Here is a 144179-nt window from a genome sequence, read left to right as displayed (position 1 = left end):
TTAGGTCAACCCTAAAGAAAGATAAGCAAAGTCCTATAGTCAAAGATTAAATGCAGGTGCATCCCAGCAAGCGAGGACATTCCCGGATTTTTTTCGAAAAACCGCGAATATGATACAGGAGATTCCTCCAAGAAAAGAGGAGTTACATGGATCAGTAAATTAGAGATGAAGAGCTTTAATTTACAAAAGATTTGAACAGATTTGGTTGAAAGGAAACGACCAAGCTCAAAGTTTGGAGCAAAACCAAGCAGCATCGGCAGCAAGAGCAGAGTAGGGAAGACCCGACTCCAGCACCAGACGACAAGGCTGTCGTATGGCAACAACATCTGGCGTTTAGCAACAGATTTCAGCGCCTGACTCTAGATCCCAGCGTCTGGAGACAGAGCCAATTCTTGACGCCATAGATATCTCAGCATCAACAGAGCTCGAAGCCTCTCAGAACGGTTATTTCGACCTCATACAGAAATTTCGGGTTCCTTGGTACGCCAGTTAGCCCCTATTAGCAAATTGACATGATTAGTAGTCGGCTCGATTACAATCGTAGTAAGTGATTGACCTGACAAAAAATCGTCTCACTTAGCTTAAGCGCCTAAAACACTGGCTCACTACAAGCACCAACGTATCGGTTTAAAAACAAGCACTCAAACGACAATATTTCCAAATACGGATTGTCGCGCATTCTTCTTAAACGACAATATTTCCAAATATGGATTGTCGCGCATTCTTCTTAAACGACAATTTTTCCAAAAATTGGATTGTCATCTCTGGCAAAGTTTCCAAGCGTGGATTGTCGTGCTCCTTCGTTGTTTGGCAATTTTTTCCAAGTTCGGATTGTCATCGCTGGCAAGTTTTCCGAGATTGGATTGTCATACACCCAGTTCCCTATGACAAAATTTCCCAAAGGATTGTTGTAGGTCTCTACTCATCATAAATTTCGGCAAAAGTTCCTCAACGTGGATTGTCATTCATTTCAGCAAGTGGCAAATTTTCCCGAAGTGGATTGTCGATCGACTCTTTTTTTGCAAATGTTCCAAGACGCGGATTGTCAATTGTAGCAATATTTTCCTAAAAGGATTGTCTCATAGCATTGGCAAATTTCCAAGGTGGATTGCTTTCAAGAGTTAAATTCCAAGATGTGGATTGTCGATCGTAGCAAAATTCTTATGACAGATTGTTATGAAGCATTGGAAACTTTTCCCAAAATTGGATTTTGGCAAATTTTCCGAGATACGGATTGTCGCTTCATCGTAGCAACATTTCCAAGTATGGATTGTTACGAAGCATTGATAACTTTCCCCGAATCGGATTGTCATGCATCATACAAGAGAGTTGTGTTGGCAACTATTCCCAAAGAAAAGAGGATTGTCATCACAACAAAAGCACCGGCATACTGGTTCACAAGCAGCAAAGCGCCGACGTACTGACATAGCAGCATTAAGGATCAACAAGCAGTGATCTTTTCGAAGACTATCACAGCGGAAATTGGAGGCAGTTGCAGGCGTAGCAGTCTTCAGGCGGTATTCTCTAGCTTGCGGAAGATCGTCACAACAAATCGGTTACTTACAGAGACGTGTGCTCGACGGTGAAAGATACGCGTTTCTTAACTCTCTTATCTGTTTTAACTAACGCTAGTTTGCAGGTATCGGCGTTACAAGAATGATTTAGAATCGCAGAACGCTCTGAATCATTCTCCGTCCCTATCAATACTTTGACTTTCGTTTTCGAAACTTGCGTTTCTCCAAACTCAGTCAAAGTGGGGGCTTCTTTTATTTCTGATTATTTTTGTAGTCTAGGTTATTTCTTTTTGTCTCAGAGAACGTTAGTTCTTTGAGGCAAATCTCATATTTGCTTTTAGTTTTTTTTGTTTATGCCCAGGTGTTCCAGATCGGGGTACATCCCATTCGATCTTGAGATCGAACGATCCTTCTATAGACAGAAAAATCTCTACAAGCAAATTCTGGCGGACTGTGGTGATAATAATAATCACCGCGACCCTCCAACTGGTTCTAGCGATTCAGAGGTATCATTAGACACAAAATCAAAGATGGCGGCTCCAAAGAACCTTAGTGATTACTCACAACCAAAGCTTACAGATTTTCCACATCTCACCCCTACTCCGGCTCTTGATGGGGTACAATTTGAAATTAAACCCCAATTTATAACGATGATAGAGAGGAAGCAATTCACTGGAGCCAAGGGTGAAGACCCAAATCTTCACATTGTCGACTATTGTCAATATTGCAATACCATCAGGCAAGCCGGGGTCACTCAAGACCAAATCAGGGAGATTCTCTTTCCCTTCTCTTTAACTAGAAAAGCTAAATTGTGGTTTAATGGCTTAAATAGGACTGCACTTGGTATAACTGACTGGGAAACTCTTGTTTTGAATTTTTATAACAAGTATTATCCTGCAGAGAGAACAGTCGTACTACGGAGTGCGATTCAGAATTTTGCCCAAGAAGCCGATGAATCTTTATATGAGGCTTGGGAGAGGTTCAAGGACCTACAAAGAGAATGCCCCCACCATAATTTAGCACAATGGCAGTTAATCCAAGCCTTCTACAATGGCATTGGAAATTCTTCTAGAATAATTTTAGATTCTGCAGCTAGTGGGAGATTTATGAATCTTAATGTTGATGATGCAGGTCAGGTTATTGAAGATATGGCGATACACAATTCCCAATATGGGAATCCTAGAGGATTTGCTAACAAGGGGAAGCATAGTATTGGCTCTGTATCCTTTTTGCAAGCTCAACTGACCTCTATCTGCCAAAAATTAGATAATCTTAGCACTGCTAATGTAGCTAATGTTTCTGCAATCAATAATAATGCTAATGAGGCTTTCTGTGAAAATTGTGGAATTTTAGGTCATTGGGAACACGATTGCAGGAGTTCCGTGGAGCAAGTTAATGCCTTTCAAGCTTATAGGCAGAATAACCCATACTCCAACTCCTACAATCCTGGGTATCGGAATCATCCGTACCTTTCCTACCGGAGTAACAATGTTCAAAATCCACCGCCACAAGAACCACAGGCGCCACAGCAACAGCAGCAGAAATATTACCATCCCAATGCTGGCCAGAAAAATCAACCACAACAATCCTCCTCATCTTCCGACCCTTCTTTGGTGGAAATTAGAGCGATGTTGGTTAATATGCAGAAGCATATCGAGAGTAGAGATACGCAAATTGATTCAATCTTAGCGCATAATAAAATTATAGATAATCAAATTGCGCAACTTTCCGCTACTCTACAAGCCCGCTAGCAGGGAGCTCTGCCGGCACAGCCGACCAGGCCTACGGATCAAGCCCATGCAATTACTCTAAGGAGTGGTTCAAACTATGAAGGGCCCCCTATCCCAGAGTTGATGAACCTGTTTTAATAAATAATGCTAATCTTGATTCTGTTAAACCTGACAATGTAGCTAATAGCCCTGCAGGAATAAAGCATAGTACTAATATATCCAATTCTACATTGCAGGGTACGACTCCAGAGAAGGTGGCTACACCAGACAAGAGCAACAATGCTCCAAAGCCAATTATCAAACTTCCATTCCCCAGTCGTCACTTGAAGACAAACTTGGATAAGCAGTTTGGTAAGTTCCTGGAGATGGTGAAAGATTTGAAGGTAACAGTTCCCTTCATTGAATTAATCACACAAATACCTTCATATGCAAAATTTATGAAAGAAATAATGATAAGAAAAAGGTCTATTAGTGAGGTAGAGACAGTGGCTTTCACTGCAGAGTGTAGTGTCTTCAGAATAAATCTCCACCTAAATTAAAAGATCCGGGTAGCTTTTCTATCCCTTGTCATATAGGCAATCTAATGATTGATAATGCATTGTGTGATTTGGGTGCTAGCGTCAGTGTTATGCCATTATTTGTGTGTTTCAAACTGAATATGGGTAAATTAAAAGCTACTAATATTACTCTACAAATGGCCGACCGTTCTTTCAAATACCCTTTAGGTGTTTTAGAGGATGTTCCCGTTAGAGTAGGTAAATTTTATATACCTGTTGATTTTGTTGTTCTTGACATGGCTGAGGATATGCAAACCCCGATTATTTTGGGTAGACCATTCCTTAACACTGCAGGAGCAATCATAAATGTGAGAAGTGGTAAATTAACACTATCAGTAGGGGATGATAAAATTGTTTTTAATCTTAATAATACCCCTAAAAGCCCCATGACAGAGGAGAAATGCTTTTGTGTTAATGTGGTTCATAATTATTCTAACAAGCCCCAAGCTCTTGAAAAAGATCCCTTGGAGGCGGTATCTTGTGCTGCATCCCTTTCAGATGAGATAGAAAAATGGCAGAAGGAAGTCGATGCAATAGAAAGAGCCCTCTACACTGTTGGTCTTTGTTTTGAGGAAGAAAAGGTGGAATCAATCAAGCAAGTTGTGCTATTTGAGCCTACGGTAAGTGTTCCGCCAGATCGAGTTGCAAGTGTTGAATGCAATGAAAATTTGAAGCAACCCTCGATCAAAGAAGGATCTTTGGTGCGTAGCATTAAAGAACCCCTTACCCAAGTCAAGGAGGATCCACCAGATAAGGTGAATTGGCGTCCCACAGGGCATGTCAGGAAGCCGCGTCGTAGCCAAAACACCACTAGACCGGGTGAGAAACCGCCCGATCAAGCATTAGGCCAAGGGTCCTCGTTATTATGCTTGATAAGAAGGTCGTGCGGGACCTAGATAAACCAGTGCTTTGCGGGAGGCAACCCGTATTTTTAATGCTTTTTAGACTAGTTTTCCTTTCTTTTTTCTTTTGAGAGGAGAGATGAGGGAATTTAATGAGTTTTATGAGTGCTTATACAGGTTTAAAGGAAAGGAGTTAGCCAAACTTTGAAGAAAAGAAGCAAAAAGTGAAATCGTCAATTAGCCTCGGGCCCGATCGGGCGAAGGCCCGACCGGGCGCGAGAGCTAGGCTTTTAATTTGAGTATTTTCGTCCGACCAGGCGATGGGCGCCCGACCGGGTGCGAAAATCGTCGTATACGGACATATTTTTCCGCCCGATCGGGCGACTCTCGCCCGACTGGGCGCGAGAAGAGGCGAAAATTCGAGCGTTAGATCGCCCGACCGGGCGCGAGAATTGACGCAAATCGGGCATTTAGATCGCCCGATTGGGCGAATGACGCCCGACCGGGCGCGAGAGTTGCACAGATTTTATAAATTAGATCGCCCGACCGGGCGAGCCCCCGCCCGACCAGGCGCGACGCACCTGACCTCTTTTTTTCTTCTTTCTTCGTCTTTTTTCTCATTTTTCTTCTTTCCTCCATAACTTTCTCTCTCTAAAACTCAAATTCTCTCTACCTTGTCTCTAAGATTTCTTCTCCAATTCTCACCCAATTCCAAAACTTTTTACATATTTGTAATCCCCTCTTCATCATCTACATTTCTATATAAAAATTTTTGAATTTCTTTCAAATTAATTTCATACGCATTTCTACCATGGCTTCAAAGAGGGCTCGGTCTATTTTCGGTAGGAGCTCTAGTTCGAGGGAGGAATACGACCCGAATTTGCAACTCCCGTACTGGCCGACGATCCGCATCACTAGTCAGGAGCTAAAGGAGCGGCTAGAACATCTAGTCGGGCGCGAGGTAATTCCTTCACGGTGGTTACACTGCCCTACTTTAGAAGCGCTTGGTTTGTATGATTTTGTAAAACGGTTTTTAAATGACATTGGCATGAGAAAATTCATTGATATGCATTATCCTACTTACCGAGAATTAACTTGTGAATTCTTGTCTTCTTTAAAAGTAGTAAATAGTAGAAATGGGCCGAATTTAATTTTTAGGTTGAACAATAGGAATATTAGTTTAACTTATGTAGAATTTTGTAAATTATTTGAATTAAATTCTGAGTTACCTCACCAATGGCATGCGGACTATAAAATGGGTGACATTTATTTTGCTCTGACTGGTTTGCCTACTCCCGACCCCCAACATGCTAGTACCAAACCTATTCATCACCCTGTCCCAAAAATCTGGCAAAGATTTGCGGGTTTGTGTTTTTTAGGTAGGAACGAGCCCCATAACGCCCAAACTAACGAACTAGCTGTCATAGGACACTATGTGTATGGGTTCGGGAAATTGAACATAGGTAGGTATATTATTCACCATCTGAGCAGACATGCCACGGCCAGTACCACATCTTGCACCCCCATCCGTGTAGGAGGCCTTATCACTCGAATAGCAGTGAAAAAGGTCGGTTTTGTAGAGGATGGACCCCACCAAATGACCAACTGTAGACCAGATACCTATATGACTGCTAGGTATTTTGAGGAGTTGGGGTGGGTACGACCTGATAGCGAGCAGACACCCTTTTGGTGTATTAGGACTGGGAGTGAGCAACCTTTGCCCATCTTTCCCCTACCTAGTCCTGACTTGACCGCCTTTCCCCCAGGGCAACCATCCTACACGTATGACCTTTTAGTTGCCAACGCTAGGGGGCAAGCACCACCACCACCAGTTCCACCACCTCAGCGCCAGCCTCAGCCCGAGGTGGCGTTTTCTCCACCTCGTATGTCTCACTCCATCCCTCATGTTGACTCTGACCTAGTTTGGGACCTTCAGAGTATAGGTCAGGCCTTATGACGTATCGAGCATTCTCATACTGACCTTAGGAGGATGGTAGGCTCTATAGACCAGAGGTTAGGGTACCTGGAGAGGAACCAGGGTAGAGCTCTCTACCCTATGTACGATGATTATGCTCTTCGGGGCAACATTCCCGACGATGCTATTTACCCTGACTGGTTTCAGCCTCCACCCCAGGGATACGATAGGGATCCCACTGCCCATGGTATTTACACTGACTATTCTGCCTTCCATGGGTACGACCAGGACATTCCTTTCGGGGGACCGGCGGGGGGGACTTTTCAGGCTGATTATTTTGGTGGTAGCTCTTCTGGTGCAGGTGGCAGTGGAGGTGTAGGGTTCGGCTCGATGGATGAGGATGATCAGGACTAGCTATGTTATGCTAGTTCCCAAACCAATGAGGACATTGTCTGATTCTGGCTTGGGGGAGATTTTGGATTTGGTATCTTTCTTTTTCTCTTTTTTATTTTATTTTTGGTGTGTTTTCTTAGGTTAGATTTATTGCTTTCTAGGTTAGTTTTATTGCTTTCTTATATATGAAAAATACAAAAAAAATTGAAAAATAAAAAAATCCAAAAATACGTTCCAATGAATTGTAAATCATGCTTCCCTGTGCCCCATACTTGAGAAATTTTTTTTGATTCTTGGTATATGATGATAAGCATTGTGGATTAGTTGATCATGATTTGATGTTTGATTGCCTTGAGACCTTTACATGCGTCAATTTTGTCCAACTACTTGTGAATATTGCTTGACTAGTTGATTTAGTTAGGAATGTGTGTTAGTTCCTGGTATGTCAATGAATTTGAGTATTGGTTTGCAACTATAAGTAATGTTTATATGATTCATTATTATGCACATTGAGGAGGACGAAGGCGTTCATTCTTTTAGGTAGCCTCCAGATGATTGTAAATACATTTGTTCCCTTCTTGCTACCCATGTTGTTGCCTTGACTTTTTGTTGTTTATTAGCCACATTACAAGCCTATTTTTCCCCATTGGTTACTAGTCCCAAGCTTGGCTTGGGGGAGCTATTAGTGAGTGAGGTGAGGGAGTTTGTAGTGTGCTTATTATTTGCAAAATTTGGGTGGGATTTGAGAAGTTGTTTGTTCTTGATCATGTTCATTTTTGATGATTTTGAAAGTTATATTTTCTAGAAAAAATAAAGCATGATGTTATGAAAAAAAAAAGAGAAGTTCAAGAAAAAAAAAAGTGAAAAAATAAGTGAACTTCAAAAGAAAAAAAAAAGGCAAAAAGAAAGAAAAAGTGTTCAATGTTCAAATGTTCTAGTTGGAGGTTGATCAAAAGGAAAAAAAAATAGAGTTTCAATGAAAAATTCAAGTTTGGAAATAAAGTTTGTTATAATTCACTCTATTCCATATTATCATATTTTGTGAGTGAATATGTAAGTGTTGGGATTGTATTGTATATATGATTATTTGGTGAACTTTTGTGGAGTTGAGTTGTGATTGGAGATGATTTGGTCATCACTTGTTGTGACCTTGGGTTTTGTTAGGATATGGCTCCCTTAAGCATGGCTTTACTCTCACATTTTTCTAAATTTATCCTACCCTTTACCCTAGCCTTACATTACAAGCTTTAAAGACCTTCTGACCTTTGTGCATAGAGTTGTGTGAATGTGAAAGTGTTGTTTATCAATGCAAGTTATGATTTGACATATTTCGAGGTTGACTAGTAGGTTGAGCGTTCATTGTTTTATACACACGAGAGTGTGAGTTGGGAGGTGTTGGCGTCGCTCGAAGTGCGCCTACGTTAAGCATGTGTGAATATGCTTGGCACTTTTAGGAAGTAGGAATTGACATAATACGATTAGGGACAAAGCAAAGTAGGGAGCCGCCAACAAGTTTTTAAGGAACTTGTAAACCGTTCACGGATCATAAAAGGCAACCACGAATAAGGGACAACGATTGACCCGTGAAGGTTACACCCCATTCATAATCCATGAGATTACTAACTCCATATGGTTCGGAACCACGAAAGGAGGATCGGGGATGATGGTACGAAGTGAGTCATGGAGTCACATTCGCCCGTATTGGCCTCTACTCGATTCTTATAGTGAAAAGTGATTCCTGCGATCTCAAAGGCATACAAACAAAATATTCAATTTGTTCCAAACTATTATTAAGCTAAATTGGTTTAATATTAATGCAACACATTATTCTAAAATATTTGTGATCACTTGATTAAATAACAAGATTAAAAGGATCCTAAACCGGTTGTCCAAATTATCTTATTAGGCGTGATTTTCAATTACATATTCCCTTTAACATGCAATATGGTGATCATAATAATAATATAATAAACATTAATATTGGAAGCAATTTAACCATAATAGCGTTAGTCAAATCAAATATAAAATAACCTAATCATGATACTAGCAATATAAAATAAAATAAGAGTAATTAATTTAATTAATTACTCACATTCCGCGCGTTCCTTTAATTGCTACATCATGAATAAATTGTTAGTAACTTCAATAAAAATATAAAGCAAATTGAAAATTAAATTAAATAAAGATAGATTTGATTTGGTCCAAACCCTCAGTTAATTATACCTTTCACGCCTTGGTTTAAGTATAGAACTTTGGGTATTGTAGGGACTCCTTGGAGTGCTTAAGGGAAGAATAAAAGAATAGGGAGGCTAGTGTTTAGGCTAAAGAGGGAGAAGAGAATTATTTGATGATCAAGCTTGTTGATCATTGTAAAAGGGGTGATATGACCTCTATTTATAGAGAAAAAAGAAGGTTGAAGAATCAAGATAAGATAAGAATTCGAATCGGATAAAACTCTTGCGATAGACAGCAGTTTTTACGGTTTTTGTTTTTATCATATCTTTTGATCCAGAAATCGGAATAAGATAAATAATATATGGTTGGAAAGATCTTGAAATCTACTTTCTAACCCAATTAAAATCAGATTTAAATATTATGTAGAAAAAAATATATGACCGAAATAGTGGGACGGTGTCAGTTTTGGATAGAGTTTGACATTTTATTCATATCTTTTCCGTTATGGCTCGGAATTGATATTATAATATATAATTGGAAAGTTAATTTCAAGGGCTATCCAACAATATAAAATTTGGATAAAAACTATGAGGCACGAAAATAATATCTGTCTATCTTTGAACGTCTTTCAATTTGAATAGAATTAGGACTTTAAAAAAAAGGAGTTTTATTCAATTTCAAACTCTTTAATCTTACCTTTTCAAAAAGGATAATTAAGATCTTTTAGAAACTTGTAGAAGCTTCCAATTAATCCTAATTGGTTTAGGAATTGGATTAAATCATTTGGACCCTCCACATGATCATTGGGTCGTAGGTAAGGTGGGCTTAGGTTCGATTTGGGCTCAGTTTAATATTTTGGCCATAACTTATTCGTTATAACTCGGATTTGGGCTTATAATGTATCGTTGGAAATCTCTTTTAAGGACCCATCCAAATATTCAATCATTGGACCCACATTATAGACCAAAATAAACTGAACTAAATGTTTTTATAAAAAGGACACGAAATGAATGATTTTAAAGGACACGAAATGAATTATTTTGGGTTTAAAGGCACGAAAAGAGGAAAATAAGTTATGGTTAGGGGAAATGGGCTAGAAGTTGGGTTGGTTTATGAAATGGAAATATGGATTTAAGCACTCCAAGATTAAATACTCAACCCGACCAATAATGGCGGTGAAAGGTTGTTCATCATCGGGTTTGGTTTTGGGGAGACATTTTTAGGTGTCTACAGAAGCCCCCACTTTGACTGAGTTTGTAGAAACGTCAGTTTCGAAAACGATAGTCAAAGTAGCCAATAGGGACTGAGAATGATTTAAGACGTTCTGCGATCCTAAATCACTCTGTATATGCCGATACCTGCAGAAAAAAGTTAATTCCACAGATAAAAGAGTAAAAGGATAGAATACGTATCTGGCACCAGTGTATCGGTGACAAACGAATTTGGCAGCTTCCTATGCTTGAAGGAATCCACCGAGTGACATTTGTTGAAATGCCTTCCATGCCTGAGGAAAGCCGACTGAAGAGTTTGGTAGCTTTCTAAGCCTGAAGAAACCTACCGAATAATACTTTCCATGCCTGAGGAAAGTCGACGAATGAATTTGGTGTCATTCTATGCTTGAAGAAATCCACCGATAATGCCTTCCATGCTTGAGGAAAGCCGACTACTTGGCGGTTTTCTATACTTGAAGAAAAATCCACCGATAACGCTTTCCAAGCTTGAGGAAAGCCGACTTGGCGGTTTTCTATACTTGAAGAAAAATCCACCGATAACGCTTTCCATTCTTGAGGAAAGCCGACTTGGCGGTTTTCTATGCTTGAAGAAATCCACAGGATACCTTGCGTCATGAAATAATGGTGGTTCGATTGTCCCCGAACGTGGGTTGTAGATGGTCCGCTTGTCCCCGAACGTGGGCTGTAGATGGTCCGCTTGTCCCCGGACGTGGGCTGTAGATGGTCCGCTTGTCCTCGGACGTGGGCTGTAGATGGTTCGCTTGTCCCTTGTCCCCGGACGTGGGCTGTAGATGGTCCGCTTATCCCCGGACGTGGGCTGTAGATGGTTCGCTTGTCCCCGGACGTGTGTTTTAGTTGGTTCGCTTGTCCCCGAACGTGGGTTGTAGATGAGACCTGCAAAAATAAATTTGCCAATGGACTCGTATATATTGTGATTGACTTAACCACTGACTTGACCAAGTTTAACTTGATGTGACATTACATGTGTATGACTTGTGAGTGTGAGTGTGTGCAGACACAAGCAAACAAAGATGCAAAAGCAAAAAATTTCTGTCAATTTTTGTCATGAGTGGAGGATACCGACTTTCTCCCGAAAAAGAAAGATGTGAAAACTGAACTTTTATTTTCGAACTTCCCTCGATGTGAAAATTTTGAAAAAGTTTTTTTAAACTTCCCTAAAAGAAAAGACGCGAAAAAAAGGAAAGAAGTTTTAAACTTCCTCGTTGAGCAAGACAAAATGAATCGCATGGATTAGATTGCTTTTCTTGAAAGTAATGTATGCATGATGCATTTCCTTAGGCCAGGAGGCTAAGGAAAATTACATCATGTGACACGATAGATGAATTAACTTAGGTCTTGGAGCTAAGCATCATTTATGGTGTAAAGAAACGATCTTGAACGTCACTTAGGTCTGGAAGCTAAGCACGTATACAGATGAAGTGATTATTGCATAATGAACGTTGCTTAGGTCAAGGAGCTAAGAACTATATGCTTTGTATTATTACAAATCATTGATATAGAAATATTGCTCAGCACATTATACGATGCATGAAACAATGAATATTGCTCAGGTCAGGAAGCTAAGCAAGTATACAACGTTTCTTCTGATGAATGTTGTCTTGAAAGATGATGAAGCATGCGCGATAGGGATACAAGATTTCATGATAAAGGGTTCCTAAGGGAAATATGATATGGATTTGTATGTGTGAAAGAAGTGTGTGAAAGTGATACTAAGGTGAGGCTGCAAAGGTTATGGTGATGGAAATATATGTGTGAAGAGTCAAAGATGATGACTCTTTAGGCTGGGTAAGCTAATGTGATGTGGGTTCAAGCCCCCAAGTCTAGCTCTAAATGGGTAGGGATATAGAGATAAGCATTGGATATTCTTTGACTCGATCATGCATAGGTATGAATATGAATGTGGGCGCACCTCAATGTGAGGTTGCCTACGTATCCGTTAGGAATCAGGCCGAACGTAGCTCTAACCGAACTTTGCACAAGTGTGTGTACACCTCAAAGAGGTCTTTCAAGGGTTGTAAGGTGGTTAAGCTAAAGGATTAAGGAAGAAAGGGGTAAAAGGCTCAAGACCCGAGAGAATCCCCAAGATGTGTAATTTTGAATTTGAAAATTTTTAATTTTGCAAGTTTATTTTCATTCTCTTTTTTTTTTTTGAATTTTTTTTTCTTTTGAATCAATGTAGGCAATCTCAGATCATGCGGTCCATCACTCACTTAGCATTCATGTTTCTCAGGCACGGTACCAGGCACTCGATGAGAGACGCAATTTGAGACATGTTCATATCAAAGACATTGGAACACTTGCCTTTAGACATTGTTTTATTGTTGCTTTGCTGTTTTTTTTTTACTTGCTTTTTGAATGTTATACAATTACACATCTTCCAATCCCAGGGTTAAGTGAATGTGGGTTGAAGAAATGAAGGCCAAACGTTAGACGAGGCTCAAAGTGGTTGATGAAGAAATGGAATGTGATTGAACGGTTAACAGGGAATGACAGGGTTGCAAAGGTGCCTCAAGCCATTGGTGTACCTTGTGTTTAGTTCGGTAATTGATTTTTTTTTCTCTTTTTTTTTTTTTTTTTTTTTTTTTTGCGAATGACATGATCGAATGCAAAGGAAAAGAAATACTCATTGATGGAACTTGGCATATAGACATAAGGATAAGGAGAACCTATGCTAGACTTATTAGGGGAAAAGGGTTGAAACGAAAGAAGAAAAAAAAAAGCATGAAATCTTATATGGGAACTTGTCTTTTGCTTCGTCTTCATGGTTTCTTATGAATTACGTCTTGCCGCTTACTGAGGAAAAAAGTTTCTCGTTGTTGATGCTTTGATTGGAAGGAAAGAAGAAAGGAGTGACGTTCCCCTTATTCTTCCAACTATTGCCTATTGATTTTAAACTCAAGTACTTTGTAAGGACGAACTCATATAATACATTAACTCAGTACTCGGATTGGAAAGGAAGAGAAAAAATAGACATTTGAAAACAAGTGAGAAAAATCTCCACTCATTTTTACTACGACAGAAAACGATGCATGCATGGTCCTAGTATACGATCATAAACAATATAGTGCATGACTCGGAGACAAAGTGTGTGCAATGAATCAACATGTGATTAGGTGAGTATATTAAGACTCGTGGTATGATCGCATGGCTAGACATGAGGACGTTGTGAAAAACAAAGGACCTAATGACCAAATAGCACGGAAGACTAAAAGACAAACTAACTTGATTAATTTTGTCCATTTTTAATGTTTATGCTATTTACTAGGTGAAAACGGTCCATTGGCAATCGTTAGTCATAAATAAGATCAACCACAATCAAATACAAAGAACACATGTTAAGGTTAGCACAAAAATCGATCACAAGAAACTAGGAAGAGGACTAGAATTCTAGAAGAGTTAAGACTCATGGGTATAAAAAAAATCTATAATCCTATGTTATACAAGTTGACACGGATTAAAGGACTTGGCTAAGACTAGCTTGACACGATATTTTTATTTATTTTTTTTAAAAAAAAATAAATAAAAAAAGGTAACGTTAAAAAGACACCTAAACTGGATAGGCTGTAGTATATCGGTTATAACTTTTGATCTGTGACTCTGATTAGGACGAAACCAGCTCCAAGTGAAAGATAAAACTCGGGGCTACAGATCCATAGGTTACACGACACGTAACTCTTTCTAGAACTCCGGCTATGACCAAAACAAGTTGACTCTTATGCAGTATACGGGAATAAAAATCCGGGTGACTGAAAAATAAAAAAAATAAAAAAAAAATAAAATCAATGGCTCGACTCTAATAATAAAAAAAAAAGGTTTGATTAAAAAAAGGTCAATAAAAAAAAATGCACACATAAGCATATCTTCACGCATGATGCAATGAAGTTCGCAACCTAAAGTCAAGTTCTATGTTCGACTATGGTCAAGCTTTTGGGTGTCAAAAGGTACCATGGTTAAGAGTTTGGACGCGTTAGCAAGGCAGCCTCCCTTGAGGGTGTATGCCAACGGGCGGCTCCGCGAGTTCGTGATGAAATCGAACTCGACTCCATGGTTTGGGTGGATTTATAAACTCGGATGAACCCTTATTGCCATGAGCGTTTTTTGGTTGATAGAGCATAAATCCCCCGGGCTAGCCACATACGTAGAACACGTACTATTGTGGCAAAATGGGTAAGCTAAAATGCATATGCATATGTGACAATGCCAATTAAATCACAGGAATATTCTTCAAGAATCTTTCAAGTCTCATCCACTCATCTCAATTAAATACTGATCACTCAAATCGATAAATAACCAAGAATCCTCCCCATTGGAGTCGCCAAATTGTAAGCGTCGCTCGAAGTGCGCCTACGTTAAAAGCATGTGTGAATATGCTTGGCACTCTTAGGAAGTAGGAATTGACATAATACGATTAGGGACAAAGCAAAGTAGGGAGTCGCCAACAAGTTTTTAAGGAACTTGTAAACCGTTCACGGATCATAAAAGGCAACCACGAATAAGGGACAACGATTGACCCGTGAAGGTTACACCCCATTCATAATCCATGAGATTACTAACTCCATATGGTTCGGAACCACGAAAGGAGGATCGGGGATGATGGTACGAAGTGAGTCATGGAGTCACATTCGCCCGTATTGGCCTCTACTCGATTCTTATAGTGAAAAGTGATTCCTGCGATCTCAAAGGCATACAAACAAAATATTCAATTTGTTCCAAACTATTATTAAGCTAAATTGGTTTAATATTAATGCAACACATTATTCTAAAATATTTGTGATCACTTGATTAAATAACAAGATTAAAAGGATCCTAAACCGGTTGTCCAAATTATCTTATTAGGCGTGATTTTCAATTACATATTCCCTTTAACATGCAATATGGTGATCATAATAATAATATAATAAACATTAATATTGGAAGCAATTTAACCATAATAGCGTTAGTCAAATCAAATATAAAATAACCTAATCATGATACTAGCAATATAAAATAAAATAAGAGTAATTAATTTAATTAATTACTCACATTCCGCGCGTTCCTTTAATTGCTACATCATGAATAAATTGTTAGTAACTTCAATAAAAATATAAAGCAAATTGAAAATTAAATTAAATAAAGATAGATTTGATTTGGTCCAAACCCTCAGTTAATTATACCTTTCACGCCTTGGTTTAAGTATAGAACTTTGGGTATTGTAGGGACTCCTTGGAGTGCTTAAGGGAAGAATAAAAGAATAGGGAGGCTAGTGTTTAGGCTAAAGAGGGAGAAGAGAATTATTTGATGATCAAGCTTGTTGATCATTGGAAAAGGGGTGATATGACCTCTATTTATAGAGAAAAAAGAAGGTTGAAGAATCAAGAAAAGATAAGAATTCGAATCGGATAAAACTCTTGCGATAGAAAGCAGTTTTTACGGTTTTTGTTTTTATCATATCTTTTGATCCAGAAATCGGAATAAGATAAATAATATATGGTTGGAAAGATCTTGAAATCTACTTTCTAACCCAATTAAAATCAGATTTAAATATTTTGTAGAAAAAAATATATTTCCGAAATAGTGGGACGGTGTCAGTTTTGGATAGAGTTTGACATTTTATTCATATCTTTTCCGTTATGGCTCGGAATTGATATTATAATATATCATTGGAAATATAATTTCAAGGCTATCCAACCATATAAAATTTGGATAAAAAATATGAGGCACGAAAATAATATCTGTCTATCTTTGAACGTCTTTCAATTTGAATAGAATTAGGACTTTAAAAAAAAAGGAGTTTTATTCAATTTCAAACTCTTTAATCTTACCTTTTCAAAAAGGATAATTAAGATCTTTTAGAAACTTGTAGAAGCTTCCAATTAATCCTAATTGGTTTAGTAATTGGATTAAATCATTTGGACCCTCTACATGATCATTGGGTCGTAGGTAAGGTGGGCTTAGGTTCGGTTTGGGCTCAGTTTAATATTTTGGCCATAACTTATTCGTTATAACTAGGATTTGGGCTTATAATGTATCGTTGGAAATCTCTTTTAAGGATCCATCCAACTATTTAATCATTGGACCCACATTATAGACCAAAATAAACTGAAATAAATGTTTTTATAAAAAGGACACGAAATGAATGATTTTAAAGGACACGAAATGAATTATTTTGGGTTTAAAGGCACGAAAAGAGGAAAATAAGTTATGGTTAGGGGAAATGGGCTAGAAGTTGGGTTGGTTTATGAAATGGAAATATGGATTTAAGCACTCCAAGATTAAATACTCAACCCGACCAATGATGGCGATGAAAGGTTGTTCATCATCGGGTTTGGTTTTGGGGAGACATTTTTAGGTGTCTACATGAGGGCATTGTTCACATAAAGGGGTTGGTTGGAGAGCGAACGAGTACATCTTTTACTCTCCACATAAATGAAAGTTGAGTATGTGAGCACTAGTCTTGAATTCTATATGCTCTTGTAGTTTGCTCTATTTGAAAATTGTTAGGGAGGAAAGGTAATTGGATGGATTTGATTGGTTGATTTTGAAGCATGTTTATTTGATTTACCCTGAATCGTTTGTGCTTGATTTTTACTTTTTGGGGTGAAGCATATTTATTGATTCATTGATGAGATCTTTTCTTAGGGACAAGCAAAGGTTTGGCTTATCACACATTCATAACCAAATCAACTAGTCAAGCACTATATTCACAAATAGTTGGCAAAATTGACGCATGTTTAGGAATCCAAACAATTAAACTTCAAATCATGATCAACAAATTCACAAAGCTCATTATCATATAACAAGAATCAAAACAATATTTTCTAAGTATGGGACACAGGGAAGCATGATTTACAATTCATTGGAACGTATTTTTGAAATTTTTTTTTGTTTTTTCAAATTTTTTTGTATTTTTTTCATAAAGGAAAGCAATAAAAACTACACTAGGAAAGAAATAAATAAAGAAAAGAGAAAGAGAGTTACCATATATACAAGAAATCTCCCCCCAAGCCAAATCAAACAATGCCCTCATTGACTTGGGAAGGTAGCTAGGAGAAGCTACTCCTCATCATCATCCATCCTCTCGTACCCTCCTCCATAGCTCGAGCCGGCACCACCCTGGCTCGTTCCAGCACCACCATAACCTGAACCACCTGCAAAGTTGTTAGGGTTCACATTTCCCCCCATACCCCCAAGAGGAGCATCACCCCTATATCCATGGACTAAAGAGTATTCCACATAAGTACCAAAAGCTCCGGGGGTGGAATACCCACCTTGGGGGTATTGGAACCAATCGGAAACTAAGGCCTCGGGGGGAATAGCCCCTCGACGTGCATATTCATCGTACATCAGGTATAAACTCCTCCCGAGGTTCCTCTCTATATGACCCACCCGACTATCCAAAGTGCCTAACCTAGAATCTAGGTTTTGCACCATGCCCTTTACTCTCCCTTGCCCCATCTCTATACGGTCTAGTTTGCTCCGATAAGCCGAAAAGTCATAAGGGTCATTGGGGTCGATGTTATAATCAACGAAGGAGGAAGGCATGCTATAGGTAAAGGGTTGGGGTGATGGTTGGGGGTAGTGTGGTGAATGGTCTTGGGGTGATTGGTGCGTGGGGTTGTGGTGAAAGGTGAGGTTCTTGAACCTCGCCTTGACCGTTTATCTCGAAAGTGTCACTAGGTGAAAAAACGAAATTGGCACCGCCCTAAGGCCACCGGTTCTTAAGAACCGGTGGGGAAAAAAAGTGGGAAAAAACGAGGGAAGGGAAATGCCACCGGTTCAAAGAGAACCGGTGGGTAAAATACTAAATCCACCGGTTCAAACCGGTGGCTTTACTATTTTTTTTTAAAAAAAAAACCGCCCCATAAATACCCAAATAAACCCTACTCTCCTCAGCCGCTCTACTTCTCTTCTCTCCTCCTTCTCTTTATCTCTCCTTCTCTCTCTTCTCTGTTCGTCTCCTTTTTTCTCTTTCGATCTCATCTCCTTCTTTCTCCTGTTCTTCTCCTTCGTTCTCATCTCCTTCTCTCTCTTTTTCTCTTTCGTTCTTCCCCGATTCTCGTCCAATTAGTTGAATACCACCTTCGATCTCATCCCCTTCTTGTTCGATCTACATCAACATCAACAGCAATTTCTGGGTATTTTTCGAGTTTAGGGTTTAATTCAATTTTGTACTTTTTAGGGTTTAATATAATTTATTTTCGAAATTGCTTTGAGCAATTGATTATTCTGGGTTAGATAGGTTTTAATCGATTTTCTTGGATTTTAGGTGATTTCTGGGTTGTTTTATTTTTAAATTGCTTTCGATCTCATCTCCTATTGAAGATGATGAAGATTTTGAAGGTATATTTATTAACTTTGCCTTTTTTGAATTTTATTTGAAATGTTCTGAATAATATTCTGAATTAAGCTGTTGTTTCTGTACATTTGTTTGTATGAAATTTGGTTAGTATGTATATTTAAAGATATAATCTTTATGCTGCTTGCATTTATTTGAAGGTGGAAATCTTATATTTTTTGATTTATTGTGAATAATATTCTGAATTAAGCTTGTTTTTGGTCTTATATATGTTGTTTGATTTATTGTGAAATTGGATTCATTGTCATTGGATTGAGCATGCATATCGAAGTGGAGTATTGGCAGAAACTATCTTAGATCATTAATTTGATAGAGTGAACAATTGAAGCTTTAATGATTAATTGAATAGTTTCAGTTTCTGTCATATCTGATTTGGATATTGAAATTTGATTGTGGTGGATATTGGAGCCAATTCTCTACCGAAGCTGTAGGAAGTTGAAGTAATATTAGAATATTGGCAGATTGAGAATGTAATTGGCGGATTGAGGTTGAGCATGTCAGTAGAATGCTATATTGATTCTTTTTAGTTTCATGCATCCATATGCTTCTTGACTCAAATTATTGCTTGCTTGAATGTGTTGCACTTATCTCCTTGTGCAGTTTGGAGACTACTTTGAGAAATTATTCATGCTTGACCTCTAGAGACAGCATGGCATATAACAACAAGAAGTATTACGTTGACATTATTGAAACAAAGCCCTCTCATGCAATCAGTATAATCGAGACAGACTGTGAGGTGGACTTTGCCCCTCCTCTTAATTATAAAGAGCCTGAAAGACCTGCAATATCTGCTCCTGGCAAGGCACAGCTCAAGGTTTGCACAATAACTTTACTCTCTTTTCCTTAGTTAGGTATCAAATAGTTCTTCATGTTTTGTCCACTAATTAGAAATGCATAAATAAATTGAACTATTAGCCAATGGTAGGAGCTACTTGATGAGAATCATGAAACTGCAGTAATGCCATTGAAGCAATTATTTTGTATTATTTGGTTAACATATTGTGAATGAGCTTGGTCCCTTTAAAATTTTCCTAATAACAATGATTTTGTTGTTAATCTATACAAGTAGCTTAAAACAATATCAAATCTCTTTGTTGTTGTCTTCTTGATTTTCTTTGAGACACTTATAGCTTAAGCGAATTTGGTTAACATATGGTGAATATTGGTTTGTTTCTTTTCTTTATGTTAGGATTATTAATTCTATTTTTAAATAAAGAGGAATTAAAGTTACAAATACCCCTGGTTTTTTTATTGATGATGTTGCAGATTTGTCGATTGGGCTTAGCTTGCTGTATTGCTTTGCTTTGGTGTTAATTCTATGATTGTTGGGTTATTAATTCTATGATTGTGTTGAAGTGGGATTGATTTTCTTTGGAGTAATTTGAGTAGAAAGGAACTAATTTCAAAGTGGATTTTAAAATAGGTTTTGATTATATTGTTTGGGGGTGGTAATTTGAGTAGAAAGGGAGCTAGTATCACATTGAATTGTTATGCTTGGTGTAATTTGGCTCTCTTGAAATTGAATTGGTTATGCTTTGGTATAATTTGAGTTGAGTAAATGCCAATATCACATTCAATTTGGGTTATCATCTTATTGTTATTTACATGTGTTAATGATGCATTTTGAAATTCTGTTAGCTCTGTCGATTTTTCTATTAAGTTTTGTAGAAATTACTGTAATTTGAGATAAGATACTAAATCTTGCTACTTCAGTTTTTGGTAAAAAAAATAAATAAATAAAAATTATTTTGCTGAATTCGCTATACGTAAATCATTGGGTGAATTTGCTAACTTAGCTATTGTCGCCCTACCGAGGCTACCGTTGCAGCTGGCCTGGAAAGGTTGCAGCTACTGCTACCCTACCGAGCCTGCTGCTGCAGCTGGCCTGGCAAGGTTGCAGCTACTGCAGCCCTGCTGAGGTTGTTGCTGCTGCTACTGGCCTCAAAAGGTTGCAGCTACTGCTGCCCTGCCAAGGCTGCTGTTGCAGCATCCCTAGCAAGGCTGCAACTGCTACTACTCTGCCAAGGCTACTTGTTATGCTTGATTATTAATCTATAACCTTTGAGGAAAGCAAAGTAATGGATGGAGGAGGGGGGTGGGTTATAAGAGAGGTTGAATAAAAAATTAGGTTGGTCCTCTCTCCGTGTTAAGAATCTTTTATAATATGAAAATGTATTTTGACAAGGCTTTTCTTCTCGGTCTTCCTCACTGCATGTATATATGGTTGAATTTAAGGTAGTATTGCTCTACTTGTTGTCTTTGATTAATACACACTTCGAGATCTCTTATCTTTGTTTGTTGATGCAGGTGGCTGTTGAAAGATGTTATCTATATGCAAGGCTGCTGCTGCTGCCTCGCCGAGGCTCGATGCTGCAGTTGCTGCCTCGCCAGGTGTTACATTGGTGATTTGGTGTGACTTGTATTTAACAGTGACTTGTATTTTTTTTTTGGACCAAAATTGTAATATTACAACCATTATTGGCACCGGTTTGAACAGGAACCGGTGCCAAAAACCCCTTTAAAAAAAGCGGGAATGGGTTTTTGCCACCGGTTTTGAACCGGTGGCTTTGCATCTGACTATTGCCACCCCCCAAATGCCCACCGGTTCAAAACCGGTGGCATAGTGGGGTTTTGAACCGGTGGCCAATTGCTATTTTTGCCTAGTGTGTAAGAAGGCTTCCCCTTCTCAAATTTGGTCAAGGCGGGGTTGGGTAGGGTAAAGGTTTGGTCTCTCCTACCCGATTCCCGGTGGACTATCCACCAAGTCTCACCGCCCATGGGTTGCACCCAGTTTAGGCTCCCTAAGTAAGCTAGGTCCATGAGGGTTAAGCCCACTACTTTCCTATGCCCATTTGGGTTCCATCCTAGGTGTTTAATAGCAATATAGGTCACCAACCCCCAAAATAGATAGGCGTCCTAGACCAACCCGTTTCGGCCGCATTGGCCGCCCTTTGAAAGTGGTTGGCAATCCTATGAGGTATGTTTAATTTCTCAGCATTAGGGATCATATAGGATGCCAATAGTTCTAGTTCATCCCTTCTCACGTTTGCCGATTCATGCCTCCTAAAAATTGTGAGGCCGGCAAACCTTTGCCAAAACTTTGGGACAGGATGTTGAATCCACGTCCCTTTGGCGTGTTGGAGGTTAACCAAACCCTCCCTGGTGAGTTTCTTGTAGTCCATGACAATGTGGTCTTGGGAGGGTTCGATAGGTTTGTCCGATTTTAGCTCAAACAACTTCCCAGATTCTTTTAGAGTTAATCGCACATCGTTGTTTAGTAATCGGAATTGTACATGAGTGATCAAAGCATTCATTTTAATAACAATAAAACTAGAAATAAATTCTAATGTCAAGTAATCATAAGTATCATGATGCATTTGGAAGAAACCACTCATGCCTATACCCTTAAATAATTTCTCTACATATTTATCAAGACCTAATCTAGATAATGTAGGATTATGAACAAAACGGGTAGAGATTACCTACCTCTCGATGAGATTGAGCATCCTTGCCCGTTGTTCCGTCGAGGTGATAACAACCTCCTCCCATCCCGGTATTTGAAGCTCCAGGTCGACCATTGGTTGTTGTTGCCTCGAACTTTTTCCCCTTTGTTGTCTAGAACGTTTGGAAGCCATTTGTAGATAGAAATTTGGGTATTGAAGCTTTCTCTCTCTAAGGGTTTTAAGAAAATATGAGAGAAAGTGGGAGAAAGTGGGTGGAAAATGTAGAGGAAGGTGTGAGGATTAAGAATATGTAAAAATTTTAAGGTTTTGATGGATGAATTTGAGAAGATCTTGGAAAGAATGTGAGGTTGAAGGTTTGAAAATGGAGGTTTTAGAGAGAGAAAGTGTGAATAAAGAAGAAGAAGTAAGAAAGAAAAGGAAAAGAAAAGGGGGAAAGGAGGAATTAATCCTCCGGATTTTAGGCGCGCCCGATCGGGCAAGCCTCGCCCGATCGGGCGAATATAGGTGCTTCTGGAATGTGAAGTGCGCGCTCGATCGGGCGCGAACACGAACCTCAAAATCGATAGATTGCTCGCCCGATATTTCTTTTCGTGGCACTCAATTTCTCCAAATTTTCGCCCGGTCGGGCGAAGTTTCCCTTTATTTTCTTCCTCACTTGCGCGCCTGATCGGGCGATTATATGCTCCGATAAAATCCATATTTTGCGCCCGATCGGGCGAAATTATGCTCAATTTTGACCCTTAGGTGCGCGCCCGATTAGGCGAGCCTCGCCCGATCGGGCCCGTACCCAATCCTGGAGCTTCACTTTTCTTCGCCTTTTTCTCTTGAAATCTCCGTACTTTGTGATCTAAAACCTGTACAAAACACTCATGAAAGGTAAAATTTCACTCTCCTCACCTCTCGAAAAAAAATTAGTCTAGAAAGCAAGAAATACGGGTTGTCTCCCGCAAAGCGCTGGTTTATCTAGGTCCCGCACGACCCTCTTACCAAATTGAAGTTCAAAGTGAATCGGAACCGCTTAGGAGAAGTAATTCAATTGCACCAATCGTAGCCCCCTCATGATATAGCTTGAGTCTTTGGCCATTAACCTTGAACTCGTTACCATGTTCATCGAAAACCTCCACAAAACCGAATTTATAGGCCCTTTTTACAATAAAAGGACCCAACCACCTTGACCTCAACTTTCCTGGGAATAGTTTAAGTCAAGAGTTGAACAACAACACTTTATCACCCTCTTTGAATTCTCTCGGAAGGATCATCTTGTCGTGCCACCTCTTTGTCTTCTACTTGTAAACACGAGCACTATCATAGGCCGTCAACCTAAACTCATCGAATTGGTTAAGTTGAAGTAAACTCTTTTCTCCCGCTAGTTTGGCATCCAAATTGAGCTCCTTAATAGCCCAATATGCCTTATATTCTAATTCGACCGGGAGATGGCATGCTTTACCGTACACGAGTCTATATGGAGTAGTACCTATAGGGGTCTTGAATGCAGTTCTGTACGCCCAAAGGGTGTCATCCAATTTATCGCTCCAATCTTTCCTTGACTTTTCTACCATCTTCTCTAGAATGGCCTTGATCTCACGGTTAGAAACTTCAACTTGGCCACTAGTTTGGGGGTGGTAGGCTAAACCTGTCCTATGGTAGACACCATACTTTTTAAGGAGGGTGTCTAACTTCCGCTCATGAAAGTGAGATCCTCCGTCACTGATTATCGCTATAGGCACGCCAAATCTTGGAAAGACGGTCTTCTTGAAAAGTCTATGGACCACCTTGGCATCATTAGTAGGAGTAGCGATGGCCTCAACCCACTTGGATACATAGTCGACGACGACAAGTATATAGCGGTTCCCTTTTGAAGAAGAGAACGGTCCCATGTAATTAACACCCCAAACATCAAAAATTTCAACTTCTAGAATTCCGGTTTGAGGCATCTCATGCCGCTGCGAGATGTTGCCAGTCCTCTGGCAAGAGTCACAAGCCTGCACAAAAGTGTTAGCATCCTTTAACATTGTAGTCCAATAAAAACCCGACTCATTAATCTTGGCCACCGTTTTAGTGGGGCCATGATGTCATCCATATGGTGAGGTGTGGCAACTAGTAAGAACACCGTGGACTTCCCATTCAGGAACACACCTGCGAAATAATCCATCTGCACACTCACGAAACAAAAAAGGATCATCCCAAAAATAATGCTTAACATCAGAAAGGAATTTCTTTTTTATTGGTAGGACAAGTCAAGAGGTAGAGTACCACCCACTAAATAATTAGAAAAATCGGCATACCATGGGTGTTGCTCTACAACTGCATATAGGTTGTCATCAGGGAAAGAATCATCTATAGGAAGAGAATCCTTACCCTCATCATACCTGATACGTGACAAGTGGTCTGCCACTACGTTCTCTGCTCCCTTTTTATCTTTTATTTCGATGTTGAAATCTTGGAGCAAAAGAACCCATCGGAGTAGCATTGGCTTTGATTCCGCCTTAGCTATCAAGTACTTCAACGCTGCATGGTCAGTAAAAACAATGACTTTAGAACCAACAAGATATGATCTAAATTTCTCTAAAGCATATATAACAGCAAGAAACTCCTTCTCCGTAGTGGCATAGTTGACTTGGGCTTCATCCAAAGTTTTGCTTGCATAATAAATAGCATGCAAAACCTTGTTCTTTCTTTGTCCGAGCACGGCTCCTAGTGCAAAGTCACTTACATCACATATGATCTCAAAAGGAAGATTCCAATCGGGAACACATATGATGGGTGCCGATATCAAAACATGCTTAATCTTGTTGAAAGCCTCAAGACACTCGTCAGTAAAAATAAAAGGAGCATCCTTGAGCAAAAGCTGAGTCAATGGTTTAGCAATTTTAGAAAAATCTTTGATAAAGCGACGATAAAACCTCGCATGACCCAAGAAACTTCTAACTCCCTTAACATTAACTGGGGGAGGTAATTGCTCAATCACTGAAATCTTAGCTTTGTCTACTTGTATGCCTTTATCAAATACAATGTGACCTAGAACTACTCCCTCTGTCACCATAAAGTGACATTTCTCCCAGTTTAGAACTAAGTTGCATTCTTCACATCGTTTTAAATTTTTAGCGAGATTAATTAGACATGAATCAAATGAAGAACCATACACGCTAAAATCATCCATAAATACTTCCATAATAGACTCTATGAAATCTGAAAAGATGCTCATCATACAACGTTGAAAGGTAGTGGGAGCATTACATAAACCGAAAGGCATTCTACGATATGCAAAAGTGCCATAAGGGCATGTAAAGGTTGTCTTTTCCTAATCTTCAGAATGAATCGGAATTTGGAAAAATCCCGAATACCCATCCAAATAGCAAAAGAACTTATGGTTAGCTAACCTCTCAAGCATTTGATCTATAAAGGGAAGACGGAAGTGGTCCTTTTTAGTGGCGATATTCAGTCTACGATAATCAATACACATACGCCACCCTGTTACAGTTCTAGTGGGAATTAATTCATTTTTTCATTAGTTATCACATTGATCCCACCTTTTTTAGGCACTACCTGCACAGGACTTACCCACTTGGAGTCAGAAATAGGATAGATAATACCTGCATCAAGTAATTTCATAACCTCTTTCTTGACTACTTCCTGCATGTTAGGATTCAATCTTCTTTGGGGTTGAATGCAGGGCTTATAGTTTTCCTCTAGATGTATCTTGTGCATACAAAAATCAGGGCTAATAACCTTGAGATCATCAATACTGTACCTAATAGCTTTCTTATGGGTTTAAAGGACCCTTAGAAGTTGGGAAGTTTGTAGGTCATTAAGTGCAGTACTGATGATCATGGGGTATAGTTCCTGTTCATCCAGAAAAATATATTTTAAATGAAAAGGGAGAGGTTTTAGTTCAGGTTTCTTGACCTCTGCAGGTTTTGATTCCTGAACTAAATTTACTACCTTCATTGTTTCCTTGGGGCCTAACTCTTTTAAGGAAAGAGCTCTTTCAATATCCTGTACCTCATTACCCCAAACACTTGCATTGTCTGTAGATAAATTCCCACAAAGAATTTCCTCTAGGGGGATCCCTTGAAAGAACATGTGGCAAGCTATCATCACAAATATCATCCATTATATCAATATAACAACAATTTTCCTCTAGCATAGGCCCTTTCAAAACTTTCCCTAGATTAAAAGTAACATTATCATCACCAACAGAAAGGGTTAGTTTGCCATTTTTCACATCAATAATGGCTCCTGCATTATGGAGAAAAGGTCTACCTAATATAATGGGTATTTGCGTATCCTCTTCCATGTCTAAAACAACAAAATCAACATGAATAAAAAATTTACCAACTCTGACAGGGACATCCTCTAAAATACCTAAGGGGTATTTTACAGAACGATCTGCCATTTGCAAAGTTATATTAGTAACTTTTAATTCTCCCATATTAAGTTTAGAACAGACAGATGATGGCATAACACTGACACTGGCACCCAAATCACACAAAGCTTTATCAATAAAAACATTCCCTATATGACAAGGGATAGAAAAACTACCGGGATCCTTTAATTTAGGAGGGGATTTATTTTGCAATAGAGCGCTACACTCCTCTGTGAAAGCTACAGTTTCTACTTCATTAAAGGCCCTTTTCCTAGTCAGAATGTCTTTCATAAATTTAGCATATGCAGGAACCTGAGTGATTAAATTAGTGAAATGAACTGTTACCTGCAAGTTTTTCACAACCTCTAAGAACTTACCAAATTGTTTATCAAACTTACTCTTCAATTGTCTATTAGGGAACGGTAGTTTGATAACCGGGCTCTGCACATCTCCCCCCTTATCCTGAGATTTACCCTGCACAGAAACATTAGAAGGGTTAGTATCTGTTTGTAGCCCTGCAGGGTTAGCAGGATTAGCGTTTGGTATAGAGGAATCTAGATCAGTAACTGGTCCATCTTCCTTTGGCATAGGAGGTCCATCATAATGTGAACCACTCCTTAGAGTGATTGCATTGGCATGATCTTTAGGATGGATAGGTTGTGATGGTAGAGCTCCCTGCTGACGGGATTGTAGGGTAGATGAAAGTTGTGCAATTTGATTATCCATGATTTTATTGTGGGCTAAAATAGAATCAATTTGCGCATCCCTACTCTCCATATGCTTTTGCATATTAGTAAGCATTGCTCTAATTTCTATCATGGCAGGGTCGGAAGATGATAAGGGTGATGCTTGGCTTTTCTGGCCAGAATTTGAGTGGTAATATTTTTGTTGTGGTGGGGGTTGTTGTTGTGGTTGTTGTGGAGGTGGAGGGTTTTGTACATTGGTACTCCGGTACGAAAGATATGGATGGTTCCGGTAACCGGCATTATAAGAGTTGGAATATGGGTTATTCTGCCTATAGATTTGAAAGGCATTAACTTGTTCCATGGAACACCTACAACCTTGCTCCCAATGCCCTATAATTCCACAATTTTCACAAAAAGCTTCATTGTTAGCAACAGCAGAAACATTAGCTACAGAGTTAAGAGTTAGGAGTAGCAGTAAGATTATCTAATTTTTGACAAATAGAAGTTAATTGAGCTTGCAAAAATGATACGGAATCGACATCGACATTATGTTTTCCTTTATTTACAAACCCTCTCGGATTCCCGTATTGAGAATTGTGTATTTCCATGTCTTCGATAACCTGTCCTGCATCGTCCACATTTAAATTCATGAGTCTCCCACTGGCTGCAGAATCTAGAACTGATCTAGAAGAATTTCCAAGTCCATTGTAGAAAGCTTGGATCAATTGCCATTGTGCTAGATTGTGGTGGGGGCATTCTCTCAGTAGATCCTTGAACCGCTCCCAAGCCTCATATAGCGTTTCGTCGGCCTCTTTAGCGAAGTTCTGAATAGCACTCCTTAGTACCGCTGTTCTCTCTGCAGGATAATATTTATTATAGAAATTCAAAGCAAGAGTTTCCCAGTAAGTAATATCAAGTGCAGTTCTATTCAAACCATTAAACCATAATTTAGCTTTGCCACATAATGAAAAGGGAAAAAGAATATCCCTGATTTAGTCCTGCGTGACCCCGGCTTGTCTAATGGTGTTACAATACTGGCAGAAATCTGCGATGTGAAGATTAGGATCTTCACCCTTAGCTCCACTGAATTGCTTCCTCTCTATCATAGTGATAAATTGGGGCTTTATCTCAAATTGAACTCCATCTAGAGCCGGAGTGGGAGTGAGGTGCGGGAAATCTGTGAGCTTCGGCTGCGAGTAGTCACTGAGTTTCTTTTGGGCCGTCATCTCTGATTCTGACTCTGAAGGAATTTCTGTGTCACTAGAATCAGAGGGAGGGTCTCTTTGACTATTGTCCTCCTCAGAACCCGCCAGAATTTGTCTATAAATTTTCCTTTGCCTATGAAATGAGCGCTCGATCTCAGGATCGAATGGAATGTAACCTGATCTGGAACACCTGGACATAAACAAGGAACTAAAAGACAAATATGAGAATTGCCTCAAAGAACTAACGTTCTCTGAGACAAAAGGGGATAATCTAGACTACAAAAAAATCAGAAAATAAAAATAAAACCGTTTCCCCGGCAACGACGCCAAATTTTGACAGGGTAAAGTCGTATCCCCTAATCAAAAGTATTACCTAAGTCCTCTAACTAATGCAGATAGGGAAGTAGGGTCGAATCCACAGGGAAACAAATCTTTCTACTCCTAATTAATTATTATAATCTAAATTATCAAGGTAACCAATGTTGTTGTAATTAAAGACTATACTACGAAGGATATGAAAAGAGAAAATAAAGTGGGGAGAAATTAAATATTAAAAGGCCTAGGGCATAGGTTCACTAATAAACAATATTCCAGGGCAAATCATAATAAACAATCATCAAGCATTGATTAATCAGATTATAAAGGGCTTTCGCTACGTATTATAATCACAGAGATAATTTACCAGTATTAAATCTCATCTGTCGAATCTTGACTTAACCATTTATAAATTAGTCCGCCTATTGAAAGTAAGCCTAAACATCAATTCTCATCTGTCGAATCTCGAATTAATATTGCTAAACTCATACAATTAAATCTGGCCAAACCTAATTGCATAGCATTAAATCAATCAATAGGAAATTAACCAAGCATTGATAATCAACAATCACAAATTTACCCCTTCATATTATTAATTAGATCCCCCTAAACCCTAGAAATAAAACTACTCAAGCATAATTAAATCTAAACTAATCAAATAAATAAAGCAAGACATAATGAAAGAATTAAATAAAATAACTGGAATTAAAAGAGAAGAAATTGTTACCAAAAGAAATCTGGATTAATGAATGTAATTAAGAACAATGTTGAGAGAGAGTTTAAGAGAGAGAAAATATCCTAAGTAGAGAGAGAAAATCTAAAAGAGAAGGTAATAAAAAATTACGTACAAAATTTGTACTTAAACATCCCTCAAACAAATCCTTAAACAAAACTAATCAGGTTCTTAGAAAAACACGCGCCCAATTGGGCGAAGGGCCGCCCGATCGGGCCCGCCTTTTTTACTACGCCCTTGTTGGTGTGCTGCGCCCGATCGAGCCTACGCTCACCCAATCGAGCGCGGCTTCTTCCTTGAGGCTGATTTGCTCGCGCCCGCCCGATCGGGCGTATGCTTGCCCGATCGGGCCCGGCTTCTTCTTCGAGGCTTGGATTTCGATTGGGCTCGATTCGGGTCTTGATTACTTGATCCAATTGCCCCAGTATCACCTACCGAGCCCTTAATCACCGGCTCTTACCGATCCTGGGCTTCAAGGATGGTCGTGTCCTCCTAACGCTCGTAGTTGCTTCGTGAAAAACCCGAAAAACGCTCCAAGTATGCAATTTCCTACAAAACTCAAGAAAAACTACAAAAATACTAGAAAACACAAATTAGTAATAAAAGTGGCCCTAAAGAGCCAAAAACACTACTAATTATGACCATGGGACGGGGGTAAAACACTATATAAATTGGACATATCAGTTCTACATACGTCCTAGCCCCGGGGGATTTAAGCTCTATTAACCCGAAAAACGCTCATGGAAATAAGGGTTCATCCAAGTTATTAAATGGCAAGTTACTGATAAATATATAATTTTTTTCATATAAATATTTGATTCGAACACAATTATGTTAGTATATCTGTAAGGAGGGTGATCCCATCGTAAGGAGTACTCTCCTTAAATGCCCTTGGCCACTTAAAAGCCTAGGAATTTACACTTGTTAGGGTGTAGTAGGATTTGAATTCCTTACTGTTTGGGGACCATGAATTAGAATTGATTCTATCATTACGCTTTTTTGTAAGAAACAAGTAGGAGTCGCCAATGAGTTTTAAGAAAAACTCATAAACCTCGTTCATGCCTTTCTTCCATGTGGATTTCATGGAATAATTAGCACACATCATAAGTTTACCCATGCCCAAATTGGTCAATAAACTAGAAATGAGTTCGGGAGCGAGAGTACTAAAATAACGTTACTTTTAGAGGGGAATCGTTATCCTAACCCTAGTGCGGCCTCTACTAGCTCTTCCCCTTTTTACAATTTCATCACCAAACAATATATGCAACGCGAAACCTAAAACTATGTTAATTGATTTTATTTACAAGCATTAATTCACGTAGGAATTACATCGTAATGTCGTTATTCTTATTTAATTAAATTCGTGAAAAGGACAAGAAAATAAACAAGATTCGCCTTGGCTTAAGTGATCAACCAACAATTATTTAATTCAATTCTAATCTTTATTTAACGTAAGATACTATGTGGAATTGATTAACTAATTATTTTAAAGGTGATCAAACAACACTAATTGATTAATCAAAGTCCTTTTAAACAAGAAAATAAAGGTGATTTAACTAAGTGATCGAGAATTTACCACTTCTCTTTGCTAGATCTCCGTTTAGAACACTTATGGACGCCTTCTTGTTGGGGAACCTCCACCGTAGTAGAAAGATATCGAAAGGGTGAGTGTTTAGGACAAGAGGGCTAGGTTGCACAAGTTCACAAGTATTTCGCCAGAGTTTTAGGTAAAATTCTGTCTGTATAAGCCTCGGTTTAAGCTCGTATTTATTATAGGGAATTATTAGGTTTAGGGTTTCGAGCATTCTGCCGCAGCAGGTGTCGCGCGCAACAGATTGAGTTGCGCGTGGCATCCCAGCGCAAGTGATAGAGTTGCGCTGCTATGTGCAGCGTAACTAATTGTCTTGCGCGCGGCTTTGTGGTAAGATTCGATTTTATATTTTCCGTATAATTCCGAATAATTATGAATCTTCCGCAGCGCATTTCTGAAAGTTGCGCTAGGTGTCGCGCGCAACTGAGTTAGTTGCACGCGGCAGCCCAGCGCGACTCTTTGAGATGAGCGCGGCTTTTCCAGCGGCAGCGCTAAGATTTAACCTAGGCGCTCCTAAATCCGTCATTATTAGGGTTTAATCACGGGCTTAAGCCTAATTATGATCGGGTTTAGTTAATTGGACCTTTGTTTTTGGATTTTTCTTTAATTTGGGCTAGTCTTTTGTGTTTTGTGGCTTAACCAGTTATCCATAAGTATTCTTCACTTTGATCCAACACGAAGATGGTTTTATTTATCGTCATTGCACTTCCTGTCGGGACAGGAGGCCAAAAGTAGATGCCTACAATATCCTACCAAACGAATCATCGTCAAATGGTTTACAATGGTAATTGGTCGTTCATCATTACTATCTTTAAAATTTGATTGTGCAACAATAAACTGGAATTATTTTAAAGGATAACCTAATCATGATACTGGAAAGCAATAAAATCATCCTAACATGATACTAGGAATTAAAATAATATAAACATACTTTCTAAAGAAATAGAACAATAAAACAACTTACTTTGTTGCCTCGTATCTCTTTCTAATAACAAAATACACACGTTAGTAACTTCAAGGAAAATAATAAATCTATTCAAAGAATTGAAATAAGATTTGGGACCAAACCCTCAGAAATTATCAACCTTTCACGTTTAAGTTGAAGGCAACTTCGAGCTTGGCTAGGTGTGTCTAGAACTCGTGAACGCGAGTTTTTTTATTAAAAGGCAAGGCTTAGAAAGAGGGAGAAAGAAAAGCTATTAGCTTAAGAGAAAAGAGAATAGAATATTATTGATGATTGTGAATGAATAGACCGGAAACGATCAGAAAAGACCGAATCCTTATTAGGAATAAAATTGTCACTGTCGCAGAACAACAGGGTCCAACGCTACGCGTAATGCGCCAGCTTTGTCGTTTCGCGCTGATTCACGCGTTTTCTAAAAACCCGTACAGAATCCTTAATCTAATTAAATTCGATTAACAACGCCCGTACTTATCAGATTTAATCTCTTTAAAACACTTGTTTTAATCCAAATATAATTCTTTATTTTCATAAAAAAAATATAATTATTAATCCTAATCTCATTAGAACTCAAAACAACCTTCTAGATTATTTTAGAAGATTAAAATCAATCCTAATAACTTTAGGAATATTAATTAATGGGCCCTCCACTAGATCATTGGGCCATAAAACCATTTCAAGCCCAATTTAGTATTTTAGTCATAAATTCCTCATTATTCATTGGAATTGGGCTTATAATATATCGTTGGAAATCTCTTTTCGAGCCCAATTCAACTGCACTATTATTGGACCCTTATTATGGACCAAACTAAATTAGACCGGATATTTTCAATAAATAGAGTACATTTCAAAAACAAAAAGAAAGATACTTATTAAAACAACCACATCACAAGAGACTTTTCACGCTTTCACTTCGTTCGATAATCAAATGACGTGAAAGGTACTCATCACTAGGTTTGGTTTTGGGGAGACAAAATCAGGTGTCTACAAGTTCCTATCAAATTCACAGTAGTACATTACAAATTAATCAAACAAATAAACACAAATTACACAAAATTGCAGCATAAATACATATAATTATACACACAAAATCGCAGCAAAAACATGTACAAAAACTTGTCGACATTAGCCCACGAAATTGCAGCATACACACATGATAGAAATTCATCAAATCAAATGCAAACTTGTACAAAAGCATCATAAACTAATCTGAACTACTACCTTAATTTATTTGCTTGTAAAAGGTAAACAACAAATAAACTAAAAAGAGAAGGGAGTACGACTTATAGATCTGAACGAAGGTGTTTGATGTCGTTTTGTTCGCCGCCGATCTGACATGGAGTATCGGGGTGAAGATTTGAGAGTAGGCTGAGTAGTGGAGAATGGAAAATAGAGATAGAAAGTTAGGGTTTGTAAATTATTTTGATTTTTGTTTCTGATATGGGCCAAAAGTTGTGAGTCTTGTATTAGAAATTTAGTTTTTAAAAAAATAAATTTATAAAACGGATCCAGGTCTGGGAGTTAGACCCGAACCCAGATCCATTTTTTCCAACAAGACCCGGATCCGTCGGGTCCAAAATATGAGGACCTATATCCGTGAAAAAACGGATCTGGATCCACGAATCCGGGTCGGGTCTAGATCCACTGTCATCCCTATTCATCACTTTATAAAATCGTATTAATATTAAGATATTATGATCAGCCAGTCACTAAAGTACAAATGATAGTGAAAACACTCTTTACATTCCATGCTAACAACATTGTATTGCAACAGCAACACCATGAAAGAGGCTTTGCAAAATATTCAGAGCTTATTTCTACATTATTGGTTGTTGAAAAGAATAATGATCTTCTATTGAAGAATCACAAACTAAGACCAACTGGGTCTCAAGCATTTAATGAAACAAATGTTGTAGAAAGCTGAAATCCACTTGAGACGAATGTTGTTCATAGAGGTAGACTCGGAAAATATAATAACCGCAGCAGAGGTCATGGAAATTTCCGCGGACGTGGACGTGGTCATGGTTGTGGTAGAGGTTATTTCTTCCCTAGAAACAACACTCAAAAGGGGATCAACAAAGAAACAAAAATCAAACCACTACAAAAGGAAAAGCCACATGTTATAGGTGTGGCATGACTAGACATTGGGCTCATACTTGTCGTACGGCCAAACATATGGTAGAAAGTTACCAGGCATCCATTAAAGGGAAAGAAAAACATGTTGAAGAAAATTATGTTGATGAAGAAAATTTCTCTTAAAATAGCCTTGATGTGTCTAATTTCCTCATAGACAATGCTGAAGCTGGCGATGAATTTATCCTTAGAGAAAATAATCATGTTTAGATAATTCATCAAATACTATGATATGTATTATGTTTTCTCTATGTACTTCTCTTTTATGTTTTTCATGTTCGAGTTATGTACTTTTAATTCTCATTATTAATATAAGTTCATTTTAATTATTCTAAACTAATCTCATATTTATTATTTTATGAAGATATGGATCTGCTTGAAATTGGTTCCAAATTTCAATGCCTTTTGGACAGTGGAACAACACACACTATTTTGAAGGATGGAGAATATTTTTCAAAATTAAAAATGATTCAAGCAAATGTTAATACCATTTTTGGGCCAACCAAGCTAATAAAAGGTTATCATGGAAAGGCTTGCATAATACTCCCAAATGGAACAAAATTCATCATTAATGATGCTTTATATTCAAGTAAATCTCGAAGAAATCTTATAAGCTTTAAAGATGTGTGTCAGAATGGTTTTCATTTAGAAACAATGACAGTGGATCAGAATGAATATTTATGCTTCACGATAGAAAACCATGGCAAGAAACATATATATGAGAAATTGCCAACATATTCTTCAGGGTTATATCATATAGATATACGAACAGAGTTGAAATAAATTTGATATCTAACCAGAAGTTAGATAATAAGAATTTGCTTACTTTATAGCATGATCGTTTGGGTCATCCTGGTACAAGAATGATGCATAATATAATAGAAAATTCAATAGGACATTCAATTAGAAATGTCAAAATCCCTCGATCAAATGAATTAACATGCTCTGCATCTTCACTTGACAAATTAATAATAAATTCATCTATTAACAAAATTGCTAATGAATCTCCAACATTTTTAGAAAGAATTCAAGGAGACATTTGTGGACCAATTAATCCTGCATGTGGACCATTTCGATATTTTATGGTATCAATTAATGCTTCAACACGATGGTCACATGTAAGTCACTTGTCAAGTAGAAATGTTGCTTTTGCAAAACTACTTTCTCTAATTATTAAATTGAGGGCACAATTTTCATATCATACAATAAAAAGAAAAAGGCTTGACAATGTTGGGGAATTTGCATCCCAAACATTCAATGATTAAGGTATGTCGGTTGGAAATGTTGTAGAACATCCAGTAGCTCATGTTCATACACAAAACAGCCTCCCTAAGTCATTAGGAGACTACAAGTGATTGCAAGGTCATTATTGATGAGATCAAAATTGCCTTCATCTGCTCGGGGTTATGTCATAATACATGCGGCAGCTGACAGGCTCAAATCGTAATCACCCAATCAAAAATAATACCTAAATCCACTAACTATGTAGATAGGGAAGAAGGGTCGAACCACAGGGAAACGAGTTAATTTATTCATAATTAATCTAAATAATCTAAATTATCAAGTAACCAAATTATTATTATAAAGGGTAACTAAGCTACTAAAAGTAAGAGTAGGAAGGAATAAAAGTAAGAGGAAATTCAATGAAATAAAAGCCTAGGGCATAGGTTCGCCAATAAACAATATTCCAGGGTAGAACATAACAATCAATAATCAATGCATCAATTAATCAGATCATAAAGGGCTTTTGCTACGTATTACAACCACAGAGTTAATTTACCGGCATTAAATCTCATCTCTCGAATCTCGACTTAACCATTTATAAATTAGTCCGCCTATTGAACCTAAGCCTAAACATCAATTCTCATATCTCGAATCCCGAATCAATATTGTCAAACTCATGCATAAAAGATCAGGCCTAATCTAGTCACATAGCATTAAATCAATCAATAGGAAATTAATCTAGCATTGATAATTAACAACAATGAATTACCCCTTCATATTATTTATGGATCCCCATAAACCCTAGAAAGAAAACTACTCAGACATAATTAAATATAAAATAAACAAAGAAATTAAAGGAGACATGATAAGGATCAAAACAAATAAAATAAGTAATAAGGAAGAGAAGAGATAGTACCTGTAGACACCTAAAAATGTCTCCCCAAAACCAAACCCGATGATGAACAACCTTTCACCGCCATTATTGGTCGAGTTGAGTATTTAATCTTGGAGTGCTTAAATACATATTTCCATTTCACAAACCAACCCAAATTCTAGCCCATTTCCCCCAAATCATAACTTATTTTCCACTTTTCGTGCCTTTAAATCCAAAATAATTCATTTCGTGTCCTTTAAAATCATTCATTTCGTGTCCTTTTTATAAAAACGTTTAATCCAGTTTATTTTGGTCCATTATCTGGGTCCAATGATTGAATAGTTGGATGGGGCTTTATAAGATCTTTCCAACGATATATTATAAGCCCAAATCCGAGTTATAACGAATAAGTTATGGCCAAAATATTAAATTGAGCCCAAACCGAACCTAAGCCCACCTTACCTACGACCCAATGATCATGTGGAGGGTCCAAATGATTTAATCCAATTCCTAAACCAATTAGGATTAATTATAAGATTCTATAATTTTCTAAAATATCTTTATTATCCTTTTTGAAAAGATAAGATTAAAGAGTTTGAAGTTGAATAAAACTCCTTTTTTTTAAAGTCCTAATTCTATCCGAATTGAAAGACATTCAAAGATAGACAGATATTATTTTCGTGCCTCATAGTTTTTATCCAAATTTTATATAGTTGTATAGCCCTTGAAATTATCTTTCCAATGATATATTATAATATCAATTCCGAGCTATAACGGAAAAGATATGAATAAAATGTCAAACTCTATCCAAAATTGATACTGTCTCACTATTTCGGCTATATCTTTTTTTCTACAAAATATTTTAATCTGATTATAATTGGGTTAGAAATTAGACTTCAAGATCTTTGCAACGATATCTTATTCATCTTATTCCAATTTCTGGATCAAAAGATATGATAAAAACAAAAACCGCAAAAATTGCAGTCTATCGAGTTTTATTCCGATTTAATTCGGATCTTATCTTAATTTTTCGACCCTTCTTTTTTCTCTATAAATAGAGGTCATATCTCCCCTTTTTTCAAACATCAACAAGCTTGATCATAAAATAATTCTCTTCTCCCTCTTTAGCCTAAATACTAGCCATCCTATTTTCTCAAAATAATTTCCCTAATTAAGCACTCCAAGGAGTTCATACAATACCCAAAGTTCTATACTTAAACCAAGGCGTGAAAGGTATAATTGACTGAGGGTTTGGACCAAATCAACTCTACTTTAATTTAATTTTCACTTGATTTATATTTTTATTGAAATTACTAACAGTTTATTCATGATGTAGCAATTTAAAGGAACACGCAAAATGTGAGTAATTAATTAATTTAATTACTCTTATTTTATTTTAATATTGCTAGTATCATGATTAGGGTTATTTTATATTTGATTTGACTAACGCTATTATTGTTAAATTGCTTCCAATATTAATGTTTATTCTATTGTTATTATGATCACCATATTGCATGTTAAAAGGAATATGTAATTGAAAATCACGCCTAATAAGATAATTTGGACAACCGGTTTAGGTTCCTTTTAATCTTGTTGTTAATTGAAGTGATCACAAATATTTTAGAATTATGTGTTGCATTAATATTCAACCAATTTAGCATAATAATAGTTTGGAGCGAATTGAATATTTTGTTTGTATGCCTTTTGAGATCGCAGGAATCACTTTTCACAATAAGAATCGAGTAGAGGCCAATACGGGCGAATGTGACTCCATGACTCACTTCGTACCATCATCCCCGATCCTCCTTTCGTGGTTCCGAACCATATGGAGTTAGTAATCTCATGGATTATGAATGGGGTGTAACCTTCACGGGTCAATCGTTGTCCCTTATTCGTGGTTGCCTTTTATGATCCGTGAACGGTTTACAAGTTCCTTAAAAACTTGTTGGCGGCTCCCTACTTTGCTTTGTCCCTAATCGTAATGTCAATTCCCACTTCCTATGATTGCCAAGCATATTCACACATGCTTTAACGTAGGCGCACTTCGAGCGACGCCTACAGTACCCAAAAGAAAGAAATATTAAATTGCATAAATTAAGAGTTTAGAGAGAGAAAATAAGGGTGAGATAATTCTAAGATTTTAATTAAGCGGAGAGAGGGAGAAAAGTTAGAGAGAGAAAAAGAGAAAAGAAAACTAAACTAAAACTAATAACAAATTAATAAAACTAAACTAAACTGCTGAAAATCCTACGTGAAGAGCTACTCCCTAGAAACCTCACTAAAAGTTAAAATAAATAGGCAAAGTAACCGCCTTACCTGGCCTAGGAGTCATAATCCTAACTAAAGACAACTAATAAGCCTACTTGGTTTTAAAAACAACAAACCCAAATCCAATAAAATGGAAGAAACAAAGCGGCTGCCCAACGAAATTGAAGTGCATCCTAACGGCCCAGATACAAGCTCACCCAATCGGACTTTGATCCACTCGATCGGGCCCGCTTATTACGCCTAGCAGTCCAGCAACTGATATCTTGTGATTGGGTTTCTGTTTTCCTTAAGCCCAACTCTTAACTTGATTGATTAGCTTCTAAGAACTTGGACCTCTTTAATAATAGAGCCCTTAATCACCAAACTAAATTAATTTAGTTCGGCCTTGAGCTTCATATATACGGTCATAAAATACGATCAAACTCCAATATCTTTGTAGTGGCTCAATAAGCTCTGGAATCGTCATAATTCTACAAATTCCTACAAAATAATACCAACTCTACAAAAACACTAGAAAACGTATATTAGTAATAAAAATAGCTCCGTAGAGCTAAAATAAGCACAAATATGACCGTGGGACGGGGAATAAATATATATATATATATATATATATATATATATATATATATATATATATATATATATATATATATATATATATATATATATATATATATATATATATATATATATATATATATATATATATATATAATAGACTTATCAGCAGCTCTAACTGGATTGAGACCGACAGCTTATCATAAGTTCTCACCACTACAATTAGTTTTTGGTCGAGAACCAAGTGTCTCACATCTAAAGATCTTTGGTTGTACGGTGTATGTTCCTTTTTCTCTGCCCCAACGAACAAAAATGGGTCCACAAAGAAGGCTAGGAATTTATGTTGGGTTTGAAACTTTGAATCACCCTCCATAATTAAATATCTTGAACCAATGGCCGGTGATTTATTTACGGATAGATTTGCTAACTGTCATTTCAATGAAACAGTATTCTCAGCCTTAGGGGGAGAGAAAGTGGGCCCATGAAAGAAAGAAATAGAAATCATTTGGAATGCAACACAATTGTCAATGTTTGATCTATGAACAAATATGTGTGAACAAGAAGTTTAGAAAATTGTTTAGTTACAAAGCATTGCAAATCAGTTGCCTGATGCATTTATAGATACAAAGAAAGTGACAAAATCGCATATACCAGCAAAAAATGCCCCTGCGCGTATTGAAATTCCATCTATTGATAAAGATCATTGAAAATAAATCACTAGCACGCCGAAAGCGTGGAAGACCACTTGGTTCAAAAGATTCTAAACCAAGAAAACTAAAAAGACCTGATGAGGTTAACAATATTCCCTTTACAGAAGGTCAAGAAATACAAAATACTGATGAGAATCCGACAAGGAGTGAACAAGATGACCATGACATTGATAACAATGAAATTTCAATGAATTATGTTTTTAACAAGCATTATTGGAATGGAAATGATGTTATCGTAAACAAAACATTTGCATATTCCATTGCAACTAAAGTGGCATCTGATGAAAATGATTATTGAACCAAGAACATTGGAACAATGTTATTGCAGGCATGATTGGCCAAAATGGAAAGAGGCAATGCAAATAGAGTTAAAGTCACTTGAAAAACGAGAAATATTTGGAAAAATAACCCTTACACCAAAAGGTGTAAAGCCGGTTGGATACAAATGGGTATACACGAGAAAACGAAATGAGAAAAATGAAATTGTTAGATATAAGGCAAGACTTGTAGCCCAAGGTTTTTCTAAAATTCCTGGGATTGATTATGAGGAGACATATTCTCTCGTAGTTGATGCAACTACGTTAAGATTTCTGGTAAGTTTGACAGTCTTAGAAGGACTAAAGATGAGATTGATGGATATAGTGACCGCATATTTATATAGGTCACTTGATACAGACATTTATATGTCCCAGATGAACTAAAATTACCAGAAAACCACAAGCCTAGACATTTACTTTCCATAAAATTAAAAAGGTTACTTTAAAGATTGAAACAATTTGGAAGGATGTAGTATAATCGTCTTAGTGAATACCTAACGCGAGAAAGGTTCAAGAATAATCAAATCAGTCCTTGTGTTTATTAAGAGATCACAATCAGGATTTGCAATTATTGCAGTTTATGCTGATGACTTGAATATCATTGGAACTCCAAATAAACTTGAAAGAACTACAAAATACTTGATGAAAGAATTTGAGATGAAAGATCTTAGAAAATCTAAATTCTGTCTCGGGTTGCAAATTGAACACTTAAATAATGGTATTTTTGTCCACCAGTCTAACTACATTGAAAGAGTGTTAAAACGTTTTTACATGGACAAAGCAAACCAATGAACACCCTGGTGATTGTTATAATACCTCGTATTTTCATATGTATTTTCCTAGTTAATTACTTAATTATTATTTCATAAAAAGGGTATTTTAGTAAATTAACTTATGATTTGAAATTTGGAGCCAAAATGATTTGAATTTTGGCACCAAAAATATTTTGAAACTGTAGGGAATAAATTTCAAGCGTTAATCCCACTAGCTTGAACCTCACTGTGATCATACACTAAAGTACGGTGGCGTCCAAAAGGGAAGAAGATAGAGCAAAATAGTCGCCAACAAGTTTTAGGAACTTGTAAACCGTTCACAGGGTGAAAGGTTACACCCCTTAACGATCCAAGAGATCGTCAACTCCATAAGGTCTAGAACCAAATAAGGGTTCGGGGATGAAGGTACAAATCCAACCTAAAAGAGATTGAACCTGCCCTAATAATAGGCCTCTACTTTATTCTGATTGTATTCATGTGCGCTTTTTAATTAACATGCAATCAATAGGATTAACCCTAAACCTGTTTGTCTATGTTGGTTGAATATTAATGCACAAATAAACTATTATTGGCGATCACTTGAATTATAATCACAATTAACCCTAAACAAGATTATTAAATATCTTATTAAGCGTGATTACAAGTACCAATTCCCTTTAAACATGCAATAAAAGGTGTGATCAAGCAATAATTAATAAATAAGCATCAAGCAACATAATAGTAATCAATATATATCATGACAATAATTATAATCATAATAATAATCATCATAAATAAAATAATCATCATCAAAATAACAATAATAATAATATTCATAATCATCATAAATTATAACAATTATAATCATATTCATGTTAATATTAAAGCATAATAATAGCAAGATCCTAGGCATGATACTAATAAGATTAATAACAAACCCTAGCATGTCACTAAGCAATAAAAATCAAATCTTTAACCCTAACATGATACTAGCAATCATAAATATTAGGAAGAACAAAGGAAGCATCGCAGGAATCATATTTAATATTAAAATTACCCTAGACATGATACTAGGAATATCATAATAACAATGTAAACATGATTTCTACATCATAAATCAATCAAAACCATTAAAGCACTTACTTTGATGCCTCGTACCTCTTTCTAATAACAAAATACACACGTTAGAATCTTCAAGGAAAAATAATAATCAAAACAATTAAATTAAATAATTGAAATAGAGATTTGGGACCAAACCCTTAGAAATTAAAACCTTTCACGTCTAGGGCGAAGGCAACTTCGAATATGGCTAGGTGTATCTAAGTCTTGCGAATGCGGAATTTTGTATTTGAGAAAAGGCTAGTTTAGAAAAAGAGAGAGAGAGAGAGAATAATCAAGAAAATCTTGATGAGAGTTGGTGAAAATTGGTGAATGAAAACGGAGTTTTTAATACGTTATTTATAGAGAAAATCAGCCAAAAAGATAAAATAAATAAAACAGAGTCTGACGCACAAAAAACAGAGCTGGCGCAAACCCTGGCTAACTGGCGCCAGGCACCAACACTAGCGTCAGGCGCCAATGGCTAGCGCCAGGCGCCAGGCCTGGTTCCAGGCGCCAAAGCCTGGGGTCAGGCGCCAAGCCTATTTTTAACGCGTTTTCGAAAATCAGATAAGTTTTCCGTACTGGAGGATAAAATCATATAATTTCCTCGAAAGTGCTATTTAATTTTGATTAAAACTCTGAAAAGTCAACAAAAGTCAATTTATCAATGCTAATTGAATTAGGAATGAAAAGAACCTTCTAGAAGAATCTAGAAGACTAAAACCATTCCTAATTGCATTAGAAATGATAAATCATATTAGGCCCTCCCCTAGATCATTGGGCCGTACATAAAGCTCAAACCGGGCCCAGTTTAGTAAATTGGCCATAACTTCCTCAATATTCATCGGAATTGGGCTTATAATATATCGTTGGAAAGGTCTTTGCAAGGCCCATCCAACTACACTAATATTGGACCCATATCATGGACCAACCAAACTGGATTGGGTGTTTTCTTAAAATAAGTTTTCAAAAACAGAGAGAAGAGAAAAGAAATTAAAACTATCCGTAACACTAGACTTCCCACACTTTCACTTCATTCGATTATGATTCGACGTGAAAGGTACTCATCACTGGGTTTGGTTTTGGGGAGACACAAATGGGTGTCTACAGAAGCCCCCACTTGGACTGAGTTTGGAGAAACGCAAGTTTCGAAAACAAAAGTCAAAGTATCGATAGGGACGGAGAATGATTCAGAACGTTCTGCGATCCTAAACCAATCTTGTAACGCCGATACCTGCAAACTAACGTTAGTTAAACAGATAAAAGAGTTAAGAAACGCGTATCTTGCACCGTCGAGCACACGTCTCTAAAAGTAACCGATTGTTGTTGTATTACTGTTGTTTTGATGACCTCCTGCAAGCTAGAGAATGTCATCCCGCTTGAAAACTGCTACGCCTGTAACTGCTTCCAATTTGGAAGATTGCTTCGCCTGAAACGATCCTCCTCCGCATTGATAATATTCCACGTCCAAGGGAATACTATCGAAGATTGCTTCTCTTGAAACAATCCTCATCCGCATTGATAATATTCCATATCCAAGGGAATACTATCGAAGATTGCTTCTCTTGAAACAATCCTCATCTGCATTGATAATATTCCACGTCCAAGGGAATACTATCAAAGATTGCTTCTCTTAAAACAATCCTCAGTTGTTTGTGACAACTCTCCACAATCTAGGGAACGCCATCTTGCTGCTTGTTTTGACGATCTTCCGCAATCTAGGGAACGCCGTCGATCAATGTTGCTACATCTTGAGCCTTTCTTGAATCATAGCGACAACCTTTCCAATCATAGCAAAAGTCGTCGAAGACCGCCTCATCATGAATCGCCCTTCTCATATCTTGGTGACAACCTCCACAATCTTAGCGAACGCCGTCGAAGACCGCCCATCTCGTGCTATCTTCTCAAATCTTGGGTGACAACCTCCACAATCTTAGCGAATGCCGTCGAAGACCGCCCATCTCGTGCTATCTTCTCAAATCTTGGGTGACAACCTCCACAATCTTAGCGAATGCCGTCGAAGACCGCCCATCTCGTGCTATCTCCTCAAATCTTGGGTGACAACTTCCACAATCTTAGCGAACGTTATCGAAGACCGCTCATCTCGTGTTGTCTTCTCAAATATTTAGTGACAACTTCCACAATCTTAGCAAATGCCGTCGAAAATAACTTTACTTGAAGTCATCCTCGGTTGTTGCGATAATATTCCAAAGAAAATTACCGAAGACCAACACTTGTCGATCTTTAAAGCTCGCTTGAACTTTGCTTCTGCTAAAACCAGTATGTCGGTGTCTCCGTGATGAGCCAATTCTTAGGCGCTTTAAGCTAAGTGAGACGATCTTTCGTCAGGTCGATCACTTATTTGCGGTTGTAATCAAATCGACTACTCAATCATGTCTAATTGCTTATAGGGGCTAACTGGCAAACCAAGGAACCCGAAATTGTTGTTTTGTCGCTGCTGGAATATCTCTAGAGTAGGGTCTTCCCTATTCTGCTGCACCTGTATTTATTTTTTACTATAGAATTTTGTCAATCTCTTTAATTATCTTAGGGTTGACCTAAGGTTTAGCGTTGCTTGACTCATTGACTTGACACGACTCAAGGTATAAACTTGACTCGATGTGATCGACTGACTCGAGGTCGACTCGACTCAAAGTGAAATGACACGTGTGACTCGTGACCCGTGTGTGCATAGTGTTGACTCAATGTGACTCAAAAATGCAAAAAGCAAAAATTTTCCGTCATTTTGTGGAGGGTACCGACTTTCTCCCGAAAAAGAAAGACGCGAAAAAAGAATCGAAAGTGTGAAGATGCATGTTGAATGAGCTTAGTCAAATGTTGTTTGATACTATCTCTCAAGTTTCAAGGATTAACCCATCCTATGCTATCTCAATGGTTGACTCAATGATGAAAGTATTTAGGTAAATTAGGCACGGAGGCTAAGCACTTCATACTTCGTGATGCAATGACAATTATGATTGATTTTGACGAAGCATGCTTCAGCGTTAAGATTTCATGACAAAGGGTTCCTAAGGGAAGTATATTTGGTCATGTATCTGTGATGTGTGTGAAAGTGACACTAAAGTTAGGCCGCAAGGGCTAAGTGTGTGGAAAAATATATTGAAAAGAGTCAAATGGTGGTGACTCTTAGGCTAGGTAAGCTAATGATGTAGTGATCAAGCCCCCAAGTCTAGCTCTAAATGAAAAGGGATGAGCATAGGAGATCCCTTGATATGATTATGGTGTAAGTGTGTGAATGTGAATATGAATGCATGTTTATTACGGCCGCACCTCAATGTGAGGTTGCCTACGTATCCGTTAGGAATCAGGCCGAACGTAGCTCTAGCCGAACCTCGCACAAGTGTGTATACCTCAAAAAGGTCTTTTAAGGGTTGTAACGTGGTTAGGCTAAAGGTTATAGAAGAAGGGGATAGAGGCTCAAGACCCTAGATAAGCCCCCAAGGTGTGCAACCTTGCTTTTGAATCTTTATATTTTTATGCTTGAGTTTCTACTCTTTTTTAGCTCTCTTTTATTTCATTTTAATAACTGTGGGCAATCCCGATCATGCGGTCTATCACTCACTTGGCATTCATGTTTCTCAGGCACAGTACCGAGCACTCGATAAGAGACGCAATCTGAGACGTGTTCTTATCGAAGATATTTTCATATCAAAGACATTGGAACACTTACCCTTTTGTACACTTTTATTATTTTTTGCTATTTTTGCTATTTTAATCTTTTGAATTACTCAAGATTTTTTTTTAGAATTGCATAAGTTACACACCATCCCATCCCAAGGTTAGGTAGATGTAGGTTGAAAAAAGAAAGGTCTATCGTTAGATGAAGCTCAAAGTGGTTTATGAAGAAAGGATTGTAAATTTGAAGGGTGAAAGGAGATATGATGTGGCTACAAGGGGTGCCTTAAATCATTGGTATACCTTGTGCTCAATTTGACATGGATTTTTTTTTATGTAATATAATGAAATGATCATATATAAGGAAATAAATGCTCATTTTTATTAAAGGAAAAGAAAGAATCTACAAAAATTAATCTGAGGGAAAAGAAAAGGTGCCTATGCTAGACTTATTGGGGAAAAGGTAAATAAAAAGAAATAGAAAAAAGAGGTCACGAAATCTTGTCGTTGAAGCTCGCCTCTTGTCTTGTGTTGTTTCCTTTATCATCACTCGCTCTTCTTGTTAACCGGAGGCATGGGAAGCTTGTTATTATCAATCAAATGTTGGATAGCTTCCTTTAGCTTCCAACAGCTCTCAGTAGTATGACCCCTACCTTGATGGTACTTGCAGTGTTCGTCTGGATTCCAACTAGGCAATCTCTTTTCAGGTGCGGGATCTTGAATAGGTCCAATGGGAGTAATGATTCCTTTGGCATGGAGTCGATCGAAGGCAGTATCGTAGCTCATCCAAATGGGGGTGAAGTCTTTCCTTAGTTGCTTCTTAGATCCTTGGTTATCTATGGCTAAAACTTCACTGAGATCAAAGGTACTAACATTGTTACTAGAGTGGGCGTTTTCGGAAGAAGAAGGATTGTCGTTCTTCTTTCCTTTCCAGCCACCGTGGTTACTATTGTTAGTAGCTTTTTGCTTTGCGAGGTCATCTTCGATTTCAATTCCGATGTCATAAACGGCCTTGAAAGTATTCAGATTGTGTTGATATTTTAAATGCTTCGAATACTTCTCTTGAAGATTCTTGATAAACATCCTCACAGATTCCTTTTCGGTGGGGACTTCAATCATCTTGGCGGAAGTTTCCCTCCACTTATTAAAGAAAGAAGTAAAACCTTCATTCTCCTTTTGTCTTAGCATCTCAAGTTGTCTATGGTCGGTTTCAACTTGGATATTGCACTTGTACCTATCAACGAAAGCGTTTACTATCGATTCCCAGGTAGAGGTTTTCTCTTTATCAAGAGAGAAGAACCATTGTTGGCAAACGGTCTCAAGAGATAATGAGAATAGAGAGGGGAAAACCTTCTTATCGATACCCTTAATGTTCATTATGGTTTCGAAAGCTCTTAGATGGAAGTAAGGGTTATTTGTTGCCTTGAATTTTGGGATGTCAGCGGCGTTGAACTTATGCGGAAGAAGTTCCTTGTCCAGCGAGACCCCTTGTGCACTCATGCCCTGAAATTTATAGTCACTAGATAGCTTCCTCAGACTTTCTTGCATGAGGTTCATTTGTTGTTGCTTCACGGGATCATCGACCTTGAGGGTGAGAAGCTTCAGTGTTTCAGTCATGGTAACTAGTTGGTTTCTAAGCTCATCGACTTCTTCTTGAGTTGCCATTATCCTTTTAGCCTTCCTCTTTTGACGAATCGGTTTATCGAAAAGTGAAACTTGAACAAAGAGGTTGTCCTTGATTAATCGCCCTTCTCTCCTCGACCAAGTACTGTGGAAAAGGAATTTGGGGATATTTATTATTAATTATTTGACTCAAACTTTATTCAACATGCAATGGAAGGAGGAAGTGAAGAAAGATGGAATAGGATGTGTAGAAGAAATGGTGTGGATGGAGGGATATGAAGAATTAGGAATAGAATGTACCCCCCAACTCAAATGACGGAAAAAGACCGACTCATGCATGAACCTAAGACATGGTCAGGGTGATGTACTCAAAGTGTGTGCTAAGACTAGTGAGTGTAGGTGACATGTTAAGACTCGTGTCATGACCATGTGGCTAGACTATGTGACTAGACTCAAGCAAAGACTAAGTTAAGACCTCGCGTATATGCATTAAACTTGACAGACTGTGGTATTTTAGTCATAACTTTTTATCTGTGACTCTGATTTGGATGAAACCAACGCCAAATTAAAGATAAACTCGGGGCTACAGATCCATAGGTTGTACGACTCGTAGTTCTTCCTAGAACTCCAGCTATGACCAAAACAAGTTGACGTTTGTGCAGTATACGGGAATAAAAATCTGGGTCGACTTAAAGGAACTAATGACTCTAGACATATTTATTAGCTCAAATTAATTAATTAATTAATTAAACAAAGTCCTTTAGTCATTAATCAGTTTATTAAGTCTTAACACAAGTCAAACAAACGGTTAAGAAAAATCATAATATATATGCACAACAAATAATGCACAATTAGTCAAGTAGGCACAATATGATGCAATGAGTTTGCAACCTAACCATGGCTCTAGTTCTCTAAAGTTCGGGATATGGTTTAGTCAAAGAGGGTCCATGGTTAATTGTCCGGATGCACCGCGCGGAAGCCTAACCGTGAAGGGTTGGCGCGAGTAGATGGGACACCGCGAGTTTTAAAAAAACTCGCTTCCATGGTTTGGTGAATTCAACAATCTCAGATGTACCCTTTGTTGCACGGAGCGTTCAATCGGGTAGATGGAGCATGAATTCCCAGAGGGTTATGTCCATATGTAGAACACATATGGGTTTCAGAAAAGTGAGAAAAAATTCAATCAGGAAGTAGGATCGAGCAAACAATACGAAAAACTGATCGAAATTAGAACGCATATTTCCGGCTCGGTATTGGGGGAAATTGGCGCCAGCAAACAGAGACTGGCGCCAGCTTTTAACTGTAGCGCCTGGCGCCAATACTGGCGTCTGGCGCTACAACTAAAATATTGGCGCCAAGCTCTGGCCCCTGACGCTACTTCCCACATGCCTCAGCAGCTTTCTGTGCTCGATAAAATTTTCCAGTTTCGCGCGGTGTTATTTCAGTCTTAGTTGTGAAAGATATTTCTCAAATTTCCTACGTGTAAAATCCTATGTTTTTAACTCATTACGGATGGTCTTTCCAATGAGATCTTTTTTATGCATATGACAATAATGTTAATCAAAATTACGCACATGAAATACTTAGAACGTTTCGAGTCTCATCCACTCATTCTAAATCATTGCCGAAACAAATTGAGGAATTAAAATAGAAATCCTCCCCAGTGGAGTCGCCAAAAACTGTAGGGAATAAATTTCAAGCGTTAATCCCACTAGCTTGAACCCCACTGTGATCATACACTAAAGTATGGTGGCGTCTAAAAGGGAAAAAGATAGAGCAAAAGAGTCGCCAACAAGTTTTAGGAACTTGTAAACCGTTCACAGGGTGAAAGGTTACACCCCTTAACGATCTAAGAGATCGTCAACTCCATAAGGTCTAGAACCAAATAAGGGTTCGGGGATGAAGGTACAAATCCAACCTAAAAGAGATTGAACCTGCCCTAATAATAGGCCTCTACTTTATTCTGATCGTATTCATGTGCGCTTTTTAATTAACATGCAATCAATAGGATTAACCCTAAACCTGTTTGTCTATGTTGGTTGAATATTAATGCACAAATAAACTATTATTGGCGATCACTTGAATTATAATCACAATTAACCCTAAACAAGATTATTAAATATCTTATTAAGCGTGATTACAAGTACCAATTCCCTTTAAACATGCAATAAAAGGTGTGATCAAGCAATAATTAATAAATAAGCATCAAGCAACATAATAATAATCAATATATATCATGACAATAATTATAATCATAATAATAATCATCATAAATAAAATAATCATCATCAAAATAACAATAATAATAATAATATTCATAATCATCATAAATTATAACAATTATAATCATATTAGGCCCTCCCCTAGATCATTGGGCCGTACATAAAGATCAAACCGGGCCCAGTTTAGTAAATTGGTCATAACTTTCTCAATATTCATCAGAATTGGGCTTATAATATATCGTTGGAAAGGTCTTTGCGAGGCCCATCCAACTACACTACTATTGGACCCATATCATGGACCAACCAAACTGGATTGGCTGTTTTCTTAAAATAAGTTTTCAAAAACATAGAGAAGAGAAAAGAAATTAAAACTATCCGCAACACTAGACTTCCCACACTTTCACTTCATTCGATTATGATTCGACGTGAAAGGTACTCATCACTGGGTTTGGTTTTGGGGAGACACAAATGGGTGTCTACAGAAACATAACTATTTTTTTTAGATTTTGGGTAAGATTTATTATCCATTTATTTTATTTTAAAGACCGGATTATTTATATATTCGGATATTTTAATTACAGCAAAAACTTTATTTTTATTAATTAATTAAAAGGTCTGAAAATTCCCAACAATAGCTAGGAATTTCGAATTTTCTATGTATAGAAAATCTGATTTTCTTGGTTATTTTATTGGTGAATAATTGGTATTTATTTATTTATTTATTTATTTATTTTATACAATAAATATTATTAACATAATTATTTTTAATTCGTAAAAACTAGAAAAATATTTCCATAAATACAATTATGTGGTCCAAAATTTTGAGCTATGGAAGCTCAAAATTTTCAGCCATCCTAGTTGGATTTATGGGGATTTATTTTAGAAAATTATATTTTTAATTATCTCCTTCAAATCTAGTATTTTCCTTAATTCTATTTTTCCATTTCCTAAATATTTTCCCATCATATTTTCCTACCTTTTATTTCCCTTGATTATTCCCCTAGTAATCTTCCTTGCCATATTATTTTTCATGACAACACTTCTTCCATATTTTTATTATACACAATCACCTTAATATCAAAACTTTCCATATTTATTTATTCACTTCTCCAAGTATTTCAATAACTCTTCTTTCATTTTCCTACCATAATTCATGTCCATACTAGCCTATAAATACCCCTTCATTTCATGACCAAACACTTACACCAATTGTCATAATTCTCTCTTATTCTTTTCTCTTATTTTTCTCTCTTTTTCTTTCTCCTTCTTGCGCACCACCACCACCACCTCCACTGCCCCTACCGCAGCCAGCCACCTCCGGCACCCCCTGCCACCGCTCTCCTACTCTTTCTCCTTGGTTTTCTATCTTTTCTTCTTCTCATTTCTTATTTAATTAATTATAATTATTACGGGGGATTTATAAAAATTATTATGACTAGTTTTAATTAAATAAAATCAGATTTTTAATGATATTTATGAGAAAATAATTTAAAAGATTCATGTACATATAGTTGGGGGGTTTTTTTATTTAATTATTGTGATTATTTGTTAACCTTATATTAATTAAGGTTATATTTAATTGTAGGGTGTGTTCAATCAAGGTTCTTGAGTTCTTTTGTGTGGTTTGCTAAGCAATGATCGAGGTACGTTTAGGTGGCTAGACTAGATACCTTTTAAAGTGATTGATTTGAATAGCATGTTTATATGATTTTTATTGGTGATTGAATTAAATTGAGTTGAACTATATGATTTATGAAATAAAGTATGATTTTAATATGCGTTTTAATAAATTGATCTTGATATTATGATTTTATTGAGTTATGGTTTATGAAATAAAAAGTATGATTAAAGAATTGGTTTTAATAAATAAATTAAAGGTTGATTTTATATCATGTATTGATTAATTAAATTATTAATCATGTTTTAAAGGTTTGATTTTTGAAAGCATGTGGAATTTAATAAAAATGAGTTTTGAATTATATTGGAATTATTAAAAAGGATTTATTGAATTATTGAATAATTATTATTAAAGTTTTATAAGCATGTTAGTAATCCCATTATGCGGATTTGGTTTATTTGATAAGGCTTTGGACTTTGTGTGACCAAGTCTTTCCTCAAGAATATCCTTGTAGTATAAGGAGACTAGCTTGGGGGTGTGCACACTTGGGTGAGGAATTTGGATATTTAATGGAATTGGTTTTAAAGAAAATTAGTTTTATTAATTATCATTGAACTGTTGGAAAGGTTGAAATATTGAAATTTGGTTTTGAATCATGAAATGGAATTATTGGTTAATTATTGGAATTGGTTTAAAAAGCATGTTTGCTACTAAATTGAATTTAATTATCTTGCACTTATCATGCTTAGCATATTTTGCTAATTCGTATTTCCTATTTATTTTGGTTTACCATGTTTACCGTAATGGTAAGCAGTGTTGACTAATTTTAGGTGAAGTCAATATGTGAGCATTTGGAGTCCCGCAAATGTCTTCATCTATATTAGGAATGTCGGTTCTTGTTTTTATTTATGAGTACTCATGACAATGGTTACTGTTATGGTTTATTTAATAAAAAAGTATTGAAGTTTTCGCTGCAAAGTATTGATTTTATTTAGTAAGTTGGTAGCCTTGCATAATCACGCTGCGGTAATACGCCTAAATCTATCTCTACAGTATAATTATACGTATTTTTTTCTAGAATTTCCGTAGAGGGAGATTTGGGGGTGTTACAATTGTTCGGTCTTTTAACATGAAAAATGATCCATTTAGACATCGAGAAGAAAACGAGGAAGTTCTTGATCTCGAAGAGCCATATTTAAGTGCAATTAGCGATTTAATGTATCTAGCTAACAATACTAGACCCGACATATCTTTTTCTATGAATTTGTTTGTCATGTATAACAACGCACCAACGAATAGGCATTAGAAAGGAGAAAGACACTATGATATCTACTAGAAACGAAAGATCTTGGTTTGTTTAATCAATCAAGGCAAGGTGCCATCATCATCAAATATGCAGATACTGGATATCTATCAGGCCGATATCTATCAGGCCCACAAAATGCCAAGTCATAAACTGGATATTTTTTCACTTATGGAGGAACTGCAATTTCTGGAAATCAACTCTTCCCTTTCCTGCAGCCAAAAACCGTCGCACGAGCACTAGAACGCATCCCCTTTTCCCCAAAAGCGACCACGATTCCGGCCACTGATGGCCGAAATCGGCCGGTCTAGGCCAATCAGCCCCAAAACCGGCCAATTTCGTCTATTAATGATCGAAATCGTGGCCGTTTTTAGAAGTTAGGGTTTCGTTTTGGACGGAATTACGAGTGTGGGATGAGAGGGGAATGGGTTCCGGCGGTCGGGGGCTGGGGAGGGGAGTGGTTTTTGGTGGTCTGGGCTGGGGGAGGGGTGGGTTACGGTGCCGGCGGGTTGAAGTCGTGCATGTGAGGTGGGGATGCGGTGGTGTGTTTGGGTGGTTGTAGATTTTTTATTTATTTTTTTTTATTTTTTTAACCAATAGTATTACAACAAGTGGTAGTGTGGACCTCACTTAACGGATTCCGTCTAAGAATCCGTTAAGTGGTAGTAAAATCAATTTTCTAAAAAATGTATGATGTTAATATAATTTTTTTTTTTTTTTGGTGTTAAAAACCACTTTCGGGTTATTGACAGGTGTTAAAATCTTCACAAATTTTTATATGTGGCTGGCCACACGGTGTGGCCAGCCACAATTTTTATTTTTTATTTGTTTTTTTAAATACTACAACTCTTCTCTCTCCTTTTTTTCTTAGCTTCTTCTCCAAGCCAAACCATACATCACCAACAACCATATCTCTACTCCACCCATTTCTCTCTCCTCTTTTCTTAGCTTTTTTTTTCAAGTCAAATCACACATCACCAATAACCATATCTCTACTCTACCCATTTTCTCTCTCCTCTTTGCTAAATTGCTGCAATTTAAAGCCCGAAATTGTAGAAATTGGGTGTCAAATTGTTGTGAAAAATTGTGATTAACTATCCTTAAGATCATCAACAACATTTGAACTAGTGAAATCGATGAGAACCAAAGAAATTTGAGCTCGTTTTCTTCGTGGAATCTTAATTAGATCGAACATTCTACGTCAAAAATTATAGGGTGTTACTAGTTTGGCCAGGGGTTACTTGTAGGGTGTTACTGGTTTGGTCAGGGTTTACATGTAGGGTGTTACTGGTTTGGTCAGGGTTTACATGTAGGGTGTTACTGGTTTGGTCAGGGGTTACTTGTAAGGTGTTACTGGTTTTGATCAGGGGTTACTTGTAGGGTGTTACTGGTTTTGGTCAGGGGTTAGGTTACTTGTAGGGTGTTACTGGTTTGGTCAGGGGTTACTTGTAGAGTGTTACTGGTTTGGTTAGGGGTTACTTGTAGAGTGTTACTGGTTTTGGTCAAGGGTTACTTGTAAGGTGTTACTGGTTTGGTCAGGGTTCACTTAGCTTGTAGGGTGTTACTAGTTTTGGTTAGAGGTTACTTGTAGTGTGTTACTGGTTTGGTATGGAGCCTACAAGCAACCCTTGAATAAGTAACAAGTCATCATTGAATAAGTATTTCATATAAGTAACCTTTGAAGTAACTCAAATAAGTAACCCTTGAATAAGTAACTCATACAAGTAATAACCCTTGAATTAACTCATATAAGTAACCCCTGAATTAAAAAAAAAAAAAAAAAAAAAAAAAAAAAAAAAAAAAAGAGTAACCCTTGAAAAAAAATACAAGTAACTCCTGAAAAAAATACAAGTAACTCCTGAAAAAAAAAATACTAGTAACACCTGAAAATACAAGTAACCTTTGAATAAGTAATCCATACAAGTAACCCCTGAAAAAAAAAACAAGTAACTACAAAAAAAAAAAAAAAAAAAAACAAGTAACCCCTGAAAATACAAGTAACCCTTGAATAAGTAATCTATACAAGTAACCCCTTAAAAAAAATACAAGTAACTCCTAAAAAAAATACAAGTAACCCCTGAAAAAAAAATACAAGTAACTCCTGGAAAAAAAAATACAAGTAACCCCTGAAAAATACAAGTAACCCTGACAAAACCAGTAACCCCGTTATGCGCGTGAATAGTAACCCCGTTATATGCACGTCAGACTCCGTTATTTTTACTGACTTAGCAGCAGGCCACACGGTGTGGCCTGCTGCACCAAAAAAGCTCTGTAAAATCTTAAGTTTCTTATTATTTATTTATTTTTATAATTATATTGTATAACTTCTCTTTTTAATTTCAACTTAACTCCCCCCATATTACCATAAAATAAGGAATGAGTAAAAAAAAAAAAAAAAAATCCCTCCCCCCACCAAAAAAAAAAAAATTAAATAATTTCCCCCCCTTAAAGGAGGAAGAATGTATTTTTCTCTTGAATGAGCAACACCAGTTGAGTTTCCAGCAAAAATATAAAAACTTGTCACTTGTCACTTGTCACTTGTCACTTGTCACTTGTCACTTGTTCAGTTGTTCTTTCTCAAACTCAGGCTGTTCTCTGTTGTATTTTGCGCGCTTTCTTCATCTTCTCTAATCCCTGTAATTTCTCTATCTCTCTCTCACCTTTTTTTTTTTTTTCCCCTTTCATTCTCAGTTTCAATTACTATTTTTGCTCTACTACTTTACTGTATTTTGCTTCATTTTCTAATTTTCTCTTTTTTTTAGTCATAGTTTGATTACTGATTGTTTTGTTTAATTCTAGGGTGACGATTTTTTTTCTTTTCTTTCTGGGTTTTTCTGGAATTTTCTGGGGTTTTCTGGTTATTGGTTTAATGGGTTCTTGTATAGTTGAGTATTTGGTGCAATTATATCTCACCTTCTTCAAACCCTCCAATTCTCCATGTAAAAATGAGGTTACTTTATTTTTGGGTGTTTTCTTGATTTTTTTATTAGTTTTTTCTTAATTCAGCAAAATGCAGATAAATATTTTTGAGTATGATATATGTTGATCAGTTCCGTTCCTTTTGTTGCATATTTTTCTGGGTTTGGCTTCATTTTGTTCTTATTGTGAAATTATATTGTAATAATATTATTATGATAATTATTTTCATTAGTTTTTATTTTTACAGTAAGATGGGTTCAATTGCTACATTTAGTTCACTGATTGATTATCTTGTGTTACTAATGAATCTGCCTTACCTTTGGAGGAATGTTACTAAGGCGGTGTTGTTGTTGTTGTTGTTTCTATACAGACCCTCTATAGTGTTTCATATGTGGACTGCGCTGAGTCTTGTTTTTGTTTTAACTTCTTCAATTGGATTGCGCCGAGTCTTGTTTGTGTTTAAATTTCTTCAATTGGACTGCGCTGAGTTTTGTGGTTAAAAACATCCTGCTATATCTATTTTCTACTCCAGTTTTTATGCATTAGCATGCAATACATAATTCAACTTCGGTTATAGCGAAATTGATGTGAAAGTGTTATGAAGAATTTGCTGAAGGTTAATAGAGGCTTGAAATAGTTAAGTGCATTGATCTGGATGAGTTTGAGTCCTTAATTATAATTTGTTGTACCATGTGATCAGTGCTAGGACTAGGAATATATATTGGATTATAGGCAAGCCCTCATAGGTGTTAAACCTTTCGGAAATTTGGAATCGCATTGTTTCTAAACATTATGTTGAAATTTTGCAATTTTGTTTAGAGTGGGCTTGAAATAGTTGAGTGTATTGACCTTGATGAGTTTGAGTCCTTAATTATAATTTGTTGTTCCATGTGAACAGTGCTAGGACTAGGAGTATATATTGGAGTACAGGCAAGCCTCATAGGCGTTAAACTTTTTGGAAATTTGGAGTCGCATTGTTTCTAAACAGGATGTTGGAATTTTGCAATTTTGTTTAGAGTGGGCTTATTGCGAGATTGGATTAGGAAATTAAATTATACTGTGAAGACTAAATAAAATGCTTTTCTAGGGAAATGAATTCTTCTCTTGTAAGGTTCCTTAGCTTTAAAGATTTACGTCTTCATTCACATTTGAAATGCTGATCTTGGTTGAGAAGACATTTTGCTTGCATGGGCCATGTGAGAAATGGAATCTGATCATTTGGTGCTCAACTTGAGCCTCAAAATTTTGTTATTCCCTATCCCACCCATGACATCAGATGTCACATTTAGTTCTGTGCTATTATCTTTACTTTCATTGTGTGGCCTCAATCCTGTTATGAAGTTTATGTTATACGTATTAGCAAAAGTATGCTGGAAACTAATTCTATTATACATCCATCCCTTCTTAAGTTTGTTGCATGTGGAAGACTGGTTTTGTATTTTTCTTGGTGCTTGTTGCTTTGTCATTTTCCATTACGGATGGTTATTTATGATGATCATGTTAGCCGACCTATAATCATTATGGGATAAGACTTTGTTGTTGTTGTTGTTGTTGTTGTTGCTTTGTCATTTTGCTTACTTTGTTCATTGTAGCTGATCAGCTGACATGTGAAATGAATTTGAGCTTCATTTCTCTCCCTAATTTTCAGGATGGGTACTGGGAAAAAACCACAAGTGTCTCCTAGAAATTTGAAACCTGCTTTGTTAGGCGGTGTTATATTTGGTTGCACAGATTCGACGATCAATGAATGTCTTACTAAGCAGCTCTTTGGTGGGTTATTTTTCACTACAGTTCTATATTTTGAAAAGTTGTAATTTATAAAAACCTCTTAGTTTGCACGAACTTTCATTGCCCATGTGTGTGGCGATTATACATTGCTACTTTCTGTCTTAATTTCTCGTTTTATTTTCTTAAAAGAAAATAAAAGTATAATACCATGGGACACTGATGCTTCAAGTAATCTATTTTGTCATGTGTTTTTCAGAGTCTATTTGGCGCATTTATATGTATCCTGAGAGTTTACCTAGGTCATTTAGCACATGTAGATTTGATTCTTTACCCAAAATTCTTTTTTTTTCTTGACAGGTTTGCCTGCTCAGCATTTTGTGTATGTCAAGAATATTCATCCAGGTTTGCCCTTGTTTCTATTCAACTACAGTAAGAGGCAACTTCATGGTATCTTTGAGGCTGCTAGCCCTGGTCAAATGAATATAAATCCATATGGTTGGACGAAAGATGGTTCAGAGAGAACAATGTTCCCTGCTCAGGTATTACAAGCTGCTTGCAGCCATTCTGTATCTAGAGATAAGTGAGATGTGATACTGTCAGATGGAGTTTTTTTTATCTTTAACTTCACCCTCTAGGTAATTATTGTGTGTGTGTGTGGTTTTTTTTTTTCTTTTTTAATATATAGGTCCAAATCTATGTCAAAAATAATTGCCATCCCCTGGTGGAGAATCAATTTATGTCAATCATTAAGGGGAATTATTATACTCACTCCCATTTCCGGTTTGAGCTAGACCATGCTCAAGTCAGCAAGTTAATTGCTCTGTTTTCAACCCAAGTGGTTGCACCATCTGCCACAATGCCCAAATCTACAGGAATCTGGCAGATAGTACATCAAAATCCATCAGAACCAAGGACTAGAGGAAATGTTGATCCAACTCCTTGCAGTGAGTCAAATGGCTATTCAGGTCTCTCAGGTCCTTCATGCCTTGACGAAATTCCCCAGCGAATAGGAGCTGATATTGAGGCAACGGAAAAGAATGAAACAGAGCTGATATATGTGAAATTGCAAAAGTTGGCTGCGAATTGCGAACCTTTAGACTCCTGCCCCACAAGTGAGGTTCAGGAGTTTGGAATTAACAACAATATGCATGATGAGTATGATGATTCAATCGAAGGCAATAGGGTTCAAGAGGAGAATCTGAAGGAGAACTCTTTATTACCCTCAGATTTACAGTCTATTATAGCTGAGGTTATTTATGATTCAATCATTGAAATAATTATAAACAATTTTTAAGATAAGTCTGCATAGATTGATTTTCTTGTCTTGTATGTAGTTACAAGAGCTGAAGGCTTTCAAGCAAGAAGCTATTGATAACCAAAAGAAGCTGGTAATCACTTCTGTTCACCTTTTTTTTTTTTTTTTTTTTCTTTTCTTTTCTTTTTTTGCATTGTCTTTGTCTTTAAATTCTGTGATCTTAATTGTGAATGGCTTATTTATACTTAGTCTTGCACACTCCCTCCCTGATCTTATTTGTGGATGCCTTATTTATATCTAGTCCCTCACACTTCCTCCCTTTAAATTATGTTTTGGAAATTTGGAGTATATGGTTGTATGATCTGTTAAGTAATTTGACGTTGTACTTGTGGACTAATTTAACAAACTCTTGAGGTAGTTATGATCTTATCATAGTTTCTTAGCAGATACTCAGATCATTATTGATGAGAGAAGAGTATTTTTACCTGTAAACCAGTGCAGCTTTTGCTATACATTTCCTTACTAGTCTTTTTAGCCTTGTATACAATTTTTGTAAGTTAATACCTATTAGATGGCTAAAGAATCGTGATTTTTGCACAGGGCTATCCTTCTTTCTGTAAGTCTCTCCCGTTTCTTTTTTTAATGGTATTCTTGTTCTCACAGCTTTCAAAAGTCCAGCAATTACAAGATCGTTGTACAAGGCTAGAGGCCTTGTCTAACCAGTCAGAGACATATGCACATGGAACAATGGAGTTTAGCAGTGAGCAGCTTCTGGACCCAAATGATTCGATTTTTCTAGTAGGTGGTTTTGATGGGGAATCATGGCTAGCATCACTTGACTCCTACTCTCCATCAAAAGATATAATTAAATCTCTGAGACCAATGAGCTCTGTTCGTTCACATGCCTCTCTTGCAATGTTGAATGGTGATCTTTTTGTAATTGGTGGTGGGAATTCTGGTTTATGGTATAATACAGGTATTAAGGTATTTTATGCTCTCCTTTTTTTGTGTGTGTTTCCCTTGCAATACTCCTATTAATATATCACTTTGTTTGGATGAAGTTGAATCCTACAATCCTGTAAACAATGATTGGACATCACTTCCTTGTTTGAACAAGCAAAAGGGGGGCTTAGCTGCAACTACGTTGTATGACAAAATATTCGCAATTGGTGGTGGAAATGGTATTCACTGCTTTTCTGATGTGGAGATGTTTGATATAGATGTTGGACGATGGATATCTGCTAGATCAATGCTGCATAAGGTGAACTTGCTTCTTGTCCCTTTATTTAGTATTATAGATCCGGATCTGTTTGATTGTGAATTAGACTGAAGGAACTTGTTTTAGTTGTTACCTGTGGAATGCTTATAACTAGGGTGGAAGGTCTGGAACTTGTGTAACTAGCACCCTATTTGTGCTGAAACATGTGCTTTCAGATGAAACTGTGAAGTGTGTGAGAGTCTTCCTGTAGTCCACTCTGTGCATGTGCATCGCTGGGTGGGGGTGAAAGAGTTTTAATACACAAATTGACCAGTAAATTAATTTTAGTATGTTACTTGCATTCAACTCATTAGCCAATTGTCACCAATTCAACTTCATGTGCTATATACAATATGATTTAAGTGATCTAAGATTTCATAATAATTACTTTAATTTCCCATTTATGAACTTGTTATTTGAAAAACTTAAATTTTAAGGTGAAAAAGAACATTACCTAAACAGTGAGTCAGTGATTGCTATCATAGACTTCATAGTGACATTTGCATGTTGCATCTGAGCTTCAATCAGAATGCTTACTTCAAATTTAATTCAAACTGTTGTACAGTTATTAAAAACTTAATGGTAGATTCATTCCTTTATTGTTATGAGAATTCTGTCAATAAATCTTTTGTAGAGATTTGACCTTGCAGCAGCGGACCTTCATGGTGCCATTTACGCTGTTGGTGGCTATGATGGGAGCGAGTATTTGAGGTATTGTACCTACTACGCCCTCTTTATTATGTTTCTCACATGTGAGTGGAGAACTTTATGACCTGTTTTTGGTAGTCCATTATGGTCCTAAGTGAAGTATATTGAATACTTTGATTCCATTGTTCATAGAACATAATTGCTTGAGTTGATCTGTCTGCCAGAAGATTTGCCTTATCCATATCAAACATTTATATTCAAATATATATCCTCAAATTTAGCCAGTGCCTCGGGACCTTAATTAGTGAACTTAATTGAAGGGGCAATCAAAGTTACTCTGTGAAATATGTCTAGCTAGTAGTTATTTCTTTAGAGGAAATAACTCATAAGATTTGATAGAAGCAGTCTCACTTTATTTTGCCTGCATGTAACACTCCTTCTGGCCTAGAAGAAATTATGCAACATAATGCTAGGAAAACACACACAAGCTTAATCGAGAAATAGCCAAACTGATGATATGATGTATTGCTTAGTTGCTAACCAATTCTTACTATATTACCCCCAAACCCACTAACAACCTCATAACAGAATTCCAGCTCATCATCAAGTTGCTGGAGAATTCTTTTTGGCCTTCCTGCAAGCATAAGTAATTATGGGCCTGGGCTGACCCCTTGCACATAAATTTGTTTTGGCTCAATTTCAAGGATCTTATCACTTAAAATCCCTTTGCCCCAAGCAAGTTTGGATGTACTGAGGATATATATATCTCCCAAAGCTTCCCTTTTATACCATCACTTCTGCTAAAACCTTTTTAATTCAAATGTTTGTTTACTTTTGTACCATTTCACTCTATGAAATGTTAATGCCATCAAAATTAAGCGAGAAGCACTGAAGCAGTATGTTTCATCGTGCAAAATCTTTTTAACTTAATTCTGGAGGTGGATAGAAGTATGTCAGGGTTAGAGGTGCACTTTCTCTTTGATAGAAGGGGTATAATGTCATGAGCTTTCAGTCCCCTAACAGCTTATATTGATGATGAAATTAGAGAATAAGAGTAAGAAATCTTTTTTTTTTTTTTTTTTTTTTTTGTATTGGTAGGAGAAGGGAACATTTTGACAAAATTCGTTTTCTCCAAACACAGTGTGAACATTCAACAACCATGACACCCCCCCCCCCTCTTCCCCCTTTCTCTCCTCCATATTGGGCATGTTTTGTCTCCCTTTTAATTTTATTTTTATAAAATTTTTTTTGAAGACCTTCACATCTTGGCTAATGTGGTTGTCCTAGAAATGTTATTTGGCCTTTTATTGGGGAGGTACTATTATGTTGCTATGTTACCTGTTGCAAATTATGGAGCATAAAGCTGTGGCAGGGCTGGGTGGTATGAAGGCATGACTATTACTGATCTTATTTGACACAGAACAGAGAGAAGGAATATAAATTTAAGAGGGAGGGTGGTAATGATAATAAAGGGGAGATCACAGGAGGCTATGTGGACAACAATTTCTTGTTTTTTTTTTTTTTTTTTTTTTTTTTTTTGAGAGGCGGGGGGGGGGGGGGGGGGGTGGGGGGAGGGGGTAGAGACGTAGAATGAGGCGAGAGCTCTTACCAATATGGTATCTAAAGGGGGAGGGATGAGAAGGTTGAGTTTGACAAAGAAATGCTGAGGAAAGGGTGGGGACTGGGGAGTAAAAAGAATTTTTATTGTATAGTTAAACAAGTTACATGATGGTAATTGCTGTTTCTCATTTACTATTATTCATGTTAAGTGTTTGTTCTTAATATTATTTATTTCCCACGCTTTCTAATGTTTGAATTGGCATTCTACGTGCACCCGTCCTACTTTTCCTTTACTTATTTTTTTTTCGTACTTCTTAGCTAATTCTATGCTTCTATTGTCAGTTCTGCCGAACGATTTGATCCAAGAGATCATTCTTGGAGCAGACTTGAAAGCATGAAATCAAGAAGGGCCTGTCATTCATTGATTGCACTGAATGAAAAACTGTAAGGAGAATATTTTTTTTTTTTTTCTTTCTTTCTTTTTTTTTTTTAAGTTATCGATTTATTTATATATAATTATTTTTGCACCTTATTCTTTTAATATTATACTCCCTCTATCCCGGAAAGAACGACCCTTTTGGGCTGATTTCGCGAGTATTAAGAAAGTGAAAAAGATAGTAATAAAAGTACATCGGAAAGTGAAATTCACATGAGATTTGCAAAAAAGTATAGAGATAAAGTAATAAAAGTACATGGAAAAACAAAATTTACATGGGGAAGCTAACTTTGCACAAATATTATTGCAAATTGGAGAGTATTGTAATGCAAATGGGATGATCATTTTGGGACTAGATTTAGGCCATAAGGGTCATTCTTTCGGGGATGGAGGGAGTATTTAAAGTATGAATTTGTTTTTCCAATTAGTCGCCTTTCAAAATGTTTTGTCATTGTACACTTTGCTGATGTTTCTGGGAACTAGCAGTAATAAGTTACAATAATGTACACATAACATTCTGTTTTACTCCCTCCGTTCCCATTTAATTGATTCATTGGCAGGGAGTTTAAGAAATGTTTGAGTGGGGTAGTTTATTGAATTGTTTATTGTAAAGTTAAGTCAATGTAATACTATTTTATTCGTAGAAAACTAGAAATAGTGCATGGGCCATTGTAAAGTGAAGCTTGTGGAATGTTTGAGTTGGGGTGAGGATTATTTTAATATAAACCTTAAAAGCGATGGGTCATTGTGTAAGATAGAAAAACAATTAAATATTAGTAGGTCCTTGCCATTTTAGTAATATGTCAATGATTCATGAACGACCAAAAGAGGGAACTGTGTCAATTATTTAGGAATGGAGGGAGTATACTGGATCTTAAGCACATTAACATTCGAAGTAAGGTACCAATGTATTCTCATGTAGAGCTTACTGGTACATGTGATTGCAAGAATGTAAGATGGCATATATCTCATGAGAGAGATGTACTTATATGAGCATAATATGCGGTAGTATGAAGAGAAGGTGTGGGCGTGTTGCTAATAGACCTTGAAACAGTAAAACAAGGTTATTTTTCCTTCCAGTTTAGTTCGTCCCCCCCCCCCCCCCCCCCCCCCCTTTTTGAAGGGAAGCGACTAATATACAAAGCATTTTCTTCTCTTATACAGAGTACTAAAGCAATAACCACTCTTTCATTTTGTTTTCCCTTTCAAAATTCCTTATCAAATCAACCTATATAAATGATGGCATGAAAAATATAGGAAAACAGTTATTGAGTACGGAGTATAAGATAATAAATGTGCTTTGGAAACAAAGTTATCTTTTTTTTTTCAAAGCACATATATTGATATTATGATATATATATATTGTATTCTGTATTTATATTATTATAAGTCCCAATCTTTTAAAAAAAGTTATTTTATATATTCAGTATAATTTGAGAACCCGATTGCTCGGAAATTATCTAGTACTCTCTCCATCCAAAATTAGTTGACTTTTTTTTAACTTTTGAAACTATTCACAAACTCTAGTTTGATTAGCTTTTGTGATTTATAGATAAATAAATAATTAATTAATTAAAAAAACATAGTCATGTAAGATCTTGTTATATTGCTCTCAAATTCTCAAAGAGTGCCCAGTTAATTCCCCATATAAACAAATTTGGGGGTATAATCGTCTTTTCAAGTACTAGCATAGGGGTACATGCGTCTTTTCATGTAGTAGTTGAGGGGTACATGTATAATTTTTTCACCAAACAGTAAAAGCAAGTTGCAAACAGTAATTAGACACCTCACCGAACAGTAAAAGCAAGTTGCAAACAGTGATTAGACACCTCACCAAAAGTACTAAACAAATGACCACACTTTTCAATATATTTATAGAAATGCAACCAGATTAACAAAATTTCGTTTATCTGTTTATCTGGCACATAAACTTGTATTTGCCGAATTCTCAATATGTATATTCTTTTTTTTTTTTTTTTTTTTGACACAATCAATATGTATATTCAAACTATAATATTTTTTTTACTTGTTGATAATTAGAAATATTTGTTCAAATAATAAAAAATTAGAAATATCAAAGCTGGTGATGATTAGTAAGCTATGCGCTATCACTGGATGCCTATTGCCCTATACAATGAGATTGTGATAGAGATAAATAAACAATGCTTTTTATTAAACTCTGCAGTAAAGATTAAAATGCAAGGAACTCTTTTAACAGGTATGCTATTGGTGGTTTTGATGGAAGAACTATGGTAGCCAGTGTTGAAGTATTTGACCCTCGTCGAGGGACCTGGATGAGTGAGGCACCAATGAACCACTCAAGGGGATATTCAGCAGCTGTTGTATTGAGTGATAGGATATATGCAATTGGGGGAATGGGAGGAAATGAGAACGTTCTGGATAAGGTGCATTCCCTTCTCTTTCTTCCTCATTCTACAATATCTATTACTAGTAGTTTCCCTGTAATGAATTTTGTTTCTTGCTGGAATTTTGTTTCTTCCTCATTCTGTAGGTTGGTCATGTCTGTGCTCACCTATATGCCTTTTCTTCTCTAATTTATTTACACTTGTATATGATTTGTCATGAAATGTGATAACAGGTCGAGCGATACCAGGAAGGTCTTGGTTGGCAAGTGACAAACCTCAAGGCTGTGGGGAAAAGGTGCTTTGCTCCAGCTGTAGTCGTACAGCTTGCGCATTGAAAGGGCTAGGAGATTTTAAAGCTAGAATATCAGAGGGGCTGGTTCATTAAAGCTTACTGTAATTTTGTTTATAGGAGGTACAGTGTAACTGTTAATCCACTTTTGTACAGAGCTTCTTGCAGAATAGAGAAACAAAATCCAGCTATTCTCTCTGGTCTCAGCTATGTTTTTGTAAATTGGAGGTACATATGATTGATATGAATCTTCATACACGTATAGCGACAGATATATAGGAATCAACACAGCCAAAGATGGTAGGCTGATGTTCATTAGTGTTTTTCTTTATGAATAACTCGGTCAGCTAACGATGGTTCATTATTATCCATTGTCTCGTGTACTGTTGACAGTCATAGGGGCAGGCATAATAGGCCTCGGGTTTATGACGCAGAGAGTAAACCAGAATGGCAGGGGAAAAAACATATGTTGCCACACGTTTTGATTAATGGTAATCCTTTAAAAAAAATTGAGCATAATACTGTAATCCGTGACACTTGATCCCACCCCAATATTTTTGAAAATGCCTTTCATTTGATTTTTCAAGCGAAAAGTGTAGTTGTGTACCCTACATAGACAAATGTTTTTATTGGCTGATATAGTTGGCCCACTTGATCCCACCCCAATATTTTTGAAAATGCCTTTCTGAAAATTTTGCAAATGAAAAATTTGAATTTCGAATTCATAATTTGAAAATAATTGTACTTTTGGTGGTGAATATTTGCGAGAAGAGACTTAAGAGGGGCGACAATGGTGGCTTTAAGGTGAGGGTCGGCGGACGGTGGCTTTAAGGCGATGGTCTACGACGGTGGCTTTAAGTTGAGTAAAGTGGCTTTAAGGCGAGGATGGACGATGGTGGCTTTAAGTTGAGTAAAGTGGCTTTAAGGCGAGGATGGACGACGATGGCTTTGAGGCGAGGGTGGACGATGGTGGCTTTAAGGTGAGGGTGGACGACGGTGGCTATAAGGTGAGTAAGGTGGTTGAGAGGAAATGAAGAGTCGATGGTCGACTTATTGAGAAATTGATGTGGTTTAGAGTATGAAATGAGGGTCGGTGAAATCATAGGTTATGTGGTCCATAAGATGGTCTAACTAGAACAATGGATGGTGAAATAAAAGGTATTGACGAGCGAGCGAAAGAGACGACGGTGACCAAGTGTATTTTTGTAGTGTTAAAATTGTTTTGAAAATTTTTGTAATTCATCATTTGTATTATTTTAGTATCAAAATTTATTGTTTTAGGAGTATATGTATTATATTAGTGTGAAAAAAAATGTTTCATTTTCAAAATTAATATCAAAGTCTTAGTTGTAGTATAATAAATGACAAAAAATGTTATGATGTATTCACTTTTGTTAATGTAATTCTTAGATGTTGTTGTATAATATGTGATTTTCAACTTGAAAATGAAAAGAGTTTGTGAATGTAGTTATGTAGATAACAATTAGTGAATTTAGAAAAGTTAATTGTTGTAGATCTTTCCGTAGATGAAATCTCTTTAACTATAGTAATTGAAAACATTTGAGAAGAAATAGTGGGTATTAGGGGTGTCTTGTTCGATTTTCGGTTTGGATTAAGACCAAATTCAATCCGATCCGAAATATAATTAGGTTTTTCATTTTTCAATCCGACTCGATCGGAATTACTTTTTCAATCCAATCCGAATTAAAATTCGGTTATTTGAATCTGATATGAAAATCCGAATTAAAATACTTTAATTTATCTTCTTTAATAAATAGACTAATACGATAATATAAATTAAAAATGCAATTATAAAAATAATATTTTGTCCAATACAGTACTTAAAAATAATATTTAGTTCAGCTCCTAATTTCCTTCTCTTATAAAATATTTATTCGAGTTCAGTTCAGTTCAGTTTAGTTCAGTGCAGCTCTAATAAGTTCAGTTTAGCTGATTTCAGTCAATGAGAACAAACCCTTAGTGTAATATATAAAACCATTGAACTTATTTTACCTAATTAGAATTTATTGTAACTTACTAGACCATATTTTACCTATTGAAACTTAGGGTCTAAATTGTTCACCTTATTCTAAGTTATATAAGGCGTATTAATGTTTAAGGGGGTATTCTATTCACTTCTTTTCCGCTGATAAGAAATTATCTGCACTGGTTACACTTTATTAAATCTTATTTTAGTTGTAATTTGATCTTGGGTTCTCTTATAAGAACTTATTAAACCTGAATTGAATTTATTTGAACTAAGAGTGTGTTCTATTCACCTAATTTTGACTTTTCTGAACTTATTAGACCTTATTCAAACTTATTTTAGTTGTAATTTATACTTGGGTAACTCTTTTCTAAACTTATTAAACCTGTACCAACAAATGTGAACTTCTTACAGGTGGAATAAGTGAAAATAAGGTATACAGAACATACCCTTAATTGAAATTATCTAAGCTTGTTACACTAGAAAGACTTAAAAAGAAGGTGATAAAAAAAAAAAAAAAAAAAAAAAAAAAAAAAAAAAAAAAAAAAAAAAAATCTTAAGCTCAGTTAAAAGTAGATATGATAAATTTATTAGTTTAGGAAAAATAACTTCTGATATCTAGTTACTCAACTATTTTACTATACTTTATTAAACTTATTGGAAGTTATTAGACCTTATTTATATTCATTAGACCTTATTAAAGACCTTTATGAACTTATGAGACGTTATTAAACTTACTAGAACTTATTAGATCTTATTTATGTTATCACACGTATTGTAGTTTTTTGAAGTTATAAGGCTTTATTTATACTTATTAGAGCTTATTAAAGTTATTAAAATTATTTATTAGACCTGAATAACCTTATTGTAATTTTACTTATTTTTATAAAAAACAAAATTCTAATTTGTATAATGTGAAGGCAATTAGCTTGAAATAAGATTTGTATAAGGTGTATATAAGGTGAAGACATATAAGAATATAGTACTCCGTATTTTATATTTTTGTAAAAAGTAAGAGTTACCTACTCTCTCTGTATTTTAAATAAGTATTACACTTATTAAATGCGGTCGTGTTTTAGTAGGTGGTGTACTTTCATTTTTTGCCAAGAACTAAGCTACAATTTAATATTAACTCTTTCTCTTTTCATGTTCACCGCTTTAACCCAATAGTTTTTTTTTTTTTTTTTTTTTTTTTTTTTGTAACACAAATTTTTATGCGCGGCTTGTTGTACCGTGCGACAGGGGTTACTTGAATTTTTGGGGTCATGGATTACTTGATTTTTCGGGGTTACTTGAGTTTATCGATCAGGGGTTACTTGAGTTTTTCGGGGTTACTTGAGTTTCTTGGACAGGGGTTACTAGAGTTTTCGGGCTTACTTGAGTTTCTCGGTCAGGGGTTAGTCGAGGCATATATTTTTAAAAAAAAAAAATGAATACATGCACCATTTATTATTTTATTTTTAAATAATTGGTCCAGTTTTGTTTTTGTCTTGAGTGTTACAGTTTCTATAATTTTTCAAGTTACTCTATTTATATAAATTTTATTGAGTTACTAAGCGTAATGTTATGGAATTTAACAATGTTAAAATGTTTTAATTCACTAATGATGTCATATAATATGGTTTTGAAAAAAAAAAAAAAATCTATGCTATTAACCATAATTTAATAAAATATGGTTAATTTTTAGCAATATCCGCCAACATAGATATTTTACAATTGCAACCCAAATTCACAACATTAATTGTAGTTGTAGAATATTAGGAAATAAGTGCTTAGTTTACAATTTTTGTTAACATATTTTACAATTTTTATTTAGTACGGAGTAAGTAATTTTTATTTTCCTATTTCTTATTTATTTTCTTAGATTTCGTAAAGATTTATAAGCATGATTGACAAGACTACTCTCTGGTTTCATTAGCTACTTCCTTCTCTCACCTTTTTCACTTTGAATTTGCACTTCTCACCGTGGGTTTTAAGAAAGGCAAATCGATTTGGTATGATGGTTGGCTACATGATGGATCAATTGGGTGATTGTAATCCAATTTACAACCACTTCCCATCTACTAAACGAGCATCAATAAACACTTTGCATCATGTGACGTTTGACCCTTTGCTCTGTTTACATTTAAATTTTATTCGTTGCATCATATGGTACATTGTCTCATACTTCCCTACCCTTGTTCGAATACCGTCGTTCTTGTACTCATCCATTAGTTTGCTAGTTTCAGTGAAGAACATAAAACCCTTTTTAAAAGCATAGTTGTGGCAAAATTGGGCATACTCTTCTCTAAATACAATGGTCATTCCAACTTCTGGATCATTTGCTATTCCCCAGTCCTCTTCTTCACATTCCTCAAACACCTCATTTAGATCAATGATTCTTTCCAAATTGCCCTCCACATTTTTCATTACACTACAACCCAAACCTACATAGCACAGTTAAACTCATAAATTATTCTCCACTATAATTATACTATGTACATCTAATAATACATAATTATACCACTATAATTATATTCATACTAAAAAAATTAATATCTCACTGAAATTGCTTAAAAATAATTTTAAAAACTCATGAGAAAGGTACATTAAACATTATTAACTACAAAACACAAAATTTCAAATTTTATCAAAAATAAATCCATGGGTTCGAATTCCATTACAAAACTAAAAGCATATCTTCTTCAATTCTTATAACTTCAAACCAATTATATTTCCTTGTAAAAACCATTTTCATCAAGTATAATGATGTGTCTATTTTATATAGTATTTTACCCCCGTCCCTTGGTCACAATTAGTAGTGTTTTTGGCTCTTTAGAGCCACTTTTATTACTAATTGGTGTTTTCTAGTGTTTTCGTAGATTTGGTTGACTTTTGCAGGGATTTATACTTTTGGAGTATTTTCCCGAGATATTTTGGAGCAATCACGAACATTGGAGAAGCACGACCAGATTTTATAGCCCAGGGCCGGTTAGAGCCATCGAACCGGTGATTAAGGGCTTGGTATGTGTGATACCGGGGCATTTGGACCGAGTATTCAAGACCCGAAGAGGAACCCCAGATTGGCCCGAAGAATTGGAGCCCAATCGTAGTTCAAATTGTGGCCCAAGAGAGTCGCCCGGCCAAAAAGGTTGGCGCCCAGAGGCGCGCCCGGCCGGGCGGGAGAAGCAAAGGTCGGCGCCCGGCCAAAGAGGCTGGCGCCCGATCGGGTGGTGCCTCGCCCGATCGGGCGCGTGTTATTGTTAGGAGACGATTAGCGTCGTTTAAGTTTGTTTTAGTTTAGGATTCTTACAGAGTATAAATACTTCTCCGTAAAACGAATTTAGTACTTCTTTACCTTCTTTTTACTCTTTCTTAATTTTTCTGAGACTTTCTCTCTCTAACTCTTTTCTCTCTCCTCTTAAACTCTTAGTATTATTTTCTCTCTATATAACTCTTGGTTTAATTTCAGTAATTTATTCTCTTTCTTTGATCATGTCTCCTCTAATTGTCTTGATTAGTTTAGTTTTAATTATGTGTGAGTAGTTTTATTTCTAGGGTTTATGGGGATCCATAAATAATATGAAGGGGTAATTTATTATTGTTAATTGTCAATGTTAGATTAATTTCCTATTGATTGATTTAATGCTCTGTGACTAGATTTGCGCAGATCTTTTATGCATGAGTTTGACAATATTGATTCGAGATTCGACAGATGAGAATTGATGTTTAGGTCTAGTTTCAATAGGCAGGTTAATTTATAAATGGTTAGGTCGAGATTCGAAAGATGAGATTTAATACCGGTAAATTAATTGTGTGATTATAATACGTAGCGAAAGCCCTTTATAATCTGATTGATGTATGCATTGATGAATGATTATTATATTCTACCCTGGAATATTATTTATTGGTGAACTTATGCCCTAGATCCTTTTATATATTATTTTCTCCTTATTCTTAATCTCCGTAGTTTAGTTCATATTCAACATATATATTGGTTACCTAATAATCTAGATTATATTAGTTAATTAGGAATAGAAAGATTTGTTTCCCTGTGGAGTTCGACCCTACTTCCCTATCTACTTTAGTTAGAGGATTTAGGAATTACTTTTGATTAGGGGATACGACTTTACCCTGTCATATAACATATTTCCTAATTTACTCGCTACACTATGTCAAATCAAGAGAAAAACTTTCAATTATACATTTTAAACCTAATCAATTGATAAAAAAAAAACTTACCGTCAATGTCGCCCAATAATGTTTTGAGCTTCTTACTTCAGCTTTGATTCAACGAATGACTAGAACTTCATTGGCCATTACCATAGAAATTGTTTCTAAAAGTACATAACATACCTTGGTCGAGGAAATAATATTTTTTTAGGAAAATTTGTGAGGAAGGACCTTTTAAGTAGACCTTTTTGTGACAAAGGCCCTTTTATAAATAAAAATAAAATTAAAAAAAAAAAAAAAAAAAGGTGGCACAAAAGGTCCTTATATCATATTTGGGTTGTGAGGAGGGTCCTTTGATCATTTTCCGGCATTGACTTTTTTATTTTCCGGCCAAAAAAAACCACGTGTAAAGCACGTGACTTATTAAGTTCCCTTTTTTCTCTGTTTTCTCTCATTGTGGGGAGGATTAGCCTTGAATTACTTTGAATAGCCTTTACTTTTAATTTATGGGATTACAATTGAAGTTTTGGTGTTAACTGTTTTCATAAATTAGGGTTTGATAGGGGAAAAAAGGGGAAAACGAGGGAAAAGAGGAGGGTTAAAAAAAGGGAACTTAGATGTGACTTTTTTTTGCCGGGAAATAAAAAAGTCAATGCCAGAAAATGGTCAAAGGTTCCTCCTCACAACCTAAACATGATATAAGGACCTTTTGTGCCACCTTTTTTTATAAAATGACCTTTGTCACAAAAAGGTCTACTTACAAGGACCTTCCTCACAAATTTTCCTATTTTTTAACAAAATGGCGCCATAATTTCATCCTTTACCGCTGCTCTCTTCTTAGGCGGGAATCTCACACCTTTTTACCACTTAACTCTCTTGCTCAACTCTCTTTCTTTCTTTTTTAAGAACGTTGACGTGTCGCAATTTCATTGAATGTCTATGTGGGGTTACACATAGACTAAGTCTATGTGTATCAGCTCCCTCAAGTATTGGAGTAATTGACACTGTGTATGAGACAACTTGCAAGTTAGTCGTACAACTTTTTGACCCAATGTTTGGGTTGAGAGTCTTTGCCCTTACAAGAATAAGATCCCACTATGATTTCTAATTACAAATCCAAAAGCAGAGCTATTTTCACCTATTTTGAACAGAGGGATCCAACTGGTGTTGTAAAAAAAATACGGAGTAATAGTTCAACTGGTGAAAATTTCTCGGGTTGTATGGAAAGACCAATTCAGTGGTGCAGGCAGAATTCCAAGCTTGCCAACAAGCGCTCACCTGGGCATGTCAGAAAAATTTCGAGAGGGTAAAGATCTACACTGACTCTTCAACACTAGTGTATAGATTGCAGATGCCTTATCATAAGGATATTGGACTCTCGTGGACAGTAAAGGAAATACGAAGACTATGAAGCATGTTTCGGGGTTGTGTCATTTGGAAGTTTGGGAGAGAACAAGTGGCTAGAGCCCACCTTCTAGCCAAATGTTGTAGAACTAACTTTATGTACTTATGTAATTTTTAGTTTAGTTTCTTCTTGTCAAAAAAAAAAAAAAAAAAAAAAAAAAAAAAAAAAAAATCTTAGAGAGGGACCAAGCCGTTTGAGCTGTATCTGACAATTTTGGTTTACTTGGAGACTTGAAAGATCCATTGGGGTAATTTTTGTCACTTACATCAACTTTTTAATTTTGATCCAATCAATTGTGAAGTTCTTGATTAGTATGTAGGTTGTACTATGTTGAATGACTCATTTGTAACTACGAAGTATTAACGATTTTTTTTTTTTTTACATGATATTACCGAATTTCTTATGTACCAAATAAGCCTCCATCCTATAAAAATGTTTTCTGCCACATGTGACGGGTTTGCTGTTATGATGTTCCCAACCCATAAACTAAATCAGACTGATCAATTTGCCTTCCTCCGCATTAAGGGTAGTTATTGATAGTGGTCTCGTAGAAGATGATGTCACCTGTCCACCTACTCCACTATAAATATTGCATTTAAAACACTAATTTTTTTATTGTTTTTTCATTTTCAAAAATCACAGTATCATTTTCTCTCTCTAAAACCACCCTCACTCTCTGTATTTTCTCCAAAAACCTCCATTATCAAAGCATAAAAGCTGTAAAAAAAAATAATAATGAATATCAAAGACGAAATTCAAGGTGTACTTAAAGAATTTGAAAGATAACCTCTACAAAAAAGGTAATTTTACAATTTGTTTCTAAACTTCTAAAAATAAAAAAAAACTTGTATGTAAAAATTTTAATTGATATATATTCCAATAATTTGTCAACTATATTTACAATTTTGGTTGACTTATTTGTGATTTTGAACATACTCAACTTTGGTTTAATTAATTGCAAATTTGTGTTACATTTTGTAGAGAACAAAAAATTCAACATAAATGTCTAAATTAACAACAAGAAATGAATAAATTACACAGGGGTTGATTTATTACTTATTATTTTGTTTGATCCCAAAAAATTTTAAACCCTATCTTTTTTTGTTGAAGGATGCTCAATTCATGATATCATTTGTTATATGTTCATAATTCGTGACATTGGTTGTTCATTTTCATATGATAGGATGTTCAGTCTGATAAATGTTCACTTTTATTTTGATTTTCATAACTATATTCACATGTTATTGGATGTTCATTCTTAGTAATTAAATGTTCATTTTCATTTGGTAGGATGTTCATTATGATAAATATTCACTTTCATTTTGATTTCATATTTAAATTTACATGTTATAGATTTTTTTTTTCAAAAATGTTCATTTTCATGCAATAAGATGTTCATAACACTGGTTGTTCATGTTCATTTGATAGGAAGTTCATTCTAATAAATGTTCACTTCCATTTTGAATTTTCTTATTTATATTCACTTGTTATAGGCTGTTCATTTTCATGCTATAGGATGTTCATTCTCAATATTTAAGTTGTATGTTCATTTTAGTTCTTTTTTCATATATATCATCAATTTAATATGATTTGATTATAAAACTATGTATGTTCATTTATAATAAATATTATGTTCATTATCACTAATATTACATTCACTAATTGTACTATTATGCACCTTGCAACAATCACTATGACGATGAATCCTTATATATCAAAATTGTGCTACAATTAATAGCAAAAGGAAGATTCAAGGTTGAAGATACAATAAGACGAACTTTTAAAAAAAAATCGGATGTACTATAAAATATTGTACATCCGTTATAAAGTTAGCCTAAAATGAACAAAAGTTACCCCTAAAATGAATAAAAGTTACCCAAATATGCATAAAAATAACCCAATATAAATAAAATTATTACACTTTATTAGTAAAGAATCACATTTTAAATAACTAAAAATCAATTATTAGTGATTGAACGTGATTAAATTACCTTTATAAAACTTTTCTTGTTGTCTATTTATATAAATACTAGTTTTGTGCCCCGTGCATTGCCCGGGTTGTTTATTGAATTTCAAGATAAATATTAATATATGTATCAAATTTTAAAATATATCATTGATACTTTTTCAAATATATATATATATATATATACTAGTTTAACTCCCGTGCAATGCACGATTATTATTAAATCTTACAAAGAGTTATTATATTGAATTTTATAAAAAAATTATACTCATAATACTAATTCAAAAATAAATATAACTTTAAAATCATACCTAGGTATACCATGTTGAGAATAGTAACACTTAGACTTGATTTTATTTTTTTTAAAGGGGTCTATGAGGTTTTATTTTAAAAATTAAAGAACTAAGGATAGTATCCACGCATGTGCTTTATTATTGATACGACTTTAAGAGTAAAAAATAAAGTGTATATGTGTGTGTTAACAAAATGTTTTTATTTTTTTATTGAATTGAATATTATTGAAAAAGTAACAAAATTAGAAAAAATGAATAAATAAATAAAAAGTTGATAGTATTAACGATAACTAAGATAATATAGAGTAATATTGGTGTGTCTTTTTTTTTATTTTTTTTTATTTTTACATATATAGAGGCGATAGAGTAGTATTGTTTAATAATATTATCATTCATTTTTTTTTACAAAAAAAAAAAAGAAAAAAAAACCTTATATTATTTTTGGAAAAAAAAACCTTATATTAAATACTACATTTACGTAAAGAATATATTAGTTGGGTTTATATGGAGAATTATTATTGTTAAGAATTTTAATGGGAAAAAAGATGTTTTGAGAATTATTATTATTAAATCTTACAAAGAGTTGTTATATTGAATTTTATAAAAAATTATACTCATAATACTAATTCAAAAATAAATATAACTTTAAAATCATACCTAGGTATACCAATGTTGAGAATAGTAACACTTAGACTTGATTTTATTTTTTTTTAAAGGGGTCTATGAGGTTTTATTTTAAAAATTAAAGAACTAAGGATAGTATCCACGCATGTGCTTTATTATTGATACGACTTTAAGAGTAAAAAATAAAGTGTATATGTGTGTGTTAACAAAATGTTTTTATTTTTTTATTGAATTGAATATTATTGCAAAAGTAACAAAATTAGAAAAAATAAATAAATAAATAAAAAGTTGATAGTATTAACGATAACTAAGATAATATAGAGTAATATTGGTGTGTCTTTTTTTTTTTTTTTACATATATAGAGGCGATAGAGTAGTATTGTTTAATAATATTATCATTCATTTTTTTTTTACATAAAAAAAAAAAGAAAAAAAAACCTTATATTATTTTTGAAAAAAAAACCTTATATTAAATACTACATTTATGTAAAGAATATATTAGTTGGGTTTATATGGAGAATTATTATTGTTAAGAATTTAAATGGGGAAAAAGATGTTTTGAGAATTATTATTATTAAATCTTACAAAGAGTTGTTATATTGAATTTTATAAAAAATTATACTCATAATACTAATTCAAAAATAAATATAACTTTAAAATCATATCTAGGTATACCAATGTTGAGAATAGTAACACTTAGACTTGATTTTTTTTTTTTTTTTTAAAGGGGTCTATGAGGTTTTATTTTAAAAAGTAAAGAACTAAGGATAGTATCCGCGCATGTTCTTTATTATTGATACGACTTTAAGAGTAAAAAATAAAGTGTATATGTGTGTGTTAACAAAATGTTTTTATTTTTTTTATTGAATTGAATATTATTGCAAAAGTAACAAAATTAGAAAAAATGAATAAATAAATAAAAAGTTGATAGTATTAACAATAACTAAGATAATATAGAGTAATATTGGTGTTTTTTTTTTTTTTTAAACATATATAGAGGCGATAGAGTAGTATTGTTTAATAATATTACCATTCATTTTTTTTACAAAAAAAAAAAAATAAATAAAAAGAAAAAAAAAAACCTTATATTATTTTTGAAAAACCTTATATTAAATACTACATTTATGTAAAGAATATATTAGTTGGGTTTATAAGGAGAATTATTATTGTTAAGAATTTTAATGGGAAAAAAGATGTTTTGGATTATTATAATTTACTTTCCTTAAAAAATCTCTGGGAAAACGGAAAGCAAAATGGGCGGGAAAATTACTAATAACATCGTGACAAGTGTTATTTTAGATTTGCTTTTAGTATAGGTTAATTGATATATATCATTGATACAAAATTAGTTAAGAATTGATGTGTTTTTGTGACGATTTGCTATCTAGTTACCATGTAATGAATAATGAATAATAATAATAATAATAATAATAATAATAATAATAATAATAATAATGATAATAATAATGAATAATAATAATAATAATGAATAATAATAATAATAATAATGAATAATAATAATAATAATAATAATAATAATAATAATAATAATAATAATGATAATAATAATAATAATAATAATAATAATAATAATAATAATAATAATAAATATTTGATGATGATACTACAATTAATAGCAAAAGGAACATTTATAGTATGCAATAATTTGTGGAATATTAAAAGAAAGGTGAATTTTCCTCAAAAAAAAAAAAAAAAAAAAAAAAAAAAAAAAAAAAGGTGAATTGATTAAAAGTGAAAATAAGATATTAACATTTGTAGTATGCATAAGGAACAACAAGGAAGCAACAAGAAGAACAAAAAGGAACTAAGGTAGAAGCAATTTAACGTATCAAAAGATTATCAGCATTCAAATTTACAAAATAAGCTTCAATTTCCAGGCTAATGTAAGTCAGGGCATGTTTAGGGCCCCCGTGACCTCTAACCAAATGCAAATCCTCAGACATACATTCCATACCCATACTAACCCTCAATGTGTAAGCAACTGTTTTTGGTGTTCTGTAAAATGGTGCGGTGAACTTGAACTTTTTGACCTCGTCAAGACCTCCATATTCTTCCATGTCTAAGAAAACAAACTCAGATACCTTGTCATCTAAGACAATCTTAAGCCATAGTCTATGCTCATTAGTCACGTTATAGAGAGTAATGTCCAGGGGTATACTGACAGGCAATCCTGAGATGAAGCGCAAAGGACTTACTGAGTCAAAGCCAAGAACAACAAGCTCTGCACTGATGTGTCTGATTTCTTCAGTGAGTACCATGTCTTTGAGTATAAATAAGTCACGCAGTTTTTTCAACTGAAATTGATCACCAGTTGCATCAAGAGAGAAACTGCCATTGGACGATAGTTCTGCAAGTAGGTTCACAAAGTCCGAACATGCAATGGATTTTGCATCCCGTAAGTGGCACACCGAAGCAACCATAGTAGATAATTTCTGTAAGGTTTTGCAATGCATGCGAGAGCTTGAAAGTTGCAGCAGATAGTTGAGAAGCAACAACTCCATTATAATAAGCTCAACATCTTTACTCAACCCAATGAACCCGTATCTGATAGCTAGAATCGCTTTGTCAAGTTTCCCAAGTAGCAAGTCCAAGTCGCCCAATTGATACAAATGACAATTTTTGGAAACCTCAAAGTGTCTCCATACCCTCGTGAGAAGCTTCACTATATGGATATATTGGAAGGCAAAAGCTACTGCACCAGCATATGCAAAAGAGCCAGGCCTTACAGCTGCAAGAGATTCTTTACAACACCTGAGAAAACACAAAGTTTGCCAAGTTCTCAATTCCAAGGGAGAGAGAGCAACAAACAGTCTAATATGCAATCACTAGGGTAAATTTGTGAACACCATACCACCTCCTCAAATACTTGATGCTAGAAGGTACAAAAAATGTGAACTTAGTTACTAGTGAGTGCCTGCTAATGCAAATACAGGAATAACTTACAAGAGGAGCAAAACTTGCCAAATATGCAACAGAGGAAAGAGCATGAACAGCAGAACAAGAAACTGCTTACAACAGCGTACAAAAAACCAAAAGTTAAGACAGGCTAATAAAGAAAACAAAACCATTGCAGAAGCTTCACAAGAGTTCAGACACCACAAATTTACAAGGGTGCGATAAAGTCAATACATGCAAGTTATCCAAATCCTAGACGACAAGTGAACAAGTACAAAACCATTAACGACCATTTTGACTAATACCATTATCCCCATGCCTATAACATAGACCTAGAAAGTGGATATATAATGGAAAAATGGATATTAAGATATGTGTGCCTTTTTCGTGGCTCATACCATTAGTCTATAAGTTCACATCATATAACAATTAAATGTTGGTCTACACGAGAAATTTTTATTTTTAATCCAAGAGTGATAAAAGGTAACAAAATGGCACAAAGCAATTGCCTTATTGATCTCCTTCAAACTCAAACAGTTGAGCTCAAAATGGCAAAGGTCATCTAAGAACACTCTCTCTTTACAAAAATTATTACTTGTCAGAACCAAACAAAATCAGACTGGATCAGATCAAATATTCAGACCAGATAACACTTCCATTAGTTCCATTTATTTATTACTGTCTTTGTTTCTGAAAGTTCTCAACACTTTTGACTTTGGCTTTATTCACAAATATCACCTTAACCATCATACATATACATGTGGGGTCATCATAGATCGTCTCAATATGAAGTTTCAGAATATCAATCTTTTATAATATTTACAAATAAATTATTAGAGATATTAATAATCTAAGTTTTACATTGACAAGCGTGAAAGAATACAGTGTCACGAATTTTCATAAACGGGGGTAGTACAAGATATCTTTTATTGCATATTAATTAAAAAAAATATGAACAAACTTGGAGATGAAGCGAACAAGATCCCAATTTATACTGTTTTTTCTTACAGTGTTGTAATAATATGTTCAAAGAGTTTAGTCACACCAGATCACCAGACCTTAACAAAATCATATCTAAACACCCTATTTCAGGTGATGAGAGCATATACTAAGCTGATGAAAGGATCAATGATCATGCATATAATTAATTCCCTTTTCCCATCCCCTCCCTCCCCCAGACTACTATTTCCCATTTTAAGAAGGGGGGGGGGGGAGAGAAGGCACAAGTGTGATCAAGGTCAAAAAAAGGCACAAGAGTGATCCCCTTCTGTTCACTTCTATATCACACTTTCAAACTCAAAATGGCAAAATATACTCCCCACACCAATAAAAAATCTCTTGTATGTTTCAACAATGATGCCAGTCTACTATTCTCTCTATCCTTTCTCATTTGATCCTGTTCTAAGGGTGTACGTGAAATAGTTTGTTTCCATCAGCATTCAATCCTGAACTATTTCCATCATACTAAGCTTGAATAGAAAGATCATACAGAACGAAAAGAGCTCAAAGAAACAAAAAGCACAAAGTTCCATCCTCACACACCTTAAAGCCTTAAACACTTCATTTGTATATCCACATTTTACCAGCGGCCATAACCTCTTCACTGTTGCAAGAACAATTTGTATTGCACTGAAGACATGCACAGGTGCTTCCTGCTGACCTTTTGCAGCTGGAAGTACCTCTGGTTGAGCCCTGGTTTCAGACTGTACCTCAAATTGGTGCTCACCTATTTAACAAAATTAAAAAATTAAAAAAAAAAAAATTTGACAAGGCATCACTTAGATTCTAAATTGGCCAATGTTCAAGCAAGTATGACAATTTGATATACCGCAGCAAGACAGGTAGGCCAAAAGGGAATCAATATCCAGAATATCACCAAGAGTATAAGCAATCCGCCCAAAGTATGCAGCTGCATACGAAAATATCCTTGGTGGAATTTGATGAAAGTGCTCTTCGTGTTTGAGGGAAGCTGAAATAGCCAAGACTGACATTCCAGCAATTCTTGAGCCATAAAAGCCAGATTTTTCATCATTGGAAGGCTTAATCTGAAGGATACAGCACACTCTGTCAGAAAAGTAGTTGTGGTGCAAAATTTTAGAAGAGAGTGAAGGGGAACACATCCTACGCATAAGCCATGTGCAATGAATAACAAGAGCACGTCCGTAACAAGCAAAAAAATGAAGTATGGCAACACATCATCTTTATTGATGGGAAATATTACTTAAATACTAATTTTCACTTCTGTAAACACATGGTTATACACTCATTTATGATCCAGTGATCCACCAACCTACTACTTATGTCACAGATGATAACTTCTGGCCTTTTAATGTTGTATCCTGGACAAGAAGATAGACGAACAAACACAGCACTTCTAAGAGAAAAAATTTCAGCTAATACATTAGGCTTCAACTGAGACAGGATTAGTTCCCTCATCGAAGGCCAAAGTACCAAGATAAAATCCAATTACAGAACACTGGACAAGCGAGGAATGCATAGGCATAAGGTGGCTTTAGACAGGACATAAAGAGGACATCAAACCTCAGCATAACTTACACCATCTTACACATAACCTCTACATAATTTCTCCCGCCTTACATGCATCCAACAACCAAAAATCAAATACTTGTTTAAACAGCTTATAAGAGAGAAGTTATGAAGTAACAGATTGTACACAGAAAAAAAGCAGTGACTTCACTTATTCGGTTTTTAATCAGTTCTGCTCAATTAAAACCAGGTTCATTAGTAAACATATTCACTTCAGTGAGAATCAGGTGAAGAGAAAGGACCTAAATTTGATTAGTTGTAGCACTATGTACAGAAGATAAGCATAATGATGACTGAAAAAATGCTAACCTCGTTATAATGGTCCTTGACAATCCTGACTGCAAATTTGCCATGATTTTGACCTATATTGAACAATGTACGAAAGATTTCGGCTTCACTCTGGAACATTACAGGAAACCCAATAAATTAAAAAAGAATGACAGAAAGATTAAACAATGAAGAATCAAATGAAGCAATACATAGTGTTAATATGACATGACTTAACAACCTTAGGATAGATGTCCAGACTTCTAAAGAGGCTTTCAACAGTTAATTTGGACACTTTCAGGTCAGGCAATTTAACTGATCCAAGCAAATCAAAGGCTCTGGATCTTATCTGGGAGTTCCTGTCAACAAGGGTACCAAGCACCTGCAATAAGGACAAATGAGAGATTGTTTTAACTCTGAATTCCATAAATAACACAGCATAGCATATCGAAAAACACATGCAGATTATATTAACTTAGTACAAGCAACAGGATATGCTGGCAAACAGAATCTACATGCCAGAAAAGTTACATATGCAATAGAACACAAAATAATGAGATTAGCAACAAGCATAGCTGTATAGAGCGCCAATAACAAATAAATCCAGAACAAGCACAAAGCAAAGCATTCATGCTTGAGACATTACACGCAGTTCAGTCACCCTCCCCCCACCGCAATAAGAATAAGATATCAATAGGCCAAGAAGAAGTAATCATTGTACAAAATACGCTACAGGTCTGGAATTAAAAAATGACATTAGGAAGGTATGGTTTGGACATTGATTCTTATTAGTATGTTTGGTACATTTCAAAAATGAATTCTGATTCCCAATTATGCTGTTTGGTTGAGCCATGACAGTAAAGGAACAATAATACGAAGTATATGTTTCCCTAATTAAGTACTTTGTATATTATAAAGGAAAAATTGACAGAAATATTATGACCTTTGCCCGTTCAGCCATAAATAAAACCACCTTTTGATAATCCCCCAATAAAACGACCTTTGCACATCATCTTCCAAAAATAGGATAAAAAACCGGTGACTTGTTTAATAGGTTATGGAAAGACACATGTCACATCATAATTGGTTAGATTTTTAATTTCAATTTTAACATATATATATATATATATATATATATATATATATATATATATATATATATATATATATATATATATATATATATTTTAATAATAATAATAATAATAAATAAATAAATAAATAAAAACTCACCCTCACCACCACTTCTTCACCGTCAACACCCCATTGCCATGGAAGCTCTTACCATGGAAGCTCCACTGACCTCTACCATGAAAGCTCTGCACTGAAACCCAAACCCCACCTGGTCACCAACTCGAAAGCTTTCTCCAGCTGTCCCGCCACCAATCCAACACCCTCTTTAAAATCTCCTGCTTCCCATTCAACAAGGCGTCATCAACAACTCGCCATTTAGCCTCGTCGACCGCCGCAGCGCCATAATCCCCTCCAGTTCAACCCTCCCATCTCCGACCATGACCCTCGCCAATCTTTGAAACCCTCCCCATCTCCACCCCTTTTTAATGGGTTTCAATTACGGTGGCCGGTGGGTAAGGTTTTGGGCTAGTGGTGGTGGGATTGGGGACTGGGGTTTTGGGGTTAGTGGTGTTGGGTGCAAAGTGGGTAGTCGGAAAAAGGATTTCGGGCAGGGTGGTCGGTGAAGGGGTTCCGGGAAGGTGGTGGGTGGGGTAGGGTCGCTGATGACGGAGTGGGAGGTGGCTGTTGGGGGTTTTTGTTGTTTTTTTATTTTTTATTTTTTATTTTTTTTTTTGAGTTAAAATCAATTTATTCATAGGAAAATTGTAAAAAAAAAAAAATTTTAAAAATTTAAAAAAAAACTTACCAATTACAAAGTGACACATGTCATATTAACCTATTAAACTGGTTACCAACCGGTTTCGTCCTATTTTTTGGAAGATCAATGTTAAAGGTCGTTTTATTAGGGGATTATCAAAAGGTGGTTATATTTATGGCGGACTGAGCAAAGGTCATAATATTCATGTTAATTTTTCCTATTATAAAAGGAAAAGGAAAACTGTCAAAATTCTAAATATAACTAAGTGTTTTTTTTAAGCCTTCCAGATCGAGTACAGACAAATAACCGGGTCAAAGCACAAAATTTACGAATGGTGATTGAGAATGTAAACCAAGCCCAAGATCCAAGCCTACTACTTCCGGACCTTCGGTTATGGACTATATTTTTGTCAATCTGGCAGAACTATAAAGTTTTTTGGTGGTTACTTATCCATTTATCCATAAAGAGAATTTTTTTGCGTCAGAATTACTTTACCACTACTACGAAAGTCTTTCTAGAAGTGAAAACTGGTTGCTAAAAAACTAGTTAGCACAGCTAATTGATGAACAACAGCTGCTCACTGAAAGCTAAAAAAGTTGGTTAGATTAAATTTGTCCCACAAAACAAGTTGTTTGTTGGCACTTAGAATATGTTTGGATAGAGGGAAATGGAGGGATGCATCCTCCCTTGTTTGGATATCTAATACAAGGAGGGAAGGGGAGGGAATTGGAAGGATATATTTTCCCTCTACTTTTAATGAATCAAATCCCTCCATTGTTGAAGAGATTTGGAAGGAAAATGGAAGGTTTGCTTCTCCTTCCCCTCACCTCCCTTTCCCTTCCCTCTTTTTCCTTCCCCTCCCTTTCTCTACACTATTGTTATCCAAACATAGTGTTATTGTTTGATTCCGTTGAGAATAGGACCTTCGTTAGATGTAACTCCATGTCTATGCTTTGGTAAGAAAATAGTACATGATTTCCATATGATGGTTTACAAAATTAAAAAGTTGATATCATAAGCAGTAAACTTTAAGAACTTGTAGGGAGCATTAGCTAGCTCCTAGCTTTAATAACAAACTAAAACTTTGTGGAACTCCCTATAATATTTAGAGAGAAGGGTATTCACTATAAATTGCAAGACAGCGTAAATTGTTTATCAAGCTTGTTAATCCAAGACCTCCACATTCAACTTTTGTAAACATCGTAATGTTACATTGTAAAAAACTTGAATCCTATAAAAATCCCATGTACCAGAGAGCAAGCCTTTGCACCTTTTCATTGATAGGCTCAACTGCATTCAAAAGGCGCACTCAGGCACGCCTAAGCCCAGGCGTAAGGTGCAGCACCAGTAAGTAAGACACTGGTTTGCGTCTAGTTTGCGCCATGTCTGCAAACTAGTGTCTTACCTAAACCTACAGGTGCTGCACCTTAGGCCTGGGCTAAGGTGGGCTTATTACATAAAAGGAGAGTAATATAATTTTAAACAAAAGAAGGTTATCTCAGAGCAATATACCTCATGTTAAAAAACAAAACCTAAAATGTTTATGGTAGTATAAAAAGCATACCATATCTATATGTGCCTCTTTCATCACTACACATCCAGAAATTGCCATGCAATGGATTGTCTTTAAAGCCTCTAACCTGGCAATAACCGAGTCATCATTCAGAACATAGCTCAATATATTAACCGCATCAGGAGCAAATCGACCAGAGATGACACAAAGCATTTGCAAGGAGATACATGCAACCCGTTGTACCTTCAGGATAGCCATACATATTACACAGGGTCAGCTAGTGGCATGATGGGAAACATATTTAACATCAGAATGTGCAGTCCCTCCATCCCAAACAATTGTCTTACAACCAATTCTACAACTTTTGTTAAAATTGTTTGGGCAGTTTAAAATGGCCAAGTAATTTTGGGTGTAAAAAAAATAAATAATAAAAAAAATAAATATGAAGTACAGTGAACAAAAACAAAAGGAAGCCATCAAAAATTGGCATTAATAAAACCTAAAATATATTCCCACTATTCCATTTTCATCACTGTTGTCTAAGACTGCACAATTTTTTTAAAAAGCTGGTTATTGAAATTGAAATCAAGAGTGGCAATTTGTAATGCACTAGATGAAGCCCGCACGGTTTGTTAGCATTTTTTTACAAAAAATATTTTTCGTATTTATGTGATTAAAATTGTTATTATATTAGTTTTAAAATATTAGATAAAATTCCTAATCTCAAAAGATAATATTTTGTATTTAATTAATTTAAACTTTAAAATTTCATTCGCCAATTTTGCTTACGTGGCATTTGAATTATTTAATTGGATACCACTTAAATTTATAATCCTACATGGCGTGCTAAGAAAATTAAATCCTACGTGGCTCTCTAAATAGTCGGGGAAAAAATCTCCCCTTTAAACATATATATTAGATTAGATTAGATTAGATTTGTATATTAAATGAACATATAATTGTCCAGTTGAGAAACGCATAATATGGAATGAAAAAAGTTACTCCTACCAGATCACAATATCTTCCACAGAGAAATGTCATGCTTTTTTATACAGCACAGTGATGAGTAGAGAGAGAGAGAGAACAACGAGGTATATTTCCCATACGGTGAGGAGAGAGAGAAAGAGGAAACCACTTGCTAGAAAAGGAATGCCAACTTTCTTTTACCAAATCCAAAACTGGAAGCATTAAAGTTATTATTAAAGTAGGTAGTAGCTAAGAGGTCAGATAACATGATATAAAGCGAGAGAGACACTACTTTTTCATGGACATAAATGCCTTTGTAACAATTGGTGAATAGAATATCATTTGGCTAGGCTACGCTCTAAAGTTTGTAAATGCATTAGTTTAGGATTAGCTTAAAAAAAACATGAAGTAATACAAATTACTGAATTAGAACACAACCAAAATTTTGCAATTACCTCGCTGTATTCATCCTCTAGACCATGAATAAATGCACCAGCAGCAACACCAGCATGAATTTCATGTGATTTTGAGCTAAACAGAGCTAAGGATTGTTTCACTTTAATTGCTTCGTCAACCTTTTTGTTAAGGGTCTGCGACAAAATATCTTCAGATACATAAGTAATTTTTCCCAGGGCAGTAAAAGCCTCCACCCTGACTCCCACATTCATATCTCTGACCATAGAACATATCTGTGAAGCCAAACCAAGCAAAACTTTGTTAGCAGATCTATGAAGAAAACAATTAATGGCAGTTACAGGATGGCACCCACTAAAGACATAATGAGGAGATGAGTACCATGATCACCACAAATACAAGAACAAAAAAAAAGGGTTAAAAAAAAAAAAGCATTCCTCTACTCATTAGCCCACATCACAACCTACAATAGGCAAGGGCTGACTACATCACAGTGAGTCACAACATCAGGCCAATGAGGCATCAGGGTGCCTTTGAAATAGATTTGTTGAAGATAGCAACATGGTGATTCATGTATTGCAACGTAAAACACAATCAAAGCAAAACAAAACCAAATAAGTTTAGATATAGGACGATACAGATCAGTTGTAACTTAAAATGCCTCGGTGATTAAACGTCCAACCATTTAAGCTTATCAAAATCATTAATCTGTTTTGTTTTAGTCCAGAGTTCAGGAGTTACAAATAGAGATGCTGTAGGGCACCATGTACATTAAGAACTCAGGGTAGAGTTCAACTTCCAGGACCAAATTACAGCCCCTCACAGTTTTTTCATCTCAAAGAAGCATCTCAACTAAAAATATAGGAAGTCAGGATCCAATATCCCCAAAGTTCCGGCTTTATCAACCTAAAACATGTAGAGCATGTTTGGAAACTGATTCAATAAAACATTACCATTTCCAAGTGTTTTGGTAATAAGGTTTGGGTAACAATTATCATTACCTAGGGATAATAGTTTCCACCTAGTTGTTACCTCTCTAAAACAAAAGGTATTAATTACCATTACCCTCCTCAAACACAAAAAAATTCCGGCTTCTCTCTCTCACTTCCAAAAATTTCATTTTCTCTCTTTTCAGCTCTCTACCTCATCAAATGTAATCTTGCAAGTGATTCCTTTCACGAGAAGAAAGGGAGTTCAGTTTAAGTGATTCATTTCCACGATTAAACCAAACAAATGAAAAGGTAAGAGTTTGATAGTTTCTTTCCCTCTCTTAATTGTTTCCTTTCCATTCTGTTTTCAAAGTTTGTATCAAATGCCTCTATAGAAGATACAGAACAAACTCAAACCAGATGTAACAATTTTTTTTTTTTTTTTTTTTTTATATCTATAGTTTGCGGCTATAGACTACTCTAGGCTTGTAGAGGGTTAAAGAACCTGTAGATCATTTATTTCAGAATCATTTGAAATATTTTGATAAAAAGATGTGGGTGAAAGGATAGAATTATTTGAAATTTTTTTATAAAAAGATGTGGATGAAAAGATAGAAAAATACATGTATTAACAATCACAAGTGCGGACAAATAGGTATTTTATGTGCCATTATGTAGATATACTCCTCATAAAAATTATAGTTAAATAATAAAACATATATCCTATTTAGTCCAAGTAATTATGCAACTAACTTACAAATACAGAGGCTGGTAAATGGTTTTTCTTAGCATTATAAACTCCTTCAAAGAAAGATACATAAAGTCGATAGCCAATCAAGCATTACAAATAAATATTGAAAGGCTTTTATACTAAAGAAATTCTCCTATGTCACAACATTACTGCTGCACAAATCTATGCTGCAGCACTAGCAGCAACAGAACACCCAAGTAAACATCACAAAGACTACCAAGTAAACATCACAAAGACTACCAAACATACATATTGAATTACTTAGGTCATGTACCAGCAAAAATACACCATCTGAACAGTCTCTCCTATCTTCTTCCTCTTCCTTAGATGCAGCAAGCATGCACCCCCACGTTCTTACCTGAAATATAGATAAATAAATAAATATATTATTCATGGGATTCAATCACTCCTAGTATTGTTAGTTGTCACTATACCCCCTCCCTTCTTAGTTGTGGCAACCAGTGCCCGAACTGCTGAAAACATCTACCACACACGAAAAGTCGAAAACGCACCTGAATTATGCTCTCTTTCTTTCAATTCTCCACAACTTACTTAATGGCTCCAAATATACCACATTTTAAGGCAATATATGTATTTTGTATTCTAATAACTATTAAAGCTAAATTGTGAGTCTTGCACCTAACATGATACCACATTACTATTATTCCAACATATAAATCACAAAAAACGATCAAATGAGTGTGTGAATAGTGTAAAATTCCAAACGTTGCAATTAAAAAAAAAAACGGAGGAAGTAATAACTCACTGCACGAAGAGCAGCCAAGCGAACATAATCATGTTGATCAAGAAGAAGCTCAACGGCACGAAAATAACACCCTTCAACAATCTCAGAATCCTCAACCACAACCCCAGAATGACAAACACCCACCAACCCCTCCAACGCAGCTTGACGAACACAAGGGTAAGGATCCTTAGTAAACCCTAGCATAACCGGCAGCAACAAATTGGGAGGAATCGATAACTTGATCACATTATTCAAAACCCAAACCCGAGCCGAAACGCTCGGGCGGAAACACAGAGAGATGACAAGACTGTGATCGAGGGAGTCGGCGGCGGAGAGTGAGGCGAGAAGAGAGAGTGCGGCGGCGGCGGCGATGGCGGAGGAAGTGGGGTCGGAGAGGAGGGAGGTGGTGAGAGAGGGGAGAGTGGAGGAGAGAGAAGAGGAGAAGGGAGGGTGGTGGAGATGGAGGGAGTGGAGGAGAGAGAAAATGTGGTGGTTGGGAAGGAGGGAGGGGGAGTTGGTAAGGGTTTCGAGGATGGCGGAGATGGTGGAGGGTGTGGTTGAGGGGTTGGTGATGAGGGTTTGGAGTTGTGAGAGGAGTTGCAGAGAGAGGGTGTTGGTGTTGGTGTTGGTGTTGGTGGTGGTGAGGTTTTTCTGGGTTTCCCGCCATAGTTGTTGCTCCATTTTTGCTCACTGGATTAACAGTTCATCTTGTTTTTAGAGGCAAAACGCTAAAACGCCTGAGATTTTCAAAGCGTTTGTCACTAGGAATTTCGGTTTTTTTTTTTTTTTTTTTTAAAGTTGGGCGATTTACTTTTAATAATCTCAAAGAAGGTTTATTATTATTTAATAATCTAAACTATGCTATGTGTTTGCCTACAATAGTCTCAACCGGTCAATAACTTGTTATAGCAAGTTATCATGACACGTGTCGATTGGTCCAAAATTTAAAATTAAAAAAATAATAATAATAATAATAATAATGGTTGCCTACCTTAAGTCCTTAACCTCCACCACTCTAACTCCTAACCTACACTGCACCAACTAACCAATATCGTCATCCCCTGCTCCCTCAAAACCCAGGCAGTAGCCTTGACTTCATAACATCACCATCACCAACACAAGATTGGTCCAAAATAAAAAATATAAAAAATAAAAAATAAAAAAACCCTAATTGTTGCCTACCTTAACCTCCACCACTCTAACTGCTAACCTACACCGCACCACCAACCAATATCGCCATCCCCTGCTCCCTCCAAACCCAAGTAGCAGCCCTGACAACCAGAGCACAACCCTCCTCCACCTCGCAGCCGCTACACACATCAAACCACCACCACCTCCAACTCCAACCACCAATAGAGCAACTACAGACGCAACTCCAGCCACCAACACAATAGCGGCAACCGCAACTAACTTCAGCCACTAGGAACAACACAGCAACCACAAACTTTCCCTAATTGCGACCGGCGGTGGTAAGACGACGATGTTGTGTCCGGCTTGTTGTGGAGATGGAATTGGAGTCTCCTCCGATTGAATGATGTCGTTGCCATTGTTGATGAGGAGAGAGAAATTGAGAGAGTTGAATTAGGGTTTGGGATTGTGAGTGGAGAACATTGGTCTGGGAGGGGTGGGTGGGTGATTTTGGGGATCGGGGAGGGCTGGGTGGGTGGTTTCTAAGGTCGGTTGGCCGTTTTTGGTGATAAAGGGGGTTGTCAGGCGGTTTCTGATGAGGTCAGAGGGTGGAGAGAGGGTTCCGGAGAGGTCAGGGGGTGGGGAAAAGGGTGGCTAGAACCTCAATTTCTATCATACTCCTGGTTTATAAAACTCATGTAAATTTGATGTTAACTCTTTGTTACTTCAAATTATGTATATGTTATTTTTAAATACATTTATGTTATTTTGCCCTTTTTCCCATTCATCTTCCTCCCGCACTCACTCTCTCTTCCTCTCGGCTACTCCAACAAAATCAAACACTTTCTCTCTCCTTTCTTCTTTCAATTTTCTGGGTTTTTGAGGAATCAACCTCACTCTCACTCTCTCTCTTTTGCTCTCACTACTCCAACTCTAAATCAAACACACTTTGTCTCTCCTCTTTTCTTCTTCTAATTTTCTTTGTTTCTTAGAAATCAATTGATCTGAAGGTAATTTAAGGGTTTAAATGTGTTTATGTCTAGAAATTTAGTATCTTCTTAAGTGTTTGATTCTCTTCACGATACCTTAAAACTCAAAAATGCTAATATTATTTTGATGTGAATTTATTATTATTTCAATTTATATATATGTTATTTTTAAATAAGTACATGTTATTTAATGTAAATTAAAAATAGCATGAGTTGAGGTTAAAGTAATAAATAAGTAAATAACATATTGTTGTAATAAATAACACAACATTTAAACAAAATAACATAAAGTGTGCACAAAATAACTCATATATATTTTGTAAGGAGTACTATGACCATAGTACTCTAGGAGTATATATTGTGTCAGGGGGTGGGGAAAAGAGTCGCTAGAACTTTGTTTTTTTTTTTTTTTTTAAATTATGTTTTTTTTTTCTTAATTTTGGATCATTCATGTGTTGACACATGACAATTAAAAAAAAAAAAAAACATAATTTAAAAAAAAAAAAAAAAAAAACTATTTTAGCAGGTCACCGGTCATTAGGACCATTGGAGGTAAACTGACCCCCCATAGTTTGGATTATTGGATAATAAACCTTAGTTGGGATTATTAGAAGTAAATTGCCCATAGTTGAGATTATTTAAGTGTATATTTTCATTAGAATTAGTTAAATTTCATTTCTAGATCTTAAGATATGACCAAATTAGGTGTTGGTTTTCGATCGTGTTTAGTGTTTTAATCATATTTTCTTTGTTTTAAATTGAAATTGGGCTTATGATATATCTATAGATTTTTTATTTCATGGGCTATCCATCAAAGTATGATTTTGCATAAAAATTATGAATCAAGAAAATTAGATTTGCTCTATTTCGAGTTGCATTTATGAGAATAAAAAATTGGGTTAAGATTTGTGGATATCGCACTTATTGTTTTAAATCATAATATTATTCAGTTTCAAATAAGATTTTTATCAATGACCTTGCATAATAATTACCTATAATGACAATGTTTAGTTATAAAACTGGACATTATATCATTTTTACCCCTAAACCCTAACCCTAACCCTAACTTTATGGAGCCATGGCCTCATAGGCGTGCCTCATCTAAAGTTTCATGAAGGATCGTAAGGAGTCCGTTGTGGCACACCTGCGCCAATTGAGAACTTCAAGCACTAAGTTTTAACTTCATCTCAAGGCTTGTTCATTCTCCGTGGGATATATTTTTTCTATTCTTGGGAGCACTATATTTTACTCCTTTGGGGTATTTCTTAGCCTTTGTGATATTCATTGCAAATGGAATTCATCGAGATCAATTTAGTTTTTCCTCTTACCTGTCTATGGATGTAGCCAACACATCGTTAGTGAATCACGTAAATTTGTGTGTTATTTATTTTGCATTTATTATTTGTTCTATCCCACACCCGCTGCAACAAGATCATGTTGGTTTTTGTAGCACTATTGTTGATATTAATGGGTAAGAGGAGTAAAAAAATTGGGATATGAAATGGATAGTGAACCAACCCATGACTTTGATGAGCAATAAATTGCATAGCGTACAATGGGTCATTATTGGTTCAATCTAAAGGGGAGAGCATAAAGCTGGTAAGGAAAATACACACGTTAACAAAGCTCTCACTCTACCTTATACGTTGAATGGCGGAAACTTAGACACGGCGAAAATGGTGATGTTGGTGGAAGGTTCAATGGACGAAGCTTGGACACGATGAAGATGATGGTGTTAGTTGTGGTGTCAGTGGAAGGTTCAGTGTAAGAAGCTTGGAGTTGACAAATGATAAAGAGTTAGCAAACAATATTTTCAGGTAGTTTCCTTTAAAGTTGACTTAGCAACTGAGGTAGACAAATTGTGAACTAACGTTTTAATATTGTTGCACGTTATATTACAACACTGGTTAATATAATAGAATAATAGATCAACCGGTGCAAGTTCACTTACAACATCATTTTCAATTATAATTATTCAATACTTTAAACTGGGGGATTTTATTCATAGCTAAGGAAAGATTACACAACGTCCAACTCCTCAAGGCTAATGAGACCTTAAGGAAAGGAAATCAGAAATACTTCTTCAACCCCCATTAATAGGAGCTAACCTAGCAGCTAGATGCGCAACATGCAACAACATTACCATTTCTTTTAACATGACTGCAAGCAAAACTATCAAAGCGCCCCTTAGCAAAATTGATATCCTCCATAACCAATGCACAAGGCGTCCTATCCTCAAACGTCGGCACACAAATAGCCTGAAAACAAAGTATGTAGCAGTATCACTCTCAATCTTGACATGACACACCCCCAATTGGCAGGCAAGGAAATTCCCCATTATGGCAGCAAGTGCTTCAGCCAAAACAACCGACCCATTGTCCTGTACTCTTCGAACAACATCAGTAATCAGCACATTTCTCTCATCCCTGACAACCGCACCAATCCCCATGAGACCACCAGGCACCTTAGTAGCATCTGAATTAACTCGAACCACCCCTCAACCAGGACAAAACCACCTACTTCTAGAGACAAATAATTCATCACTTAATATTCAAAAGTGTATTAATATTTACAAATTATCTTTATAATAAGCTCGCACGTCGAATAAACTCAAGAGATAGTTAATTTAATCAAGTATATATATATATATATATATATATATATATATATATATATTAAAATAACAATCACTAAAAACTTCTAAGTACGGAGTAATTTATAGCAAAAACCTACTTCGTACTACTCCATTTGTAAATTCTCATTAATATGGATGCTCTAATTACATGTACAATTCGGAATAAGGCAAATTTCATACCACATTTAACACGCCCAAAAATCAACAAATCCAACAAATACTCGTACTACTCCACAATACAATCAACATCCCTTCAATAAGAGTCCAATTTCACCAGACTTTCTTTCATAACTTCCTTCTTCATCTTCTTCCTCCTCAACTTTCTCTCTCCTCTCAGATCAAACCCCCCTTCACTTTCTCTCTCCTCACTCACTCACTCTCTCAGAGCAAACCTGGAGCAGCTCAAGACCATCGGCCGGGAGCTCGCAATGGGCTCCCAAGGCGGTTTCGGCCAATCCAAAGAATTCCTAGATCTCGTCAAATCAATCGGCGAAGCTCGATCTCGTTCCGAAGAAGATCGCATCGTTCTCAACGAAATCGAAACCCTAAAACGCCGAATTATCGAACCCGATATCCCCAAACGAAAGATGAAGGAGTTCATCATTCGTCTCGTCTATGTTGAGATGCTTGGGCATGACGCCTCTTTTGGGTACATTCATGCGGTGAAAATGACTCATGATGATAATATTCTTCTTAAGCGAACTGGGTATTTGGCTGTTACCCTTTTCCTCAATGATGATCATGATCTCATCATCTTGATTGTTAATACAATTCAGAAGGATTTGAAGTCTGATAATTATCTTGTGGTTTGTGCTGCTTTGAATGCGGTTTGTCGGTTGATCAATGAGGAGACTATTCCCGCGGTTTTGCCCCAGGTTGTTGACTTGCTTAATCACCCTAAAGAGGCTGTTAAGAAGAAGGCTGTTATGGCTTTGCATCGGTTTTATCAGCAGTCCCCATCTTCGGTTTCGCACCTCGTCTCGAATTTTCGCAAGGTGAAAGAATTTTGGTTGTGGATTATAATGTTTATTTATGACTTGTAATTTTGTTGAATTATTGTGGGTTTTAAACTGTGCATTGTATTAGTAATAGTTACAATTTGTGCCCTGAAATTACCGGAAGGATTTGCATGTCAATGTGGGATGCCCTGGTTAACTGAAGTGAAAGTGAACTTCTTTCTGGTTTTAGCATTATATCTGTGGCTATTGTAATATGCCTTTTTGATTCAACACAATTAGGAGGATTCGACCGCCAGTTCTGTGCTTATGATTTGCTATTTTAAGGCTAGATACATGGAATTAGACAAAGGTAGATGTAACTTAAAGTAGTGAAGTAATGAGTTTAAGCCCTCGGAGTAGATTTGTGTTTGATCATTTTCTCAAAAGCATGGGTATTCAGGGTGCAATTCTGGAGCTGTGCATTGTTGATATGCCTTAGATTTCCTGGCAGAGTTTTGCTTGATGATTCATGATGGTAATTAAGTGAAGTCAAAGCAAACTTCTTTCCGGTTTTAGGAATTGAAAAGTAGCATTATATTAGAAAAAAAATGTAGTATGATTCTTAGTTTCATCACCCCAGTAAAGTTAGTTTGGCCCCTTGAATATGTGCATATTTTGAGCCACTGCAACACTGATACATGAAGTTAGACAGAGGTAGAAGTAACTCTAAAGTAGTGAGGTATGGCCCTTGGAATAGATTTTTTTCCTGATCTTTGTCTCAATCCACAGTAATCTAGATTCAATATCAGTGCTCCCATAATTTTTATGATAGGAATGTGACTGATGGAACTTTGGACTTGTGAATTGTGAGCAAAACTGAATATTCGACTTCCTAGAGATGGGAAAAAGGGTTATTGATCTAAAATATTTCTTTTCATTCCCTGTTTCAACCAATGAAGGGGAGTTCTAAATCTTAAGTTATATTGGTAAGCTTTGATACTTCTTGAAGCAAAGAGACTAGGCCACAAGGCAAGGATTAACCATCACTCTGTAGCTGTTCTTGCCATACTTCACTGCTAGTATTTGCCTATCAAGAGTTTTATGTATATATTTTGGGTAAAGCTTTTTGGGGACAGTTTTTGACTTTTTGGTAGTACATTTCTCTTTACAGATCGAAATTTGACTATTTGTCAATATTGTTTGGTTTTGAGGCTGTTTGGTTGAGAGTAGGAATTGTTGGGCTAATGAGGATTGTGATATTTTGTCTAACTTAGTCTGATAATTTAATAAAGTTGCAGATATGTGCTACTAGTTTGTAGATTATGTTGGATTGTTGATGAGTGTTAAGGAGAGGCTGTGCCAAGATTCAATCAATCAATTAATCAAAGCCTTAATTCCATAAGTGGGGTCGGCTACATGTGCCAAAAATCTGGGTTAAAAATCTTTGATAGGAGTTTACACATGTATGCACGAAAATTACTGAATTTGGCCCTTAAGCGTGAAGATCTCGTTGGATGAAAATATGCAAGGAAAACAGGGGGTTTAGTGATGATAGATTGTGGTGCTGCTTGTCAAATACAGTTAAGCTGTCTTCTTGTCATTACCTGCGATTAATTAAGTGTTTAATCTTCAGTGCTTCATAGTAGCAATTGGTTTGGTAGTCTTGTTTTATGAAGATGGTATTACCTTATTGAAGCAGACAATAAGGAATTAATGAAGTGCCTACCTTTGTGGTTTGGTGGGTTATGTGAATGGAAAAAAACTAGTCTTTTGTTATTGGTGTTAAATTTCCATTTTGAAAGTTGATTTTTTTCTTTTTTTTTTTCCTTCTAATTATTCCTCAGTACCAATAATATGACCCTTAATATATTCTGGAGTCATAAATTTAGTCAACTTCCGAGCAAAATGTAAATCCTTAAAAATGTTTCTTAACAATGAAAGATTCAAATTCAATTAAAAGATTTCTAGTCACTTCTACTTATTGTTAATTTTCTTACTTGTTAGAGGCAACTTTGTACTCTTTCAAGTAACAACAATATAGTTCTATGTGTGCTCAGTTATTATTATTTCTCTTTAAATGCTGAACTTTTCATAAGGGACTGACACTTTGTGGATTAATCACAGGTGTCAAACATTTCAAAGGTTCTTACTTCTATAATCTCCAATCAGCCTTTTATCATTCTTCTTGCTAAGTTTGTGACACAATAGTCTAGAGTCCTCTAGACCTGTCTTCCAGTCTAGTTCTGGGTTTAATAAGTTTTGGTTTTGTTACCTTCTGTACATGTTGAGTTGTTGGTGATTTTGGGTCATCTTTTTTAGATATTTGTAATTGATTATATGTTAATTTTTAATTTTGAGTTGAATAATGTGCTCAAGAGTGAGCTTTAATTGGGTTTTTGGGTCAGGTGAACATTTGCTAGCTACATTATACCTAGTTAAAATATGGACCTGAATTGATTTGAGAACGTCTTCTGTTACAGGGATGTGGTGATTCTCATAGGGCATCCCTGAATAATGGTGATATATGAGAAATGTTAGTATGGGGACCAAAGTTTATGATAAAACTGACAGAGAATAAATATATACTTTGAATTCTTAGCTTTCTTAGGAATTTACTATTGGTAGAGATCTGACTGCTTAACAAACTCCACCAAGGTTGGCTGTAACCAACTCTGGAAAATAATAGTATTTATCTTTCATACTAATATATTGCAACCTCCTGGTTCCTACTTTCCTGGCTTTACCTATCAAGTTTCAGTGTCTACCTTGGAACTCTTTATGGTCCATATTTATGGATGAGAATATGTAAACAGGGCATATGGTTCCTGGCTATTGTAGTTTATCTTTTTAATTCAGTTATGAATTTGTTATTGCTCTTTGGCTGGCATATAGTCTAGACATAATAGATGACTAGATGAATAATTTACAAACAGCAAGGTGCCTATGTTAGAGCAAGTTTACCCCCAAGTCTTGGATGTGACATCATTTTTGGTGGTCCCCATTGAAAATTATGTCATCAAATTCTCGTTAAGACTCACTTGACTTGTCCAAATTTATCACTTTAGCCCTAAGACTCAAATATATGACATATTATATGTAGAAAAGTGAATGAAAAAAAAGGATAATAAAAATAAAATTGAGGTGTGTCCCAATCTCAAGTCTTAAGTTGAGTCTTGGAATTTCAAGACTCAACTTGAGACTTGCTTGAGATTTAAGAAGAAAAATGGGAGAAGTGTTAAACATAAGTCTTACGACTCAAGATGATGATGTCACCCCAAGTCTTAAGACTCGGGGCTAAACTTGATCTTAGTGTCTAGTGATGGCATGATGCTTAAGCTGTTTGGATGATCTGCTCCTATATTAATTGCTTACTGGGGTGTAATAGACTAACCTGGAGGGGTAGTATAGGTATTCTAATAATATTAGTTTATTAGGGTTAATAGTCCTTAGTATAGATAGGGAGGTAAGGGAAAGAAATGGGTAGGCAAATATTGGATGAAACTTGTTGAGAGTTGTGCCTCGAGTCACTTTTGGAGAGTTGTGAGCTAAACTCACTTTTGAAGAGTGATAGCCTTGAGCTATTAATTTATCCTTTTGTATCGAATTTCAGCCATTATTAATCGAAGTATCAAGCTTTTATCTCTTAATTAATCTTTAAATCAGAAAATACCAAGTCAGTCCATCACAATTGGTATCAGAGCAGTTCTGTTCTGAGAAGTCTGCTGATTTTCGTTTCATTAAAAAAAAAAAAAGTCAGCAATGATCTTTGAGTCTGCCGAAAGAAGTGTAGCACAACAGATGCATAAATGGATATGCGAAGAGTATGCATACATTTCCAGCAAGAGAGAACATGGAATTTTAGATTATGAGGAAGAGCAAAACATTCGTCTAGAGCTTCAGATTCATGAGTTCAATGGAAGAAACTTGGATGATTGGATCTTTCAAATGGAAGATTTCTTTCATTTTTTTCACTTAAGTGAAGAGGTTAAACTTAAGGCTGCCATAATAGGTCTTAATGGCAAAGCGTTGCAGTGGTTTGAAGGTGAACACAGGTGGCTATCAATACGCGAGTGGCGGGTTCTGAAGGGAGTGTTGGTGAGTCGTTTCGGCTTGTCATCTATAACGTCCTGGCAGAAGCAACCAACTCCAATTTTGAAACAATCAATCGAAGAGGAAACGAAGGTGTCATCTCAGACATTTTCAAAGGAGGTAGATGAAATCACAAAGAGAATCATCGGAAATGTTCTAAAGGATTTGGGCAAAATCACTAACAAAGCCTCTTCTCCAATGAAGATGAAGGAAGAAGACTATCAAGCAAAATCAGAAGAGGAAATTGCAGGTAATGAAGAGGAGGAGCAGGTACACTCCATGTCAAAAGATGAAAACGGAGTTTTTGTTGGGGGTGTAACTCGTGGTGGCTCCGATAACATTAACGGTGAGTTGGGTTGTGGAGTTAGAGGTGTCGCAAGAAAAGTTAAACCTGGTGGAAGGCTTGGTAATTACGGAGCGGGTTTTACCGGTGGAGGTCAAGGTGGCTTCGCCGGTGAATCAGGTGGAGGTGTTGGTATGCACAGGGAACTGCCGGTGCTAGCTGTGTTGATGGTGGAGCAATAATTTCTGAAAGTGGCTTCCCCGGTGATTTGGGTGGAACAGTGACCACTTTCGAAAGTGGTTTTACAGGGGGTTTTGGTGGGCTAGGAAATCCAGTGGACAACCTCTACAGTGGTGGGAGAATTTTCGTGAAGAGAGGTCAAGACAACTTTGCTGGCGATTTTGGTGGTGGGACTAGTGAATTTGAAGGTGTTCTTTTTATCGTACGGAGAGGAAAGGCTGGTCTGTTTGACGGAGGTAGCATAGTCGGATAGAAGGGGTTTTTGAAAAAGGCGATGTCGACGGTAGCGGATCCGGCAGTGGTCCAGGTAGGTCCACCGGAGAATGTGGTGAAGTGTACCGGCAAGGTGGTAGGAGAAGCGGCGCAAGTCAAGGTGGGTCTGTCTGGGGAACAGATTTACCGCCACCATTGGTTGCAAAAAGGGGTGGTGACTTCTCTGGTGGTTTTACCGGCGGTGGGTGTTTGACCGGAAGTGAAGCAGAAGGAAGGTTTCAATGGGAGTGGTTACTTGGTGGGTTCTTGAAGTATGCAGAAGGAGCAGCTTTTGGCAGAAGTTTGACTGCAATTTTCTTTGGCTTGTGGACGAAGCCAAACATAGAAGGTGCTAGTAAGGGTAGAATTGTAAATATGAGGCTTGATGATGTGGGAAAGGATGATAATCATGCTGAGATTGCTTACTGTGCGTTGGAAATGAATCTATTATTTTTTGAAGGCAGGTTTTTATTTGGGCCCATTGCAACATGGCCCAATTTCCTAATTCATGGCCTGAAGCCCAACATTACCCAGCAATCCTTACTTCCATCCAGCATCCTTTGTTTAAAGCCCTTTACCTTCTATTTCCTAAAGTCAGCATTGCCCAGTAATCCTTATTTCCACACTTCTTGCTTCTATGTAGACACCACTTGCTCTACTCATAATTCAATTATCCTACCTGACAAGCTACAGCATTTTTCAGTTTCTTATGCCATGTTAAGAGTACTAACCTTCAACAATGAACAGCAACTCTCACAGCAGCTCACTCTCACTGTTGGCTTTTTCAAGAGTTGGAACAAGCATCAATGTTGCCGAGGCCGGAAATTCAGTGCAAACTACTATCTACCTTGAGGACAAGGTGGAAGTTTAGGGGGCCGGTATTGTAATAGACTAACCTGGAGGGGTAGTATAGGTATTCTAGTAATATTAGTTTATTAGGGTTAATAGTCCTTAGTATAAATAGGGAGGTAAGGGAAAGAAATGGCTAGGCAAATATTGGATGAAACTTGTGACCTCAAGTCACTTTTGGAGAGTTGTGAGCTAAACTCACTTTTGAAGAGTGATAGCCTTAAGCTATTAATCTATCCTTTTGCATCCAATTTCAGCCATTATTAATCAAAGTATCAAGCTTTTATCTCTTAATTAGTCTTTAAATCAGAAAATACTAAGTCAGTCCATAACATGGGGCTTGGGCACTTGTGTCCGGCATAGATAAGTGTCCAAGTGGTGGGCTCAACTATTTTGTGAAAAGTGTATATGATTTTGGTTGAAGTATCCTAGTGTTCTACACTTCTACCCATGTCAGAGTGTTGAGGATTTGGCATGGGTACTTGAGGTGAAATAAAGAGTCCGAATAATGTAGCTTCTGCGCTCTGCTATGATGTTTACTTGCTGTCATATATTTATTTGCTTCTTTTGTTGTGCTGTGTTGGTTACATGATTTTTTTGTTTCTGCAGAAGCTTTCTGATAATGACCCTTCGGTGATGGGTGCTGCATTATGTCCTCTTTTTGATCTGATCACGATAGATGCTAATTCCTATAAAGATCTAGTTGGAAGCTTTGTGAGTATTTTAAAGCAAGTAGCAGAAAGAAGATTGCCCAAAAGCTATGACTATCATCAGATGCCTGCTCCATTCATTCAGGCATGTTATTTCTATTATAATTCATTCTGTTGTATGGAGACCTTAAAATTGGATAATAAAGCAGGTTGTGTTGTACTCTTTATCTGTTCTTGAACATGATTTTAAATCTGTTATCACTTAGTTTTAAATAGCATTGTGCGTTTTGTATGATAGGAGCTAAGTCTCTCGTTAAAGGAATCAGCACATTCTCGTAGAATCAATTTCAGATTGAGAGTAATAAGTTGTAGATCCTTTTTATTGATTAATTTTCCAAGAACATTTTTTTTTTGAAAAGAAAGGAATATTCAACTGTTTCTAAAATCAAAATAGACAGTAAATGGGATATAAAAAGAAAAAGGAAAAGAGTCAAACATGCTTAGAATTATAGATTAGATTAAAAACAACTCTACTTTTGTGATTTTTCACAGTTACTTTATGAGTTAGAGTTGCTGGCGCCTTCCCAAATTATTAATACAAGAAGATACAAAGGAATTAAGAAAACTTGCAAATTGATTATTTTTGGCGGTTCCCATTCTTCTTTTTTAACTAGCTTTGTTAAAAAGTTGGGATTTTCACTGTTTGCTCTATATTTTTAATAACAAACTTAGGGTCTAATTTGTTCACCTTATTTTCACTTAAAGGTGTAATAAGTTCAGTTAAGTTCAAATAAGTTCACTTCAGGATAAGGGTTACCCAACTACAAATTACAACTACTTGTATAATAAGTTTAAATAAGGTATAATAAGTTGAGATAAGTTCATATAAATTCAGGTAAGTTTAGATAAGATAAGATAAGTTTAGTTAAGGTAAAATAAGTTCATATAAGTGAAAATCAGGTGAATAGAAGATAGAACACACCCTTAATTACTTGCACTAACTGATCAAGCAAGAACTTGAAAGCCTTTTGAACAATTGGGTCCTTGCTAGAGAATTGGTAAGATAAACCCAAATACTATCTATAGTGTCTTGAAGGGTTAGATAGTTAAACCTCAAGACTGAGGAGACTACTAGAGTACTAGCACTGACTTATTTTTAGATAAAGCCTATTGACAAGCTCAGGCTTTCCATAGATTAACACCAGGGATTAGTTTAGTATTGTATCTCTATGTGAGAACACCTTGTTCTCTGACTATTCTTGATGGTCTTAGTTATAAATGGAATCCTGCTATTTTCCCCTATCAAGCCATGTGATCTCTACCTGATGACTTTGTATCATACCTTGATAATACAGATTAAATTGCTCAAAATTCTGGCATTGTTGGGCAGTGGTGACAAGCATGCAAGTGAACAAATGTATACTGTTCTAGGTGACTTAATTAGGAAGTCTGATTCATCTAGCAACATAGGAAATGCGGTGCTCTATGAAAGTGTATGTTGTGCATCTGCTATCCATCCCAATACAAAATTATTGGAAGCAGCAGCTGATGCAATATCGAAGTTTTTGAAGGTATATTCTCTGATAAGCTGTTAATTAGTGTTTAATTACTGATAGTTTTTATCTGATCGTATGCAACTTTCTTTACCTAATGAGCAGAGTGATAGTCATAATTTAAAATACATGGGCATTGATGCCCTTGGAAGATTGATAAAGCTAAGTCCCGGAGTCGCAGAACAGCATCAACTGGCAGTGATTGATTGCCTGGAGGTGAGAACATTTTTCCCCGAAAGATTGGTTTCTCTTGAGGTCCTTTTTATTTTTGAATTTCCATTTTGTAATCAGTTGGATGTAACTGCTCTTCAGAATCCGGTCCTATATTTTATTATGTTTAGGAAAGCTATTTAGGCCTTGTTTGGTACAGAGCTTTTTGCCTTTTTGGAAAGCTTTTAGCTTATTGAGCACTATTAGAAATTTGACCTTAATGAAAGCTAATTTTGGCGTTTGGTAAATAGCTTATTAAAAGAGCTATTTGGGCTGAAAAAGCTCTTTTAAAAAAGCTCATTATGAAATGTTTTTGAAATTAGCTTATTGTACAATTAGCTTTTTGGGTATTAAATACACTGAAACGGCTAAAAATAAACTATTTATCAAACACTTCTACACAATAAGCTATTTACAACCAGCTAGTCGAATCAACTAATATAACCAATTAGACAAATTAGGTAATACAATCAGCTATATCAATTAGTTAACAACTAATTACCAAACAGGGCCTTAATTTGTGGGTATTTTTTCCCATGAATAATCTACAAGGCTTGTGGGGATAATTGGTTGACTAGTACTCATAGATGGCTTAAGGTGGATTGGCTGAACTTAGGCATTAGATTGCTTCACAATTTCATACTTGAGTGGAAGAGCGAGACATAACATATTGCCAATGTAAAAGTGGTCAGTCATTTGATCATCAGTAAGAGTGAAATTGAACTTAGCCGTGTGTCAGTTGCAGTTAGCTAGTCAGTTCTAAATCTCTGCCTCTACTGATCCAACCTTTGAGAAAGATAAGGGTTTTGGGAGAAATGAGGAAAAATGGGTGGCTCCTGGAAGAAGAATTGGGTTTAGTATTTCTTTGAATAAGGATTATTTCGTATCTAGGTCATTGTAAAAGCATCCAACAATTTTTGTTTTTTTATCATAATTGGATGTTTTATATTCTATCTTAATCATAGCAGCATAGCCCTAAGGGTTACATTTAAAATCTACTTTTCAAAATTTTGATCCTTTAAGTTGTTTATTTAGTTGGACTTTGGCTGATCAGGCTTAACTTCAACCAGTGGCCCGCCTGTATCAAAGATAATTTAGGTGGGTAGTTTGGCCACTGGGGCCAGGTAACCACTGCGCTAAACATGGATAGCTCTTTAACAAGCTGGTTCTTGGTGGGTTGGGCTTGAACCTGCCCATTGAGTATCTCTGTGTTTTACATTTAAACTGTAGTGTTATAGTTGCAATTGACGAATTTCTCGGTCAACAGTAGTCGTCTTAGCTGGTGGTTAAATCTATGTATAAATAAAGTAGATGGTAGTCATCACATAGCAGCTTCAGGATAATGTGCTGGCCACTGGGTAAACTAACTACTGGTTATTGTAGGTGCCATGTTAATATGCTTATGCTTCAAAAACATAAATACAATAAAAATGTTATCAATGATGTTTTTGCTCTCAAAAAGAACCATTTTCCATAGAGTTCAGTTAATTTGCTACCTAACAAAATGTTTGCTGACCTTTATGTGCAGGATCCGGATGATTCCCTGAAGCGAAAAACTTTTGAGCTACTGTATAAGATGACCAAGTCCTCTAATGTGGAAGTGATTGTTGACCGAATGATTGAGTACATGATAAGTATAAATGATAGTCATTATAAAACTGAAATCGCATCACGGTGTGTTGAACTTGCTGAGCAATTTGCCCCAAGTAATCAGTGGTTTATTCAGGTATGCTCAGTTCCATAGTTTGTGCTTCTGTTTATTTAGCAATTGACATCTACCGATCTCACTATGTTTTGGCTTTTCCCAGACAATGAACAAAGTTTTCGAGCATGCTGGCGATTTGGTAAATATTAAGGTGGTGCACAATTTAATGCGTTTGATTGCAGAGGGATTTGGAGAGGAGGATGATACTGCAGATGGGCAGCTAAGATTATCTGCTGTGCGTTTCTACAACTGATTCTATTGTGTTAATATATTTCTGTTTAAAGCTTATTTTCTGCCTGCTTTATGAATAAAAAAAAAATTACCAAACACTTTTTTTCAATATTCTATGTTGGGATGATTTCTGGGCAATGATTTTGTTATGTTAATCTCTGTAGTATAGGATCAAAACTGGAAAAACTAACCTGGCTTTAAACAGCTTCAAGAAATTTGTTTTATGATTACTCCCTCCGTCCCAATTTAGTGTGCTCACTTATTATGGTACATAGTTATAGAGGTATGTTGGTATTTTGTTATAACATGTTATCTTAATAAAAAGGTAGATGTCAGAGGAGATAGCGGAAAGGTTTGCTTTAAATTATTTATTTATTTATTTATTGAATTGAACTGAACTGAGTGTGATACCAGAAGTTATTGGGAAGAGAGAGGTAATAAAACTAATAGTTTGTCATTGCCAATTTTAGAGATGGACATATAAGTTGGGACAGATGAAAAAGAAAAATTATTTATTGGCTCTTCAGGTTGACCTTACTCAACCTGTGAACAAAGGGCAGGATAACGTATTATCGAATCTCAGAGCTGTATGGCCTTGTTTGCAAATGACTTGATTCTGAAGTTGGTATACTTAGGAACATGCTTGGTTCATATTTTGTTCTTCTTGTTTCAAATTGGGTTAATTAGCTTTTTATGGGTATTCAACAAGATAATTATATAAATTAGTTGTTGGTTGATTTGATTCATGTAGGATCAAAGTAAGGTTACCTGTTTGTTAGGTCTACTCTATGGATTGAAGATGCTACATGAATTGGCTAAATTCCACATAGCCAAACCCTTATAAATATTTAGTAGATACTGGATTTAAGCGAGCAGTGTTAAACATTTTCAGTTTGGTGCTAGCCTGTCCGGATAACTGCATTACTTTTCTAAATCATATGTGATGAGTAGGTAGAATAACTTTTGGGACCTAAAGTTTTTTATACGACTTACGTACTTGGGTGAAAAAATATATTTAGGGCCTGTTCTCTTCAGATTATTTTCAGTTCAGTTCAGTTCTTAATTTCCTCCTCGTAAAATATTCAATTCAGTTCAGTTAAGTTCAGTTCAGCTCCAATAAGTCCAGTTCAACTCAGTTCAGTCAATCAGAACGGGCCCTTAGATGGTATACTTGAAAGTGAGCTCTTAAATGGTGTGCCATACTTTTAAAGTCGTTTAAATATAGGATCTTCTAGGAAGTCTTTTGGGATGCCTAATAGACTTTATTGCTGTTCTTTTATTTATCTGCAAGAGAGACTGTTAAATTTGTAACTATATCCCCTTATCAGTTTATTTGGAAAGGCTTTTAAGTTTTTAGGTGTTTTCCTGTGGAAAGTCTGCTTTAGTACTCAGACATGGTTTTCCAAAGAAATTATGCTCTATTGATGATTAGATCAATGTGAAAAATATGCTTCAATTAAGATTATTATTGAATGTATTGATTTGCATATCATATCAATTCTGAGTTATGTAGGATTGTAATTCTCAACTAATCAAGTTCTGTACATTTGATTTGGATTTGCAGGTTGAGTCTTATTTAAGAATCATTGGTGAACCAAAGCTTCCATCTGCTTTCCTTCAAGTAAGCGTTCTGTGTTATCAGTGCTTCTGCTCTAGCATTTTTGCTCTTTTAAATACTGTATAAACATTTTCATTTTCCTTTTTATTAAACAAGAAATTTGATTCACTCTATAACTCCTCCTAAAAGTTTAAAACTGTGGATAAGGAGGTACACTAAATTTAGACGGAGATGCTGCTTTTTACATTAATTGTAGACCAGCTATCAAATTAAATGAAGACAAGCTATCATCTACAATGCACACAACTGCATTTTGTGTCTGCCAAATTTATTTCTATGCCAGCAGACCCACTCTGAAGTTAAAATAAGCCCTCCTCTCCTTTTTATTGCTACCACTAGTTAATTAAGTATTTTTCTCAATAAACGTCCACTTCCTTGATCTGCATTACAACTCTAATTAGCTTTCAAATATCCCACAAGGCCATAATAAACATAGTCTTTTTTGTTTAAAAGTTAACTTTATTCTATTGTTGATTCCTTTACAGGTTATTTGTTGGGTGTTAGGGGAGTATGGAATTGCTTATGGAAAATATTCCGCTTCATACATTACTGGAAAGCTCTGTGATGTGGCAGAAGCCTATTCGACCGATGACACAGTGAAGGTAAAACGTTGAACCTTTTGGTCTCTTAAGTCATCTCTTTTCATTTGTAGAGCTTTCAATTTTCGTGGATGATTTTTTTTCCCACTGCATTATTAGTATTTATTTCCACTATGGACAGATACATCTGCACATTGATGCTCTACAGGGTGCAAATATTTAAAAAGAATACATCTCAGAAACCTTTTGTTTACTTATCTACAATTTTGAGCTCAAATAGGACATATTGAAACATTGCTCGTGTTATGTGCATATATGAAACTGAATTCACATATAAGCCAAAATTCATAACTTAACCTCTTGGTACCTCTTTGACACAGCTCATACGTCACAGGCAATAATATTCAAATGGATTTGATAGAAGTCCAATCTCTTTTAAATCTCAAATTTGCAATCAGAAATCTTAGATTGACAGCATTGATTGATTTTCAAAACCCTAGATTAGGGCTTTAGCCTTCAGTTGCCAATTGGATTCAGCTCTCTTGCTTCAGATGATTACCAATTGATGATAATTCATAATGGAGGGATTACAAAATCCAGGAAAATGCTTGAGATCTAGTAAGAATGCAAAAATATTTATTAAAGAGCCCGACAAACATGTAATTCAATATGCAGCTACTTGAAACTACCTTATTATCTGACTGATGCAAGAAACTCTGACAAAATTCTTTTTCTGGCTAAAGGCTGCTTATATGTATCCCTCCTCAATGTGGGCTTGGCTGCTTGGGGGCCAGCTATACTAATGGGTTACCCCCCTCTCCCAAGCAACCTAGTAGGTTAACTGAATTATTGTTGTACGATGATAATGTGATTTTATATACGCACAGGTTTTAGTGTTTTGCCTCTTCTGATGGCTTATGTTATTGTCTTTTTTTGAAGGCATATGCACTTACAGCTCTTATGAAGATCTATGCATTTGAAAAAGCTGCGGGACGAAAAGTGGACATGCTTCCTGAGGTAGTGTCATCTCTTCAAAATCAATTTTATTCTTTGTTAAAATTATTGGTATGCAGATATATGCTGTCCTAATAAGTTTTCCCTTTTCTATGAAAAGGATGTCCTTTCTATCTGACCTTCTATAAAGTATCTACACTTGCTGTTCTAAGTTGAGTTTTGTTGGAAACTTTGTCACGAGTTCTAAGCATAATCATTGTGTAATAATTTATTGGTCTTACTTGCTGTTCTGATCTTCTGTCTCTTTCCCAGGATACCTTGTCCTACTATACTTTTACTGTTGTATCTTGGATGTGCAGTTTTAATAATACTCCCTCCACCCTCAAATTATTTTCTTAGGCTTGGGCCCACATATTCAGAGAAGATGGTAGGATGGTGTATGCTCCTTGATAGATAGTGAAAAATTACGAATAAATTAATAGATTGATGGAGAAAAACTAAGTGCAGGACCCCACATCACCTAAAATAGAAAAAAGAGAGTGAAGTAGTTAGTAGTAGGGCTCTCATTGCATGGGTTGAATGAGTTGGGTGAGAAAGATACAAAGAAACCTTAATTTTTTTGTTTAAATTTTTTTATAAATCTAATTTTGATCTACTCTTTCTCTTGCATTTGAACATGAGGCGGCCCCTTGTGCCTTGGTTGAGGTGGCCCGAGGCACACACTTTTGTCACCTTTTGGAATGCATTGTGTTTATTTTGACCTTTGATCTACTCTTTCTCTCGCAATGAGGTGGCCTAGGCCCTTTGCCTTGTGCCTTGTTTGAGGTGGCTTGAGGCATGCACTTTTTGTCACTTTTTGGAATGCGTTGTGTCTAATTAGGTTAAGGCAATTTGATATGCTCTTTAACTTGCCTGACACTTAGTTGTGCTTTTTAACTAAGAGGGAGACCAAAGATGACTTGGATGGAAGGAGTTAAGAAGGATATGAAGAAATTTGGGTGTGTATATCACTTGAGAGAAGGGAGTTGAGGGAGAGAGGATCATGGTTGACGATCATTGGAGTTGAATCGTGGTTCATGTAGTTGACCCACCATTAGGATTAAGGCTTCAATGTTGTTCTTGTTTTCTGTTGTTAAGAATGAACATTATCTTCTAGTGTATGGATGGATAATTTTCTCTAAAGTTAAAATGTCAACCAAAGGCAGATCATTCTGTAGATGTGAACTTTTGAATCACGGTCTCCTACTATTCTGGGTATTTTTCTTGTTTCCTACTTGTTGATGCTTGGTCCAGTTATGTGTTACATGCTTTTTAGGTAATTAGTGTAGTAATGCAATAATCCTCAACTTGACATCCAGGTCTTTTGGGATTTTGTATAGAATAAAAAATCTTTTCTGCATGTGCATAACTGGTTTTTGACTCTTTGTAGACAATCTTTCTTTCATTAATTTTTTTGAATAAAGATTGATTCATATTTACAAAGTCATATGATATCTCTACCTTATTAAAGCGTAACCAAAAGCTTATGAATAGTGTTATGGCAACTATCTATACTACTATATAAAGAGAAAAGGCCTTTTGGGTGATAAATTTGTCTTTTCCCAAAATGCCCTTCTTAATTTACAAAATTACTTATTCATTAATTAATTTTTTTTTTAAAAAGAAATTGAAAAAAAATTCATTCATAACTGCTTAAAAAAAAAAAAAAAATCTATTCTTTCAAATAAAAAAAAAACTAAAAACTAACTACCCACTAACCATAATTATTATCACTAAAAACACACAAAAATTATCTACTTTTCATAAATAAAAAAGAATGTAACTAACCATAAACCACATTTACTTTATTTTTTATTTATTGAAAAAACCACATTAAACTTTGTTGAAAGATAGCTATATCACGATTTTATTAAAAAAAAGGAAAATTAATACCAATGTAGTTCCCTCAAAAAAATCTACGTTACAAAGAAGAAAAAAAAAACCTAAAAATTTATTAGAAAAAATAAAAGGAAAAATTATACATCAATCTAATCTATGTATGTAATATTACCGTAGATGTTCACTCTATAGTTTTCAATCTTTTATATAAAAACTCAACGATCAACAATATTTTTTAAGGTTAACTGAGGTACATGAAGTGGAGTAGATGTCCTATTGACAATTTTCTTTTTCGTTCTAGAATTTAAAGTTTATGTAAGTATTGATTTTCGAAAAAATCCACAATAACAATATTATAAGTAAATTAATAAATTTCCTATAATGCACACGCGTAGCGTGTGTTGTTGCTTGTATCCCTTAAAATGTTTGTTTACATATAGACCCTCATTTATGTAGGCAAATCACATGTGTGACATTCTTTCTTTTTATTTTCCTTTTGTTTCTACCATCATAGCTTATTGCCTTTTTTTTTTTCCTAACTTTTAAATTTTTTTTAGATAATTCTTATAAATAGTGTTTGGATAATTATTCCCTTTAAAACTAAAGTTGTGACTTAAAACCAAATTGAAAGAGATTTCAAAACATGGCTAGCTATTTGTGATGCGCGAGTTAACCTCCTTAGTCTATAAAAAGATTTATACCTCATAAATACATGACAATTGAATAAAAAAAAACATCCTTTCATCAAAACTATAATCTTTGTTGCAAATTGTTCATTTTTCATAACCTATGTTACTTGGACTCGGGTACCCATGTCCAACGCGGATACGTGTCCAAGCGTCTGACTCGGCTATTTTGTTAAAAAATTCCATGATTTTGAATTAAAAGTGAAGTGTCGGGCTGTCATACTCATGTTTGAGTGTCGAGGGTCTGACATGGGTACGTTAGGTGAAATGAAGAGTATGAGTAACGTAGTTCATAACCTTCTTTCGTATCGCTGTGATTTATAGCTTTCTTCGACAAGGGGTGTAAGAATTTGTTGTAGTTGTTTGATTCATCTGATTGTAATTGAAGGTTTAACCTCTTTTTCGAATCTTGCAAAATCTTTTCCGGAAAACAACTTTACAGCAATCCGTCAAGCAAAAAACCAAATCTTCCTTCAAAAGAGAGAACAAAAACCCGGTCTTTTGAAAGAGAAAAACCCTCCTAAAGAAGAAGATGAACTCTTGTCATTTGAGGGAGAAGCTTTCCTACTAAAAGAGGAAGAGTTATTATAAACCTAAAAACAAACAAAAATACAGAGAAAATATGCACAAGAGACAAAGATTGGGGCTTTCCACAAAAACTGATGAAAGCCTCTCCAAAATTCAACAATGGAGGCTAGTATTTTAGGGAGAGGAGAGAGAGACTACTAATACTTAACAGCTGAATGTGAATATAATAGTCTCATTAATTAATTTTTTTTAATTATGAGTTTTGATTATTTTATTAATTTTTTTTAATTTTTGTTTAATGCTTCTGGAGCAAATATTTTGGTTATCTTGAAAAAACTAAAAAGTTTGCTAGTCTTGGATTGCATGCATTTCTTTTGGTAATTCTATTTAACATCTAATGATGAACGTTGCAAATTATTTACTGCTATACATTCTGATGTTTTTGGTCCTCCTCTCAGTGTCAGTCATTGATTGAAGAGCTGTCAGCGTCCCATTCAACAGATTTGCAGCAGCGTGCATATGAACTGCAAGCTGTAATTGGTTTGGATTCTCAAGCTGTTGAAACTATACTGCCATTTGATGCAAGCTGTGAAGATATTGAGGTCATATACTCTAGCTTTATACGCTGAGGCTTTAATTACTTTCAAGGGTTTCCTTACTATTTTAATTTTTCTGCGCATGGTACATCAGCTTGACAGCTAAACAGTCTGCATTTGTCAAGAGTCTCAACATTATGTCTCGTATATATATTGAAAGCATCTAGATTAGGTTCACTTTATTTGTTTGAGGGTCTAGAAAGAGGACAAGATACTAGATATATATGTGGGTTGGACAAGTGATTTGATGAATCTGAGGAAATAAATTGCTTTTTAATATTCTAAACAAAGAACATGTTCGTGGGTATGCTGATTTCTTGGGTTTTCTTGTTAACTATGCAATGTTATGTTTACGGTGTATTTCCTATCTTATTTTGTCATCATAAATATTTAATTACATTAAAATATTGTATCGTTGGGGTTCTGACATTTGCTTTTTCCTTTTTGATTATAACACTTAATGTCATCAATATCCATTTGTAAATTTGTATCATCAATAATTCTTATATGTGTCGCCCATTCTTGTACTTAAATACTTGCAGGTTGACAAAAGCCTCTCATTCCTCAACGGTTACGTGCAAAAATCTCTAGAAAATGGGGCTCAACCCTATGTCTCTGAGAATCAACATTCTGCAATGCCAGTTATCAGCAACTTTAGAAGCCAAACTCACCATGAGTCATCCGCTCATGGACTTAGGTTTGAGGCCTATGAACTTCCAAAGCCTATTGAGCAGCCAAAGCCTACTTTGGCTTCACATGTTCTTTCGACAGATCTTGTCTCTGTATCTGAGCCATCATATACTCGAGAGTTCCACCAGTCTGCATCAGTGAGACCATCGGCTGATGCTGGGTCAAATGAAATCAAGCTACGGCTTGATGGGGTCCAAAAGAAATGGGGAAGGCCAAATTATTCCTCTCCACCGTCAACTTCAAATTCTTCCTCTCAGAATGTTAGTAATGGAGGTTCACAGAATAATGAAGTAGGCGCTGTAAGCTCAAAATCTAAGGATACTTCGTATGGTTACAAGAAGCAGACAGTGGAAATTGATCCCGAGAAACAGAGGCTTGCTGCTTCACTGTTTGGTGGTCTTTCAAAAGAAGAAAAAAGGCCGTCTACAACCAGCTATAAATCTTCAAAAACATCCAGTCATGTTGGGAAGTCCCAAGAAACAAGATCAGTGGCAGAGATGACACCACCACCACCTCCCCCTCCCGACTTGCTTGATTTCGGCGAACCTGATAACATGGGAGGTTCATCAATAATTGATCCTTTCACCCAGTTGGAAGGTCTTTTAGAGGCAGGTCCGGGTGCATCATCTGCAGCTAATTCTAGCTCCATCAGTTCTGCTAAAGAGTCTGATCTTATGTCGCTTTATGGAGATATGCCAATGAGCACACAATCTGATTTTGTTGATACTCTCAGTAAAGATGATAACCTTAATTTTGGGTCATCAGATGCAACCAATAAGAATGGTCATGTCCAACAATCCCAAGAAAGCAAAGGCCCTAACCTGAAGGATGCACTGCAGAAGGATGCCTTGGTGAGGCAGATGGGTGTAACCCCAACAAGTCAAAACCCCAACTTGTTCAAGGACTTGTTTGGCTAAGTTACTCGACAGCAATTCTTTAGTTTCTCTCACTAGTCACTTGGGCTGGCAAAGATACGGAAGGGCACAATGCTTGAAGCTGCTGGCTAGAAGTATTGTGCTAGTCTAGGTAATATGATGTCGTGTAAAGGATTTCAGTGAAGTGAATGGGTAAAAACTTCTGAGTACATTCTCAAATTCGGATCCTCTGGTTCAGTTCTTGTTCCTCGATGGTGATGTCTTTGTACAACTAGTGCCATTTTAAGAGTTTGGTGGTGTATATTTGGGATTTTGGATCTCACTTTCCAGTTATTCATATATGGGGGCTATTTTCCCCTTGCATATGCTGAGAGATGTTCAACAATTTTGGTGCTTTTTGACCAATGCTTTGTTTCTTTTCTAAGTGAAGTAGGTGCTCTTATTGATAATCCTCTGTTGTAATAATGGTACCAATAAAATTTGTATCAGTAATTTTATTTTTATTTTTTTTAATATAAATAGTTCCTCTTTTTTAAATGTAACGGCTACAGAAGCTACCTACTGCAAAGCTTGCTCTTGAGTGTAACATTGAAGATGCTTACATTTTCTTATAGTTATTTTGATCACCTTTTTCAAGTGTTTATTGAAGAACGAGTTTTAATTTATATTTGGAATCCATTAGCTTGCTTAACCAAATTACGTTTGCTAATAAAATAGTATTATGTGCAGTGGTTAGAACATCACGTAGGTAAGGAAAGTTAGTTGAATATAAGAGCAGGGACTATGTAATGTGATGAGAGCTATTATATACAAAAATACAAGTTTATCTTCGTGATAAACAAAAATCTGTAATACTAACTTCAAATTTTTGGTTTTTTATTTTGCCATTTTTCTTGATTTTTTTTTTCCCAAAAATAGTAATACTTAATTTTCTTTAGTGTTAGTTTTATATCACTTTAGATTTTTTTTTTTCATTAAAATTGATTGATCAAGTATTTGACTCTAATTTTTTCAATTTTCCAATTACAGCTTGATTGAAAATTTTATCTGGAATATTAGAAAATTAGGTTAGAACCTGTGCGATGCAAGTTTTATATAAAATCTATTTTTAATTTGTACATTTTAAAAATAAATTGCTATTATACATGAATATAAATAAGAATTACGTATTTTGTAATTATTGAATTTTTTATTTTAATCAAAATTATGATATATCTATTCAACGTTTTCTAATTCATAGTTTAATGTAGGAGGTCATTTATTAGTGTGCTATTTTAAATTTGTTCAATTTACTGTGATAAATTGATAGATTTTAGTTGTAATACAGAAACTTCCAATATTTAAATTTCAAAAATGTTAAATATGATAGCTTTCCCCAAAAAAAAAAAAAAAAAAAAAAGGTTGAAATCATCATTGCATTTAGGCGGGAAATTTTTTATTGAGATAGCAACACGTAGACAATGATGATATCAGCCACTTTTGTTTTAGTAATAGTTAATAGATATTACTCCCTCCATCCCCTTTTGATAGTCACTTATGCCATTTTCGATAACCCAAAATGTTAGTCACATTTGCTTTTTTTAAGTACCATTATTATTACTCTCTCCGTGTTTTTTAAGTGTTACACTTCCCATTTTCGGCCGTGTTTTTTTTAAGTGTTACACTTCCTTTTTTGGCAAAAAACTACATTAAAATATTCTATTTCTCTCCTCTCATGACCCCCACTCAAACCCACTACTACTTTTTTTATTATATTTTTCCTCTCACATTTATTACTTTTCAATAAACTATTAACTCCACTATCTTTCTTTTACAATTTTTTAATACTCCAAGTACCTCACTTACCTCTTATTTTATTTAATTCAATTAAACTGCCTAAAACTATGTGCCGGTCAAACTGTAACACTTGAAAAAACACGGAGGGAGCAATTCCCATTTGCAAAAAAATTTGCAAATTTAACTTTTCCATGTACTTTAATTACTTTCTCTCTCTAATTTTTTGCATACCTAATGTAAACTTACTTTTTCAATATACTTTTGCTACTTCTTATTTATGTTTATTAATTCCCGTGATATTCTACCAAAAGTGACTATCAAAAGGAGACCGAGGGAGTGTTAAACTTAAAAGGGTCAATCTCCCCCTTGGTATATACAAAGAGATACAAACTTATCACCTTGATAAATTAAACAAAATCAATTGGTGGTTCGTACACCCAGGTGTACCATGCACCAGAATTAAAGCGGAAACAACATAGTACATAATTACAAAGAACATCATGAATATATAAAGGAACATAATACTGAAATATAAAGAATACAATCTTTCTGAGCATAGTTTTTAAAATAAGGTAAAAGATAACTATTAATTGATTTTTACCAAAAAAATTTAATTCAAATCATTTCAAATATAAAAAATTCTTCTATTTATAATTATTTTCGCTCAAATATAATTCAAAATTTCATTTTTGAATTTCGAAAATTCAAAATTCAAAATTTAAAAATATACTACTATTTAAGTAAAAAGAACATAATTTGTATTATTGATACCCAAAGAATATAATTAATTTATATACCTTAATAAACATTATCTGTAACGTAATGAACATATAGTATAGACTTAAAGAACATATTGATTAAACTCCGGAAACATATTTCAATCCAATTAAAAAGTGATAAAAGAACATTTATCAAAATATAAAGAACATCATCTTCAACCTTAGAAAATATAACACTAGAATAGAGAAGTAGATAAAAAGAAGGGAAAAAAAAATTGTAAATTACCTTTTCCCTCAACAACAAATTCATCAATTACATGTTTCAATTAAAAGATTCATCAATATGATATAATTAACTCCGTAATTTCATTAAATCTCTTCAAAATTAAAGTTTTATTATGATTTATCTCTCTATATATAAACTCAATTTCTCTCTCTTAACAAAAAATAAAATTTGTTTATCAGAAGTGATATAAAATGTAAATAATAAATCAAGGAATAAATCAAGGAATAAAAACAACAAATTAATCCCTTAAATCAAGGAGAGAATCAATTTGAATTTTTTTTTGCTCGTGTACTTTGTAGTTGTACACAATGTTCTTTCCACGTTTTTATAATTCTTGTATTTTGACTAGGTGTACCATGAGCATGGTACACCTGGGTGTATGATGAAATTTTCAACAATAAATTGGTAGGTTTTAGTAGTAAGATAGCAGCTTCTAATATTTAAATTTCAAAAATGTTAAATAGAATAACTCTACAAAAAAAAAAAAAAAAAAAAAAGTAAAAATAAATAAATAAATAAAATAAAAGACATCATCATTGCATTTAGGCAGAAATTTTTTTTATTAAGAGAATGACATATGGGCAGTGATGATGTCATCATTTTCAGTTTAGTAATAGTTAATAAATAACGTCATTGTGCCTTTTTTCTCATTCAATTCTTATGTTCAATTGTTTTGTATTTTAACCAAATTAAACATCAAATTTGGATTAGGTAAAAGAATTTGGTGGTATTTGACATAATTCAACTCACACAAAATAATCAAGTAATTGAACATATACTCTATCAATTATAATTTGTTGTTATCTTCCCTTAAATTTAATTTATCCCATATTAGGAGAACTTTAAAAATTACAATAATATTTTTAAATAACCGTTATTTACATTGATTAAATTTATATTAAACAAATATATATGCCCAATTCATGATTATAATTCATAATGTAGATGAATTATTCCATCTAAAAAAAAAAACCCAAATGACATATTAACCTTTATTTTTTATAACAATAATTATTAGTAATGATTTCATAATTTTGGTACAAACCGAATACATAATACATGAATGAAATTAATGCAAATTAGCATATATATATATATATATATATATATATATATATATATATATATATATATATATATATATATATATATATATATATATATATATATATATATATATATATATATATATATATATATAATTCCTTGATTTATTCCTTGATTTATATATAAAATTCCCCTAAACTCAATTAGCATATATATATATTTAAACGGATATATTTAGAAATAATTATATTTAAATAATAATTATATTTTGAACAACTTTTGAAAAAAGTATATTTAAATAATTTTATTAATTTATATACTACGTATGTGTTTTTGTATTATTATTATTATTATTAGGAAAAATTGTCAAAAATAATACAAATTTTGAGCAATCCGCTAAAAACATGTCAAACTTTTAATTATTTTTGAATAATACGAACTTTGAGGGGTATCCACTTTAAACAAGTTAAAACCGATTAGTTACCTGATGAACAAGTTATATAAAACACGTGACATTGTATTATTTTTTAAAAACTATTAAACAACTTTATAAGATAAATAAAAAAAATTAACCGGCTAAATAAGTCGTAAGTTAAATAACTTGTTTTAAACGGATATCCCTCAAACTTTGTATTATTTAGAAATAATTAATTAAAAGATTGACTTGTTTTTAGCAGAACGCTCAAAGTTTGTATTATTTTTGACAAATTTTCCTTATTATTATTGTTGTTTTTATTATTCTTATTTTTATTATTATAGTTCTTTTACTTTTTTATTATAGCCGTTTTATGGCTGTTGAAAGCAGTGAAATATACTCATTTGCACGGACCGTGGCATGCCGTGTGTCGTGCTGGGCCGTGCCGCGTGCCGTGTTGGTGGGTCGTGCTGACAGGACAAATTAACGTGTCGTGCTCATGTTGATTAATCAAAATCGTGTTCAAGGCCCACGGTCCACTCCTCAGTCACCATGTCGTGTCGTGCCGTTGGCGGGCTTGTGCCGGGTCGTGTCACCACTGTGTGCTCGTGCCACCCGTGGGCCAGCACGGCCCATGCCCACCTTTATTAGGGATGGTGGTGAGTGAAACTTAGATGGTGGTAGTTTTTTTATTTTTTTATTTGATTTTTTTTTTGTCAATTTTTTTTGTTAATTTTGGACAAATCAAGTTGTAATACATGTAAATTAAACTTAAAAAACAAAAATTACCTCTTCAATCGATTATAGGTCACTTGGAACATTTTTAGCAGATTGGGTATAAAAGGTCGTATTATTAAAAAAAATCCCAAAAGTGAGATTATTTTGGATGGACTCCCCAAAGATTGGATTATTCCGGATAATTTTTCCTTTCAAAAAATAAATTTCGTTCTTAATAAAAATCTAGCTTTATTAGTACCTTTTTTTTTTTTTTTATCTCTACCTAGCTCCACTATTTCTTTTAACTCACTTTAATCAATCACTTTCTTGTTTTCTTTTTGTATTTCGTTTTAATTCAACAAACTACTCCCTATCATTTTTGTAAAACTTTGTGTTAAAGACAAATGAGACTTTTTTTTAAACAACCAAGAATAAAATAATATTGGTGTATAAATATCACCAATCAATCAATCAATCAATCAATCAAAGCCTTAATCCCAAAAGTGGGGTCGGCTAACAAAGAGCCTTCCTTGGTTTGCAACATTTTATATAAATATCACCACTTTAATTTAATTAGAAACCACCAATCAAAGAGCCTTCCTTGGTTTGCAGCATTTTATATAATTTCAGGCAGTCACCATATTAAATTTGGGTCAAGAATTAATGGCTTTACGACAATGGCTGCTTTGCGACAGAGGTGAGCGTGAGTCAACCTACATTTTCATAAATCATATGCTTTAAATCAAATAATCGACTTTACCACTAACTTGGGTTGGTTTATTACTTATGATTAGAGGCCAGGTGACTTTTCAAATAACAATATATGCATGCCTTCTCTTTTATAGGAGCTAATGCTAGACTATTAGAGAGCCAACAATTATCCCTTTACTCAATCCCATTAGTCAAAATTAATTTCACTATTATAAAGTCTTTATGATGAGAGAGCATTCATTAGTCCCATGAAGTATAGGCAAATAGGTTATAAGGGTGACTTTTGTTTTTGACTTGTGAGATTATACATGATTGTAGGGCATGAAAACATAGAACCAATCAATTAAGGATGAAAATATCAAATATGTATGAGTGCACGAGCATTAATGGATCATCTTTCAATGTAGGTTAGGATCGATTTGAGGCGAATTTGAGCCGAATAAAATTTTGGGTTCAAGTATATTCAGGTTATGTTTGAGGCAACTTAATTATGCTAAGTTGATTTATATTTAGGGTCTGTTCTCATACGTTTATTTCAGTTCAATTTAGCTCCTAATTTCCTTCTCTTATAAAATATTCACTTCAGTTCAGTTCAGTTCTGGTCAGTTCAGCTCAGTTTAGTTTAGTTCAGTTCAGTTGAGTTTAGTCTATGAGAACAGTCTACGAGTATATGCACTTTTCTCAAGCAATCACCCTTTCACAACCATTCATTTTTAAAAATTATGTTCGTCATTTTCAAATAACTACTGTAGAATTTTCAAATGACACATATAGCCTTAAGCAATACATATAAACAATTAACACAATGGTATATTAATTTAGAAAATTATGACAAAAATACACATGTAGATCGGTGTGATTAGTGTTTATAAATTCTCAAACTTTTTGTTTTAGCTTTTTATATGTAGCCTTTAAGGCTATATTCATAATTTTTTCGGAAAGAGAGAGAGAGAGATTGTAAAGTTGGGGCCCTTTGCAAATGTTCAAGGCACACCAATTAAGGGTCAGTCTTGGATCTAATCATGTTGTAAGTCACCTCTTTTTGGCTTGGGTCAAAAATAGGTTATGTCAAATTACAATGGGTTCCTAAGTATTGTGTTCGGTGCAATTGGTAGTTCGAGTTCATTTCATTGTCCAATTGACTCAGATGAGTTGTCAATAAATGTCATTTTGAGCGCATGTCAAAGTTTGAGTAATAAAGTTTTGGGCTAAATTAGTTATAATTTCACACATTATTTCGTTTTGAGTTTGAGTAAGGTCGGACCGAATTTAGACAATACCGTTCAACACTAAATGTGGTAATAAATAAACAATAATTGGTTTTTCAAAAAAAAAAAAAAAAAAAAACAATAATTGGATAGGATAGATGGATAAAAAAATAAAAAATAAAAACAAAAAAAACCCCAGACTCGTAATTAAATAGAAGTCCACTTAAAACACGTCATTTTCCTTCATACATTTATCATCAATTCATCATCTAAATGTGGATTCAACATTTCAACCTACCGACTTACGGCCGTTTTCTAATCCCAAATCCACCGTACCCAGTTACTATTAAAAGTATGAGTACCATTTACACCCTTCTTTAGTCTACCATTTAGAGAAATAAACTAGAGAGAGATATCAGTTGAAAAAAGACAACCAATGTCCAAGGAAAAATGCTAGCACCGTGCTCCTAACAACTATCAAAATCATATACTTCCTTTTTTTTTTTTTTTTTTTTTTTTTTTTTTTTTTTTTAATTATATAGCATCATTTGCCTTTTAAATAAATTTCATAATTGCACCACTACAAATACCAAATATACCCTTATTTTTAACACTTGATTCTTTAGTTTATGTTTACATTACATATTTAATGTTGTACTTCTACCCTTCTCTTTCTTCCGTTTTCCCACTATCGTACCAAAAATATTGTGCCTAACCTATGTAGTTCGATAATAAAAGAATGACGGGAAATATTGATACAAATCATTTTTTGATAAAATAATGTATTTTACTATCTCTGTCCCCAAAATAAATGACATGTTAGACTTTTTTTTCATTATTTATATACTCTGTATTAACTTTGACTTTTATTACTCCCTCCGTTTTTAAATACTTGCTCCATTTCTCCCAGCGCGGAGTTTTAGGAGAAATTGGAGAAATTAATAAAATATGGAGGTAGTGGGATAGTTAAGAGATAAAAAATTGTAAAAAGCAAATGTAGTGGAGAGAATTGGAGGAGAGAGAACATGAAATTAATAAAATATGATTAATGGTGAGTCCGCTAGGTGAGAGAATTTAATTAAATATTGTAAAAGTTTTCCAAATAAGGAAATTGAGCAAGTATTTAAAAACGGCCGAAAAAGGAAAATGGAGCAAGTATTTAAAAACGGAGGAAGTATTAACTAACATAATAAAACATACTCGGTATCAAAGTAGTATATTGACTTGTGTAAAAAGTTTAATTGTGTCAATTATTCGAAAATCACAAGATTTCATATATGCCTGGTCACACCTGTATGACCGTAGTTACTTATTCAAGAGTTACTCGGTTGGCCAGGGATCATTCGATCGGTCAAAGGTTATCCAATAAGTATTTTAATATGTATTAACCGACCATACGGTGTGACCAGTCACACTAAAAACACGTTATATATTCTAAAATAGAGAAAGTACAAAATTGTGCTTGCTTGCCGCGTTTAAACTTTCCCTACATGTGGTAATAAACAAACAATGATTGAATAATAAGATCGAAAGAAGACTTAATAATATAATCCACTTAAAAGTTAAAATCCGTCATTTTCTTTCACGCATCTATCATCAATTCATATTTCATACCATATCTAAATATGAGTTCAACTTACCGACTTACCGCCGTTTCGGACTCTTTTACTTTTAAATCAAAAATCATATATTAATTTTTTTTTTTAATTTTTAAATCGTAAATCCGGCGTACTCAATTAGTATTTAAGGACCATTTACACCTTCATCCATTCTACCATCTTGACTCACTCAATATCAAAGAGAGAGAAAATAGAGTTAAAAAAAAGAAATAAACCAAGAAAACAAGATCTAAGAAAAAATGCCAGCACTATATATAACAACAAATGTAAATTTGGAAGGTGTTGATGTTGAACCTATCTTCTCTGAAGCTAGTGCTGCTATTGCTTCCATTATCGGCCGCCCTCAACATGTAAGTACACCCTACTCCCTTCTCTGTACTACTAGCTATCGATCGATCATTCATTCATTTATTTGGGTCGGAGTTTGTTTTCTTACGGTGTATATGAATCACAAGGGCATTATAAATTACAAATGGGCTAGGGAGGTTATTTGAAATTTTGTGATATTTTATTTATATAGTTCCTTGACTATCATCGTTGGTATCTATGTCATTAGTTCTTTTTTTTTTTTTTTTTTTTTTTTTTTTTTTTTTTTTTTTGTGTCTCATTAGTAATAGCTTAAATTTGCACGAGAATTCAGACATCTACTATATTGCGGAGTATTATATTTCACTTCTAACTAAATCCACTAAAAATTGGAAAGATTTATGCAACTATCATGGTATTCGTATACTTAGAACATACACAATGATTGTGCATAAGAACCTGATAACAATTTCTAAATAATTGCTAGCTATATGCTAGCCATTGTAGAATTACAACCTCTTGTAACTAAACCAAACTACACTCCACCCAACAAACATATATTGATTTGTTTAATATTTTTTTTTTTATGTATTTGTTTATTATTTTATTTTTTTATATAAATTGTTTATTACAAGAGGATGTAGCTTATCATTGTAGTAGCTTAAGTTATGTAGCTTGAGGATTAATGATGTGACAATCCCAAACTACATCTACATATACATATAACTAGTCATTGTGGATGCTCTTAAAATCAATCAAAAATATCTTTATAGAATACTCCTTCCCTTCCAAACGAATAACTGACACGTTAATTATTTTAGAACAGAAAAAATAATATTTACATGATAGAATGTGTACCAAGTAGTAGAGACTATTATTATGTCCTTAACTAATCTTTAGCTTGAATTCAAAAAAATTCCTTTTTCTTCATTTGCACAAGGTAGACTTAATTCATTAGTGTAGGAAAATCGAAGCTTATGCATGTTTTTTAGAGTAAAAGTTTACTTAGGAGATAATTTTTGTTATATTGTCTCATTTTTGTGCTGCGTGAATACATTCATCAACACAAAATCTTGATCATTAATACGTCTATAAAAGCACAAAACATATACATATATTGAAGATACTTCGGTATAAGCATGTTTAGAATAACAAAACAAGATTAACAACAACCAACCAAAAAAAAAAAAAAAAAAAAGACTGATTCAAATGAATGTCTGTTTACGACATTTTCAATTAGAAGTTGACTAAGGGTTGGTTCAAATATTGCCGTGCTTTTTAAAATAGCTTGTGAGATAGGGAATAAACAAAAGCTATTGACTTAAATTTTAACTACCTTATCTTCAAAAAAGTTGGTGAGCTTTAAAAAATTAAAATTAATATTGAAAAACATCCAATGGTTGTGCATTATTTTGTGTTCATGCCTGTTTGCTTGCTTAGACGTGGAAAGTATATCTCTTCCTAAGCAATGGCAACACATTTATTAGTTCAATATAGAAAATTCTATCTTATATGGGGATTAAGATGTTATGTCAATGTTTTTATCCATTTTGTGGGAAATAGAAGTTTTTAGGAAATATCATCCAAACAATTACTACATAATACGGAGTAGAATGTATTTTTATGGTAAGTTCAGATAAGTTCAAATAAGTTCAGATCAGTGAAAATCAGGTGAATAGAACACACCCTTAATGTTTTAGGGCATGTTTTATTCAACCGATTTTCAATTATTTAAACTTAAATTAAATTTATTAAAATTTATTTTAGTTATAATTTTTACTTAGGTAACCCTTATAAAAAATTATTGTTCCTATTCCTAAATTGAACTTATCTTACCTTATTTTTCTTAGACTGAACTTATATGAACTTAACTTAACAGAACTTATTAAATCTGAAATAAATGAAAATAAGGTAAATAAAACAGATCCTTAATATAATATATCTTGATTTTTTACATTTCTGCATAACTTTGAGCATTAGAATTTAAAATAAGTTGGATTGTAGTGGCGCATCTTGTATGTTGGAGAGATGGAGGGAGTCAGAGAGCTGAGTGATAAAGGTTGTGTACAAAAGGAATCGGATGGATAAGTAATTGGTCCCTATGTAGTTGGGCAAGTTCAACTTTAAAAGCATTGATTGGTGATAGAACGATAGAAGTTGTGTAGTTGTGTATAGTGATTTATTTATGGAGGTCCTTGTACCATATAATCATATATAGGCTAAAACTACATATTATGGATAGGCAAAGAGTGAGAGATAGCTCAAATGGTTAGAGTTTTCCTTCAAGTTTTAGGAGATCTTGAGATCGATTCACACCCCCGTCCTTTGTGGCTCTCTAAACACCAAAAAAACATATTGGCTAGGCAAGTTCATTTTTTTTGGTGTTCCATCCGGTTCACCTTTTGGGCTAATCCAGATTCGGGGATCAGTTCTGGGTGGTTAGGTTCCAGTCCCCTCCCGATTGTTGTTGCGGGGGATCGAACATGAGTGCTCCCTACCAAGTGTAGTCCCAATCACCACTACACCAACAACCAATTGGTGGCAAGTTCATTTGTTTGGGCAAGTTGTTCAACTTTAAAACACTGAATTGTCATGTACTCACGTCCATTTGGGGGTGCATAGGAAGTAAATGCTCAAAATGGATTGTTTACCTTCCATATGTTATTAATTTTAATATAAATTTAAATGAGACGGATAAATTAAGACGAAATGATGAATTTTAGGGACTTAATAATTTGTTATATGTAGTCGTATAGTGTAATTAATTTGAGCAATGATTATAGGTGTGTTCGAAAAAAATATAGTGTAGATCGAAGTGGCTATTAGCTATGGTATATTGTCACATTACCGACTCCATGTATGGGATTAAAGTTTTGATTGGTTGATTGACTGATTATGTAACACCCCAATAATTCTCCCTTTTTCAAACCACTTACTTTAAATAAAATAGTGGAGAACCATTGACATGTTACCGCCACGTGTTAAAACGTTAAGGCTTTATCAAAGTATCGCAGCGGAAAAATCAAACTTAAGTATTTAAAATAACACAATTTAGAAAACGAATAAGTCAAAGCTTACAAATTGGAACCATATAAGGCCCTTATTTAAAACCAAACCAATATTAAAAATCCAAAACATAAACGAAATAGCAAAGCATAAATAAGTTCAACACAAGAATCGAATACTCTCAATCACACCAATCCCTTGACAATGCGTTTGTCAAATCCCTTAACTTCACATCATCAAGCTAACCTGTGCATACTGCTCCCCAATAATACAAGTGTAATAATTGGATCATCACAGGGTCATTGAAAGGCGAAGGCCATGACCAAAAGAAAACACACACAAAAGCACGCAATCAGCAAAGCTGAGTACATACAAGCTACAACATACCAAACCTAGCATGCTCAATTAATTAAAGTAAATAAACATACAACACGAATTCATTAATCAAGACTCCACACTTAGACAATTTAATTGACTCAACATACTTACTAAATTCCAAACACTTGACTCATCATATTCAATTTAATAAATTTAATTTAGTTTGGAGTAAGCAATAGACCAGGTTGTCCAATCCAGGTCCCAAATGACCATTTGAAATAAAAGTTTAGCGCGATGCAAGAATGGGCGCGACTCCATTCTCACAAAGTTAGTCTAGGATAATCAACATTACTAGCTCAATTAAATAATGTAGTTCAAAACTACATAACACATTGTACTCTGAAAATAACCTTTATCAACTCAACCTCGAATAATAATACAAACCTTTACTCAACTCTCTATCCCGTAAGTGTGCCATGCTCATTGTTCTATACCTAGCCTTAGACATGGGTAATTCGAATAAAACCAACAAGTATAAAAACTTGAATACTCCCAATAACTAGAAAACACCTTGAACCAGACCACATACGGGTCAATTCCCACTGTAGGGGACCATAGAAAAATAAATAATAAAGATTGTACCTCATTCTTAACTCATGATCATTATCTCATTACCAACATGCCAAGGACTAAGGTCTATAACGCTGAGCCTCAAACCCATAACAAAATAAATAATTCTCAACCTTTTGATCTCACACATTGATCAAATAACCATTCACAAATTAATAAATAATATCTCAATATTGGCACAAGTTCCCAATTCATAAAATATCTCAACTCTTAAAACACATACTAATAACCCAAATATAATCATATCTCAACCCAAAAATAATACTCTGCATTAATAATCCTAAAACCTCAAGAACAATACTCCCTATAGCAATAACATTAAAAAAAACCCAGAAATATAACACAATCATTCAATATAACAATAGTAGCAAGACAATTAAATCAGATCATATCATAAAATTATATACGTCAATCATATATACATACACTCAAGCATATGAATATCCAATTATACAATAATAATATAAGGTAATAATTAATAAATTCATTCCACTTAAACCATTCAATTCCAATCCTTTAATAAACCAAATGTGGTTAACAAACCAATCCAATAAAATTATGCTTGTATCAACATTCCATACAAACATTTTATCCAATATAATTCAACATGTTTGCATCCATAATTCCATACAAACATAATCAATTCACCAAAACATGTTTCATAAACATAAGCACATGAATTAAATCAAGGTGTAACCAAACAATTTCCATCCAAGTGTTCCCTAATCATGAAACTAAGTTCTTTCCTTTTGGTACCTAAACATGATACTACTTATAACGAAGTAGACATGTACGTACCTCATACAAACAATCCTTTTGAGCCACTTTTAATCACTTAAAATTCTCCTAGGGAATAATCACTTCCTAGAAAACAACCAACAATTAATATTACTATCCCAAGTAATTTCCAACAATATAATATGATGAAAAACTTATTAAAATAAATAAAACATATATTTATATGCTTAATTAACTTTAAAAATAATTAATTTTATTAATCAAACTCAAGGATAAAATTTTAAAAATAAAAAACTTCGTTAAAAATGAAAAACTGCCCGAAAATCATATTTAGAGGCAGAATTTGGCCACGAGAGGGTGGTGCTCACTACCAAAGGTAGTGAGTCTTTCTTAAAACATCGTTTCCACATGGAAAACACTACTTTTTTGTCAAAATCGGATGAGTTCAGAACCTGATCGGGATTAAAACGGGATTAATATTAACGAACCGAAATCTAAACATTAAAATACGAATTTACGTGCTCAAAATAATCTGGAAACTAATTAGTAATATAATCACCAAAATTTCAAAACATCATTACTATAAAAGCCCTAAATCAATTGTTCATAAAAACCCTAAAATCATGATTTTCAATAAATTGAAACCCTAGGTTTATAATTCATAAAATATGAAATTTATAACATAAATATAATCTGAAATTTATAATCTTTATACCATTAAAATATAATTTAATACTAAAAATATAATCTTTATACTAAAATCAAAACCCAAAACAATTAAAATAACATTAAGCAAAATAATGAAACAAAGGAGGATGAAAATAAGACTAACCTTTTTGTGTGGGAAATTTTGGGGATGTATGGGGTATTTATAGGAGAGAGAGTGGTGTAGGGTTAGTTTTAAGATTGGGCCTCATAAAATTAATGGGCCAATTAAGAAAAGAAAGTGGGTTTGGTTTGTTTGCTGGATATAAATTAGTGAAGAAAGGTTCATAAAAAGTTCTTTGTAATAAAATCGTTCATCAAACCCAAAAATAATTTGAAACTTTTGAAATTAAATCCGAAAAAAAATACAAATAAATATTATGAATAAAATATAATTTCATTACTAATATATTTAAAAATACGGGGGATTACAATCTACCCCTCTTAAAAGAAGTTTCGTCCCGAAACTTAGCACAAAATCCCTTAAATTGCAAAACTTTTGCATAAAGCCATTTCAAAAATTTCAAAATTATATCCCAATTGTGTCATAATATCGACACTAATACTTTATCACCATTCCAATTTACGCACTTCACTAGATGCGTAAACAAATAAAATCGCTATGAAAAGCATGAAAACACCATAAAATAGCATAAAATAGGGTAAAAAAAAACGCGAAATTATACGCATTCTACCCCCCTTAAAGAACAAGAGTTACGCCCTCGTAACTCACCTCATTAAACAACTTAGGTTATCTCTTTCTCATATCATCCTCGGCCTCCCAATGGCTCATGTTTTCCTCACTTTTCGAGTATACCAAAATATCATCAATAAAAACAACTACAAACTTGTTCATGGAATACTCGATTCATCAAGTCTATAAAAATTGCAAGTGCATTGGTCAACTCAAAAGACAAAACTGTAAACTCGTAGTGCCCATATCTAATCCTAAAAGCAGTCTTAGGTATATCCTTATCAGCCACTCTTAATTGATGATACCCCGAACGTAAATCAATCTTGAAAAACACACTAGCTCCCTTCAATTGATCAAACAAATCATCGATCTTGGGTAGTGGGTACTTATTCTTTATTGTGACATTATTTCAACTCTCTATAATCGATCCACAATCTCATGCTCCCATATTTCTTCTTCACAAAATACATCCAAAACTCATTCACAATTGGCACATCTTCCACATTCACTTACTACTCATTTCCAAGTCTTGCACACAATAAAAGAACAAAGGATGTCCCTTACGTACAAGTTTTGACAACTTTAACGCAGAAATAATCCCAATACCATTTGGTTTCCCAAAACGTCTGTAATACACAATCTCCCCCAAAGAACTCCTTAAGTAAACATTCTTTATCTCACAATCAATCTTATATTAGCTTATAAGTGGCTAACCAATCTATTCCCAAAATGACATCAAGGTCATCCAACTCAAATTCTATAAGATCAGATGGAAAATCAGTCTCTCCAATCCTCAAAGGTAAACCCTTATGTATCTTGGTGCACCTCACAACCTCACTAGTAGGCAAACTAATAAGCAAGTCAATCGAATTTGGTTCAACTAGTCCTAATAGCAGCAGCTAAAGCATCATTGTTAGCCATCCTCCTTCTCTACCTAGAAATGTAACACACTCTTAGGCTGACATCAGCGCGAAAAAAACTCTTCTTGCTTAATAAATCACATTCATAATCATCAAATATATATATTAAGGTAGAAAGGTGGACACGGCCACACAATCGCCCCTAATAAGTCACTTTCAAAGGAAATGATTATTTATTTTTAATCATTCCTACGCACACGAAAATTAAATAAAATAATTCCCTTGATTCAATTCCACCAAAATTCATGCATCAAGTGCATAACATCATTAAATTAACACACATTAGTAGACACATAATTACATGCTTCACACAAATAAATTAAATCATTTAAACATTTCACATTACACAAAGAATCTCATTCCCTTCCATTCCATATGACATGCTTTAATCCTTAAACATGATACTAAGTGATCACTCAAGTTTGCACCATTACATGAACATACACAATTAAATAACTTGCATGATCACTTCATACAATATAAAAGCATTAAGTAATTAATTACAATGCATAAAGAAATAAATAATCTATTCTATACGCCCTTTCTAATGCTACCCAAATCTCACCGATAAGCAAAATAAGCACACAAGTTAGGAATAAAAATAAATAATTAAATTCATTTTATTTCAAAATAACAAAAATACTTTGAAAATATATAAAACAAATAAATAAACTTTTTTTATTAAATGCCGAAATAAATATATTAGAATAGAATAATTTTTGAAAATCTAAGTTAACTTTAAATAAGGTAGTCGAATAAACTCATTAGATTTAAAACGTTAGGCGCCTAAAAACTTTAAATTAATTTTAGTGGTAATTAAATCGAACCTAAGCTCCCAGATACCACTTTGTAACACCCCAATAATTCTCCCTTTTTCAAACCACTTACTTTAAATAAAATAGTGGAGAACCATTGACATGTTACCGCCACGTGTTAAAACGTTAAGGCTTTATCAAAGTATCGCAGCGGAAAAATCAAACTTAAGTATTTAAAATAACACAATTTAGAAAACGAATAAGTCAAAGCTTACAAATTGGAACCATATAAGGCCCTTATTTAAAACCAAACCAATATTAAAAATCCAAAACATAAACGAAATAGCAAAGCATAAATAAGTTCAACACAAGAATCGAATACTCTCAATCACACCAATCCCTTGACAATGCGTTTGTCAAATCCCTTAACTTCACATCATCAAGCTAACCTGTGCATACTGCTCCCCAATAATACAAGTGTAATAATTGGATCATCACAGGGTCATTGAAAGGCGAAGGCCATGACCAAAAGAAAACACACACAAAAGCACGCAATCAGCAAAGCTGAGTACATACAAGCTACAACATACCAAACCTAGCATGCTCAATTAATTAAAGTAAATAAACATACAACACGAATTCATTAATCAAGACTCCACACTTAGACAATTTAATTGACTCAACATACTTACTAAATTCCAAACACTTGACTCATCATATTCAATTTAATAAATTTAATTTAGTTTGGAGTAAGCAATAGACCAGGTTGTCCAATCCAGGTCCCAAATGACCATTTGAAATAAAAGTTTAGCGCGATGCAAGAATGGGCGCGACTCCATTCTCACAAAGTTAGTCTAGGATAATCAACATTACTAGCTCAATTAAATAATGTAGTTCAAAACTACATAACACATTGTACTCTGAAAATAACCTTTATCAACTCAACCTCGAATAATAATACAAACCTTTACTCAACTCTCTATCCCGTAAGTGTGCCATGCTCATTGTTCTATACCTAGCCTTAGACATGGGTAATTCGAATAAAACCAACAAGTATAAAAACTTGAATACTCCCAATAACTAGAAAACACCTTGAACCAGACCACATACGGGTCAATTCCCACTGTAGGGGACCATAGAAAAATAAATAATAAAGATTGTACCTCATTCTTAACTCATGATCATTATCTCATTACCAACATGCCAAGGACTAAGGTCTATAACGCTGAGCCTCAAACCCATAACAAAATAAATAATTCTCAACCTTTTGATCTCACACATTGATCAAATAACCATTCACAAATTAATAAATAATATCTCAATATTGGCACAAGTTCCCAATTCATAAAATATCTCAACTCTTAAAACACATACTAATAACCCAAATATAATCATATCTCAACCCAAAAATAATACTCTGCATTAATAATCCTAAAACCTCAAGAACAATACTCCCTATAGCAATAACATTAAAAAAAACCCAGAAATATAACACAATCATTCAATATAACAATAGTAGCAAGACAATTAAATCAGATCATATCATAAAATTATATACGTCAATCATATATACATACACTCAAGCATATGAATATCCAATTATACAATAATAATATAAGGTAATAATTAATAAATTCATTCCACTTAAACCATTCAATTCCAATCCTTTAATAAACCAAATGTGGTTAACAAACCAATCCAATAAAATTATGCTTGTATCAACATTCCATACAAACATTTTATCCAATATAATTCAACATGTTTGCATCCATAATTCCATACAAACATAATCAATTCACCAAAACATGTTTCATAAACATAAGCACATGAATTAAATCAAGGTGTAACCAAACAATTTCCATCCAAGTGTTCCCTAATCATGAAACTAAGTTCTTTCCTTTTGGTACCTAAACATGATACTACTTATAACGAAGTAGACATGTACGTACCTCATACAAACAATCCTTTTGAGCCACTTTTAATCACTTAAAATTCTCCTAGGGAATAATCACTTCCTAGAAAACAACCAACAATTAATATTACTATCCCAAGTAATTTCCAACAATATAATATGATGAAAAACTTATTAAAATAAATAAAACATATATTTATATGCTTAATTAACTTTAAAAATAATTAATTTTATTAATCAAACTCAAGGATAAAATTTTAAAAATAAAAAACTTCGTTAAAAATGAAAAACTGCCCGAAAATCATATTTAGAGGCAGAATTTGGCCACGAGAGGGTGGTGCTCACTACCAAAGGTAGTGAGTCTTTCTTAAAACATCGTTTCCACATGGAAAACACTACTTTTTTGTCAAAATCGGATGAGTTCAGAACCTGATCGGGATTAAAACGGGATTAATATTAACGAACCGAAATCTAAACATTAAAATACGAATTTACGTGCTCAAAATAATCTGGAAACTAATTAGTAATATAATCACCAAAATTTCAAAACATCATTACTATAAAAGCCCTAAATCAATTGTTCATTAAAAACCCTAAAATCATGATTTTCAATAAATTGAAACCCTAGGTTTATAATTCATAAAATATGAAATTTATAACATAAATATAATCTGAAATTTATAATCTTTATACCATTAAAATATAATTTAATACTAAAAATATAATCTTTATACTAAAATCAAAACCCAAAACAATTAAAATAACATTAAGCAAAATAATGAAACAAAGGAGGATGAAAATAAGACTAACCTTTTTGTGTGGGAAATTTTGGGGATGTATGGGGTATTTATAGGAGAGAGAGTGGTGTAGGGTTAGTTTTAAGATTGGGCCTCATAAAATTAATGGGCCAATTAAGAAAAGAAAGTGGGTTTGGTTTGTTTGCTGGATATAAATTAGTGAAGAAAGGTTCATAAAAAGTTCTTTGTAATAAAATCGTTCATCAAACCCAAAAATAATTTGAAACTTTTGAAATTAAATCCGAAAAAAAATACAAATAAATATTATGAATAAAATATAATTTCATTACTAATATATTTAAAAATACGGGGGATTACAGATTAATTAATTGATATTTTGTCACATTGGTATATATGTTACTCCGTACCAAAGGCAACAAAGTAAATAGACCCAAACGCATCTATATAAAGTGCTTGTGGGTCTATGCGTCATAGCTAGTTACTAACGTTAGTGGTTCACTGTATAACTGTATTTGCGTCGTGTAAGTTGTGTTACTCCAACATATGTCCAAAATGGAAAATCAAAGTGTCGTCTCCACTACTTTAATAAACATAGTACATAAGTGACTTGTATTACTAAAATCAAAAATCATGGACTATGCTGTATAAATTGGATCGTGATTTTAGTCATATGGAGGGCCCTAATTTGGCAGAATTAACACCACTTTACTTGGCTAGTTTTCAGAGAGAGAAGAACGAACAACAAGTTTGTCACTTTGTTGTCAATAGGGCTAGTGCAATGTTTGATACTCCCCAAATGTGGATAGCGATAAAAATAAGTTACTCACTCCGTTGCATAATAATCGCAATGATATAGAATGCATATAGTTTAAGAAAAAAAAAATAGATTTGTAGGCTTTAATAAAATAATATAGAGAAATAATAAAATAGTACTCCATAGTGTAGTAGATAGAGTTAGTAGGAGAGAGAAATAATAAAATATTTATAAAGTGATAATTAATAAAATAATAATAAGTTCTTACCAAATAAGAAAGTGTAGTAATTATTATAAAATGGACATAAAAAGAAAGTGTTGCGATTATTACAAAATACAGGTAGTAAAAAGGAAGAGAATCAATATAATTTTTTGGTATTTTGATTTAAATTTTTCGCCTTAAAGTTAAATCCAAGGTTAGGAGCAATTCAATTTTGATTTAAATTGTTATCGTAATTGATTGATAATGTTATCCGAATCCTTCTCAAGTTGACATCACATGATTTAAATTTGAGAGAAATAATGAAACTCAAATATGAATCTAATTATTATCCCAATCCAATTAGAAATGAATTGTATTATGAATTTAATAGATTTAGTCTGAATCAGACTCATCTAGTTAGTGTTTCTTTAACAAAGAAAGATCAATTTACTTTAGCCCTTTATACATTTTCAATAGTTGTTTTCAATGTCTCCTACATGCTATGTTTCCTTTAATCAATAGTCTGATTCATATGCATATATCTTATAACAACAACCACTCAATAGGGACTAAGACATTTTTGGTCAACTTTAATTGAATTATTAGTCCCAAAAATGAAAATAATTAGCATTATTCCATAATTATTGTTAGTTCCTTTTTTTTTTAATTACCCTTAGAAGTAGTTGCAAGCTGAGCTAACTGAAAATGATTGTACAATTAATTATAATCACTTATTATAATAAGAGCTATGTATAGCATTAAAAACACTCCTGGAAATTATATAAAATTAGAAATTCACGCGTAAATCAGTGTAATTAGTGTATTTTTGACGCGATTTTCTAAATTTATACAATATTGAAGAGTGTTTTTTATGCTTATATGTAACTCTAAGGGATATGTACAGCATTTTCCTAATTTTATTTATGTATTATATATTTATAATATGATTGCATTTATTATTTCAGTTGGTGATGGTGGTAGTGAAAGGATCAGTACCAATATCATTTACAGGAACAAAAGATCCAGCAGCATTTGCACAATTAATATCAATGGGTGGTATTAATAAAGTTGTCAAGAAAAATTTAATAACAAGTCTTGGTGCTATTCTTCAGAATCATTTAACTATTCCCCCTGCTAGATTTTTCTGCCATGTTATTGATACTACTGCTGGTCGCCCACAATCTAAGCTTTAATTTCTTGTAATCTTGATTAAATTATTTTAATTTAATTTGGTTTTCCCTTGTGTAAACCCAATTAAAATTGATGTATCAATTGGAATAAATTTTTGTGGCAAATGGTTATATTGAATATTTTTGAAAATAAATTATTATTATGATGGTTCTAGTTAGGATTAATTTGAAGATTTTCTACTGGGTAAATAAATCAACCACTTTTTCCATAAAAGTGGGTCCTACAGTGACGATGACTGGATAAAGTTGTTGATTTATTTACCAAAATGTCATGTGATAAACAAATTTGTTCATCCCAGAGATTAATTGGGGCTTCCTCTTTTCGAGGAACTAGAAATGGAGGAAAGTTATGCATTTACTAATGCATAACATTGATTAAAATATTATAAAAACACATGGTAGAGAGAGAAAAGAGGAGAGAGATAGGAAGAGAGAGGCATGTAGGTGGACCATACCTATTTTTTGGTCGGATTATATCACGTGATGGGGGACCACATGCTGATTGTTCCACTGAAAGTTTATATAGTACAATTGAAACCTCAGTGGTACTATTTACGCATAAATTTAGTACAACTAAATGCATATATAATACCATTATGTGCACATATAGTATCACTGTATATTCAATGGTACCATTTGATCATCCAATGATATCAGAATATTTATTCGTTTGTACATATGCATAATTACATGAATACCCTTTGTTATGCATTTCTAAATGCCTAACATTCCTCCTTTTAAAATTCCTCTCCCCTTTTCTACTCCGATCCCTACATTCTTTATTGATTGGTTGACTCAAGATTTTGTTGCATGCAAATGGAAATTAATATTTTAAGGATAAATATATAAACTTGGCCACGTTTGATTTGTTTCGATTGTTGCTTTCTAAATACTTAATTATTTACAACCTCCAATCTAAATTACTCGCAACTTTGAAATATTTTATATCTCACAAATAATACCCTAAAGTTGCGAGTAATTTGGACCGGAGGTAGTATATAGTTTTTTAAATACATAATTTGAGATATTTTAGTTACAATGTTGTTTTGAAAACTGTGTAAAAAGCAAATAAAACATTGAATTAGAAACGAGAGTTAATGTAATTCTTAATCCTTTGAATTGCTTATATGATTACTAGAAATCTACAAATATGAGTTTTTGCCCTTTTATAGTAATGCATATGTGTATATAGTTTTTTGTTTTTTTTTTTTTTTTTTTTTTTTTTTTTTTTTTTTTTGAAAAAGCATATGAGTATATAGTTGATATAACTAGCTAGTATGATGATATCCCAGCCCAACCGAAACATATAAAAGTTGACTATATATTGATATGGATCAGTGACGGATTCAGGATTTCCGATATGGTAGGTCACCATCCAATTTTGTGGGTTCAAAATCAAAAAAAAAAAGAATGATAATGTATCAATTAAAGATTCAATACATAAGTTCAAATTTTGGATTACAAATGAATCGCACTTTGAATAAAAAAAAAAAAAAAAAAAAAAAAAAAAAAAAAAAAAAAAACCTACAAAAGCATTCTTCAAGTTTTCATACCTTGAAAGCGTGTTAATACGTAAGTATCACTAACTCTAACAAATGATTCTCTCTCAAGAAATGGCAATCAAGACATCAAATCAATTTTACATCAATCATCAATTAAAAACCCAAACAACCAAATATCCAACACCACAAATTCACAACAATAATATTGAATCAATTTTTCAGTTATAAATTTCCAATTAGCAAAACAACAATTATCAATTAATAAAATTAACTAAATTGAAGTATTAAAGTAGATAAAAACTCTAGCGTAGTCGTCGACTATGGACGACTATGCTAAGAGATTAAATCTAGACCGTTCGATATTTATTTATCTAATCATAGCTATCCAATTTAACACCTATGCTACACAGTCATTAAAAACTTATTTGTTTACTAGATAATTCTTTTTACCCAAATTAAATTGTTTTTTACTAAAAAAAAAAAAAAGTAAATTTAATATATTATCTTCAACCTTAAATCATCTTTGACATTAAAATAGAACTTGATCTTGATTTTCAACTTATGTCGTCATCTTCATCCTTAAACATTCCATCATCAACCAAAAATTTATCATCCTTAAATTAAACATCCCATCTTCAACCAAAAATGCAGTATATAAACCTTATTTAAATTAAATGTATAAATTTTAACTTCCTCTTTAACTTATATCGATCATCTTCATCCCAAAACCCTCATGTTTAACCTCATAATTACGATTTTGTGTTAACTTATGATCAGGCGTATGATTGAAAGATTAATAAGCCATCATTGAATGTTTAGAATTTATTTTCTGGTTATATTATCTTATAATTTCGAAAGTAGTCATATGCTTTTTTGTTTAACTTTGATTATTAGTCATATGAATTTGTGAATGATCATCCACCATTGTTGAATGTTGAAGCTATGGACATTATTTTAGGTTGAAGACGGTGAAAAATAAATAAATAAATAAATAAAAACTAACTAAAAACTGGTGTTTAATTCCATAATTTAAGGTAATATTTCTCTTAATTAAAAAAAACTTTTAATTATGTTAATAAATAGCTATAAAATCATAATATAAAGGGATATTATTATTAAATAATATCATTGACTAATTGATATTACTTCACCATCATTTACCTTGATTTATTCTTTTAAATATGCATATATATATATATATATACTCCATATCTTTATGATTTATTTTTAAATAAAATAATTCAATATTTTTTTCCCATTAAGCATATCTGTATGTCCTTCTTAATCGTTCTTCTCCACAAATTTAATTAAGAGAATGTCAATTTCTGATAACTTTTATCATTAATTAAGTAGTAGTATAAATTTTGTAATCAAATCAAAATGCTATAGCAGTTATGTTAAAAAATTACGTACCCTTAAATAATAATAAAAAAAAAGGCAAAATGTTCAAAAATGCTATAGCATTTATTTTGTATATATATTATTTGGTTATTCCTAGTTAAAATATTAGGCGTTATATGTGTTGCTCTAGTGGTGCCACTAGTGCGGTAGTGTAATCAGCGGTTCGAAAGCTCTAGACAATTTATAATTTATATTATTTTGCTATAAACTAATGTAATTTTTCAAAGTCTGCTTTTTCTTTTTGTTTATTTGGTTGCAATCGTATAACTTTTATAACAGATGCACTCTAATTGAGTTTTGAAAATTAAGATTTATAATTTTTTTATTTTGATATATTTTTTTTTTGAAGGAAATTTATTTTGAAATAAACTAACGTAATTTTTCAAAGTTTGCTTTTTTTTTTTTTAATAGTACAGTTTCACATATTTATCTAGTCATCATAAAATTAAATGTACAAGATTACTAGATTAGCTATAATTCTATGTAGCCAATAAAATCCTTTCCAAAAATTTGCATGTTTTTATCCTCGAAGACTATTTAATAGCTGTCAAAATTTTTTTTTTTTTTTTTTTTTTGAAGGAAATTTATTTTGATATAAACTAACGTAATTTTTCAAAGTTTGCTTTTTTTTTTTTTTTTAAATGTACATCTTTCAAAAAAATAAAAATTAAATGTACAAGATTACTAGATTAGCTATAATTCTTTGTAGCCATTAAAATCCTTTCCGAAAATTTGTATGTTTTTATCCTCGAAGACTATTTAATAGCTGTCAAAATTCAAGCAAGCACAATTTATTTTATTTTATTTTTTTTTTTTTTTTTTTTGTGAGGTTCAAGCACGCGTATACTTAAACAAAAGGTAAGATTAGTCATCTACAAACCAAATTAAGTATAACATGTGATTTATTTTAAATTCCAAAGACACATGATTTAGAAAAACTATATTGATGGATTACTCCCTGCGTTCCTAAATTACATTCCTATTTCTGGTATTTATTCCTCACATAATAGAGAAAAGTAGGAATGTAATTTAGGAACGGAGGGAGTATATTATAATAATCATATTATTGCCTAGTCCCAATAAGTGTTGTTAGTTTAGTCTCAATCTAGAATATTTGAAAGTTATTACAATTAAATTAAGTCGTCTCAATTAAGTATTATAGATAGGTTACCAACTAAACATAGTTGAAGTTTATTACAATCAATAGGCAATCCCAAATAGGTATTATAGAGTCCAATATAATATAGTTGAAGGTTGTTAAAATCAAATTAGGCTGTCTCAACTAAGTATTATAGAGTCCTAATAGAATATTTGAAGGTTGTTAAAATCAAATTAGGAAGTCCCAACTAAGTATTGTAGAATTCTAATAAGAATATTTGAAGGTTATTATAATCAGATTAGGCAGTCCCAATTAAGTATTATGGAGTCTAATAAAAAAATAATTGAAGGTTATTACAATCAAATTAGGCAGTCCCAACTAAGTATTATTGTAGAGTCCTAATAAGAATATTTGAAGGTTCTTAAAATTAATCAAATTAGGCAGTGCCAATTAAATATTATAGAGTCTAATAAAAAAAAGTTGAAGGTTATTACTGTAACACCCCAATAATTTTCCCTTTTTCAACCACTTACTTTAAATAAAAATAGAGGAGAACCATTGACATGTTACCGCCACGTGTTAAAACGTTAAGGCTTTATCAAAGTATTGCAGCGGAAATCCAACTTAAATCTTAAAATAATATAATTTAGAAAACCAATAAGTCAAAGCTTACAAATTGGAACCATAAAGGCCCTTATTAAAACCAAACCAATAATCAAAGTCCCAAAACATAATTAAAGTAGTAAAACATAAATAAGTTCAACACAAAGAACGAATACTCTCAATCACACCAATCCCTTGACAATGTGTATGTCAAATCCCCAAACTTCACATCATCAAGCTAACCTGTGCAATACTGCTCCCCAATAATACAAGTGTAATAATTGGATCATCACAGGGTCATTGAAAGGCGAAGACCATGACCAAAAGTAAACACACAAAAGCACGCAATCAGCAAAGCTGAGTACATACAAGCTACAACGCACAAAACCTGACATGCTCAACTACTTAAAGTAAATAAACATACAACACGAATTCATTAATCAAGACTCCACACTTAAACAATTCACTCGACTCAACATACTTGCTAATCAATTCCAAACACTTGACTCTTTATATTTAATTTAATTAATTTAGTTTGGAGTAAGCAATAGACGAGGTTGTCCAATCCACCAAATCATTTTGGTCCCAAATGACCATTTAAAATAAAAGTTTAGCGCGATGCAAGAATGAGCGCGACTCCATTCTCACAAAGTTAGTCTAGGATCCCATCTAACTTTCATTATAAAATAAAATGTAAATACCAAAAGAAAAGAGGACATGTTGATCAAACAAGCCTCGGAAAGCCACGGGCTACCACCGTGTACCAATCAATCAATCAATCAATCAAAGCCTTAATCCCAAAAGTGGGGTCGGCTAACATGAACCAAATTTGATTATTCCGTGTAGTCATCAACATAAATCTTTCTCCTCCATCCCTTACGATCCAAAACTTCATCCTCACGTAAATCCATGCACTTCATATCCTTCCTCACTCCTTCCAACCAAGTCATCTTTGGTCTCCCTCTTCCTCGTTTAATCCCTCCATGGTCCCACTCTTCCACTCTTCGCACCGGTGCACCCTCGGGTCTCCGTCTTACATGTCCAAACCAACGCAGACGATTTTCCCTTAATTTATCTACAATGCCCGCCACACCTACTTTCTTGCGAATAACCTCATTTCTGATTCTATCTCTTAAAGTGTTTCCACACATCCACCTTAACATGCGCATTTCCGTAACCTCCATCTTTTTAATATGCTCTTTCTTAGAAGCCCAACATTCTGTACCATAGAGCAACACTGGTCTTATGGCAGTCCTGTAGAATTTTCCCTTCAACTTTAAGGGAATGCTGCGGTCGCATAGCACTCCCGTGGCCGCTCTCCATTTAAGCCACCCTGACTTAATCCTGTGGGTCACGTCTTGATCAATGTCACCATTCTTCTGGATGATCGACCCTAGGTACTTAAAACATTCACTCATGGTCAAATCCTTTCCATCCAAACTCACCACTTCATTGCTTGTCCCCCTCTGAGTGCCAAAACGACATACCAAATATTCAGTCTTACTCCGACTTAGCTTAAACCCTCTAGATTCCAACCTTTGCCTCCATTGCTCCAACTTGACATTAACCCCATCCTTAGTCTCATCCACCAAAACGATATCATCTGCGAACAGCATACACCATGGAACCTCATCTTGAATTGGTCTAGTTAATTCGTCTAGAACCGTTGCAAAAAGAAAAGGGCTTAATGCAGACCCTTGATGCAATCCGATTGTAATAGGGAAATCTTTTGTCAACCCTCCGCATGTCCTCACATTTGTTGACACATCCCGATACATATCCTTAACTAGGTCTACATACCTTCGTGGGATACCTTTCTTCAACATTGCCCACCAAAGTATCTCTCTTGGCACCTTGTCATATGCCTTCTCTAAATCAATAAAGACCATATGAAGATCTTTCTTCTTTACCCTATAAAACTCCATCATTTGTCTTATCAAATGGATTGCCTCCATAGTAGATCTCCCAGGCATAAAACCAAATTGGTTATCTGAAATGCTTGTGCATGCCCTCAACCTTTGTTCAATCACCCTTTCCCACAACTTCATAGTATGGCTCATAAGCTTAATTCCTCGATAGTTAGAACAATCTTGAGCGTCTCCTTTGTTTTTATAAACCGGGACCAAGGTGCTCTTCCTCCAATCTTGTGGGATCCTTGTAGCCGTCCATATCTTGTTGAAAAGGTTTGTTAACCAATCAATACCAATCTTACCCAAACACCTCCACACCTCTATCGGTACCCCATCAGGGCCAACCGCCTTCTTAGGTTTCATCTTCCTCAGTGCAATCTCCACCTCTACTCTCCTAATCCTTCGCACATACTCCATGTTGATTTCTTCATCACTCATAGAGGTATCTCCTATCACAACTCCATTACTTCCATTAAATAATTCATCGAAGTACCCCTTCCACCTGTCCTTGATGCCCTCCTCTTGCACTAGGACCATTTGGTTCTTATCTTTGACACACTTCACCATGCCAATATCCTTCCTTGCCTCTTGTCTTCTCTTTGCCATCTTATAAATGATCCTTTCTCCCTCCTTGGAATCAAGCTTTTCATAAACCTCCTGATATGCCTTTTCTTTTGCTTGGCGAACAGCTGCCTTTGCCTTACTCTTAGCCTCCTTATACGCTGCAAAGGTTTCATCACTCCTACATTTTCCTAAGGCTTGATAGCATTCCCTTTTTTGCTTAATTACTGCTTTCACCTCTTCATTCCACCACGAAGTATCTCTCTGTACCGAAGTTCTTCCCCTTACTTCCCCTAAGACCTCTTTGGCCACTCTTAGGAAACAGTTCTTCATTCGTAACCAGGTCATGTCCGGATCCACCTCTCCATCCCAATCCGCTTCTTCAATTACCTTTTCTGTAAAAACCTTAGCTTTTGCATCCCTTAGGGTCCACCATCTTATCCTTGGTTCTTCTTGTCTAACTTTTTTCTTCGCCTTCTCTTTCAGACGAATAGTCATTACCAATAGCCGGTGTTGGGTGACCACACTCTCCCCTGGGATAACCTTACAGTTTATGCAACTTTGTCTATCTATGCTCCTTGTGAGCAGGAAGTCTATTTGAGTTGCATTTGCTCCATTCCGAAAAGTTATCAAGTGTGAATCCCTCTTCTTAAACCAAGTATTAGCCAAAATTAAATCATATGATTGGGCAAAATCCATAATAGCTTCACCACCGGCGTCCCTCTGCCCATACCCAAAGCCTCCATGGACACTCTCATAGCCATCTCGGCTCGCCCCAACGTGCCCATTTAGATCCCCTCCAATATATAACTTCTCTGAGTGGTGGACACCCTGCACCACCTCGTCTAGGTCCTCCCAAAATTGTCGTTTCTCTTCTGCATCTAAACCCACTTGGGGAGCATAAGCACTGATAACATTCACAATCTCCTTGCCACATAGCAACTTCAGCCTTATCAACCTATCGTTCTTCCGATAGACCTCGATCACCTCTTTTGCCAACCTCTCATCGAGAACCACACCAACTCCGTTCCTAGCTCCACCATTCCTTGTTCTGTGGCTCGTTTCTTGCCCAACATACCATACCTTATACCCCAAAACCAAGCCTCGAGCTCCTTCTCCTGTCCATCTTGTCTCTTGGAGGCACATGATGTTCACGCGTCGTCTTTTCATTACTTCTACCAATTCTGCTGATTTTCCCGTAAGAGACCCCACATTCCAAGAACCAATCCGCAAACTAAATTCTTTTCTCCTACGCTCCCTCCTGATCCCAACTCCAAGTCCTTAATTATTTGACACCACAATTGGGCAATATGGCGCGTCGCTTCTGGGCGACCACCGTGTACCCCAACCCATAATTGTCAATACTCTAGAAGTGCACGCTTTCTAGAGTTTTATTGCTCATCCATGTTTCACTTTACGTGATTACAATTTTAATTAATAGCCGACTCAATCAAATAGACCATACATAAAAATCATACATCAATTTACTTTTAATCTTATTTAGGACAAGGGTGATCACATCACAAATTGACTTTTAATTTCATTAAACTTCCAAATTATCCAAATTGTTGAACATAGTCAACTCACCTAGCCATTTCGGCTTAATCCACCTTTACTCAACATACTAACAATTCATGATTAAGTAATAAAATAAATAACAACCTTGTGGAATAATTAATAAATTCATTCCACTTAAACCATTCAATTTCAATCCTTTAATAATCCAAATGTGGTTAACAAACTGATCCAATAAAAATATGTTTGTATCAACATTCCATACAAACAATTAATCCAATATAATTCAACATGTTTGCATCCATAATTCCATACAAACATAATCAATTCACCAAAACATGTCTCATAAACATAAGCACATGAATTAATTAAATGTATAACCAAACAATTTTCATCCAAGTGTTCTCTAATCATGAAACTAAGTTCTTTTCTTTGGTACCTAAACATGATACTACTTACAACGAAGTAGACATGTACGTACCTCGTGTAAACAATCCTTTGTGCCACTTTACTAACTAGAAATTACCTTCAATAAACTCCTCTCCTAAACCAAATAATAACATCTCAATCAATACCCAATCAATCAAATTTACAGCAATACTAACTTACTTTAAGACCTTCGAAATCCAAATCAAACAACACTTTAAAACCTTCCCTTTAGTTAAAATTAAAGGCTTATATATAGTTCTTTAAATTTTCTTCATAAAAACCTTAAAATACACTCTTATACATGAAATTACAGCAAGTTAAAAGTCTAATAAAAATCTGAAAATTATTTAAAAACCCCTAATAATCTCCCTTTTTAATGGGTGATTAAACCCTCTTTATAAAAATCAAAAGTAGTACTTAGAAACTATTTCCAACACTTAAAAATTCAATAAAAACATATATTTATGCTTAATTAACTTTAAACATAATTAATTTTATTAATCAAACTCAAGGATAATATTTTAAGTATAAAAAAAAACTTCGTTAAAATAAAAAACTGCCCGAAAATCATATTTAGAGCATGAATTTGGCCACGAGAGGGTGGTGCTCACTACAAAAATTAGTGAGTCTTTCTTAAAACTTTGTTTCCACATGGAAAACACTACTTTTTCATCAAAATCGGATGAGTTCAGAATCTGATCGGGATTAAAACGGGATTAATATTAACGAACGAAAATCTAAAAATTAAAACACGAATCTATGTGTTCAAAATAGTCTGGAATTAAGTTAAACTAATCAGTAGTTATAATCACCAAAATTTCAAAACATCATTACTATAAAAGCCCTAAATCAATTGTTCATAAAAACCCTAAAATCATGATTTTCAATAAATTGAAACCCTAGGTTTATAATTCATAAAATATGAAATTTATAACATAAATATAATCTGAAATTTATAATCTTTATACCATTAAAATATAATTTGATACTAAAAATATAATCTTTATACTAAAATCAAAACCCAAAACAATTAAATTAACATTAAGCAAAATAATGAAACAAAGGAGGATGAAAATAAGACTAACCTTTTTGTGTGGGAAATTTTTGGAGATTCATGGGGTATTTATAGGAGAGAATTATTGTAGGGTAAAAAGAAAGATTGGGCCTCATAAAAATAATGAGTCGATTAAGTAAACAAATGGGTTAGGCTTGTGTGATTGGACATAAATTGTAGAATAAAGGTGCATAAAATAATTTGTTCAAATAATTTTCGACCCAAATTAATAATTTGAAACTTTTGAAATTAAATTATGAAAAATAACAAATAAATATTATAAATAAAATAAATTTTCATTTATAAAATATTTAAAAATACGGGGGATTACAATCTACTCCTCTTAAAAGAAGTTTCGCCCTCGAAACTTAACCCAAAAGCCATAAATTTTCCAAAACCATTCAAACTTTTGTGTTTTATATTGCTGTAAATTGATTGATTCTCAACATGCACACTCAACAAAC

At 34.6% G+C, this 144179-nt stretch overlaps 4 protein-coding genes and 1 non-coding gene across 6 annotated transcripts; 3 read left to right on the top strand and 2 right to left on the bottom strand.

Annotated features, from left to right (window-relative positions):
- Positions 1 to 2425: 2425 nt before the first annotated feature.
- On the bottom strand, positions 2426 to 2532 carry LOC145607493 (small nucleolar RNA R71). The gene has a single exon (XR_014105571.1). It is a non-coding gene; the product is annotated as a small nucleolar RNA R71 (small nucleolar RNA).
- Positions 2533 to 54910: 52378 nt separating this feature from the next.
- On the top strand, positions 54911 to 65364 carry LOC145596834 (uncharacterized). 2 transcript variants are annotated; one of them, XM_081653029.1, is made up of 11 exons: positions 54911 to 55010; positions 56942 to 57063; positions 57379 to 57560; positions 57707 to 58270; positions 58356 to 58409; positions 58940 to 59252; positions 59338 to 59537; positions 60169 to 60245; positions 62085 to 62186; positions 64397 to 64583; positions 64778 to 65364. In XM_081653029.1, the coding sequence occupies exons 2-11, from the start codon at positions 56943 to 56945 to the stop codon at positions 64877 to 64879; spliced, it is 1902 nt and encodes a 633-aa protein (XP_081509155.1). In that variant the 5' UTR covers positions 54911 to 55010; position 56942; the 3' UTR covers positions 64880 to 65364. The 2 variants fall into 2 exon arrangements, with proteins under 2 accessions (XP_081509155.1, XP_081509161.1); XM_081653035.1 differs by having other exon boundaries at positions 54931 to 54981.
- An 11722-nt stretch (positions 65365 to 77086) lies between these two features.
- LOC145583726 (protein SIEL-like) lies at positions 77087 to 89912 on the bottom strand. The gene is made up of 9 exons (XM_081640728.1): positions 88161 to 89912; positions 87669 to 87752; positions 85756 to 85989; positions 84386 to 84577; positions 81232 to 81372; positions 81033 to 81122; positions 80005 to 80221; positions 79719 to 79902; positions 77087 to 78032 (listed from the first exon to the last, which is right to left on the bottom strand). Exons 1-9 carry the CDS (start codon positions 88818 to 88820, stop codon positions 77102 to 77104), a joined length of 2733 nt encoding a protein of 910 aa, XP_081496854.1. The 5' UTR covers positions 88821 to 89912; the 3' UTR covers positions 77087 to 77101.
- Positions 89913 to 93139: 3227 nt separating this feature from the next.
- On the top strand, positions 93140 to 112898 carry LOC145596826 (AP-4 complex subunit epsilon-like). The gene is made up of 11 exons (XM_081653021.1): positions 93140 to 93886; positions 100152 to 100337; positions 101548 to 101763; positions 101851 to 101961; positions 103484 to 103681; positions 103764 to 103895; positions 105456 to 105512; positions 105995 to 106111; positions 106988 to 107065; positions 110553 to 110696; positions 111233 to 112898. Exons 1-11 carry the CDS (start codon positions 93320 to 93322, stop codon positions 112295 to 112297), a joined length of 2871 nt encoding a protein of 956 aa, XP_081509147.1. The 5' UTR covers positions 93140 to 93319; the 3' UTR covers positions 112298 to 112898.
- Positions 112899 to 120944: 8046 nt separating this feature from the next.
- Positions 120945 to 133775, top strand: LOC145583710 (uncharacterized). Its single transcript, XM_081640727.1, has 2 exons — positions 120945 to 121103; positions 133417 to 133775. Exons 1-2 carry the CDS (start codon positions 120993 to 120995, stop codon positions 133642 to 133644), a joined length of 339 nt encoding a protein of 112 aa, XP_081496853.1. The 5' UTR covers positions 120945 to 120992; the 3' UTR covers positions 133645 to 133775.
- Positions 133776 to 144179: the final 10404 nt, after the last annotated feature.

Source organism: Chenopodium album, chromosome 2 (genome assembly GCF_948465745.1).
Source record: "Chenopodium album chromosome 2, dcCheAlbu1.1, whole genome shotgun sequence".
NCBI classification, from domain to species: Eukaryota; Viridiplantae; Streptophyta; class Magnoliopsida; order Caryophyllales; family Amaranthaceae; genus Chenopodium; species Chenopodium album.
The sequence above is the reverse complement of the archived record's forward strand: the minus strand, read 5'-3'. Positions and strand labels throughout refer to the sequence as shown.

Coding starts and splice junctions, on each gene's coding strand:
- LOC145583710 (XM_081640727.1), top strand. CDS start 120,993: ATGCCAGCACTATATATAACAACAAATGTAAATTTGGAAGGTGTTGAT. Junction 121,104..133,416: donor TTATCGGCCGCCCTCAACAT/GTAAGTACACCC, acceptor TTATTATTTCAG/TTGGTGATGGTGGTAGTGAA.
- LOC145596826 (XM_081653021.1), top strand. CDS start 93,320: ATGGGCTCCCAAGGCGGTTTCGGCCAATCCAAAGAATTCCTAGATCTC. Junction 107,066..110,552: donor AAGTGGACATGCTTCCTGAG/GTAGTGTCATCT, acceptor TCCTCCTCTCAG/TGTCAGTCATTGATTGAAGA. Junction 110,697..111,232: donor CAAGCTGTGAAGATATTGAG/GTCATATACTCT, acceptor AAATACTTGCAG/GTTGACAAAAGCCTCTCATT.
- LOC145596834 (XM_081653029.1), top strand. CDS start 56,943: ATGGGTACTGGGAAAAAACCACAAGTGTCTCCTAGAAATTTGAAACCT. Junction 57,064..57,378: donor TCTTACTAAGCAGCTCTTTG/GTGGGTTATTTT, acceptor TTTTCTTGACAG/GTTTGCCTGCTCAGCATTTT. Junction 58,271..58,355: donor TACAGTCTATTATAGCTGAG/GTTATTTATGAT, acceptor TCTTGTATGTAG/TTACAAGAGCTGAAGGCTTT.
- LOC145583726 (XM_081640728.1), bottom strand. CDS start 88,820: ATGGAGCAACAACTATGGCGGGAAACCCAGAAAAACCTCACCACCACC. Junction 87,753..88,160: donor GCTTGGCTGCTCTTCGTGCA/GTGAGTTATTAC, acceptor TCTATATTTCAG/GTAAGAACGTGGGGGTGCAT. Junction 79,903..80,004: donor GGCCTACCTGTCTTGCTGCG/GTATATCAAATT, acceptor TTTGTTAAATAG/GTGAGCACCAATTTGAGGTA.